General features: G+C 40.1%; 2 long non-coding RNA genes, 1 other non-coding gene and 2 pseudogenes across 4 annotated transcripts; 3 read left to right on the plus strand and 2 right to left on the minus strand.

Annotated features, from left to right (window-relative positions):
- The first annotated feature begins 21054 nt into the window (after positions 1-21054).
- LOC112618808 lies at positions 21055-21757 on the plus strand (annotated as a pseudogene). Its single transcript, XR_003118127.1, has one exon. The product of XR_003118127.1 is annotated as a 60S ribosomal protein L19 pseudogene (transcript).
- Positions 21758-23839: 2082 nt separating this feature from the next.
- LOC112618809 lies at positions 23840-80500 on the minus strand. Its single transcript, XR_003118128.1, has 3 exons — positions 80346-80500; positions 51520-51612; positions 23840-24332 (listed from the first exon to the last, which is right to left on the minus strand). It is a non-coding gene; the product is annotated as an uncharacterized LOC112618809 (long non-coding RNA).
- Positions 80501-94327: 13827 nt separating this feature from the next.
- On the plus strand, positions 94328-96952 carry LOC112617312. Its single transcript, XR_003117891.1, has 2 exons — positions 94328-94408; positions 95064-96952. It is a non-coding gene; the product is annotated as an uncharacterized LOC112617312 (long non-coding RNA).
- LOC112619965 lies at positions 96610-96714 on the plus strand. Its single transcript, XR_003118436.1, has one exon. It is a non-coding gene; the product is annotated as a small nucleolar RNA U13 (small nucleolar RNA).
- Positions 96953-124143: 27191 nt separating the features above from the next.
- Positions 124144-124874, minus strand: LOC112619389 (annotated as a pseudogene).
- Positions 124875-144179: the final 19305 nt, after the last annotated feature.

Genomic DNA, 144179 nt, shown 5'->3' on the forward strand with positions numbered 1-144179 from the left:
AATATTCTGGAATCACAGATCTGCCTCCTGCGCTCATAGCCTTGCACTTCCTACCCCTTGTTTTCTGCTGGGCATCAATGCCCTCTAGAATCTGGCTCTCTTCATTACCTCCTGTTCCTACTTCTCACCTCGCCACATGGGCCAGCCTTTCCCCATTTGATTTTCTGGCACATAGTGCAGACTTGTTTTCAGATGTTAGGCCTGATGTCACCTCCTGTGGGACAACTGACTCCCTCCATCTGGGTTGAGCATCCCTTTCCAGTAGACTTCGCTGTGCACACATTCATTGCCCTCACCAGAGTGTGAGCCCCTGGAGGCCAAGCGCTGTGTCTTACTCTCGAGTCCCCAGAGCCTGGTCCAAGACTTGACACTTGCAACAGCTCAACCCATGTTTGGGGAATGAATGAAGGGTGTCAGTGACTCTGACAACCAGAGAGGAAGAACTGCCTGCCACTCGTAGCTAGATCTTGCTGCTTCTTCCATTTTCCTTTCTTCGCTGAGGTTGAATATGCCAAGATTCCCCAGTACCCCTCGGCAGCCAGGAGGAGGGTGAGGAGAGGGGAGCTTTTGTTCCTCCTCCAGATGGCTGAAGCTGGGATGGAGCCCAGCAGCTGTGTTTGGGTGGAAGGCGAGAGGGCAGATGGCCTGGTGTCTGTCTGCAGACAGCCTGAGAGGCTACAGCCCTGGTGCAAGGCACTCTTTGCGGTGAACTCCACAGGGCAGTGGTGGCATAGAGCAAACGCCAGGGCAGGGCACTGTGCTAGCATTCACCGATCAACAATGGCTGGTGTGAGCTTCAGGCAGCAAAAAGAGAATCCTTTATGCGTGAGACCCTCATGTTTCTGGTGGTGGCTTTTAACGTTTCAATCTAAACAAAGCCTTTTCTATATGAAAACTCTCTTAATTACTATCATTTAAACATTGGTTTAATACAAGCAAGCCTCATTAGGTTTCGATTTTGTTTTCTGCAAATTTTGGCAGCTGTTGAATTATTCACCCAACGAACGCTGGTGGTGGTGGGGGCAGCTGGCAGAGGAGGGGGCGTCTTCATTCATTGCTGAAAATACTTAGAACCAGAATATGATACCGGGCCTAATAATTTGTACTAGGACAGTAGTCACATGCTTAGACCCCAAGGTGCTCACTGATGTCCTCCTATCATCAGGAAATTCTTTCTTTTTTTCTTTCTTTCTTTTTTTTTTTTTTTAAACAAAACAAAACAAAACAGGATCCTTGGAGGAGCAGAGTGAGGGCTAGAATCAACATTGCTACCACCTTTCTGACTGCCCCTTCTCTCTTGATCCAAAGCCAGTCAGTCCAAAAGGCAAGGCACAATGTCATACCTGTGTTCTGAGGATATATGGGTGGCTCCTTAAGATGACAATTTGTAATGAACACATTTATGAAATAAATTCCAAATCCAAGATTCTGTAATCATCCAATTGATAATATTTTTCCTAAACATTCAAGCTAAAATGTGACTTAAAATCACATTTTAGTTTCTGCACATACTAAAATCGAGCATTTGAAAGATGTGATGTCATGGTGCTGTCACATTGCATAGGTATAAACTATCTTCTCCCCAAAATGATTTTTTTTTATTATCATACTTTAAGTTCTGGGGTACATGTGCACAACGTGCAGGTTTGTTACATAGGTATACATGGAATATTATGCAGCCATAAAAAAGGATGAGTTTATGTCCTTTGCAGGGACATGGATGAAACTGGAAACCATCATTCTCAGCAAAGTAACACAAGAAGAGAAAACCAACAACAATTCTTAACAACAATAAGAAATTAAAATCTATTGAGAATTAACTGGGGGCATCCTGGTGAGGAAAGTGGAATTGTCTTCTTTCCTGCCCGCTCCCCCAAAATACACATTCCCACATACCACGGGGAGAGAACCCCAGCATTAGAATATTCGTGATTCTTTAAGACATCTGTTAACAAAACAGTTGTGGCCAGAGGGTTCCTGGATTTCCTTCTTGTGCCTGACACGTTGGCATTCCCTCACCAAGGGTTCCTGGCTGCCAGCTAGGCTTTGCCTGAATTGACCAACATGGCAGCCAGGAACCACATGAGGTTACTAAAATAAAAATGTAAACTAAGTAAAATTAAATATGTTAAATTTTCAGTGCCTCAGGCACACTAGTCACATTTCAAGTCACATTTCATGCGCCTCTCAGGAAGCGCACACGGCTACCAGCTACTGTATCAGACAGCACACATATAGAGCATTTTCATTATCACAGAAAGTTCTATCAGACAGTGCCGCTTAAGACTCACTAGGCAATTCACTCCAGTATCAATTCAGGCTTGGTTGATTTTATGATTAAATCGATTCATTGTTTGAATTTATTAATCAGTTCAGTTGGAATAACTGTGCACTCAGGCAGCTGTTGAGATGACAGAAGTGATTTGTTCCATAAAATGTTAATGGCAAGAGTGCAAGTATGAACAATAGTAATAACTGACATTTATTGAGCACTTATGCTTCAGGCACTGTGCTAAAGACTTAACCTGCGTTATCTCACAATCTTGGCAACAACTTTATTATTATCCCAACTTAACAGGAGGGAAAAATTAATAGCAGAGGTGGAAAGGGTCTTTAGCGTTTATCTCTTTGACCATCTCAGTTGACAAAGGTCAGACTCTGAAGTCAGAGTGCCTGAATTTGATTGAGTGGCCTTGGGCAAGTAACTTAATCTCATTGTGCCTCAGTTTTCTCATCTGTAAATGGAGAAAATAGTAGGCCCTAGCCGACAGATTATTTTGAAGTTTCAACATGAACAGTTCATGTGAAGTATTAAGAACACAGTGAGTGTTAACTGCTTTGATTATTTATTATAGGTGAGGAAAATCCAAGGAGATTAATGCCCAAGGTCACATAGTCGATAAAAGCCCGGTACTCTTTCCATTATACAAACTCTTCTTGCATATAAGTCACATTGTGCCCTCCTTCCTTATCTCCACGAGCTTTCACTAGCTTGGCCCCTTTTATCTTAATCACTTGGCAGCCAACTGCTAGTATGATGAGTGACATCAGCACTTTTGCCTTGGCAAAGTCTGCGATGACTGTCCCATGGAGGCAGCCAATTTCCAGAGCTTTCTGGCTTGGTGACATGTGGAGAATAACCTAGATGATCTCCAAGGTCCCTGTCACTCCCAACGTTCTCAGATGATTTAAACTAAGAAAGCAAAAGCAGGTTTCCCTATGAGGTAAAAGAGAACACATCTTTTGACCCAGTTGTCTGGATCTTAAGGTTTTTGTTTTATTTTTTCTTTCTTTTTTTTTTCTTATTTTTTAGGAGAAAAATAGTTGAGAAAAAAAAAGACAGAAAAAAAAAAATTAGTTCACTAGACTAGCAATATCCTGGTGGTCACTTACACAGCACTTTTTATTTGTATGGAGCCTCAGTTACCCACATGTAGGTTAGGGTGGTCCTAATGCCAGGCACTGCCTGAGATACTCTTTTTGGTTCACCCTTGTGCTGACCCAAGATGCTCACATTAGAGTACTTAGTTTTCTTAAGAGGATGTCAACTCACTGAGGGTTCATGTGATTGGATCTGTCTGTTCCTACCTGAAAATTTGAGGACTGAAGAGAAAAATTCTCTTTAACCTCAGCACCAGGAATGGCTGTACACTCTTGAGCAGCTGATTGGTTTTTATCTTACAGACACTGAATACATAATTCGTAGTATTTTTCTGATCTTGTTGGCTGCTATAGCCAAATTTGCAACCTGTTTCTAGCAATATGGCACGTATTTGGTACACAAAACCTACCCCTGGTGGCTTTTTCATATTTTTTCCTATCGTCGTTTCAATTCTTCAATTATTTTCAGCACTATGCAGGATATAGGATATAAATAATGAAGGTAATCTTTGGTCCCATTTCAGGACCTGGAAAAAGCCCCAGGCATCCCAGTCTATTCAGTTTTCTCCAAAGGGCTTAGGTCTTCTCATTTTTTAATTGCACAAAAAATATAAATTTTGGACACCACAGATGCTATTGTTCCCTGTGGTGTGGTGAAGTGTTGCACATCATGTTGTTCTATAGGAGAGGGGTAAGACAAAAAGGTACTGGTTATAAAAAAGAGAAAGGCAAAAGGGGTATCCAAAATATAAAGGAAAGAATTAGAATTGAGGGGGTTAGCTTGGAGACACTGGAGATAAATTTGCCTGCATGACTGTTTTTCTATGAGCCAATCTTCAGCACTCATCAGCTCCATCTGGCACAGGTATCCAGGGAGGCCTTCTGCAGTGCAAGTTTTAAAATCTACTTTAAGCTTCTATGGCAGTAATTCTCAAGCTATTTGCATACAGATCACTGTAATTCTTATCAAAATTATTTCGATTCAGTAGATCTTGGATGGGGCCTAAGATTCTGCATTTTTAACAAAGTTCCAGGTGATGGAGATGCTATCAGTTCAAGATCCACACTTTGAATATCGAGAATCTACAGGTCTTATATGGCAGCAGTTGGCAATTGGGGATTTCTGGACTCACAATCTTCTGGGTCCAAGCCATCTTTTCCAGTCTTGCTAGTGAAGATCTTGAGGCTTAAAGTCAGCATTACTTGGATTTCCATACATAGATGATCATAATGTAAAATAGTGCAGCCACTTTGGAAAACAGCCTGCCAGTTCCTCAGAATGTTAAACATAGAGCTATCATCTGACCCAGCAGTTCTACTCCTAGGTATATACCTAGGAGTAATGAAAGCATATGTTTCTGAATAAACCTGTACACAAATGCTTATAGCCGCATTAATTCATAGTAGCCCAAAAGTGGGAATAGCCCAAATGTCCACAAACTGATGAATGGATAAAACTGTGGGTTATCCATACCAGAGAATATTTTTCAACAATAAAAAGGAATGAATTACTGATAGATGCCACAACATGGATGAATCCTGAAAACACTATGCTAAGTGAAAGAAGCCAGTCATAAACAGCCAGGAGTTATATGATTCAATTTAAGTGAAATACCCAGAACGGGCAAATCTATAGAGACAGAAAGGAAATTAATGGTTGCCAGGGGCTCGAGGGAGGTGGAATGGGGAGTGACTGCAAATATGTACAAATTTTTTTTTCAGGATGATGAGAATGTTCTAAAATTAGATGGTAGTGATGGTTGCACACCTCTATAAATATTAAAAACCACTGAATTGTACACTTAAAGTGGGTGAATTTTATATGTGAATTATATCTCAAAGCTGGTAAAAGTCTTGTAGAGGTAGAGGGGTACAGAGTATATCTTAAGAAAGCCCTGCATCCACTGCTTTCTATCCAAGCAGTAGTTCTCTGCCCTATCTGGGGGTTCATGCTTCCCCTTCTTGTTGGGAAACCCTACGCCTCATTATATGCTCTCTCAGGTCTTGGTGATGTATCTACATTTAAAGCAATCTCACCCAGCTTTTTTGAGTGTGCTAGAATATTGGGTTATTAAAAATAGGCTGTGAAACCTCAGAAAAATTTGAAAATTTTAATGCTCTAATTTTAATTTCTAATTAAATGAACACTTCATCTGATGTTGCAACAGAGCGCACTCTTCGTACTGTCAGTAGTGTTGTGACAACAAGACTGAGTTAGAAAAGTTACGGAAGCTCAGGTCAATTTACGTTTCCTGTTTTGCTTATAAGACCTCAGTTCCCACTTAGAGCCCATAAATATCTGCAAAACCACACCAGCGAGAACATTGCTCAAACTTTGCTTTTAGAAGAACAGTAATTTTCTTTCATTTAATAAATACGGGCATTTCCTCTTCTGTATCCGTTCTCAAAAAGCTGATGCTATATTATTTACTGATAAATAAAATTTGGAAATCTGCATCAGACCTAGTGGATATCAATACCATTAATTTAAAGGTGGATTTTCTGTCATAAATATACATTTTAAAATGTAAATAAAATTAATGATTTGTGCTTGCAATTTAATGGATTTACCACAATACAAAAATATCCTCAACTGATGGGAATTTTTTTGACAATGCTAGTTCTGCATGTGAATGGAGAAGCTCATTCCTTACAGGGTGTGATTGGCAACTGGCCAATTGCCCTCTCCTTTCCCATCTTCTGCCCACCCTTTCTCAACAGTCTCCATTGACCATGACTGAAGTTACACAGTTAAAGGTTTAGTTATTTCACTGGCTTAGTTATTCCTCTACTGATCTTTTTAAAAAATACAAACACCCTTGGGAGAAGCATATTTAACACTTTTGAACCACCAATACCTTGGCTAAATAGATTCCTTATCAGATATTTTCACTGTGTTAACTCAGAGCAGCACTTAGCAAAAAGGGAATCAGAGGCCTTGTGCTTCCCCCAGGGTCATCATTACTTAGTTCAGAGCCTTAGTTTCTTTAGTTACAAAAAGAGAACAATGGGCCAGGCTCAGAGGCTCATGTCTGTAATACCAGGACTTTGGGAAGCTGAAGGAGAAGGATCATTTGAGCCTAGGAATTTGAGACCAGCCTGGGCAACATAGTAAGACCCTGTCTCTACAAAACAAATCTTTTCAAAATGAGCTGGGTGTGGTGATGTACACCCGTAGTCCTAGTTATTTAGGAGGCCGCGGCAGGAGAATCACTTGAGCCCAGAAATTCTCTAGGTGGCAGTCAGTCATGATCATGTCATTGCACTCCAGCCTGGGTGATAGAGCAAGGCTCTGTCTCAAACAAAGCAAAACAAAAAACCCAGATATAAAAATGTTTAATAAAATTTAAGCACATCCAATTTGACATTATATAAAAAGAATAGTACTTTATAACAAAGTCAGGTTTACAAGCAGCTTGTTCTCTAAAAACAGCCTTCTTCCTTACCAATAGATTGTAAGTCTGTGTTTGTAAAGTCATGATTCTCTGTGAGAAGATGAATTGTATGCGTGACTATTTTACTCTTGGTTACTACTGCATCTATCAACTTGGGGAGAAATGTGTTAGAGACAAAATAAAATGGTTTTAATCTTAAAAGAAAAGAAAAGAGAGAACAATGGTGGTGGTAACGTCTGCCTTGCCAGCCTCCCAGGTAGAATCACAGGTGGTGAGTCAGACGACTGTGAGTTTACAAACATGCAACACAGCAGCATTTGATGAACCTTCATGATGTGCTGGATGCTGTTTAGGGACCCAAATAGACCATTTCACTGTAACTGCATGCAGATCTGAAAGCTCCTATTTTCTACATGCTTCCTGTGGAAAACATAAAATGGGTTAGATATTTCCCCCAATCTCTTGTAAAAAATTTTCAATCGGATATAGAAGTTGAAAGAAATTGACAGTGAGCACACCTATATCTACCACCTAGATTCTACAATTAACATCTTACAATATTTGTTTTATCATACTTCTCTCCATCTATTTAGGATTAAAAAAATTGTTTTTCATTTTTTTGCTTTATGTGATACTTATTAAGATAATTTATTCAACATCAACATGTTCAAAGAAGGAAACCAAATAAGGCTTTTTGCATGGGTGAGGGCATCCCACTTGGGTCTATTATGTCTAACAAAAACCTTAACTGCCAATTCTCCTCACCATCTTCCAAAAAAAAAAAAAAAAAATTTACAGTTTCGTATTTAGGTAAGAACCCAAAGGAAGGAAACAGGAGGATTGTTTTTGCTTTTGTTTTTGTTTAAGCACCATTGACATGAACAGACAGGGAGAATGTATTTTTTTTTTTTCAAAAAAAAAAGAAAAAGGAAAGAGAAAGACTGGGTTGTTATTAAAAGCCCTAAGATAGGCTGGGCGCAGTGGCTCATGCCTGTAATCCCAGCACTTTGGGAGGCCGAGGCGGGTGGATCACCTGAGGTCGGGAGTTCGAAACCAGCCTGACCAACATGGAGAAACCCCGTCTCTACTAAAAATATAAAATTAGCCAGGTGTGGTGGCATCTGCCTGTAATCCCAGCTACTCGGGAGGTTGAGGCAGGAGAATTGCTTAAACCTGGGAGGTGGAGATTGCGGTGAGCCAAGATCACACCATTGTACTCCAGCCTGGGCAACAAGAGTGAAACTCCAACTCAAAATAAATAAATAAATAAAATAAAAGTAAAAAATAAAAGCCCTAAGATAAAACAAATACTACAAAATAAAATTTAAACAGCTCTCATTGCTGGTTTCAGTTGTGTGCTCTATACCTGAAGAAATGTCCAAGGAAAAAGATATGATCTTAAAACCAAATAAAGATTCGTCTCCCTGAGGGGCCAAAGGTTTCTGTATCAAAGGCAGAGAAGGCACTGGAATACTATAATCTGGAACAGAAGCTTTTTGGAAGATAATAATAAACACCTTGCAATAGTACTGAATTGCATGTTCCAAATGTAGTCATTCAAGTATCCTTTCACTGTACTTGCCTCAGCATATTAATAGTTTTCTTTAAACTAACTTGTCTTTTACTTAGATACATATATTTTAAAAAGAGATCTTATATCATGAGTAGAAAACCAGGAGTATTTGCCATAAACAGAAACTAACTTTGAAAATTAGTGCCATGCAAACCAAACAATGTTGTTAACTTTTAGCTCCATCCTGGCGCTTGACAAAAGCTCTGAACCTGGGCCTGCTCTCTGCTTAAAAAAGAAAAATAGCAAGATAGGCAAGAATTAGAGAACTGTTAAAACATTCAAGTGGAAACTCTTCTTGATTTAATTAGAAGGACTGAAAGATAATTTAAAAGAATAAGTTTCTTAGTATGTGATTCAGGGTAATATAAAATCAAGTCCTTGTACTATTTTGTGTACCATCATGGTATACAACCCAGACCAGGTTTCCGTCTCAAGAAACAAGAAAAAGAAATACAAATGAAACAGACCAAAAAACAAAAAGACTGGAAATAAAGAAAAAAAGAAAAATCGATGAAATAGAAATGGAGGCAGAAACAAAATAGGAATAACACAAAAAATTGTTTTAGTGGAAAGATGAATAAAATTGATAAATTCTGACTATACAATTAAGAAAAAAAATCATAAGTTACCTATATCAGGAACTTTAAAAGAGGTATAACTACAGATCCTAAATTTTAAAAACAAAATGTCAAATAATTTTACAACATTGTTGAAATGAACAAATTCCTTAAGAAATGCAAATTATTTAAACTGATGCAAGAGGAAATAGGAAAAATAAGTAATCCTATATTGATTTTTAAAACTGAATCGGTAATTAAAAGCCTGCCCCACCCCAGAAAACAGAACAAAACTGTACGCTCGGATGGCTTTGTTGATAAATTTTTCTGAATACTTAAGGGAAAATTAATATACTTTTCAAGAAGAACGAGGAAACAATTCCAAATTTGGGACATTTATGAGGCCAGCATAATTCTAATATCAAAAACTGCCAAGGACATTCTAAGAAAGGACTATTATAGGCCACTATGTTTTAAAAGTAAAGACATTACAATCCCAAATAAGATAACATTAATACATTGAATCTATTAATAAAGAAAGGAGATTATACATTGACCAAGTGAAGTTTTAAGAAACTATAAAACTTATTTATTATTCAAAAATTGATCAAAGTAATTCACCAAATTAACAAAATAAAAGAGAAAAATCATAGTATCACTTCAATAAATGCAGAAAAAGCATTTAACAAAATTCAAGTTATACATGATAAAAGCTCTTAGTAAACTAGGATAAGACAGGAACTTCCTTAATCTGATCAAGAGTACCTGTAAAATTCTTAAGGTTAACATTACATAAATGGTAAAATATTGATCTCCTTACTCCCAAGGCCAGAAATAAGACAGGAATGCCCACTATCACCACTGGTATTAAGCATTATGTCGGAGGAACTAGCTAGTTCATTAAGACAAGAAAAATATACATATAAAGGTTGGAAATGAAGAAGTGACATTGTTTTTAATCAGATAATATAGTGGAATGTACATAGATTTATCGAGTAACCTTGCTAAATTGAATTATTCAATAGCGTGAAGATGTCAATTCTTCCCAAATTAACCTACAGATTCAATGAAATTTCAATCACAATTCTAGTAGTTTTTTGTGGACATTCATAATATTTTTATGGAAATGCAAATGGCCTAGAATAATCAAGACAACCCTGAAGAAAAACACAAAGTTGAAGGATTTACACAACCAAATTTCAAGATTTGCTATAAAGCTACAGTGATTCATACAGTGGTACTGGCCTGAAGACAGGCAAATACATCAACAAAATAAACTAGAAAGCCTAGAAATATACCCACATACATACAGTTACTTTATATGCAATAACAACACAAAGGCAAAAGTAGAATCTTTTCAGTAATGGTTTTATAGCAATTGTATATCCATATAGAAAAAAGAACTTTGCCTTCTACATCAGACACAAAATATTATTTTGAGATGGATAGTAAAAATCACATGTGAAGGATGAAAAAAATAAAGCTTCTAGAAGAAACATAGAATAATATCTTCATGAACTTGGATTAGCAGAGATTAAATAGGACCCAAAAAGCACTAACTGTAAAATGTTAATTAATTGGACATCACTAAAATTAAGAACTTATACTCATCAAAAGTCAGACACCATTAAAGGAATGAAAAAGCAAACCATAGCCTGAGAGAAAATATTTGGAATACATGCATCCAACAAAAGACTTACATCCAGAATGTATGAAGAATTCCTATAAATCAATAAGAAAAAAGACCAACACCTAAATAATAAATGAGCAAATAAATTAGTTGGTGTGGTGGCACACAAGCACCTGTAGTTCTAGCTACTCGGGAGTCAGAAGCAAGAGGATCACTTGAGCCAGGAGTTTTAGGCTGTAGTGAGCTATGACTGTTCCACTGCACTCCAGCCTGGGCAACAGAGTCAGATCCTGTCTCTAAAAACGAAGAAAAAAGAAAGGTCAAAAGACATGAAGAGACACATGGCAAAGGAGGATATTCAAATACCTAACTGTCTAATAAAGCTATGGGAAAGTGCTTAACATTATTACTCATAAGGGAAATAGAAATTAAAACCACAATGAAATAACACTATATACTCATCAGAATGGCTAAATTTAAAGACTGATGATACAAACTACTGATTAAGATATCAAGCAACTGAAACTCTCATATTGATGGTGACAGTATACATGCCTACAAGTCCTGGGAAGTTGTTTGGCATTATATAGCAATGTTAATACATAACTATCTTTTGACCCTGTGATCCCACTCTTAAGTGTATATCCAAGAGAAATGAAGCCTGTGTCTACTAGAAGACATGTACAAGAATGTTCATAGCAGCTTTCTTCGTAATAACCAAAAATTGGGAACAATTCAAATGTCCACCAACAGAAGAACAAGTAAATAAATCCTGGCCTATTTATACAATGAAATACTACACAGTAATGAAAAATACACGGAATGACATATGTGACTCTCACAAATATTAAACTTAGCAAAAGAACCCAGACACAATAGAGTACATACTCTATGATGTCATTTATGTGAAAGTCAAGAAGAGGAAAATGGTGTACTTCATTTCCTCACAATTCATCTCAAATGTACACAAAAGTTACATGTAAAGAGTACATAAAAATAAGAGAATCTCTGTTCTTTTAGTAAATAGACATTATCAAAAGGATCAATTCCATTAACCCTTCTGAATGCCTGTCTTATAATCTAATCACTGTTAGCTGGGAAGACTGGGTAGGAGCATGATGTTCTTGGAAATTTATAAAAAGCCAAAAAAAAAAAAAAAAAAAAAGCCCTCAGCAGTACATTACATATCAGATCCCTGTTGTGAAATAATGTTTTAAGATAACCGCTGGGTGCCCACCCCAAACCAGGATTTTCCTGCAGCTCTTCCTCCCACTCCAGCTTGTGGGGAGTTCGGTGCACTTTGTCTCAGGGTAGGAACTACACAGCAGAGAGGGAGAGAAGCTGTTTTAGATCTAAATGCCTTAAGCCACAGCAGGGACCAGAAAGAGCACAGGATATAGGACAAAAGATTTCAAAGAACACATAATGGCTCAGAGCCAGTTTTACCCACCCTCCAATCTAGCTCTACATAATTCCTGGATTAATGGCAGAAGAGGACTGGAGGGAAGTATAAAAAGCTGGGCCCCTGAAGAGGTCCCCCTGCCATTCTCCCACCTCCCACACTCTCTCCCTCTCACCCCTTCCCTGCCTTCTGTGGGGGTGGAAGGAGGAGTGACAGAAACCCAACTAGGTTTGAGGAATCCACGTGCAGAGGGCATCTATTCTTGCTTTCCAAGCAGAATCTGGGGGGTGGTAAGATTCCCCGGTTGATCCTGCACTAGCAGGACACAGGGGTGACCAGTAAAGATGGTTCTATGGGGTGTCCCAGATGAGGGGCCTAAAGCAGCCTCATGGAATTCCCGCATGCTCACAAGCAGAGACGGGAGATACATGGAAAAGTAGACAAAAAAGTTGGCTGAGAGAATAAAAAAGAGCCACACTTGGGGAGGCCCAGATGTCAGAAGTGGGGATGGATAACAGCACACCTATGGACTGAACAGGAGAGAAAATGCTGTGAATCTTAGCAGATGCCAGCCTCACAGATGATTCCCAAGAGCCAGATGTCCTTTCCCAAAGCTGTGACATAAGCCTCCTGGAATCTAGCCACAAACTCAGGGAGAAAAGGGAACCCTGAATTGGCTGAGATTAAGTTTCTGCCACCAGGCAGGATGAAAGCTAAAATATGAATTCAGTTGTCAAAGAAAAACAAAGAAAAGTATTTCTTCCGCAATCGGGAATGTATCCTGGGGTTTCTACACCTTATGCTTTTCTAGAGTGTGAGTGTTTGGGCTGTGGGTACTCCAATCGTCTGCTCATCCTGCTCTCATAAGCAGCACAACAAGGCTATATGGAGACTCTGGATTTCCCTGTGCAAAACCCATTCTACTTCTAGCTATAAGGCAGTGTGAAGCAGCAGAAGAATGGGGGAGGTGGCCTCATTCACTTTTAGAATATGTGACAAAAAATTTATATACATATGCACATTCTCAGATTTCCTCTCCAAGCTCGTTCAAGTGGATTCTGCCTTTGCCCGTTCAATATTAACCATTTTAGTGCCACCCGTAAGAGAATTCTGCCTTTGCCAGAGAGGGTCTCCTGAGGTTTGTCTACAGAAGAATTGAGAGGGCCAGGGAAAAGGTAGAAGATGAAGGAAGTACCATTATAGTCTTGGGAAAGAGAGTTGGGGGTGGGGGGGTTATATGTGTTCAAGGTGTGAATGAAGTACCCAAACACTGATGGCTGCAATTTCAGTTCATAGTCAGAGTTTTTAATAGTAAGCAACAGCACACCATCCACTCTGGTGGATTTAAACTGAACTGTCAAAAGGGTTTTGAGTAGCTCACAGAAATGGCAAGAAAGCAGGAGAACTGGGTTTGGAGCGATCTATGTCTAGAATGATCCTAAAACCTCACCCCAGGACTTCTCTGGGAAGGATGCTGCCAGTACTGCCGCTTGGCCCACTGAGTCACAAGATTATCACAGGGCTTCTCTCAGGTCTGCTGCTTTCCTTCACTAACTTTGGTTCCAAGTGTGGGGCAGGTGTGTCTGAGAGGCTAAGCCTAGGTCATTTACCTGAGATCTGGGAACACGTGTGATTGTTATTTTTCAGCTTCTGTGGTGTGTGGTGGTGTAAGATACAAAAGAAGGGAGAATGTCCCCAAACATCAGATGAGGTCATGGGCAAGAAAGCCAGAAAGATGGCGCTTGTCTATCACTGAGGCTAACAGCCTCATAAACCTGTGGGCACAAGTTTGTTCTTTAGTATTTGTTGAATACAGATTCCATGTTCCTTTCCCTGCACTACTGAATCACAATGTAGGAGAACGGGGTCCTGAAACTGGCATTTTAAAAATCAGCACTTCAAATGATTTTTATGTGCCTCAAGCTTTTATATACACCATCATCAGCCCATGGGTATAGCTAACAATCACTCTAAAAATCACCATATTTTGAAAGCATTCACATCCTGGGAAATAAAGTATAACTCTCTACAGGTGGTTGTAGAGTCTATGGCTTTAGAGTGTAACAGGCATTGGATTAGTTCCAATTTTACCCTGTATAAAGTTCTGCAATTTTAGAAAAGTTGCTTTTTCTCTGATATGGCTTGAATCTATCTCCTAAAGTTCATGTGTTGGAAATTTAACCTCCAATGCAACAGTGTTGGGAAGTGGGACCTTTAAGAGGTGATTAGGTCATGAAGGCTCTGTGCTCATGAATGGATTAATGTCGTTATCTAAGGAGTGGGTTTGTTATCATGAGAGTGAGTGTTATAAAAGTGAGTTAATTCTTGCTTTCTCTCTTTCTCTTTTGCCCTGTCTCACCCCCTTTCATTTTGCCATGGGATGATGCTGCAAGAAGGCCCTCACCAGATGCCGGTACTGTGATCGTGGACTTTTCCACTTCCAAAATTGTGAGAAATAAAGTTATTTCCTTTATAAATTACCCAGTCTGTGATATTCTATTACAGCAATACAAAACAGACTAAGACAATCTGAACCTTAGTTACACCACCTGTAAAATGGGATAACAATAATATAAACCAATTAAGGAAGGATAGGCTATGCTGCTGAAACAAACAGCTTGACGTCTTGATGGCTTAACATAGTAAAGGTTTATCTCTTTTTAATAAATTGTTTTTAGAGTAGCTTTAGGTTCAAAGCAAAATTTAGTAGAAGGTACAGAGGTTTCCTAACAACCCTGGCCCTGAACGTGCATAGTCTTCCCAATTATCACCATCTCACTAGAATGGTACCTTTGTTACAATTGATAAACCTACATTAATACATCATTATCGCCCAGAGTCCATAGTTTACAATATAATTAATTTTTGCTGTAGTACATTCTATGTGTTTGGACAAATGTATAATGACATATACCTACCACTATAGTATCATACAGAGCAGTTTCACTGCCCTAAATACCCTCTGTGGTCCACATGTTTATCTCTCCTTGCTCCCTAACCACTAGCAACCACTGATCTTTTTACTGTCTCCATAGTTTTGCCTTTTCCAGAATGTCTTATAGCTGGAATTATACAGTATATAGCCATTTTGGATTGACTTCTTTTCACTTAATAATGTGCATTTAAGTTTCCTTCATGTTTTTTCATGGCTCACATCCTTTTAGCACTGAATAATATTCCATCATTTGGATGTACCACAGTTTATCCTTTCACGTACTGAAGGACATCTTTGTTGCTTCCACATTGGCAATTATGTATAAAGCTGCTATAAATATCCATGTACAGGTTCTTGAATGGATATAAACTTTCATTTCCTTTGGGTAGATACCAAGCAGCATGATTGCTGGATCATATGGTAACAGTATGTTTAGTTTTGTAAGAAACTGCTAAACTGTCTTCTAATGTGGCTGTGCCATTTTGCATTTCCAGGAGCAATGAATGAGAGTTCCTGTGGCTCCACATCCTTGCCAGCATTTGGTGTTATCAATTGTCTGGACTTTGGCCATTCTAATAGGTGCATAGTGGTATTTAATTTTTGTTTTAATTTGTATTTTTCTAATGATATATGATGTATAGCATTTTGCCATATGCTTATTTGGCATCTGTATATCTTCTTTGGTGACATGTCTGTTAAGGTCTTTGACCCATTTTGTAATTGGGTTGTTTGAGTTCTGATGTTGAGTTTTAAGAGTTCTTTTACATTTTGGATGATAGTCTTTTATCTGTCTTTTGCAAGTATAGTCTCCTAGTTTGAGGCTTATCTTCTCATTTTCTTCAATTGTCTTTCACAGAGCAGAAGTTTCAAATGTTAACAATGTCCAGCTTACCTAATTCTTTATTTCATGAATTTTGCCTTTGGTGTTGCAAAGTCATTACTGTATCCAATTTATCTAGATTTTCACCTACATTACCTTCTAGGAGTTTTTTATTTTTGCATTTTATATTTAGGTCTATAATTCATTTTCTGTTAATTTTTATAAAAGTGTAAGGTCTTTGTCTAGATTTTTTGCATGTGGATGTCCAATTATTTGAACATCATTTGTTGAAAAGACTGTCTTTTCTCCATTGTATTGTCTTCGCTCCTTTTTCAAAGATCAGTTGACTACATTTATGTGGATCTATCTTTGTGTTCTCCATTCTGTTTCATTGATCTGGTTGTCTATTCTTTGTTAATACCACGTTGTCTTGATCACTGTAGCTTTACAATAAGTATTAAAGTCAGTATCATTTCTCTGACTTTGTTTTTTTCCTTCAATATTGAATTGGCTATTTGGAATCTGTTGCTTCTCAATGTAAATTTTAGAATTAGTTTGTCAATATCCACAAAATAACTTGCTGGGATTTTTATTTCAATCGTGCTGAATCTATGGATCAAGTTGGAAAGAACTGACATCAACATTTTTACAATATTGAGTTTTCCTAGCCATGAACATGAAATATTTCTACATTTACTTAATTCCTCCTTGATTTCTTTCATCAAAGCTTTGCAGTTTTTCTCATATAAACTTTTCACATATTTTATTAGATTTATACCTAAGTATTTCATTTTGGGGGGTGCTAATATAAATGGTAGTGTGTTTTAGCTTCAAATTCCACTTGTTCATTGTTATTATATAGAAAAACTATTGACTTTTGTCTATTAACCTTGTATTAAGCAAAACTGCTATACTCATTTTTTAGTTCCAGGAGATTTTTTTGTTGATCCTCTAAATTTTCTACATAGCAAATTACATAATCTGTAAACAAAGACAGTTTTATTCCTTTCTTCCTAGTCTTTATACCTTTTATTTTCTTCTCTTGTCTTATTGTATTAGCTAGGACCTCAAGTATGATGTTGAAAAGGAGAGGTGAAAGGGTGTATTCTTAGCTTATTCCTGATCTTAGCAGGAATCTTTGTTTCCCAGCATTAAATATGATGTTTGCTGTGGGATTTTGTAGATATTCCATATTAAGTTGAGGAAGTTCTCTTCTATTTCTAGATTACTGAGAGTAAAAACTCTTATAAAAATAAGTGAGTGCTGGATGTTGTCAAATGCTTTACCTGCATCAAATGGTATGTTTGTGTGATTTTTCTTCTTTAGTTTGTTGATGTGATGGATTACATTAATTGATTTTCAAATGTTGAACCAGGCTTGCACACTTGGAATAAATACTCCTTGGTTGTGGTGTATGATTCTTTCTACTGGATTCTATTTGCTAATATATTATTGAGAATTTTTGTATCTATGTTCATGAGAAATACTGGTCTGCAGTTTTGTTTCTTTGCAATGTCTTTATCTGGTTTTGGTATTGGATAATGCTGGCCTCATAGAATAAGGTGGGAAGTAGTCCCTCTGCTTCTATTTTCTGCAAAATATTGTAGAATTGGTATAATTTATTCTTAAATTTTTGGTAGAATTTACTGGTGAGCTCATCTGGACCTGTTTCTTTCTGTTTTGGAAGGTTAATAATAATAATAATTATCATTATTATTATTTGAGACACAGTCTTTGTTGCCCAGGCTGGAGTACAGTGGTGCCATCTTGGCTCACTGCAACCTCTGCATCCCGGATTCAAGCGATTCTCATGCCTCAGCCTCCCAAGTAGCTGGAATTACAGGCATGTGCCACCACTCGCTGCTAATTTTTGTATTTTTAGAACAGACAGGTTTTCGCCATATTGCCCAGGTTGGTCTGCAACACGTGGCCTCAGGTGATCTGCAACACGTGGCCTCAGGTGATCTGCCTGCCTCGGTCTCCCAAAGTACCGGAATTACATGTGTGAGCCACTGCACCTGACCTGGAAGGTTATTAATTATTGATTCAAATTTTAAATATATATGTATACATATAGACACACATATATTGTATGTGTATATATACATATATACATATAAATATCTATATACACACACACACACATATATATGCCTATTCAGATTGTCTATTTCTTCTTGTGTGTGTGTTTTGGCCACTCGAGTCTATCATTGAGTTGGTACATTTAATCTAGGTTATCACATTTATAAGCATAGAGTTGTTCTCATAGTACTTCTTTATTGTCCTTTTAATGTCCATGGGAACTATAATAATATTCCCTCTTTCATTTTTGGTATTAGTAATTCGTATGATCTCTCTTTTTTTTATTTGCTAATATGGCTAGAGACTTCTAAATTTTGTTCATCTTCTCAAAAAACAAGCTTTCAGTTTTGTTAATTGTCTCACTTGATTTCTTCTTTTCCATTTAATTGATTTCTGCTCTAATTTTTATTATTTCTTTTCTGCTTACTTTGGATTTCTATTGCTCTTCTTTTTCTAGTTCCCTAAAGTGGAAGTTTAGATTATTTATTTTAGTTCTTTCTTCTTTTCTAATATATGCCTTCAATGCTATAAATTTTCCTCTAAGTACTGCTTTTGTTGCATCCCACAAATCTTGATGAGTTGTGTTTTCATTTTCATTTACTTCAAAGTATTTTAAAATTTCTCTTGTGATTTCTTCTTTGACCCATGTGTTATTTAGAAGTATGTTGTTTAATCTCTAAGTATTTCAGTATTTTCTACTTATGTTTCTGTTACAGATTTCTAGTTTAATTCTATTGTGTTATGAGAAGACATTGTACAATTTATATTCTTTCATATTTGTTAAATCATGTTTTATGCCCCGAAATGTGGTCTCTCTTAGAAAATGTTCCATGTGAGCTTGAGAAGTATGTGTACTGTGTTGCTGTTGGATGATGTAGTCTACAGAGGCCCTTATATCCATTTGATTGATAGTGTTGTTGAGTTGGACTAGTCCTTGCTGATTTTCTGCCTGTTGGATCTGTCCATTTCCTTTACAGATTGTTCATTATAAGTGTATAGAAATGCAATTGAGTTTTGTTTGTTACTTTGCTGAACTCAGTTATTAGTTGTAACATCATTTTTAAGAAATCTTTAGGGCTTTCTACATATAAGATTATATCACCTGTGTCAGTGATAATTTTACTTCTTCCTTTCCAGTTTGGATGCCTTTTATTTCTTTTTCTTGCCTAATTGCTCTTGCTGAACTTCCAGTATGCTGTTGAATAGAATGATAAAAGTGGATATACTTCTTTTGTTCCTGATCTTAGAGGAGAAGCTTTAAGTCTTTCATCATTGAGTATGATGTGTATTGTGAATTTTTCACATACGACTTTCATATGTTGAGAATTTTACATATGTTTCATAATTTTTCCTCCTATTCCTACATTGTGGAATGTTTTTATCCGGAAAGGGTGTTGAATTTTGTCAAGTGCTTTTCCTTCATCAGTTGAAATGATCATGTGACTTTTTCTTCATTTTGTTAATGTGGTATACTACATTCTGTGGAAGTCACATCAGCCAAGGGGGAAGGGACTTGCAACAATGCTGGGAAATGCAACAGCAATGGCTTCTTCTTTGTCTGCATCTCTGAGATCAGAAGAGCACCAATCCACGATATTTGAGAACAGAATCCTTTCAGCCCAACCTGGCTTCTGCAAGCTGTTTGCAGGCTGTTCCAGGAACATGTGCACAGCTGCTTGTCCCAGAGCTGAGGCATGGGGGATGGGTAACTGCTCCTCTGCTAAGAGCAGAAATTGACTGAAATTAACCAGCATTTACCATCCAAGCCTTCCCCTGAAAGTTTTAAGTCTTCGGTAGACTCCTGAGTTCCAAAACCATTACATTAGCCAGATTCTGCCAGTGCCTTGGTGTTTAGGTGAGAAGACACGTTCCTGGTGCTTTCTACAGTGCCATCCTGCCATAATCCTCCTCCACAGTTCTATTAGCTTTTTCTCACATATTTCAGTTCCCTCCTGTTAGGCACATACTCACTGAGGATTGACGACCCTTTTATCAGTATGTAATTCCTCTCTTTATCCCTGATAACTTTCCTTCCTCTGTAGTCCATTCTGTCTGAAAATAATATATAGCTATTCTTGTTTTCTTTTGATTAATGTTAGTGTGTTATATCTTTCTTCAACTATTTTTTATTCTTAATTGTTCTAACAGCTTGTTCAAAATAATAACAGAAACAATGTATTCATATATACATGTTTATGTATAAGTGAAATGAATAACAACATGATAAAAGGAATGTGAGAGAGGAATTACAAATATTTTGTTACTATAAGGTACTTGCACTACAGAAGTATAGTGTAATTTAAAAGTACACTTGGATTTGTTATAAATGTCTACTGCAAACTCTAGGGCAACCATAAATAAAAGTAAAAAAAAAAAAAAAAAAAGAACTATTTCTCCCTGTTTGCAGATGACATGATTGTATATTTAGAAAACCCCATTGTCTCAGCCCAAAATCTCCTTAAGCTGATAAGCAACTTCAGTGAAGTCTCAGGATACAAAATCAATGTGCAAAAATCACAAGCATTCTTATACACCAGTAACAGACAAACAGAGAGCCAAATCATGAATGAACTCCCATTCACGTTAGCTTCAAAGAGAATAAAATACCTAGGAATCCAACTTACAAGGGATGTAAAGGATCTCTTCAAGGAGAACTACAAACCACTGTGCAGTGGAATAAAAGAGGACACAAACAAATGGAAGAACATACCATGCTCATGGATAGGAAGAATCAATATTGTGAAAATGGCCATACTGCCCAAGGTAATTTATAGATTCAATGCCATCCCCATTAAGCTACCAATGACTTTCTTCACAGAATTGGAAAAAATTGCTTTAAAGTTCATATGGAACCAAAAAAGACCCTGCATTGCCAAGACAATCCTAAGCCAAAAGAGCAAAGCTGGAAGCATCACACTAACTGACTTCAAACTACACTACAAGGCTACAGTAACCAAAACAGCATGATACTGGTACCAAAACAGAGATATAGACCAATGGAACAGAACAGAGCCCTCAGAAATAATACCACACATCTACAGCCATCTGATCTTTGACAAACCTGACAAAAACAAGAAATGGGGAAAGGATTCCCTATTTAATAAATGGTGCTGGGAAAATTGGCTAGCCGTAAGTAGAAGGCTGAAACTGGATCTTTTCCTTACTCCTTATACAAAAATTAATTCAAGATGGATTAGAGACTTAAATGTTAGACCTAAAACCATAAAAACCCTAGAAGAAAACCTAGGTAATACCTTTCAAGACATAGGCATGTCCCCTTTCACTGCTGCGGCTGCAGCCATGAGTATGCTCAGGCTTCAGAAGAGGCTCGCCTCTAGTGTCCTCCGCTGTGGCAAGAAGAAGGTCTGGTTAGACTCCAATGAGACCAATGAAATCGCCAATGCCAACTCCCGTCAGCAGATCCGAAAGCTGATCAAAGATGGGCTGATCATCTGCAAGCCTGTGACGGTCCATTCCCGGGCGCAATGCCGGAAAAATACCTTGGCCCGCCGGAAGGGCAGGCACATGGGCATAGGTAAGCGGAAGGGTACAGCCAATGCCCGAATGCCAGAGAAGGTCACGTGGATGAGGAGAATGAGGATTCTGCGCCGGCTGCTTAGAAGATACCGTGAGTCTAAGAAGATTGATCGCCACATGTATCACAGCCTGTACCTGAAGGTGAAGGGGAATGTGTTCAAAAACAAGCGTATTCTCATGGAACACATCCACAAGCTGAAGGCAGACAAGGCCCGCAAGAAGCTCCTGGCTGACCAGGCTGAGGCCCGCAGGTCTAAGACCAAGGAAGCATGCAAGCGCCGTGAAGAGCGCCTCCAGGCCAAGAAGGAGGAGATCATCAAGACTTTGTCCAAGGAGGAAGAGACCAAGAAATAAAAGCTCCCCTCTTTGTCTGTACATACTGGCCTCCGTGACTACATAGATCAGCCATTAAAATAAAACAAGCCTTTATCTGCAAAAAAAAAAACAACAACAAAAAAAGACATAGGCATGGGCAAGGACTTCATGTCTAAAACACCAAAAGCAACGGAAACAAAAGCCAAAATTGACAAATGGGATCTAATTAAACTAGAGAGCTTCTGCACAGCAAAGGAAACTACCAGCAGAGTGAACAGGCAACCTACAGAATGGGAGAAAATTTTTGCAATCTACTCATCTGACAAAGGGCTAATATCCAGAACCTACAAAGAACTCAAACAAATTTACAAGAAAAAAACAAACAACCCCATCAAAAAATGGGCAAAGGATATGAACAGACACTTCTCAAAGAAGACATTCATACAGCCAACAGACACATGAAAAAAGGCTCATCGTCACTCACCATCAGAGAAATGCAAATCAAAACCACAATGAGATACCATCTCACACCAGTTAGAATGGCAATCATTAATAAATCAGGAAACAACAGGTGCTGGAGAGGATGTGGAGAAATAGGAACACTTTTACACTGTTGGTGGGACTGTAAACTAGTTCAACCATTGTGGAAAACAGTGTGGCGATTCCTCAAGGATCTAGAACTAGAAATACCATTTGACCCAGCCATCCCATTACTGGGTATATACCCAAAGGATTATAAATCATGCTGCTATAAAAACACATGCACACGTATGTTTATAGCGGCACTATTCACAATAGCAAAGACTTGGAATCAACCCAAATGTCCATCAGTGACAGACTGGATTAAGAAAATGTGGCACATATACACCATGGAATACTATACAGCCGTTAAAAAGGATGAGTTTGTGTCCTTTGTAGGGACATGGATGCAGCTGGAAACCATCATTCTCAGCAAACTATCGCAAGAACAGAAAACCAAACACCGCATGTTCTCACTCATAGGTGGGAATTGAACAATGAGATCACTTGGACACAGGAAGGGGAACATCATGCACTGGGGCCTATTGTGGGGAGGGGGAAGGGGGGAGGGATAGCATTAGGAGTTATACCTGATGTAAATGACGAGTTAATGGGTGCAGCACACCAACATGGCACATGTATACATATGTAACAAACCTGCACATTGTGCACATGTACCCTAGAACTTAAAGTATAAGAATAAAAAAAAAAAATCACCATCCATTTCGATCCCCTAGTACTTTTAAAGCTAGGCTTTTAGAAATAATGTGCAATTATATTATTTAACTTGTGAAGAACCTTTATTCAAATGGCCTTGTATAAAAGGCACTATTAAAAGCACAGTTGCCCAGGGTAAAAAAAAAAAAAAAAAAAAAAAAAAAAAACTACAAATGATATGTTGATAAAAGAGATAAAGTGCTCATTAAAACCACAAAAGGCAGCAAAAGTGTGAAAGACAAAAATAAAAGCAAAAATCAAGGGCAACAAATAGAAAACATCACAAATACGTTAGATGTTGATGCAGTTATATCAATAATGACTGTGAATATCAATCATGTAAATGCACTGCCTTAGACAGTCTGGGGGGCTGTAAAAAATTCTTACATGCGGTAGCTTACAAACAACAGAAATGTATTTCTCACAGTTCCAGAGGCTGTAAGTGTGAGACGAGTGCCCGCGTACTTGGGTCCAAGTGCGGGCCCCCTTTCAGGGTGCAGACTGCCAACTTTTTGTTGTATCCTCACATGACAGAAAGAGAGAAGGAGCACAAAGTGGCTGAAGATAGGTGGCTTTCCTGGGCAGCTATCTTTGAACATTTGAGCTCCTTTAATTGGGCCATGAGTTGGAGTTATTTGCCTTTAGTGTGATGAAGAAGAGAAGGAGAGAGAGAGCAAAAAGCACTGTAGGCTATTGCAAGGCCAGGCTGGAAGGGGTTAATAACTCATGTCTATATTTCATCTGTCAGAAGTCTTTTATATGACCCAATCTGACAGCAAAGGAGGCTGGAAATGCCATGAAACACACGGATTTGGGAGAACACTGATGGTTTTCACCACACCATCTGATAGGACTTGTGTGAGAACTAAGTGAGTAACATGTATAAAGCACCCACAAATATTTTATTCTTTTATTTAGATTTTCTTGGTTTTGGTTTTTGTATTTTTTGTATGTTTTTAACGGGGAGGATGCCAGATGACAGAGTATTTATAGCTTTATTTAACGCAAATAAAATGTGTACATGAGCTGTCTATTAATTTTTCTTGCTGTGCAGCCTGGCACTGGGACTAGTGACTCTGGTGGGCTGCCGGGCTACTCTCTCCACAGTGGCTTTAACTGTTCTTGGAGAAACGTGTTGAGCAATCTCAGCACAGTAAGATTTGTTGCATATCAGCAGCACTTCCAGCTCTTTGACATTTTGGGACAGGAATTTTTGGAAGCCACTGGGGAGCACGTGCTTTGCTTCTTTTCGCTTCCCACAACCAGTGTTGGGGGTCAAGGTCTTGCCTTTGATTTTTCTCCACATCCTGTTTTCAATACCTCTGGGTTGCTGCTATGTGGGTACATTTAATTTTGATATGTCAGTCTGACTGGTGAAGGATAAACTTCTTGGTCCATTTTTTATGATCTTGGGCTTCACGAGGGGTCTAACGGTAGCCATGGTGTCAAGAAGGAGATGGCTTTCACCTCTATAGGCAACACCCAGGAAGAGAGGGGAAGATAATTTCTTTTTAACTTTTGATATAAAATTAATAGATCTTCACTATAGAAAAATTAAATAGTATACATAAGCAAAAGAATAAAACAAAAGTCCCCAACAATCTCAACCTCTAAAGATAATACCTATTAAAACATGAATCTTTTTTCTTTTACAAAAATAAGATTTTATTATGCATATAATATTAGAAGCTTTCTTTTTAAAATTATCATTTGCTGCGGTATAACTCCCTTGTGTTATTATATTCTTTTATAGATCATCCTTTTCAATAACTATGAAGTAGTGAGTCTTACAGGTGTACTATAATAGTCAAACACTTTACCAAATGTTGGGCATCCTTACTATTTTAATTAACACTGTGGTGAATATTTTGTGCTAAATCCTTGCACATCCTCAGCTCTTCCTTTATTAACATGGGTTTTTTTCCACTTCATTTGGCTCTCTGTGTTTGAGCTGGGCATACATAGCAGAGAATGACTGGCTGGTCATGCTGGTCACTTAACCAACCATGCAGATTGGAACTGGTGGAACAGGTTGGGTTTATTGCTGTAAAAACCAGTCAACCATAGCTTTGACTTTTAGAATTATTACCATTCCCTGGAGATTATGCCCCAACTCAAACCTTCTCTGGCATACATATTGCAAGAACTGCCTCATGCATTATCTCATATTCTTAAGAGAATACACTGTCATCTTTGCCTGAGTCAAGAGGAGGCCCTGGCAGCATGGTCTATGTTACTATTTATAAAGCATGTTTTATACATGCTAGAGGGTGCCAAATGTATTAAGTCAATGAGAGTCATTTGCACAATGCATATGGGATCAGGATATAAAATGATTTGAAGTCCTTTTTTGGTACAGAGAATATTTTTATGTTATGTAAAACCTACAGATCAGCTTGCAAACAGAATTTTTAAAAATCTGGCAAAAATGTTTTTATAAGGACCATTCCCCTTCTCTTGGATCTTTTTTTAATACTCACCTTTGATTAAATAGGGTTCAGACAGCAGTTAGTAAAACCCTTAAATGATTGTGCCACCAACCACTGTTTTAAAAACATCTCAGTTCCTTGGTTGCCTACATTGCCTACACAAGATAGAGTTCCAACCCTTTAGCACTTGCAGTTTCTGTATCCTTTCAAGTCTGGTCCCAAACCTCCCTTTGCAACTTTATCTCTGCCTGTCAATCCTTTCTTAGTGTCCACTATGGATTATAACACTTTACATCACGATTGGTTTAAAATCTGTCTTTCCCTCTCTATAACTTCTTTTTTTTTTATTAACCATAATATCCTGTCCCTCTCCTCTGCCTACATCTAAGAACCTTATACCTGAAATACAGTAAGTAATCAACAAATGTTTGCTACTAATAATAGCTAACAAGATAAGAATGGCTAGCATTACTATGTTCTAAGACCTTTGCTTATGTTATCTCATTTAATCCTCACAACTTTATGAGAGTGACACTATTATTATCCCCATTTTATAGATGAGGAAACTAAGGCACAGAGGTTAATCAACTTGGCCAAGATTCTAACAACAGATGACAGAACTGGGATTTGAACCTAGGCACTAGTAAAGCTCCAAAATCCTGGTTCTTAACCTACACTAAATGAAATTCATTGCAAAATGAAAAGTATTCACCATGTCATTGGGACAGAGACCACATGAAGGGGAGCAGTATAGTTTTTTTGATAGATGCACAGCTCCACAGATGGACTATTTTGGTTTAAATTCTGTTTTTACAATGAGCAGCTTTGTGAGTTTGGAAAATTTAAATTTTACTTAAATTTTCTAAGCCTTGTTTCCCCATGCATTAAGTGTGGAGAATAGCAGCCCCAATCTGATAAGATCATAGTGAACATTAAATAACATAATCAATACTGTGTACATATAGATATTATTACCAGCTCAAAGACCTGAATTTATTGCTTTTTGCTGTCTTGGAGTGAATATTCCAAATGCTTTGGCAAACAGGTCATTCGTTCCCCAGTCACCTGCTTCATGCGCAAATCTGTGCATGTGTGTATATTGGTCACACGTACAGGTGACATGAACATGGAATTACAAGATTCCTAATTCAACTAGATGGCCTTCCAAAGTGCATTCTGCGCTAGTTATATTTGTTAGGGCTTTTCAGGGAATCAATAAACAGTGCTTCAGTGTCACAACACAACAGCTCTTGGAGACATTCTGGTTTCAACATTCTGTGAATCAAAGATCAAGGCCTCTCCTAGCCGTTAGGCAGTCATGAGGATTCAGAATTAGAGAAAAGATTGGAGCGCCATCCAGAATCTAGAAAAACACCCTCCCCTCAACTGATCCACTATGACACCAGAACCCAGCATCCAGCCCACAAGCCTGGCTAAGCTTGACTTTCCAGAGAGTAAACTCTCAATGGGTTCTTCTCCTATCAGGAGGGAGCTGGATGGGATTTGCCCATGACCTCATATGTGCTCTTGTTATATTTCTAGTGGGTCCAGGCAGCTGTGCCCTGAAAATACAGCTCTGACTAGAGGAAATATGATCTCTTTTCTTTCATCACCAATGCTCCAAGCTAAAGCTGAAGGTAAACTGAACTTCTGAAAAGGAAAAGAAGAAAACAACCAGCCCAATTCAGAAGAATGCTGGGAGAGAGAGAAAGGCAGAGTAAACAGTTTTTAAAGACGAGGCAGCAATAGACCATGGCAATGATCACAGTGGATAAATGCAGAGCCCCCGGCCTACGCAGATGAGGAAGTCACCTCTTCCACCCCCAACTGCAGGCAGGACAATGGCTAAACAGCCTTAAATTGAGTCTGATACTAGTCAGGCTCTACTGATGAGAAAGGGCTTGGAGCATATCGTAAGCTCCCTGGGGTCATATGAGTCAGCTGTACTTTAGGAGGAAGTGGTCACTGGGAGGGGAATATAGAATCATAGATGTTAGTGTTGAAAAGAATTTAGTCAGTTCTGCCCCCTCATTTTGCCCGGGGAGGAACCAAGGGTCACATCAGAGTGAGTCCACTTGCCCAACATCACAAAGTGAATTTAGAGCAGAGCATGACTGTTAATCCATTGTCCTATTCTGTCCCTTTCCTCCTGATACCTTCCCCCTCCTGCAGCTTATGTGTGGCCCTTCCATCCTACCCTCTAGTCAAGCCTTTAACATAACGCAGGCTGCGTATTGGAGCTATGCCACCCCGGTGTGCTGCAGAGTGGAGGAGAACACATGACGGCATTACATAGGAAATGTCATGGCGTCTGTTTTTCCTCCCACTTGTGGAAATTAACTTCATTTTGGATCCCATATATGGGGTTAATTTTCCACCCAAAGGAGACACTACAGAGCTCCCAGATCAAAGACAAGAACTGAGGGCTACATCACTCAGGGAGCTTTTCCTAAGCAAGCAGACGGAGGTACCAAATATGTTTCCAAACACTGGACACAGTCATTCTTTTGTTACATATGACTAATGCTTATCAACACTTTCTTAGCAAGGAAAGAAAGAGAATCAATGTCAGAATGCTTCTAGTAACTTTTATCGAGTACTTATTGTTTGCTAGGTAGTTTTATTTCATCCTCAACAATACCATTTAAGGAAAAAAAAAAAAAAAAAAGGAAATAGAAGCACAAAGGGGTTAAGTAACTTTCCCAAAGCCATGCAATTAGTAGTCTGACTCCAGGACTTGATTCTTCATCATGCTTTCAACTCTCTTGTAAGACTGCACATAATTCTTGCTTTAAAGCATGGGTTTAGTCATTCTCTTCAAATTTCTATTCACTTTGTGAAGTCTTAAGTAAAGAACCCCTCTTATTATTATTGATCAATAGCTGAACCAAATCTAACAGTTCAGATGCTGGTGTTCTATTGATTTGCAGTTGTCACAAAATGTTCCTTTGACAAGACTTCTTTCTGTTTAAATGTGCTACAGGCTATGTAACCAATGTTAGCATATTGGTATATTTCCTTCCAGTCATTTTCTTTTTTTTCTAATATGATAAAAACCACAACCACATTCAATTTCTTGACTGCTCCTTTACCATTTTTTAATGAATAAATAAATAAATAACGTTTCACTGAGTAGCTCTTTCATTATAAGCTTATGATGATACAAAAGTAGGGCACATAAAACCTTGTGATAAGATGTTTGGGCTGTTTCAAAATTCCTTATGTCATCCACAACTGCAATACATTATTATTTATTTACTAGATATAGTTTATTCCAGGTTAACAGAGATTTTATTCTCTGAAGGAGGCTCAAAGCAGCGTTTGTGTGTTTATGAGTTCAGGTGGGAAGAGTTGAAGGAATGCATCTGGGTCATGAGCCAACCCAGAAGTCTCAGTAAGTTCAGTGAGCAACATGAAAGGCCTGCGTACGTCAGAAGCAGCAACAGAAGCAGTTGCCACACCAACCAAGAGAATACGTTCAAGAAATTTCAGAAAGCCTGAAACATCACTAGGTCTCAATGTCCCAAGTAAAGAGAAAACTCTCATATTTCAGGAACACTGACTACCAATCCACACGGAATCAGTTTTTCTGGAAGTGAGATAACAGTTGTGTTTTCCAGATTACTCAGGGCATTCTTAGCTCTTTGTGATCAACAAAATTGACAGCATGCATGCACATCCACACAATCCAGAGGTGATCACTTTCTGCTCATTCATGTAACTGAGGTGGGAGACCTTGGGATGATGAGGCAGAAAGGCCCAGATTAGGATCTCAGCTTTACCTCTTCCAGCAATATGACTGTTAGTTAACATGACTATTTCTCAGTTTTCTCACATGTAAAATGGGAATCCCATTTAAGAGAATGAGTAAATAAATGAATTAAAAAAAATAAAAACAACAAAACATTACATAAATGTCAGCTCTTAGATATTGTTAGAGAGCATGTAGAAATGCTGACTATTTTATAATCCTTATCCATCTTGAAGGCTTAGGGTGGAAGTGGTTACATAAGTATTTTATACTCATTTAATAGGGTAGGTTGAGATTTTTCAATGGGAGATATTGATAAATGTTTTATTTCCCCTGCTGTAGGAGTCTCTTTTGAGACTCCTATCTCCCCGCCCCTGACCCCCCAGACATCCTAGTGGTATTCGAAGTCCGAGCAGTGGTGTCTCCAGAGCCCTGAGCAGCTTTTCTGTTGCTAGGCCCCAGGAAGGCCCCCTGCCTTCCTATTGGGAGATATGCTAGCCCATTTTTGCCCAGTTACTTATCTACAGGGTCTCTGTAGACATTTGAGCTTGTGCTCTTCCATTCTGGGCAGTCATGATTGAAGCTTGACATTCTCATTTCATTGTTCATCCACACAGTAAATTCAGTTACCAAATTTTTTGGTTCAATTTTTTCAGTTGAGTGTCTCCTTTCTATTCTTACTGCTGCTGCTAAATTCTGTCCACATTACCTCTTGCTTTACCTGTTGCTATCACGGATTTGCCCTTCCTGCTTCAAGTTTTCCTTTTTTCAGTCCCTCCTACAGATCACTGGAAGATGGATTATATTCCTAAAATAATGTCACATTTTTGCCTCAAAACAATTTATTGTCTCCACATTCCTTTATGAATTAAATACAAACTATTCCAACATGATAGTTAAGGCCCTTTATACAACATCCATGTAGCAGAAACCAATAATTTCTTCTCTCCCCCTCCTTAATAATAGATACGCTTTCCTTTGCTGAATGTTAGCCAGACACTTGGCTGCTCTGAACAAGGACTGCATTTCCCAGCCTCTGTTTCAGTCAGGTATAATCACGTGACTTAATTCTGCCAATGAGATGTGAGTAGAAGGGACATGTGCAACTTCTGGGAAGTGCCTTATGGAGAAGATTCCTGTCTTCTGCTCTCCCTTCTTCTTCCTGCTGCCTGGAATGCAGAAGTGGTGGCTGCATGAGTCTTAAACTATAACGTGGAAGCCACATGCTGTGGATGACGGAGCAATGGCATAGCAGGAGCCTGTTCCCTGGCCCCATGTGTCACTGCACCAAACTGGTGTCCACTTGTCTGGAGCAGTAAGACCAAACATCCACACTGAGGTTTGCAGCGGGAGAAAGGAGCGTTTTTATTTGCAGGGCATCAAGCAAGGAGAATCGGGCAGCTCATAAACCTAAATATACTTTGACTCTGCGGTTAATAAATCTTAGCAATTCTGTTTTGCAAATGAGGAAACTAAAGCCCAGAATAAACAGTATTATTTCAGGAAATTGTGCCTCATTACTAGATATTATCTAAAGATTTTCATCATAACCAGTTTCCTGCATCCACGAGGGTCTTATTTCCCCTATAATCATTCAATATTTCTCAAAATATGGTCTGTAAAAGACTATAGACTTAAGATATGGATCTGGGGCCCTATATTCTATGTCTATGAATTAGACTCTCTGGGAATGGGATTCTGAAATCTACATTACAAATAAACTTCTCCAATGATTTTACACACACTGAAGTCTGAAAACCTCAACTATGCTGTAATTAACAAACATTAATCCAGAAGACCTCAGCTCTTGACTAGGCACCAGAAACTCCCATGGAAGTTGAATTGCCCTATTATTGGGCCCCAAATTCTGAGGCAGCAGCTTTGGGGACTACTTCATTCCACTCTCAACTAGGACTCAACCATTCACATTGAAAGTATTGGAACTTTAGAGGACTACCTATTTGGATAAAATATTCATATTTTAAATGATCACACAGGGCACTGAATAGTGTGTTCTACTAGGCCATCCTGCTGTGGAAGAAAGAAAGTTGGAATACTACATTTAGGGAAGATTTTTCACGGGATTATGTGTATTTCCCAAAAAACTACCAGAAAAACCTGTTGATCAAGCAAGGCTAAGCTTTTCATCCTATTGTGGAAAGAGAAAACACCACCTTGGCAAAATCTTGGTTGTGTCTCAAAAGGGGAAAGCCGGGAGAGGATATTTATAGTATTTTAGTACCTGGGATGGATGACTTTTATGGCAAGTCTTGCAAGGCAGGAAACTAGGATTGGGCAGAGTTTATAATACAATATCTTTGGGTTGTTGGGCACAGTGAGGAGAGGGTATAGAAGTGAGTATTGATGAACAAGCTGTTACTCTTGGTAAGTCAGTCATTAATTGGTTCTCAGTCAGTCTCTGGGAACAAGAATTTCCTGGAGCAAGTAGGTAAGTTATTTGGTCTGGTCCCAGGATTGTTGAACACAGAAGAAAAGTATGTTTATTTCCATTCTAATTGAAATAAAAAATATTTGTGCTGAAGCCTCAATTATCCCTAAAAGTCTATTTTCTGGAATTTTACTTTCTGCAAGCACTATGGTAGAAATAACATTTGTATTTTATTTAACAGTTTACAAAAAGAAAACACACACTTTGTGTTTTTTGATACAACCTGTGAGGTAGTAAAACCAGGTGATTTAAAATGCCCAGTTTACAGGTGAAGAAATTAAAACTCAGAGAAATTATGTAATTTGCCTGAAAAGTAAAGTGTTTTATATAGGAATTGTGTCCTGGTATTCAGACTCCAGTATTCATACCCTTTAACAGTACCACGAATAGGTTTGATTATGTCACAATGTGTTTTGTTGTTATTGTTGTTTTGTTTTATTAATGTTGCAGAATCTGGGGAGAGTTCTTTAAGCTTGATTAATGTAATTTGGTTATAGGAATGCCGAAAGGAATTCATTATAACTTGGCCACAACTACAAACTTCCAGAATCATGGATCCTAGAGAAGAAACTATAACTGGCCAAGAGTAGAGCAATAATTAGCTAAGTATAAATCAACCAAGAAATAAGAAATAAACGATGACTTCCTGAGTGCAAAAGGCACTGTCTAGCACTTTAGTCCTGGTTGCTACCAGCTTGTTAATACAGACAACCTAGAATCAAGTACTGTGAATTCCAAATTATTAACTCCTACAAACTGAAATGTGTTTTTTGAGTATGCAAAGGTCCCCAAGGCTGACCAGGAAGTTATAAAGTTTTTCAAGTAGAAACTTACTGGTGGGGCTTAATGAGCCATGTCACTTCCATTAATGAAATGAAATATGCCACATTTCCAAATCTCCCTTTAAATTGCAAATCCATCTAAATGGGTCATTTCAGATAAACAAATGCCACAATTTCCCTCTGGATTGGAAAGCACAGTCTATGATGATCTGGGGAAAAAGGCCACAAAGTCAAATAAGGGAATATATCAGAGATACAGTAGATGTAACATACATAATGAACTATATCTTGGAAACTGAACGTCCAAACAGATTAAGTAAATATCCACTGCCGCTTGAAGGGAGAAAGAAATAAATTGTCCCATGTGCTTTTCTCAAGCAGGGCTCATACTGTAAATCAGAGTCTCCCAACTCTCATTGTATTTTACAATCACCAGGAAAGCTTTGAAGATTCCTGATATTCAGGCTTTACCCCAGACCAAGTGGTTTTAAAACTCCCCAGATGATTCCATTGTGTTGCCAGAATTGAGAACAAGTGGCCTAAATCAGTGGTCCTCAAAGTGCAGTTCCCAGACCAGCAGCATTGCCATCACCTAGAAACTTGTTAGAAATGCAAATTCTCTGACCGGACACCAGCCCCTCTGAATCAGAAATTCTGGGGCTGAGACCTAGCAATCTGCATTTTAACAAGCCCTCTAGGTGATGCTGGCATATGCTGAAGCACTTTTTTTTTTTTTTTTGAGACGGAGTCTCGCTCTGTCGCCCAGGCTGGAGTGCAGTGGCGGGATCTCAGCTCACTGCAAGCTCCGCCTCCCGGGTTCACGCCATTCTCCTGCCTCAGCCTCCCGAGTAGCTGGGACTACAGGCGCCCGCCACCTCGCCCGGCTAGTTTTTTGTATTTTTTTAGTAGAGACGGGGTTTCACCGTGTTAGCCAGGATGGTCTCGATCTCCCGACCTCGTGATCCGCCCGTCTCGGCCTCCCAAAGTGCTGGGATTACAGGCTTGAGCCACCGCGCCCGGCCAACTGAAGCACTTTTGAGAAGTACTTCTCTAAATAAAAGGGCAGTGTTCCTCCACCTGCAGCTTAAGGGAACATAAGCCTGACCTGCCCCAAACACTGCTTGGGACATGTGGTTTTTGTCTGACGACAGATGCCACTATTGACACAACACCCAGGCCTCTGGCTTTAAAGTAAACTGTGAAGTGCCATGTTATCTATAAAGTGTGGAGCTTAAAGGTGGAAGGGAACAACAGAAATCCCTGGCCCCAATTCCAGGGCTGATCTTAGGCAGGCTGGTCCCAAATAGTGCACCTACTGGGACCACGGTCAACATTTGGGGTTTGCCTCCCAGCATACCCTTTCTTCTGACTATAGGGCCAGATTTTTGTTGACAAATCCATCCTCTCCCACTTTTAGTCCCCTTGGTGGGTCCCATGAGCGAGGTTGTAAGGTACATGGATGTGCTTTGGTCAAGGAATAGGCCAAGGGGAATATCCAGGCATGCATGACTCAATGAGTTTGGCAAGCAAGCACACACCTCCGCTTGTTATATAATCTATTTGTGTAAGCTCATACTTTGCTCTAAGTCACAAAGGTATAATTGCCCTACTAACGCTGTACAGGGACTCTTGGGGCTCAGCTAGGTTCAACATGGCTTAACATGGTGGGTGTGCTGGTGCCCAGAGAAAGAGAGAGGGAGCCAAAGTTGTCTGTCTTGAAGACGGACAGAAGGAAGCCACACAGCTCAGTGCGCTGGTGCCCAAAAAGAGACAGCGAAGCTGCTGACCCTGAAGGCAAGGGAGAGCTGGCCATGCAGCTGCAGGCGTGGGGGGCTGTAGGAGCCACAGTGTCAGAGCAAACAGCTGAGATAAAGGTGGACAATGTGAATAAGCTGCTGAGAGAGCTACTGCTGAATAAAACCACATTCACCTGCCTATGCCCCCACCGAGTGTTCTTTCTGCTCATCCACCCACTCCCCTCGGACTTCAGCATGGGCTGGACCCAGACCCCAGGACCTGACAGAGGCCAATCGGGGAAAGGCTGTGAGGACTGCAGGCCTGCCTTTTTCTCTACTCCATCTCCTGCCATCCTCCTAGGCAACACCAGAATCACACTGGATGGCCATCTGATTAATTGGTCATGAACATTCTGAGTTTCTTTGTTCCTGATGACCTTCCCTTATACTCCATCTCACCCATTCCTGCCCACAGATCTTTAAATTCATGAATTCAAGTATTCTTTCTTTGGTCCTCAGCCTTCTCTCTTTTCAGTGTTTTTGCTTGGATGCTCTGGTTTCAACTCTTTTTTGACCTCACAAGCCCCTCTCATCTATTGTCCCTCACCTTCTTCCTCTATTGCTCCTCTTAATAAATGAATGCCCCCAGTCAATGGTAGGGAATAAAGAATGCATATGTTTTAGATCTTAAAGCACTCTTCCTGTAATTGTTACTTAAAATTCATCATTTTCTGCAAATCCCTGCCACCCTGCTATGATGGATAAAGTGTCCTTTCTGCCATCAAAGGCAAAGGTCCCCATTTGTGCTCTGGTCCCTCTCTCCAACCATCTTCTAAGAAACCTTATGCTACTTGTTATCTGCCCTTATTTTCTCCTACCTTTTCAACCTCATTCTAGCAACTGGGTCCTTCTCATCATCTGTTAAACACGTTCTGACAATTCTGATCTTAAACTGGATTTTTCCCTGTATCTCCTCCATCACTATTCTCTTCTCACCTTTCTGGCTCAATCTCCCCATGAGATTTGTCTATATTTCCTTTCTCAACTGGTTCATCATTTGTTCCTTAGGACTTTCTGATCTGATTTCTGTCTCTACCACACTAATGTGTCCAATAATATCAGTGTGGTTTAATTTAGTAGACATTCTTCGGTGCTCATTGTCATTGACTTATTAGAAGAATTTGACACACTAACCATGTCCTTCCTCCACTTCCTTCTTTAATACCCCCAACTGTTAACCCCAACTAGAAGATAAACTTCATGAAAACAAAGGCCTTGTCTGACTTGTACCTGCTGTATCTGCATCCTAGAACAGTTCTGGCACTGTTCAATGAACAAATGAATCAATCAACTACGTAAATATTCATTTCATCTTAGTACATGAGGGAAAGTACAACATGAAAAGAAGAATAATAGAGGAATCTAAATTCATATTAGGAAGTGGCTTATGGGTCAGGAAGGCTTCTCCTGGTTTCCATGAGCTACACACTCTGACTTTTCTTTCTACATATCTGTCCTCTCATTTCCAATCTCCTTTGCCAGATGCTTTCCCCTTCTCTCTCCCTAATGTTTCATCATTCCTCAAGAATTGTCTCCAGATCCTCTTCTCACACTACATTTCCTCTCTAGGTAACTTCATTGCTGTCACTGATGCCTTTACAATGCTTCCTATTTAGATGTCCCCAGTCTAGTCCTTCCTTCTGAGCTCCAGACCCATACAGCCAATATACCCCTGCCTGCCCAATGTCTAACAACCACCTCAAATGCAACATATCCAAAATTAAGACACAAACCAGTGCTTTCCAGTCCTCTATATTTGCTTCTTTTTCATGCTGTCTGTCTTAGCAAGTGATACCACATTATGCCTAGTTACTCATACCTAAAACTTATAAACATGAAGGAAAGTAAATGTGGAAAAGAACACAGTAGAGGGATCTAACCTTATATTACTTTTACTATCTTGGAATCAAGTATAATGATTTTAGACATTTCTGTAACTGGGATACTATCTTTCTTGGACTCATTCTTTTTTCCCTACATACTAGATATAGGTAATCTCGATTATAGTTCACATGTACAATTTTCTTTTTCAAATGTTTGTTTTAGCTGAAGTTATTAATTGCCTCTTTTTTTGACTCACTAGCTAGGTCTTCTCATACCTCTACTAGCTCTTTAAAACATTTCTAAATACAACATTTTTATTTTATTATAAATTGACAATTTATAATTGTATGTATTATGGGTTACAAACTAATATTATGATTTATGAATACAATGTGGAACAATTAAGTCTAGCTAATCAACATATCCATTACCTCACTTATTATTTTTCCTGTTGAGAACACTTGAAATTTACTCTCAGCAATTTTGAAATGTACAATACACTATTAACTATATTCACCATGTTGTCCAACAGGTCACAAAATAAAATCTCATTCCTTCTGTCTGAAATTTTGTATCATTTGACCATGATCCCTTTATTTCTCCCACTCTCTAGCCTCCATAACCATCATGCTACCCTCTGCTTCTATGAGTTTGACTGTTTCTGTTTTAGATTCCACATATAACTGAGATCTTTCTGTGTCTGGCTTATTTCACTCAGGATAATGTTGTCCAGTTCATCCATGTTGTCACAAATGAGAGAATTCCCTTCTTTTTAAAGGCTCAATAATGTTCCATTGTATATATAAACCATATTTTCTTTATTCATTTATCTGTTGATGGACACAGATTGATTCCATAACTTGGCTATTATGAATAGTGCTGTAATGAACATGAGAATACAGACATCTCTTTGACAAACTGATTTCAAATATTTGGGTAAATATCATTTCATGCATTAAGTGGACTTGCTGGATCGTATGGTAATTCTATATTTAGTTTTTTGAGGACCCTCCATAAAGTTTTCCATAATGGCGGTACTGATTTACATTAACAGTGTAGAAGGGTTCTCTTTTCTCCACATGAACTCATTGTTTTAATTGTATTTTATTTTAAATGTTGAGGTTGAGAAATTTGCTGCCATTCTGATCTCTAACACTTATGTGACATGTTTTTTCTCTGAAAGATTTTGAACTCCTTGATTTAGCTTTGGAGATCTTAAATTTTATGATGATGTGCCTTGATACATATTTTTTGTTCATTTCTGAGACCCTTTCAATCTGGAAACTTAGGTCTTTCAGTTCTGAAAATACTTTCTATATTATTATTATTAGAATTTTATATATTAATATAATTTTCTCTTTACTATTTTAAAATTCTCTCTTTCTGCATCTAAAGTCTTGGGGCTTTTTTGCATCATCTCTTTTTCCTCTAAGTTTTGGCTTTCTGTTTAATTTCAATCTCTCTCTTCTATACCAGAGGCTTTTCTTAAAGGCTGATCATCCTTGGCTATCATAATTCAGCTTAAGCCATAATGTGTGTTAGGGTGGAACTTGTTGGTGGGTGGGCTTTAGTGTAGGGCAACTGCGTGGTCATCTTGCTTTCTCACAGAGACCTCCATTTGTCAGTTTCTGGGTAATTTCTCTGTGGCAGTTCAGTTTCTCCAGAAAAGATCCTCCGATCTCCTGCCTGGGTATGGTCTACAAGTTTCCTTTGACTTCCTGCAGCTGGTGATTGGGAGTTTCTGTTGTTGTACTATTCAGTTAGCAGACTCACTCAATTTTCTTCTAATTCTGTGCCTTGGTTCCTAAATACAGTACCCTTCTAGCTCAATCTCTCCAGGGACTCTAACTTTTGTCTACTGTGAGGTTACCAGAGGGATAGTCTAGTTGAGATAGTAGGGGGAGGTCCAACTACTGCTTATACAGATCTTCAACTGCAATGTTTATAACCCTGTGCTCTACTTCTGCCCTTAGTGATAATGTATGCCTCCCATTCTGGAGCTTCTTCAGGGTCCCATGTGGTCACCCAGCTTGCTCTTCCTTGGTCTGTCTCTCTACAGGTGCTTAGGTTTGACTTGCATCCACTCTGCTAAGCCTCTTCCCACCTCTTCATTTGCTTTCTATCTTTATACTTGATGGTTCAAAGTCACCAAGGACTTTTGGTTTTATTTAAAATGGAGGTTCGCATTCCTTTGTTTTGTTCTATTCTAGTAATTTAGGGGGCAGTTTTTGAAAGAAGAAAGGCAGAAAGGGCTTTGCTTTACTCAGCAATCTTGAAACAAGAAGTCCTCACTTCTCCATTTTTGACTTCAGCAACTGGGTTAGATGTATCTGGCATTTGTCAAAATGAAGAAAGCTAAGAATAAAATAGGTTTGGAAAGAACCACCAAATTTTTTTTGGTCATGTTGATTTTAAGATGCCTTTTAGATATTTTAATTGGAGATGCTGAGTAGAAAGTTGGATATAATGAATTTGGAGTTCCGGAAAGAAAGGACATAGACTCTATTTAAATAGAGTCACAGGATCAAATGTGATTACCCAGACAATCTGTACAGTTAGTGGCAGGAAGAAAGTGCAGGCCCAGCATATAAACATCAAGCAAAGAAGGAGATATCAGCAAAGGAGACCGAGAAGGCACTGTTGGTGAGAGAGGCAGAAAATCCGGTGAGTGCAGTATCTTGGAGGCCTAGAAAGAAAAGTGTTTGAAGGAGTTCAACCATATACTGTAAGAGTGAAATAGGATATAAACAGAGAGGTGGCCATTGCATCTGCCAACACAGAGGTTATTGGTGACCTTGACCAAGCAGCCTCACAGAGCAATGGTATCCAGAGAAGCTTGAAAGGAGTGGCCTGAGAAGAGAATATGAGTGAAGATGTGAGACCACAACTGTAGATGACATGCTTACCAACTCTCCTGCTATGTATGCCTTGTTCATCATTAAATCTTTAGCAACTAGCAACCACACATAAAATATATGTGGATCCACTGAAAGAATGAATCTGCTCCAAGTGTTCCTACAGTGCTAGGATCTTTTCTAAAGCATGTTCTTCCATTGTCTCCCACCCTAGTCTTTATCCCCTCTTTTGTGCAGACTTACCCGAATCTAATTTTCTTCTTTCCATTAAAACCAATCTCAAAAAGCAAGCAAGCAAGCAGGGGGCCTAATTAAGAGCAAAAATAATATGATTATAACTGAGTAACTTACTAACTCATCTTGGCAAAATAAACAGAGAATTAAAATTCAACTTAGGATAGTGGTGCTATTATTTTAAAATGTCAACTCAAAATTTTTATGATATTTTGATTACATATATCAGTCAAACAATAGTAAAAGAAGAGGGAAAAAACTTGATCTCTAGAAAGAATCCAAGATCAGTCATCTGCATTTCAGTGTGCCTACATGTAAGGGATGACATGACTAAAGTTGCAGAAAATCTGTGCCACAGAAACATAATATTAATGGTAATTAGAGTCAGCTCTTCATATATCTTCGGGTTCTGCATCCACAGATTCAACCAGTTGCCAATATGGCCAACCACAGATTGAAAATATTTGGAAAAAAAATTTAAGATAATACAACAGAAAAAAATAAAAAAACCCATATAGTATAACAACTGTTATATGCAATATTTGCATTATATTAGGTATTATAAGTAATCTAGAGATGACTTAAAGTATGCATGAAGCTAGGCATAGGTTATATGTAAATACTACACCATTTTATATAAGGAACTTGAGTATCCACAGATTTTGGTACAGGGAGGGGATGTCATGGGGTGGGGGGAAGGAGGTCCTAGAACTATTCCCCAGCAGATACCAAAGAATGACTGTATACCTGATATGTAAAAAGGACTGACATTTGGGCAGAAATTTTGGCATCTGATCTTTCTTAGAAGCTAACACAATCTCCTTAGAGAGAAATGGCAGTGAGTGACTGGATATTGGCATGACAGGGTTCCTGTCCTTCCCATGACCTCCAGGTTCAGGGTGGCTTTACTAATTCCTGCATTTCTTTTGTCCATAGTATTTTATGTCCTATAGAAATCCAGCCTTGCTTGAATATAAAATTTAGGTAACCTGACTCTTAGACAATAAGATAAGACATTAGTGCTCAGTGGGGCTCAAACCTCCATTATGTGCATTGTTGGGGTGATGGGAGGTGGTAGAAATAGGAAGCAGTTGGTGAAGAAAATGTAATGTTGTATTAGTCCATTCTCACACTGCTGATAAAAGTGAAACTGGGTAATTTATAGAGGAAAGGGTTTTAATTGATTCACAGTTCTGCAGGACTGGGGAGGCTTCAGAAAACTTACAGTCAGTCATGGCAGAAGGGGAAGCAAACATGTCTTTCTTCATATGGCAGCAGCAAGGAGAAGTGCAGAGTGAAGGTGGGAAAAAGCCCCTTATAAAACAATCAGATCTCGTGAGAACTCACTCACTATCATGAGAACAGCATGGAGGTAATCGCCCCCATGATTCAATTACCTTCCACTGGGTCTTTCCCATGACTTATGGGGACTATGGGAACTCCAGTTCACGATGAGGTTTGGGTGGGGTCACAGAGCCAAACCATATCAAATGTGTATACTTAAGACATCTTCGTGAGATTCTTCCTGTGACCAATATCTCTTGCCTGGCTTCTAGCGCAAAGCTACTGGGTAGTCATTGCCCATTTAAAAAAATCTCAGGAATTTTAAAGTTTGTCCCGAATTGTGGCAACAAAAAAAGCTTGGTGTCTCACTAAAAGGACTTTAGAATTCATCCAAAAAATTTTTGAAGGAATGTAGGAAAGGAAGCTGGAGACTCTTAAACTTGAAATAAAACCTCTAACACAGCACTGTCCATTATTAAGACACATGTGTAACTTTAAATTTTCTAGAAGGCTCATTAAAAAGAGCAAAAAGAAATTAATTTTAACAATATGAAATTAATTTTAACAGGTGAAATTAATTTTAACAATATACTTAATTCACTATATTCAAAGCATTATCATTTCAACATGTAATCAATTCTAAAAAATCTTGGAGCTATCTGACATTTTGTGTGTGTGCTAAGTCTTTGAAATACAGCATATGCTATACTCTTCCAGTACCTGCCAATTGGAACCAGCTACATTTCAGCTTAATATAGTCAGTGGCTATTGTTTCAGCCATATTAAGTCATTCCTTTTCAAAGGGAAGCAAAAGTTGTGACTATAATCTGTGAGCTTCAAAAGGTCACAAATTGGTTTACCCAAACCATTCAAATGCAAAGCAAGTTTGTTTGGCAACAGGAATTGCACCGCTCAGCTGAGAACGTTCTGTAGCCTGCTGGACAGAGGCCTTTGGGGCCTGTGAATGGAAACAGGCTTTCTGCCTGAAAGACCAACTCCCATTAGCTATGAAGTCTTGGGCATTTTCCTTTCCCAATGCATCTAGTATTTTTCCTCACTTTACAAATTAAGACTTTATTTTCCGGATGTCCAACATGTCTCATGTAGCAACTAAGATGTGTTTATGAGCCTTTTGGGAATCTCTGGAATTTACATGGAATTCCATTGATGGTGTGGTGATATGTAAAACAGAATGAACTCTATGTGCTCTGTCGCATGGATAGGCCTGAACCCAGTTACAACTAATTTCTGCATTAATTGAACTTGAATTCAAATAACATATTCCTCTGCCTCACAATACATTAGGTTTCTAGAGATTACAAATGCATTAGCAAGATGGCCTAATTCATTCTTGCTCTGTAGACTGGTTGTTTTGGTAAATACCCAGTTTTATCTGTGTTTGCTTTATTCAGTGAGCTAGAGCTTGTTTCTCCTAAGAGAAACCTGATTGAAGGCAGGCAGGAGGGCAGGCTCCCACTACAGACCAGCTGGCTTCCCAGGTCTAAGACCCTCCTACATTCTGTGAAGCACTGTCTTTCATGCTGTTCACAAATTGGTCCAAGAGGCATTCTTGAAGATTAAAATTCACACAGAAACAGCATGTTTGGCTTTCAGAGGATCAGCCATGTCATTTTTATGTCTGCACGAAGGATGGTAACTCAAAATTTTCCGAGCTGGGCCAACTCTGCAAACAAATGACCTGCATGTTGTCAAATCACCAGCTCAGGCCAAGGCGGATACTCACTGTGCCTGGCCCATCCGACTCCCAGCAGTCCTCTCCAGCAAGCTTGTCACACTTCTGAAAGGTGACATTTTAGCAGTCTGTTTATAAAACTGCCAAAGGAACATTTATCATGAGGTGCAAACAAAACAGGCACAGGAGAGAAATGTTTTGCACCACATTTCCCAGAATTCTGAACATGTCTCCTAAACACTCTGAGACACCTGTGGTTAACCTGTGCAGTAAGTATCAGAAGCAAGTATCAGAAGAATACATGGACCAGGTGTGGTGGCTCATTCCTGTAATCCCAACACTTTGGGAGACAACGGCGGGAGGATTGCTTGAAGCCAGGAGTTCAAGGCCAGCCTGGGCAACAAAGCAAAACCCCCATGTCTAAACAAATTAGCTGGGTATGGTGGCATGTGCCTGTAGTCCCAACTACTCGGGAGGCTGAGGTAGGAGGATACGCTTGAGCCCAGGAGTTTCAGGCTGCAGTGAGCTGTGATTGTACCGCTGTGCTTCAGCCCAGGCAATGGATCAGGACTCTGTGTATTAGTCAGTTCTCACACTGCTAACAAAGACATATCTGAGACTGGGTAATTTATAAAGAAAAAGAGGCTTAATGGACTCACAGTTCCACATAGCTGACAAGGCCTCACAATCATGGTAGAAGGCAAAGGAGGAGAAAGGCACGTCTTACATGGCTACAGGCAAGAGGGAACTTATGTAGGGCAAGTCCCCTCTATAAAACCATCAGATCTCATGACACTTATTCACTGTCACGAGAACAGCATGGGAGCCTCCTCCCCACCATGATTCAATTACCTCCCACAGCATCCCTCCTGTGACATATGTGAATTATTGGAGGTACAATTCAAGATGAGATCTGGGTGGGGACACAGTCAAACCATATCACAAAACAAAACAAAACAAAAAACCCATATGTCCTGTAATGTACACACATTCTGAAGTGAAAACAAGCTGGGAAGTCCAGTATGGCTAAAAGTGTCAGAATCCTACACAACTGTGTTCAAGAGATTATTAAAAGAACATACTGAGGGGACATTTTTCTTATTATAGCAGAGGTGACATGAGTTCAAGAGGTCAAGGAATTGCTGAGTTAAAATACTCTTGACTGACTGTATTAGCCCCTAGCATTATATTAAAATTTGACAAGCCACTCATGATTGGAAAGCAAATAGACACTTGCTTCAACCCGATGGTTATAAATCAATCACTCACCAGGAGCAGTAGCCACTGACACACAGACATAAGAGTATTATGCAGTTTTCTTTAGTGATTTACCCAGCTTGCTGTCTGCCTACTTGTTTGAACATCTTTGGGGAAATACCAGAATTGGAAGTTAATGTACTGAAGAAGCTACCATCAGAACATTATTCACTAAGTGAGAAAACCTGAAAATAATCAGAAAGATCTGGGCCGGGCGCGGTGGCTCAAGCCTGTAATCCCAGCACTTTGGGAGGCCGAGACGGGCGGATCACGAGGTCAGGAGATCGAGACCATCCTGGCTAACACAGTGAAACCCCGTCTCTACTAAGAAATACAAAAAACTAGCCGGGCGAGGTGGCAGGCGCCTGTAGTCCCAGCTACTCGGGAGGCTGAGGCAGGAGAATGGCGTGAACCCGGGAGGCGGAGCTTGCAGTGAGCTGAGATCCGGCCACTGCACTCCAGCCTGGGCTACAGAGCGAGACTCCGTCTCAAAAAAAAAAAAAAAAAAAAGAAAGATCTGGCTGCAGGCATTGATGCCAGACAAATATAGAGCCTGCTTCTCACTTCCCTGGAGGTCACAGGCCAGGCCATCCATGACACATTTGGGAAATTAGGGAAATAAACTCTGATGGACCAAACAGTCTTGTGTTGTACCACTCAAACCCAGAAGGGTGTAGAGCTAAAAGGTGCTCTGAACACCTAAGGATGCCCCCAACACTAACCTCAGTTAAATGTATATGACAGGGGTGTCCGATCTTTTGGTTTCCCTGGGCCACGTTGAAAGAAGTAGAATTGTCTTGGACCACACATAAAATACACTAACTCTAACAATAGCTAATGAGCTAAAAAAATAATAATAAAATCACAAAAAACCCTCATAATGTTTTAAGAATATTTATAAATTTATGTTGGGCTGCATTCAAAAGATCTCATAATGTTTTAAGAAAGTTGATACATTTGTATTGGGCCACATTGAAAGCCATCCTGGGCCCCATGTGGCCTGTGGGCCACAAGTTGGACAAGCTTGATCTATGGACAAGGCACAGACCTTATCTGTCCTAGATCTAGTGCTGGACTAGATGCCATTCCATCTCTCTTTGTCCCTCTTTGTCTTCTCCCCCTTCCCTCCCCTCTCTCTCCCCCTTCCCCCTTCCTACACAGCAGATTGAAATAAAGAAGTAAGGGCTGGGTCAGAAGTAGGTGTTAGACGATTTTCATGGTGTCCTGCAAAAGAATAAAGCAAAGTCTTGGCCCCTATCAATTAAAAGGCATTTTGAGGAGCCACTTTCTGGCTTGAGTAGGAGGTGGGTAAGGGACTGAAAGTAAGTCTCACACTGATATATTTGTTTAGGTGACTTCCTCTTTCCTAGGTTACGGGCATCTTGAAGGCAGGAGCCACATTTTAAGATTGACTTTTAAAACAACATGTATTTTTATTTTCCAATTGTGAAAGAAATACATACTCATTGTAGAAAAAAACTGAAACACATTTTTTAAAATCTCATTTTACACCTAGCTTTTAGAATGGTGTCTGGAACATAACAGGCACTCAATAAAACTGTGTTGGAGAGGGAGGAAGAAGGGAAAGTGACATCAATCTCCTCATTAAAATGCACGTAATTCAGCAGTGGCCATGTGGGGGACAGTGAGTCAGGAGGTGCTAAAGATGCACTGTGTGGTACAGGAGCACAGGTTGCCTGCAGCTCTGGCTGCTGCCTCTAATCTCAGAGGTTTATCGGGGGTAGATGTGAATTTACCAGACAACAAGGACCTGGGATTACTTAGCTGGAAAAAAGAAGCCTTGGAAACAATTTAAAATTAGTATGGTAATAGTATTTCCATTATACAAAGTCATACATGCTTCTGAGAGACAAATGGAAAAATGTGAATGAATCCCCTAGAGTTCCAGTCCTGTTGATATTTTGGCACATTCTCTCCAAGCACGTTTTCTAGATGTTACGCTTTTGTCATTGTTCTTTTCTGTCACTGGGATCATGCTCAATCCATGAGGGGTCATGGCCCATCTGTGGTCATGAAACCTATGTGGTGGGTCTAACTAGCATGGAAAAAGACAAATTGGAAGAGCATATAAAATGCTAAAATGTACTGTCCCCAGGATAGGCAAGCATTGTCTCATGCAACCTTTGTTTCAGTGATAAAATATGTATGGATGTCCTGGGTCAAGATGCAAAAACAACCATTTACCCTGGTTGTGGTCAAAAGGTTTGAGAAACAGTGTACAATATTTCTTTCTGCTTGTTCCCCTGACTAATTTAATTTTAAAAATGCTTATGTACTATTGCATTTTAATGACAATATCATTGTTAGTAGTCTAATAAGTCATTAAGTTGATGTACTGTAACTTACCTAACACTTCCCCTCTTGCTGGGCACTTATTTCATTTCACAATTATAAATAATATGGAAATAAAAAATATTTTTACACAGTTTTTTTCCACTTATAAAACTAGATTCCAAAAAATGAAATGATTATATCAAAAGATATCATTTTCTGTGTAACAGAGATGAAATTTAATAGGCTACATAACTGGGAAATGCAGTTTGTAAATTTCTTTCCTTTCTGTAACTGAATTTAACTAGCTCCTACTTCCCTGTTTCTCCTCATTAGCAGAAAACTTAATCTCATCACTTCGAGATAAATTAGTCCCTCTGGTTTAAAATTCTGTTTGTTCTTGGTAATTACTCCATCAATTTAGGATTCTTGCTCCTCTCTGCAGCTTTCCCAGGTGAAGCCCTCAGATGGGTGCAAATCTGGTCCAAAGTTACCTACTGGCCTTGCTAACCTCCCCTGTGTGTACCTGGTTCTACCAGTTCTTGGGCATCACTCCATTCCTGTTTCATCATTTCTGCCAGTCATTGGCAATCCAGTCTACACAGTCTGCCTTCTCCTGGCCTTGCCCAAGACTTCTCTAGCCTGCTGACCTTAGCTGCACTGCTGTCCCCCTCCTGGGAGCACAGAAGCTCTCAGCTATTTCCCTTGACCCATCCAGGGAGTATAGGATGCTGTGAAGCTAGCCACGGTTCATCTGCTTCAGTATCTCCACAGCTATCACTACTCTGACATTCAGGTGCATGGATTTTCCACAATGCTTGCTCCCTTCCAGGCTTCTCCTGGGAAGCCAGGGAATGGTATCTTCTGCTGTAGGATCCTTGTAAATTTATCTGAAGGATTTTCATTTCCCCAGGTTGTGCCAGCCATGGAGGTGTATAGCTTGCCTCTCCCTTTAAGAAAGTGACTTGCCATTCCGATGCAAGAATGTCATTAGCTGACAGGCCCCAGCTATGTGTTTCTTCAGGTTCTTCCTCAGCTTTTGAGCTGAGGCCACACTCTTCCCAGGCAGGGCCCAGTCAACAATTGAGCAGAGCAGGGATCCTCAGGTATTGCTATTTCTGCCCAACAAAGAACTCCTCTAAGAGGCTTTCTTGGCTCCAGAGTTCCCAGGAGTGGGCAGAGACAGTCAGATCTGGATTGCAGTTGTAGACAGTCCCTGCTCAACCCTCCCCTTTCATCTATCGCAGGTACCCTGCCCTGACACTTATCTCACCCCATAAACTTCTTGCACTCCTAACTCCATCCCAAGGGCCCAAGTGACACAAAGGCCCTTTTCCCCAGAGCCATGGGCCCTATGCCCCTTCCCAGAAACTATCCGCTTTTAAACCTTGATTACTTCACTCGAATTCTCCCTTTGCGATTAGTCAAGGATATGTTTCCCTTTGGTGAGAAAGTGGATTTGACCTCATCTCCCCTTCATATGCCATAAATCCCTGCTTCCATCGCTGCCAGGCACTCACCTCACCGAGCATCTCTGCATGCTGGGCAAGTGCCGGGGACTTTCCCTCATATTCAGAGTCTTTGGAACCGCCATCTCCATTCTACAGATGTAGGATATTAGATTCAAAGTCCCTGAGGTCCTATGTAGATCGTTCCTGAAGAACAAGTGCAAAGTGAAGCACAGAGAACCCAGCTAGTGGGAAGGAGCTCTGATTTTGTCTTTATTTATTTATTTTGCTTGCATTCACCTAGCCATTAGCTGGCTAGTGGTATGTAATTTACATGACTATTAACTGTAATATTAAGAGAAAATGAATTTCTAAAGCTTCATAGAGTCATGAGAGCTCCTGATGGAACATTTCTTCAGGGCAGCCCAGAAAGTACTGCTTATAAAAGGTCTCGGGGAAATGCTAATCATCATAATAACTTTGATAAAATGTCTGAAAAGATGTGGTTTACATGGGACACAAAGGAGTTTAATCCATGTTTGAGTTAATGAATGAATTTTTATATATAGAATATAGGATATAGAAAATTTAATAACAAAGTAAAGAAGCTCAAAGGTTTTCACCTGGCCCAGTATCTGTGACTTCTATAACTACGAGATGAGGATGTTCGTGATGGACTGAGATATACTAGTATTAAGTAAACCCCAAGGAATTCTCGGAAACTGGTTCTTTCGTGCAGATGACCTATCAGTTGTAGAGGAAACTGAAGGGAAACAAAGCAGACAGTCTTGGGCTAGGAGCACAGAGCTGGTATTCATGGGTCGAAGCAGGTCTCTCTGAGGCCAGGCTGTGCACACAACAGCTGTTTATGGTCTAAGCAGCATTCAGCTGGTGACATGCATCCTAGAACAGTCCTTCTCAAAATTTAATGTGCATACAAATTAAAGGGGCATCTTGTTAATAAACAGATTCTGATTCTGTAGGTCTGGGTCAGGGGCCTGAGACTCTACATTTCAATAAGCTCTAAGGTGATGCCATGGACACTGCTAGTTCATTGGCCATAGCTTGAGTTCCAAAGGATACAGAATATGCTCAGACAGCTTCATGCTTAATGCCAGAGGCACAGACACTGTTTGAATAATTTATTCCCCCCCATCCCCAGCCCTCACTTTCAAAGATTCCTTTGGAGTTTCTTGTTAAGGAAAGTCACCAAGAAGCAAACATAAGCCCCTCATAGCCTACTGCTGCATTGTTTCTGTGAAACCATCATCTCTCCCAGCCTAAGACAAGTATTTCCTAAGTAGGAGATATAAGCCCACAAAACTATTTTATTTGATAGAAAGGCATGGTATTAAATGACCTTGAATCAATAAGGATATTACTTCCTTTCCAGTCCTCTTTCCGTCCTCCTAAGTATGTCAAAGAGAAAGTCTCTGTTAGGTGCTAGTATGTCTTTGAATGCTTGCTCCTCTCCTTGTGATTGGTTGCTAACAATAGAAAACCCAGCTAAAAATGCCCTAAATAAATGAAATAGCCTAGAGGGTGGAGGAGGTGCTCAGGCTGGTCATCTCATCTGGCTCTGGAGCCTCCGAAATATTGGCCTTACTCTTGGGCTAGAAGTAACTCTTCCAATTGGCTGTGGCAGCTCCAGGCCTTGCACTTATACTCAACATTGGCTAACAGATATTTTGAACTCCTAAATAAAGAAGGTTAGTTGTTTAAGAGACATCACCTGCTACTCAGTTCCTGTGGGTTGTAGTCTGGTGGATTCTCATCCTAGACTGGATTAGAATCACATGGAAGTTTTAACAAAGCAAACGTCTGGGTTCCACCCTCCAAAGACTATAGATGGTTTCCCGTGGGGTCTGTGTGTTAGCATTTTTTAAAAGCTTCACAGGCTATTCTAACATATAGCCAAAGTGAGAACCACTGTTGAGACCTCTGAGAAATTATTGTGAAATGCAAATGAACAGGAATTTAGTTTGGCCCCATTGCTGCGGCCATCTTGTAATTGAGCAGTTTAGCTTCAAAACACATTTTTCAAACTTTTTTCCCCCTTTTTCTCTTTTCTCCCTAGTCTCAAGATGTAGCCTTGAAGTAAACTGCAAAAACCTCTTTTTTTCTTCTTAGTCTTAAAATATAGCCTTGAAGTATACTTTGCTTCACATCTCTCCATCTCCCAACATACACTCTTACACCATGCACATTTATCTAACTACATGCTTGTTATGAAGATTCAAGGGTAATCTTGTGACAAACCAGGCACAGAGAGCTAGCTGTGAAATTCCAGAGATGCTCTCAAGGTGATTAGTCTACAACCCAGCCACCGCTGAGATGACACCAGCACATGCTCCAGGTGGACCATGACTCAAGACAGCCACCGGAACAGGGCACACAGGCCTCACACCCAGCACCACCCCCACATGCCACCCTCTCCAACTTCTTCTTTTAAGCCCCTCTCCCCAGTCTAAAGTTTGAAATGTTTATTTTAAGGAATGAGCCTGGCCATTTCCCCAACAGCTAGCTTTTGGAATAAAGTCACTTTCCTTTCACTGCATCTCGTCTTTGTTCATTTGGCTTTACAAGCAGTGATCAGCCGAGTTTGCTTTTGGTTACAATCTCAAAAATTATAACTTGTCTTATGTATCTACTATCAATCCAGTTAAGAAGAATTTAAAGATGTGCACTGCTGTTCAGAGACCAAAGGGGCAAAGGCATTATTTTAGTAAATACAATACATTTAGGAAATACTGTTTTCCAAGTAGTGTTTGCATAATAAATTTACAAGGACAATTAAAAAAGCAAGATGTTAAGGTTAGATTATGATATGTCTTATGCGTGCTTTGGAAAAAAATGTGTGCACTAAAGCTTAGGGTATTTAACAGCTATTTTTAAAAGTTAATGTACATTTTCTTATATTCTTGTTGATATAAAAATATTAACCTAGGGGTGTACAGCTTCAAACTTCAGATGCTCATCTGTTCCAGATTTAGCTAAGTGTTTGAAGATGAGTATAGTCACTGAGATCTAGAGTTATCATAGTTTCAACATATAATCACCATCAAATGCATGTGAAAGATCATATATTTGTACATGGGTGATTTTATGCTGCTTATGGCATTTATAAAATAAGGTACCTCACTCTTCACTATTCAATAGTACGATCAATGCAACAATACCACAGTACTAATGGGGTTGCTAATCTACTTCCATATTTCCTCCACGTGAAATTTTACTGGTAGCTTTGGATTTCCTTTTGTGTCATAGGAGTGTTGACATTTTTAATCCAACTACCTTGTAGCATAAATGAATGTTAACAAAGATACTTTGAGTTTCTCTGTAAGAGTTAAGGGTGAAATGCCAAGAAAGGCTCACAATATGGAAGTAATCCCGGCAAGGATAGAATGAAACTCCTGCAATTCTGAAAGGTGCCTGATTTGCTAAGAAGGTTCCTAAAATGGCTCTGGTGCTGGACGAAGAATTAACAATTTGTTGTAGATGAATAGAAGAGAATGTGTGACCATCATTTGCCCTATTTTCCCATCCTGCTCACATTTTTAATTCAACAAATGCTTATCAAGCAGCAATATGTGCCAAGCCCAGACACTGAGGTAATGAATGCAAGCATAGAGATCTCCACTGGAGGCCCAAGTCAGGTCAGAAGACAAGACTTTGCCTCTAACTAGACAGCTCTTAGGGGAATGAGGTTGACATCCAGTTCAAGGAGGACTAAATGTGCCATAAATAGACATGGTTACTCTAACACAGAAGGCCTACTGGGGATCATGACAAGCAAGTAAATCTTAGTTTGGAAGGATAAAGGTCCTTTAGAGGGTGTCAGAGTAATTTTTCTCCTGGAGTGAATTCATGTATCTGGACTACCTCTGCTCCAGCCCCCAAGACCTTGACTCACATTTTTTCTCCTCCCCTTGCCCTTCTGACCACCACCACTCCTCATGCCATCCCCTGGCACAACCCTTGCCTACCGTCACTAAACCACCATCTGCTCCTGACCGCTTGTCCTATCTGGACCTTATTGCAGGAGCCCATATCCTTGGTATGATCCTCAAAATTTATATCATTATTACAAGCCATTAACATTGACACTTTAATATTCCAGAATCATCTCTGAATTTTACTTTTATATTCCATACTGAAAAAAAAGCTTCCCCTAGAAATTTTGCTTAAAGTGTAAATAGAAAGATAATTCATAATTTAAGTCATTAGTATTTCTTAACACAACTGTAATAAGTTCTTGTAAGATCCTATGCCATGATGCCCAAACACTTGGATTTTGAGCTAACAAATAATATGACTATACAGTATCAACAATATTTATACTACAGAGGGAGAAGGGTATATTATATGACCTTATTTCAAATGGTAAAACAAGTGTCTGAGCCTGGCATCATTTCAAGTGTGAGAGCAAGCATTAGTGCTTGCTAACTAGTCAAGTTGTGTACATGTTTCAAACGAGTGCTACTTTTATTCTAGGCTTGCTTTTTGACAAGTGTCCATTTAAATGTATGTCTTAATTTGATTTTTTTTTCTTTGCTACTTACCAAAAACAATGCTCTTGAATGCCAGTACAGAAAGAGTGAGGCCTGACATGTTCTCCCTTTAATTTGTCAGTATTGATGATTTTATGGTTAGACCTGCGTGCAGAGAAAACAAAGGGAGAAAGTCATGCAAAACAAATTATTACCTGTCAAACTCTTTTTTTTTTTTAATTTAACATTAGAGATTATAGCCCCAACAAATGGATTTTTTTCCCTCCCTACTTAAAAGCACTCTCTTCTGATTGATATTTAATGCTTACAGTGACCACACGGGACATGTATTGTTTGCAGCCATGTAAGCTGCCTTCATTTAAAGGGTTCAATATAAAAGACCAGAAGGATGATTCATTTATTTAGTTGCCTTTGGTCAAAACTGAAACAGTTCCTGGGCACTTTAAAGGAATATTGATCATTCAGCCCACTATGCTATTTGCAGAAAGGCAGATGAAACCACTTTGTGCCTTTCATAAAAATCCTTTCAATTATAGTTGAAAGAGCTTTATTTACACCCGCCAATGCTGCCTTTTATGTCTCTGCTTTACTTTCTGCAGAGATAATCTTTGTTCCATCATGTCTTTTAAAAGTGTAGCTCACAGTGACTAATGATAAAACTCATGAGGAAATATGGGACTCCACGGGGGACAGTTTCAGTTCCTTCTTGAGATTGTCATTAGGGCTGTTCCCAAATACTCCACACACATGGTAGGATTGCACCTCTCTGCCCACAGGAGGTTAGGAGTGGTCATAGGACTTGCTCTGACAGAGAGGGGTACATGGAAGTGATGTGTGTCACTTCCAGACAGGTTTAAAAGCCAGTGTGTACATGGCCATATTCTCTTTTCCCACTGCTGTGACAACCTGCCATGGTCTAGAGAGCAGTTTCTTCAGCCCGAGTCCCAGAGAGAAGACATAAAGCAGTGGAGCAAAGCTCCTGCTGGCAGTTGATGGACAATGGCACAATTGTACACCTTTGCTGTTTCAAACCATCGAGATTTAGGGGCCAAGTCCCAAGGAGAAACTGTCTTGTAAGTGTCGATTAGAAGGAAAATTTCTTTAGAAGTCACAATAACCACATGAGAGCATTGTCTTTTATATAAATTGAATAAATAAGCTAAAATTCTGTATTTATATAATGATTGACCCAGTCCCTTCTCCCTCCCAGCATTATTTTTATTTTTAAATAGGAAAAATCATGTGACCTTTTGGGACACAAACTGCCGTTGCCACTTTCATTTTGAGATGTATTTCTTTAACGGCAATTTTATTACTAAAGAACATGTGCCCCCCGCAAAAGAAATGACCATCAGAGTGAACAGGCAACCTACAGAATGGAAGAAAATATTTGCAATCTACCCATCTGACAAAGGGCTAATATCCAGAATGTACAAAGAACTTAAACAAATTTACAAGAAAAAAACAAACCCATCAAAAAGTGGGCAAAGGATACGAACAGACACTTCTCAAAGGAAGACATTTATGCAGCCAACAGACACATAAAAAAAGGCTCATCATCACGGATCATCAGAGAAATGTGAATCAAAACCACAATGAGATACCATCTCACACCAGTTAGAATGGCAATCATTAAAAAGTCAGGAAACAACAGACGCTGGAGAGGATGTGGAGAAATAGGAACACTTTTGCACTGCTAGTGGGAGTGTAAACTAGTTCAACCATTGTGGAAGACAGTGTGGCGATTCCTCAAGGATCTAGAACTAGAAATACCATTTGACCCAGCAATCCCATTACTGGGTATATACCCAAAGGATTATAAATCATGCTACTATAAAGACACATGCATGTATGTGTTTATTGTGGCACTATTCACAATAGTAAATACTTGGAATCAACCCAAATGTCCATCAGTGACAGACTGGATTAAGAAAATGTGGCACATATACACCATGGAATACTATGCAACCATAAAAAAGGATGAGTTCATGTCCTTTGCAGGGACATGGATGCAGCTGGAAACCATCATTCTGAGCAAACTATTACAAGGACAGAAAGCCAAACACCACATGTTCTCACTCATAGGTGGGAATTGCACAATGAGAACACATGGACACAGGGTGGGGAACGTCACACCCTGGGGCCTGTCATGGGGTGGGGTGAGGGGGGAGGGATAGCATTAGGATAAATACCTAATGTAAATGATGAGTTAATGGATACAGCTAACCAGCATGGCACATGTATACCTATCTAACAAACCTGCACATCGTGCACATGTTCCCTAGAACTTAAAGTATAATTTTTTTAAAAAAAGAACATGTGCCCCTGAAAAAGCCACTTAATTTCTCTAGGCCTCAGTTCCCCTACACATGGAGGAGGAAGGAATTGGAGTAGACATACCAGACTTCCTTCCTGTGGTCTCCTACAATATGTTAGCTCATTCGGGCTTTTAAAACAACATACCATAAACCAGGTATCTTATAAACAACAGAAATTTATTTCTCATAGCTCTGGACACTGGGGAGTGTAAAGCCAAGGCACAGGCAGTTTCAGTGTCTGGTGAGAGCTGCTTCCTCACAGACAGCTATCTTCTCCTTGTAACCTCTCATGGCTGAAGGGGCGAGGATCACTACAGACTCTTTCATAAGGGCACTAATCCCATCCATGAGGGCCCCACCTTTGTGACCTAATCACCTCCCAAAGGGCCCGCCTCCTAATACCATCACCTTGGGAGTTAGGATTTCCACACAGGAATTTTGGAGGAACATAAACACTCAGTTAAGCAGTAGCATTCTGTGTTTAATATGTAGTTCACAGAAATTAATAGAAAATCAAATGAAACTTAAAACTCAAATCTTTTAGCTCTTCCTCCAGTTCCTGAAAAGTGTTATTAAAGCTTATAGCAATTTTGTTATGAGACTATATCTTCCTGTGAGAGAGAAGCCTAAAGTGAAAAAAAGGAGAATTTTCGAAGAAATGAAAGAGTTTAGGAAAATTTTGGTTTTGATTTGTTGTTGTTGTTGTTCATTGGGGTGTGTGTGTGTGTATGTGTGTGTGTGTGTGTGATGGAGTATCTCTCTGTTGCCCAGGCTGGAGTGCAGTGGCATGACCTAGGCTCACTGCAACCTCCGCCTCCAGGGTTCAAGCAATTCTCCTGCCTCAGCTTCCCAAGTCGCTGGGATTATAGGTACCCACCACCATGCTCGGCTAATTTTTTGTAGTTTTTCAGTAGAGACGGGGTTTTGCCATGTTGGCCAGGCTGGTCTTGAACCCCTGACCTCAGGTGATTCACCCACACTGGCCTCCCAAAGTACTGGGATTACAGGCATGAGCCACTGTGCTTAGCTTTGTTTTGTTTTTTTAAATGAACTTTTGATTGAAGTATACACCTACATATGAAAAAATGCACAAATCAAAAGTGAAGAGCTTGGTGAATTTTCTCAAAGTGAAATACATTCTTGTAACCAGCACCCCGAGCAAGAAACAACATAATCAGCACCCAGAAACCCTCCTCACACCACCCCTTGACACAAAGGCTGTCACCATGCTGACTTTCTCTAGGCTGACTTCTAATGGCAGAGATTAGTTTTGCTACTTTTTAACTTTATTGTTGAATATCAGATGTACTCTTGCATCTTCCTTCTTTAGTTAACAATGGATTTATCCATATTTTTGCATGAAATCACAGTTTGGTCCTTGTCATTGCTATACAATATTCTGCTGTGTGACTTTATTAAAATTTAGTCACTCTACCGTGATGAACACTGGGATGTTTTCAGGTCCGGGCTACTAATAATAGTAGACATTTTAAGTATTTGGTTAATATTTTGTCCCCTACATTTTCCAATTGAGGGTTCAGGGGTAGATATCTTTAGACCTAAGTAAGAGGACCTAGCTCTGTGGCAAAGATTGCATGTTGGAGTATCTCCCTAGGGTTGAAGGAGAGAAAGCAGTTCTAAAGTCCCAGGCAGGAAAAAGAGAGAAGAGAAAAGGAGAAAAGGAGGGAGGAAAAGAAGGAAAGGGAGAAGCAGCAGCAGCTCTGTGGAGCCAGAGGATTCAGTACTGGTAAATTCTGCTCCTTCTAGCTAGGAGATGCCATTGTCCTTTTAGTTTAATCCTTTGAACCAGCGAGCTATACTGTGTGGAATTCCCTACGAAGCATTTTTCTGGAGCATCATTGTTACGTCAATGTAGCGAGTCAGCAAAGATGGTAGATGCTTAGAAGGAAAAATTTTTTTTAGACTTGCTATTGAAAGTTGAAGTAATTGGGCCAGGTGCAGTGGTTCACACTTGTAGTCCTAGCACTTTGGGAGGCCAAGGTGGGCAGATCACTTGAGGCCAGGAGTTCGAGACCAACCTGGGCAACATGGTGAAACCCCTTTTCTACTAAAAATACAAAAATTAGCCAGGTGTAGTAGCATGTGCCTGTAATTCCACCTGCTCAAGAGGCTGAGGCATGAGAATTGCTTGAAACTGGGAGGTAGAGGTTGCAGTGAGCCAAGATCATGCCACTGCACTCCAGCCTGGGTGACGCAGTGAGACACCGTCAAAAAAATAAAAAATAAAGAAAGAAAAAGAAAGAAAGAAAGAAAGAAAGAAAGAAAGAAAGAAAGAAAGAAAGAAAGAAAGAAAGAAAGAAAGAAAGAAAATTGAAGTAATCTTGAGCACAAATACAGTATGTCAATTACTAAATGAAAATTGCATTAAAATTCATAATGGAGAGGGAGAGTGAGCAATTGCCAGTTCACCTGCTCCCATTTTTGACAGATCTTGAAACATCCCCCATCCCCAACTTTGACTGTGTAATCCTATTTAAAAAATAGCAACTGATCCTTAAGCATGACTTTGCCCTCTTCTTTTCTTTATAAAACCATGAAATTAGGAGAGAATAAATAAGAGGTCGTATGCCCATAAGCTTGTCAGTTCAAACAGTAATACTTGTTTTTATTACTGAATGTGGGGCTTTTTTTTTTCTTTGCCTTCTAGAATGCCAAAGCCTGCTGTCATATAACTCATACCATTTCACCCTGAATATCCAATATCCAGCCCCTCCCTTCAGTTGTGTTTCTCTTTATGCATGTTTTGGTGAGTTAACCCACTAGTTATTGGCCGGAAGAAAGCAGTTGAGTTGTTTAGATAATGTAACTTGTTGACACATACACACACAAAAAAGCCGAACTCTAAAATATTTAAAAAGGTTTATTCTGAGCCAAATCTGAGTGACCATAACCCAGGGCATAGTCCCAAGAGGTCTTGAGACCATGTTTCCAAGGTGGTTGGGTTACAGCTTGGTTTTATACATTTTAGGGAGACAGAAGTTACAGGTGAAAACATAAATCAACAAATCAATACATATAAGGTATACACTGGTTCAGCCTGGAAAAGTGGGGCATCTCAAAGGTGGCGAAGGAAGGTGGTGCTTACAGGTCATTGGTGGATTCAAAGATTTTCTGATTGGCAATTAGTTGAAAGAGTTCAGCTTTGCCTAAATGGTTGAAGTCAGCAGAAAGAAATGTTTAAGTTAAGATAAGGGGGAAAGGTGGTTGTGGAAGCCAATGTTCTTGCTATGTAGATGAAGCCTCTGAATAGCAGGCTTCAGAGACAGTAGATGGTAAAGTCTCTTTTCAAACCCTAAAAGTTATCAGACTCTCAGGCAAATCTCTCCTGGATCAGGAAAAGACCTAGAAAGGGAAGGAGGTTCTCTACAGAATGCAAATTTCTCTCTCAAGCAACAGCTTTGAGGACCAATTCAAAATATGTGAATGAAATATATTTTGGGGTAAAATACTTTGATTTCCTTCAGAGTCTGCTATCTACCATGTGATACTGTACCTGAGGGAGGTGTGAATTTGGTTTTGTATTGCCACAGAGAGTCTGTGTTGTCAGTCTTATGATCTCTGTTTTAATGTTAATGCCAGTTAATTGTGCCTAAACTCCCGGCAAAGGGAGGGAGTTATAACATATCTCCCTTCCCCTCATAGCCTGAACTAGCTTTTCAGGTTTCTTTGGGACTCCCTTGGCCAAGAAGGGGGTCCATTCAGTCTGTTGGGAGCCTTAGATTTTTTTTTTTTTTTTTGGTTATATCTGCCTATTAACATTGACCAAAAAAGAGCCAAACTCTGTAAAATATTTAAAGAAATTTATTCTGAGCCAAATATGAGTGACCATGACCCAGGGCACCATCCCAAGACATGTGCCCTGGGTCATGGTCACTCATATTTGGCTCAGAATAAATCTCTTTAAATATTTTACACAGTTTGGCTTTTTTTCAATCAACAAACTTAGTGAATACTTAATATACATTCTCTCTAATCCTCCGCACAATTTTGGGTGTTATCATCTCTGTTTTGCAAATGAGAAAACTGAGGCTCAGTGAGGTTAAGACCTGTGTTTATAAGACTCAAGATCATTATTTAGATATGTCCTTGTCTTTCATCTTTCCACCTGGAATATGTGTGTGCTGAGACTTACATTCTCAACACAAAGTTATAGAGATGTATTAAATGGTGCCTGGTACCCTTAGAGTACTCATTCTTATTGGGAGATTATTTTGCCCCCCAGGGGACATTTTGCAATGTCTGAAGACAACTGAAATGAGGAAGGTACTATTAGCATCTACTGGATAGAGGTCAGGAATGATGTCAAATATCTTCCAACACACTGGCAGCCCCACACAGCAAAGAATTACTCATCCCAGAATGTCAATAGTGCCAAGCTTGAGAAACCTGCCTTGCAGTGTGTTTGTGCATCATAATGGTGTTTATTAAGCCTATGAGAGTGTTGAATTGTATTTGAAGGTGGCAATGAGGAATAGTTGAAAATATATCAGGAATCAGAAGTTCTGTGTTCTAGTTCCAGATCCAGGACTAACAAAACCTCAATTTCCCTGTGAGTAAATTGGTGACAATAGTATCTGTATTATCTACTTATTAATTCATCAAATTTTTATGTATTACCTTCTATGCATGAGGCAGTACTCTAGAAATGGAGTGTGCAACAAGGAAGAAAACAGGCATCATCTCTGCCTTCAAGTAGCTTAGCGGAAAACAGATAAATAGAACTATGGGGTACTGTGGAGCACTCTGGTAACCTAGCAAAGAGACACCTAATTTAGTATTGTATAGTCAGAGGAGTAACCTGTTAGCTGACAATCAGGAAAAAGAAGTTAGGCAAGCAAAGGAGAAGGAGAAAAAGTAGAGGATAGGACAGTGTTCACAAAAGCACAGGTGAGAAAGAGCATAGAACAATCCAGGAACTGAAAAAATACACAGTATGACCAGACAGTAGAATGTGAAGGGAGGAAAGAGATGTGCCCAGGGAGGAAAGCAAAGGTCACCTCTTGGGGGGTTTTGTGGGTCAGCCTAAGGAGGATGGAGGCAAAGGGAAAAAAAAGGAAAGATTTTAAAAGCAGGGAGCTGGCATGATCAGATTTGAGTTTTAGAAAACCATTTAGGCTTCAAGGTGGAGAATGGATTCTAGAGCCTGTGAGACCAGTTGGAAGTTTGTTACTGCTATCTCAGCAAGAGGTCATGGTAGCCCACAACTCAGGTAGAGGCAATGGGATAGATAGAAGCGAATGCATACGAAAGAAGTTCAATCAATTCTTACTGCTGAGGTGTTGACAATGTTGACAAGATATCCCTGTCTTAGAGCAGCAGAGTTTCCAGAACAAGGGATGACTGCCACTGCTGTGTCTGAAAGCTGGACGTATCTCCAGTCCACGCATCAGGTTGGATTCTGTGCAGGTCTGTGTCTTTGCCTCATTAGAGTGAAGTTTTGTGCTGTCTGAATAGCAGGACCTAGGTCACATGTCCACACTCAAGCTGCAAGGGATGTTGGTAAAGTGAGTCTCTGGCATCTCCTTGAGAAGAATGCCCTAAACTTAGAAAGGATGCTTCAAGAAGAAAGGCAAATATGCCCCTACAGTAGACATGGAGAGTGATTTGCTAGAACCTATTTAGAAAGCAAACCTGAAAATACCTTACAAATTAAAAACATTCTTTCTCCTAAAAACCCCACTTCTTGGAATCTATGCCCTAGAAGTAAAATTATCCATACTTAAGAACATATGTGCATTGAGATATTATGATAGCATTGTTCTTTGGGCAAAAATTTAGTAAGAAAGTGGATGTCTTTCAATGAGAAAGAGTTGAGTAAATTGTGCTGCATCTGTGCCACTAAATATGTACTCAACCTAAAAAAAAACTGAGTTGGAGTTAAACCCAGTTGGGACTGGGACTCTGAAAATCTGAGAGGGACATGCTGAGCCACTTAAAAAAAAATCTCCTTATATGTAACATAGATCTTGATGTGTACCATCTCTCTGGGAATGAGGTGAGAGGGGTCTTCTTAGTAAGAAGACTTACTAAGTCTGGCTCATCCAGACTTAGTAAGCCATCACTGGCTCATGCCTCCTCCTCATTCAATACTCTTGTCCAGATTCAGATTGCTGCAAGTCTAGCTCATAACTGTTGTTTCACTTAGGAACACATGCTACCCAAATAGGCTGGCCCACCAATGATCTCAAAGTTACCAAGCTTCAGTTTACTCAGCTTCCCATGGAAGTCTGGCTCCTGGCCTTGAATCTATTCTCCATCACAATTGGGCCAAGTGGGCTCTGTGACTCAGCCCCATCCTGCAGGAAGCAAAGTAGCAGAGAAGCACCTGAAATAAATTCCTGTATCTGAGCTAAAAACGCCTTTTCCTAGAATTCCTGGGTAAAAGCTTAATTGTATAATAACAGCTTGGTGGTCTGTCTCAATCTGCTCAGGCTACAGCAACAAAATACCATAGAGTGGGTAGTTGATACAACAGATACTTATTTCTCACAGTTCTGGTGGCTGGAAGTCTAAGATCTAGGTGCAGACAGATTCAGTTCCTGGTGAGGGCCCTCTTCCCTGTTTGCACATGGTTGTCCTCACATGGTGGGGGTGGGGAGTGTGCTCTGGTTTCTTCTCCTTTTTATAAGGGCACTAATCCTATCATGGGGAATCTGCCTTTGTGGCCTCATCTAAACCTATCTACCAAAAGCTACGTCTTCAAATACTATCACACTGAAGGATAGGGCTTCAACATATGAATTTGGAGGACCCAAATATTTATGTCTCTGAGGCATTACACCATGGTCATTAAGAAGACAGGCTCTGGAGCCAGACTAAATCCTGGTTCTGCCAGTCACCAGCCATGTGACCTTGGGCCAATTACTTAGCCTTTGTGTGCTCCAGTCTCCTCATATATACAATGGGATAGGAACAGTACTATCTCATAAGGTTGTTATGAGGCTAGGTTAGTTAACACATAATACATCTATAGAGCATGTCTCAGACATACAAAGAGCTCAATAAATGTTATCATCATCATTCCCTTCTGGATCCAGGTATGACTCAAATTAATCTCTTCTCAGAATACTCAACCTGCAGGTACCCCAGCAGCTTTCTTTCTCTCCCAGCCTTTGGTAGAAACTCCCAGTTTAAAAACTAAACAAAGCTGTATTTATTATACAAACAATATTACAGTAATGGGGATTTATAAAGGACATGGCTGAAATTCCTGGGGGTGGGAGAGCGAGGGAGGGATTTTAGAAGTTCACTACAGCCACCCCAGTTCGGAGGGTGCTCTACCCCAGTAGCGTTCTGTACTTGCAATGTTGCTATTTTCCATTTTCTAAAGCTTTATTTAACCATTGTAATTTGTGGCTTTCTCCACGACTAAGTATAGAGCAAAACATAATAATGCAAACTGGCTCATGCTGAGCTGAAATGAGTAGTGTTCTCTCACCAAATCCTCTTGTGAGCTTTAATAACTTCTTTAATTTCTCTGTTATTTTCCAATATTGTATACCTATTCCAGAAGTACTCATTTTGTCTTTCCTAAACCAGCTTTCCTCTGCTGGGAAAATGACCAAATTATTCGACTCCTGTCCTCCTTCCACACCTCTAGTTTTTGGTTTTTCAGCTTCCATTCTGGGGTTTACAACCAATTTAGCAGTTGTTGATCATGGTGAAAGTGTATAACTGAGTCAGTACTGGAGAGGAAATGACTTGTCAGAACAGTTCATGAGAGGGAAATCATTTTCAGGACAAGGGGAGAGAGAATGGGCAAGACTGTACATATGCATTGTACTTGCTTGTGGGTAATGGAGTGGACTCCAATGTAGAGCGAACTTGGGTCATTTTCTTTGATCCCCTGACACACTATTCCTTTTTTAAAAAATTAAAGATTAGTCTCTAACAGAAGGTAGGGAAGTTTCTTGTCTAGATTGAGTTGTGGAGACTACATTTAGACTATAAGCTCTTAGAAATAGCAAAATATTAATGCGGAGTTTGTCATGGGAACTCAGAAAATATGAATTAAAATCTAGAGACAGAAAGAAAGAACCATGCTTAAAAAAGATAGTGGGTTGATCAGTGACTACTTACAGCTGCTCTCACAGATTACGTGTAGTAGCCGTGTCCTTTTCTGTATTTAGATTTTCCTACCAAAAGATGACTATGTGGACGTTTCAGAGTGCCAATATGAGTAGGGTGAGTAACTTGAGCTGAAGTTTAGGATGAAAGGAGCAGGAGAAACCTGGCTCCTTGCTGGGATGCACAGGGCTTTGGAGTACCTTCCAGGAGAGTCTGAGATGCCCCTCTACCCACACTCCTGCCAGACCCAGTTGCTTACATTTCCTTGAGCACTCTGTGTGCTTCAGCTCCTCTGTGCCTGAAGCATCTCTCCTTTGCACTTACTGCTCCCACCCAAACCCAATTCAAATAATGCCAAGTCTTCTCCAGCTAGAATTAATCCCTCCTCCCCTGCATTCTCATAGCCTGTCTTATCCTGCTCAGTTCTAATGATGCTCCTAAAAGCAGACCCTGAGTAAAGGATTTGGGTATGAGAATTTATTCAGGAGAAGATCCCAGGAAACACTGTGAGGGAGTAGGAAGTGAGACTAAGAATGGAGAAAAAGCCAGAAAAAGAGTGCTTTAATGTGCAGATTACTGCTCTGAGCAAAGAGGGCTCAGCACCGTTGGGAATGCTCTGAGAGTCTGAGTGGAACATGCTCAGTGTCCTACTGAAGAGCAAGGAATTTGCCACCTTCATCGGTGGTGAGTTGTTCTGGAGACTAAATCTCTGGCACTTACAATCTGCCTATAAGGCACTGAGCTGCTCTAAAGCTAAAGAATGCCTTCAGGTCAAAAAATGCTAGAAGCGATAGCCTCTAGGGGACTTCCCACCTGTGAAGGGAAGGGGGTGGTTAAGGGGATTGGAATTTGACAAGGACATCCTGCTGTAACGATTGCCTTTGAAGGCAGAGAACAAACTTTACTCATCTTTATATATCCAAAGTATTCAACCTGCAGCCTTATCCCAAGTAGGTGCTTAATAACTTAAATAAGTGAGGTTGGTTCACACTTAACACATCTGATGAACCAATGGTACATTCAACACGTATATTTTGAAATGCCTATTATGTGCCACAGAGTTCTCAAACAAGCCTTGTCTCTGTTCTTCAGGAGCTGACAGTCTCACAGCAAAGTCAAGCAATCAGCAAATAATTACAATGTGGGGGGACAGGTATATTAACCCATCTTGTCAATGTATGTTTCACCCCTTGATACTACCACTATAGCACAAAACCTATCATTTAATTTTCAGCAGATTAGATTTTTATTTTCAAAGAAAGGAGAGTTTATTTCTCCTATAGAGGATAGGAACAGGTATAATATTGATGACATTGTTTTTGGTACGATTTCTAGGTTAATGAACATGGATTTGAAATAGCCTACTGTTGACTGGAAGCCTTACTGATAACATAAACAGTTGATTAACATGTATTTTGTATATGGTATATATTATATACTGTATTCTTACAAATAAGCTAGAGAAAATAAAATTTTATCAATAAAATTTTATTAAGATAGAGAAAACACATTTAATATATATTTATAGTACATTATTGTACTGTATTTATTAATACCATAAGTTTATGTTATCTGTTTATAAGATGAATTATCTGTCTGAAGCAGTGGGCAAACAGAGCTGCAGACCTCAATCTTATACCAAGTGATTCAACTTTTTTGTAATGTCATGACCTCTCTGTGCTTCTTGGGGACACTTCCAGTATCACTAGTGGCACTTCATACGAGTCCCATGGTATTATTCAAGATTTACAGTATGCACTCAACAAAATGAAAAATATGTGACAACCACAAAAGATCACTTTTTTACTGTGATACACAATTTACTGGAAAGGTGAACTGCTCACGTAGAGATGATTAGCATCACATGATGTTTTAAGTGGACACACGCAACACTTGTGCTCACCATGACAGCAATAGGAAATGGCAATGAAATTATTACAGTAGTATAGTATGTGCTACAATTAATTTTATGTAGTTATAATTTAATACTGCATCTTTTTGTTTGCTTACATTTCTCCTGACTAAAAATGACATCATGTACAGTCTATGTAAGTTTTGATAAATTTTAATATTTTATAATATATTTATGTATATTTTATAGTAATACATGACAAAATATACTAGTATCTATATATATTTTATGCATTCATACCATGCCTAACTTTTTCTTTATTTTAAAAATATTTCTAGGCTACAGAATTCATCTGCAAGTTTCTTCAAATTGTTGCAAACCTCCAAAAAATTGTCCAATATATTTAGTGAAAAAAATTTATGTATAAGTGGACCCCTGCAATTCAAACACATATTGTTCAAGGATCAGCTGCACCTTACCTACTGAGAAGCAAAAATAAGAATTACATCCAACACTTCCTCAGAAACTAGGCAAGCAAGAATAAAATAAATTGTTGAGTGTTGAGAGAAAAAACTGCCAAACCAGAATTCTTTACCCTGCAAAATTATCTTTTAAAAGTGAAAGAGAAATAAAGGCTTTCTCAGAGAAACAAAAACTAAGGGAATCTGTTATCAGTAGACATGTCTTACAAGAAATGTTAAAAATAAGTTCTTCAGAGAGAAGGAAAATAATGTAAGTCAGAAACTGGGATCTACCTGAAGAAAAGAAGAACTTCAGAGAAGAAATAAGTGAAAGTAAAATAAACATTTTATTTTTCTTACTCTTTTTTTTTCTTCTTCTTCCTTTTTTTTTTAATTTGAGACAGAGTCTCACTCTGTCTCCAGGCTGGAGTTCAGTGGTGTGATCTCGGCTCACTGCAACCTCCACCTCCTGGGTTCAAGCGAGTCTCCTGCCTCAGCCTCCTGAGTAGCCGGGATTACAGGCACCCGCCACCACACCTGGCTAATTTTTTTATTTTTTTATTATTTTTTTATTTTTTTGTATTTTTAGTAGAGACAGGGTTTCACAATGTTGGCCAGGATGGTCTCCACCTTTTGACCTGGTGATCCGCCTGCCTCGGCTTCCCAAATGCTGGGATTACAGGCGTAAGCCAACTTGCCCAGCCTATTTTTCTTATTCACAATTGATCTAATAGTTAGTTCAAAATAATAACAGCAACAATGTGTTCAATTATATGCCAATATATAAGTAAAATGACAGCAGTGGGCCGGGCGCAGTGGCTCACGCCTGTAATCTCAGCACTTTGGGAGGCCGAGGCGGGCAGATCATGAGGTCAGGAGATTGAGACCATCCTGGCTAACGTGGTGAAACCCCATCTCTACTAAAAATACAAAAAATTAGTCAGGCGTGGTGGCGGGCATGTGTAGTCCCAGCTACTCGGGAGCCTGAGGCAGGAGAATGGCGTAAACCCGGGAAGCGGAGCTTGCAGTGAACCGAGATTGCTGCCACTGCACTGTGCAGCCCCGGCGACAGAGCAAGACTCCGTCTCAAAAAAAAAAAAAAAAAGACAGCAGTGATACAAGAGGCAGGACGGAAGAATTACAAGTATTTTGTTATTATAAAATAGTAAAATTCAAAAATTAGCCAGGCATGATGATGCATGCCTGTAGTCCCAGGTACTTAGGAAGCTGAGGCAGAAGGATTGATTGAGTCTGGGAGGTTAGTGGAGGTTGTAGTGAGCCATGATTGCACCACTGAACTCCAGCCTGGGTGACAGAACGAGACCCTTTCTCAAAAACAAAAATAGTTATTCACACTATCCATGAATTGGTATAATGTTATTTGATAAAAGTATAATGTATATGCTAAGAAGGGGAAAAATAGAATTATATACAATGCTCAATTAAAGCCATAAGAGGTAGAAAAGAGAGGAAGATAAAAATAGAAACAAAGAACAAGAGAAATTAATAAAAAATTGTAATAAATATGGTAGATATAATCACTTTAAATGTCAATGGTCTACCTACACTAACTGAAAGACAAAGATCCTTAGAGTGGATAGAAAAAAGGACCCAACTATATGTTACCTGTAAGAAACTCACTTAAAATATAAAGATACATGTAGATTAGAAGTAAATAGAGAAAGATAAACCATGCTAACACTAATCAAAAGAAGGAGGAGTTGCTGTATTAACTTCAGAAGGAGCAGACTTCAGAGCAAGGAAAGGTATTAGGGATAAAAAGGGGCACTGCATAATGATAAAAGGATCAATACTTCACAAAGACATAATGATCTTTAATGTGTATGTGTCTAACAACCAAATGTCAAATACCTGAGGCAAAAACTGATAGAAATGCAAGAGAAATAGATGAGTCTGCTATTGTAGTTGGAAACCTTAACACCCATCTATCAGAAGTGGACAAATCAAGCAGGTAGAAAATTAGTAAGGATATAGTTGAACTCAACATCACCATGAATCAATGGGATATAATGGACATCTACAGACTACAGTCATGCGTCACTTAACAACGGGATTATGTTCTGAGAAATATATCGTTAGGCAATTTCATCACTGTGCAAACATCATAGAGTATACTTATGCAAACATAGATGGTACAGCCTACTATACCCCTACATTATATGGAGTAGCCTATTGCTCCTGGGCTGCAAATCCATAGAGCATGTTACTGTACAGAACACTGTAGGCAACTGTCAGACAATGATAAGCATTTGTGTGTCTAAACATACCTAAACATAGAAAAGCAATGTGTTGTGCTATGATATTACAACATCACTAAGTGATAGGGATTTTTCAGCTCCATTATAATCTGATGGGACCACTGTCATATATGTGGTCCCTTGTTGACCGAAACGTCATTATGAGGGGAATGACGGTACTTCTATGGGACATAAAACACACCATAACAAATTTAAAAGATGAGAAATCATACAACTTCTACTCTCAGATCACAAAGGGAATTTAAACTAAAATCAATAACAGAAAGATGACTGAAATCCAAAATACTTGGGGAGTAAACAACGCACTTCCAAATAATACATGGGTCAAAGAAGAAATCTTAAGAGAAATTTTAAAACATTTTGAACTAAATGAAAATTAAAATAAAACATCAAAATGTGTAAGATGCAGCAAAAGCAGTGCTTAAAGGAAAATTTATTGAATTGGACATATATATTAGAAAATAATAAATATATAATAAAGGACGGTTATATTAAATATACAAAGAACTCTTAAAACTCAACAATAGAAAAAAACAACCTTATTAAAAAGTGGACAAAAACCTGAACAGACCCGTAATCAGAGAAGATAGACATATATGTAAATAGTCTGTTCCATATATATGGAAAGGGAACATACATAAAGATGTTCATCATATTTCATAAGAGAGTTACAAATTAAAACAAGTATTAGAATGGCCAAAATACAAAACAAAACACTGACGACACCAAATGCTGGTGAGGATGTGGAACAACAGGAACTCTCATTTATTGCTGGTAGGAATGCATAATGGTACAGCCATATTGGAAGACAGTTTGGCAGTTTCTTATAAAACTAAACATATTCTTACCCAAAGATCCAACAATCACACTCCTCAGTATTTACTCAACGGAATTGGCAACTCCACACAAAAACCAGCACATGGATGTTTATAGCAGCTTTGTTCATAATTGCCAAAAGTTGGAAATAACCAAAATGTTTTTTAGTAGGTGAATGGATATCAACTGTGGTATATCCTCATGAAGAAATATTATTCAGATCTAAATAAATTATCGAGTTATCAAGCCATGAAAAACGTTGAGGCAACTTAAATGCATGGTACTAAGTGAAAGAAACCAATCTGAAAGGCTACATACTGTATAATTCCAACTATATGACATTCCAGAAAAGGCAAAACTATGGGGACAGTTAAAAGATCAGTGGTTGCCAGGGTTGAGGAGGGAGGACAACGCAGAGCATGGCAGATTTTTATGGCAATGAAACAATTCTGAATGATACTACAGCAGTAGACACTGATAAATATCATCATACATTTAACAAAACCCATAGAAACATAACACCAAGAGTGAACCCTAATGTAAACTATGAGCTTTTGGTGCTAATGATACATCAGTGCAGGTTCATTGATTGTAATGAATCTATCTCTATGGTAGGGGATGTTGATAGTGGAGGAGGTTGTGGGACAGGGGGATATGGCAACATTCTGTACTTTCTGCTCAATTTTTCTATGAACCTAAAACTGTTTTAAAAATTAAATTGTATCAATTAAAAAAATAATGTCTTTGATTGAATTGTTAGAAACACAAACCTATATTTTGCCAAATTAAAAATAATTCTTTTTTTGTACCATAGTATAACTAATTAACTTTCGGGTGACATAATTTGACATGAGAATTCATGGTGCCTTTTTACATTTATATTTAAACTAAATATAATTCAATAAAGTACTTATTATGGATTCTACTGCCACTCACTTTGACAAGTACTATTGAGAAATATTAATCTTAAAATACATAGTTCAGAGATGCTAGATCATCTTTATTCATGAAATTATGTTCCCAGAAACAGTCTAGATTTCATTTACACAATTTGTGCTGCCCTGCATTTCATTTCCACATTTGTATTCTCTGCCTCCCCTCCTAAGCATCCTAAGCGCTCACATAATGGTATATGATTTGCAATATACATAGAGAATGTTCCTAAATTGCTTTGGATTTTAAGCTTAAAGTATATATTGGTAGGTAATTGTTAAACTTTTTACTATATTATTCCAAATAGCAGTAATAATTGTTCTCCTAGTCTTATCTATCAACAAAAGAAATTTTATCCACAGAGAGATTAGGGAACTGCATGATCACCTTCTGCCAGACTCTGTATGAAGACAGTAGTGAATTTAGGGGCCAGTCCTCACCTAACATCTCTTTAGATTCAGAGGACATTTCACTGACACTGCTGCCTTCTCCTGCAGCTTACCCTGAACACACACATATTTCTCAAGTGGGATCAAGACTTTTTGTTTTGTTTTTGTCTTTCTTCTCCCTACTTTGTCTTTATTGAGCATGTATTATGGGTGTAATAAAAACATTTTTTAAAGCGGTAGGATGTTTGCTTGTTTGAAAAGCTTCTAGATGAGAGCTCTAACACAGGAATTCTTAACTGCTTTTTCTCTACTCTCCCCTTAAGTAGCCTGGGGAAGCCTGTGACAGCTTCCCAGTAGCACATCCCCTCTAGAAGGAGAAATGCCTGCTGATGTGAATAGAATGTCAGCCTGGGTCACACCATGAACTGAGCTGGGGCGGTAAATGGATAGACAAATGCACAAACAAAGGAAAGGAAAGTGGTAAATGTTCATTATGAACCTCATGAAGCGAATGAGAAGCTTCAGGTGCATTGCCTGCTGCCTTAGTCCAACACATGCCCTTTCAGGTGACCAAGCCCATCTTTTTCATCATGCGAGCATTTCAATCAGGACGTTTTAAACATTAAACTTCCCCACTTTCCATAAGGCTGGTTTAATTTGCAGACCCTGACAGATGACATTTCTCACAGTGTGTCCCTCCCTGTTGGGGGTGGCACAGGACTCCAGGCCTAGCATCATCAAAGCCCTGCCAGAGGCTTATGGCTTAAGCGCATCAGAATGACCTGGCCCTGCCATTTGGCGGGGCCCCAGGGCATTTGGGGGCAACACAGGAATTCACAATGAGAAAGTTACTTGTGGCCTCTGTTGGAGATCCTTTCAATTAAAGCTTTTAACATTTTTCACAAGCAACCCCCAGGGATTCATTCTCATCACCAGCTTTAATGGATGGCAGGCTAACACAGCAAATGACTCACCCAGCTCACTGCAAACACTATCAAAACCCATACACTCTTCCTTCTCCAAAAAGCCCTGTAGGCTCCTGACAGGCCAGATCAAGAAGCTCTAAGAAAAGTTAGTTTTACTTAAATAAATGCTGCTTTCAGCAAACATTGCTCATCGCTTGAAGTTTTTGTCTTTGAATCATTAAAAAATGAAGTGAACAATGTCCTGTAGTCTCGTAATAGATGGCACGTTCTCTTCATAGACTGGGCAGCAATCTGGTATCAGGAAGCAAAACAGGCGTGATTAAAATTCCAGTCCTGCTACTGACTGTGTGACTTTAGGAAAGTTGCTTAATTTCTCTACACTCCTATTCCTTCATCTCTGCAATGGGGCTAATAATACTTACCTCATAGTTTTCATTCTGATTCAAAGGTGGGACCTTGTTTGTACCCAAGGTATTGTTTCTTTTATTCATGGGTCTACATATGAAGAACAGTATGTATGCATGATGTATGTATCTATCCATCTATACCCACACGTATGTATACATGCACATAACACCTAACATCTAAGACCTGAATAATTACATACAAATATTTCAGATTTTCGGTTTCTCTTGGAAATAAATCAGAAGATCTGGCAACATGAGGTTGAGTTTGATTGGCAGCTGTCCCTCAAGTCATGGCAGGTACACATGGTCCCACCACTTCATTTAGTTTGTGAACAGCCTGTCGCCTTTGGTCATTTGACTTTGCCACTTTCTGTCTGCATCAGCCCCTATACCACAGGTCTTAATGGCAAGAACTCTTCAGAAAAGCAGAAGCAAACTTCAGTCAAATAGATTGGGGGTGGGTAGGCTGGGAGTTACTTTCAATGAGGGGCCTCCTTTGTCTTTCACCTTGTTGAAGAGTTAAACTTGGAAGAGAGGAATTCAGAAAAGATGGGTCAATTTTTTTAATCTATAATTTTTGGGGGCACAGCCCTGGTCAAGAAGGCCCTCTGCCTTTCTCCACAGCTGCCAGGCTGAGCAGATGATTTTGCAGGAAGTGGGAATAAAGCTATGGGTCCCAAACATATTTCGGCAGTAACAGTGCTTCTCCTTGTGGGCACTATCCATCCTTAGGGAGTGTATTAACTTGTCAGAGTTTTTTTTGGTTGTCACAGTGGTTGGGAGGACACCACTTGCATTTGGTAGGTAGGACTAAGGTGGTAGAGTCCCTGCAATGTGCAGAAAAAATCCTCACAATAAAGGATTTGCTGCATGCCCCACAAATTTTGGACATCCTGCCAGATATTTGTATATTTATAATTATCATATTAATAATTATCTGAAAAACATACTTACAATTGTCTTAACTAAAATCCAACCCCATTATGCATACAGTGTTTTCAAACAGTCTTAAAAAGCACTGAATTTTCTAGGAGTTCAGGCATGGTATAAAGTGAGGAAAGAGTGTACTTTCTTTGTTCAGAAATTTACTAAGAGCTGGTTCCCAGTTCAGAAACTAGCTGAAGCCATCACTGTTTAAGGTATTCTGGCTGACCATCCGGCCAGTGGAGTCAGTCTGCCTGTGCAGATGCCTCATTCAGCATGTTTTTACCTGTGGTTGCAAATGTCTGACTATTTCATTAGCGATAATACAGAGTGTGCTGCGGTGGAGAACTGTGCACCATCTACAGGACACCCCTCCAGGTTATCTGGTTCTAATTCCATGGAGACTATGCTACAACTTTGTAAAATATAGATAACTGACAGCAATGCAAAATAATTTTTGTCTGCAGACATGCAAATTCTGACCTATTTGGTAAATGTTCAATTGACCTCTGTACCCCACTATTAAAGAAGTTAGTTTTGCCTTCATTTGTACATTCATTTCAATATTCCTGATCTATAATGTGTCCATTATTTGGTTACTCTCTTAAACAGGTTATAACATTTGCCTGGTTCCTCATTTTGAGTTAATTAAAATATACAACATATGCTCATTTTTATATCTGGGTGAGAGTCATGATTTTATCTTTTTTTAAAAAATTATCTTTTAATGGTAGTCTTGTCTCGACATTTGCAAATTGAGATACATATCTTATTAAAAATGACTTTCTATTTTGTTCTCCTGTTATAACAGGATGTTATATTTATTTTTAAATGTGTCATATATAAATTTCACTCCAGTATACTAAAAGGGGTGTTCAAATATTTGTTATAAAAGGAAGCGTGGGAACTGACAGGGTTTAGAATCACAGATTCCATCAGAAATTCTCTGAACAAACCCACATATGTAACTGATGAGTTGGGTCATTATTTTTCCCAGTCAGACAGAAAGATCCAGAGCTCCAAGTAATTTACAGCAACCACGGGGCTGTGAATTGTTTTGGGAACTTCTCACCTTTCCCCCAAGTCCAGCTTCATTTAGATAGGACAATTACAAAATAGCTATTTATGAGTACCACTGACCTAAACTTCTTCCCCCATCATCAAATGCCAAGGCTATTCCATACAAATGGCATTGTCATCTGGCCACCTTAGGTAATGTCAGAAAAGATTAAATGAAGACATTTTATCTTACTTCCCCTTCTCTGATTCATAGTTTTTAATCCCAAGATGAGAATACCCCAGAATGTTCATTCTCCACATCATATACAGGGAAGCCGGTCCTGACTTGCAGCCCTATAGTAAGTCTTACGACCAACTATTCTAATACATTCATATGTTGCCACATTTTAGAATCCAAAAGGAATAGGATTTCAGGCTGAAATTTCTTTAACTCAGAAAAAAACAATAAACCAGCTCACCCATCTTGGTACCATTTCACCCCTAGCTGCTGGCTGGGAATGGTCTCAGCTGACAATGATGAATGAAAGAGAAAATAGATCCACTCACGGTTGTATACTACTAAAATATCCTTATTTCAAGATATCACCATACTTTTTACTTAATAAACACATTTACCCCCAGAAAAGTACAGAAAACTTGGCAAATAAAAATACACTTCAGAAAATTTGCAAGCCTTGCTTATATATTGCCTTATTTAGAGGATAATTCTCACATTTTTTTCCTTCCACCTACCAAAAGGAACATGCATAATAAATGAAACTAAGCTTGGCAGGAAACCCATCAATAAGGTTAATTTAAAGTGTAGGCAGAATAGCAAATCTCCATATGGCTATCAAGGGGTTTGTTCTTGTTTCAAAACCAATTGACTTCCAAACAACAGAATATGCCTTTCTGAAGAAACCAGATAGAAGGAAATCCCAGCCACCTAAACATCCACATCCCCGTCATGATAATACAGCTCCTGGGAATTCATTTTTAGGGTCACTTAAAATATAAGAACAAGGCTGTTTGGCTTCAAACTCTGGCTTCCTCACAAGCTTTATGATGTGGGTTAGATACAAAAGCTCCATAAGTCTCAGTTCCCTCACCAGTAAAATAAGGAGAATATACAATACTGTGTAACATTACATATTGTACACATGGTTCAGATGACTGCATTAGATAATCCATAAAAATGTTTAACAATGTGCCTGGTATTATTGTAATTGTGAAATATTTAAGACTGGGTTTTTTCAATGATGTAAATTGGTGATAGGGTGAGTGCTGTAACAGGGAGAGTATCATTTTAGAAATTAATGATTTGAAAAGAACAGCCCCTTCAAAGAGAGGATCAGGAGATAAGACCTGGGCAAATGGTAGGCACTTTTGTTTTATAGCGTGAATGAATTTGGTTCTCACTAAGGGTTTACTCTTTTCTTGGCCCAAGTCCTCCACCAAAAACTATACTAGGGGATGGCCCTGAGTCACAATGAAAACAAGACAACTTTCCTGTTGATTCCATTTGGAGTTAAGTATGCACACACAACACAAAAAATGGGAACCTTGGGAAATGAAGGCTTTAAATGTCTGCAGCAGTGAGGTGTTAATACTGGTTTTTTGGTAACTAGTGATACTATATGTTGCTATGGAGTTTCAGTCATTACAGGGCAAATGGTGTCTGAAGATGTTAGTTGAGTCTAGGGATATCTTTTCAATAAATGAAACTCACTCAAAGCACACAGAATTTGTGCTTTTTCAGAGTGGATTAAAGGCAAGTTGCAGACCCCTGGGTACAGTATGATACCATTTTTTTAATTATTTTGTAAAAAAAAAAAGAAAGGACAAAAATAATATCACAAATGTGTGCGTGTGTGTGTGGTATATGTCTAAGCATAGAAATTAAGTCTAGATGGAGACCCATCAAATTTTAAATGTGGTTTTACCCATGGGAAGATGAATGGTGAAGATGAAACCGACATCAAAGAGGAGGCAATTCCTTCTTTAAATTATGTTGCTTTATAAACAGTTAAGCAGCATGTATTACTTCTACAAAAGGAAGGAAGGAAAGGAATAAGGAATGGAGGAATGGAGTACTTAAGTTGTCCTTTTTCCCCTTTTCCTCTCTAAGGTCTCTTCCAGCTCTAAAAGTTTGAATCTATGTGTAAAGAAAAAAAAAAAACTGTAAGAATACAAATGACTATCAAGGGTATATTCACAAAGGCAACTTTTACAGTATGTTCATTGCCAGTACAGATTTATTCCATTTAAGTCTGCTGTTTGAACTGACCCTAGAACAAAAATTGTCTCCCAAAACATTAAAAAACAAACAAACAAACAAAAAATATTGGGAATGGTGGCTCACACTTGTAATCCCAGCATTTTCAGAAGCCAAGACAGGAGCATTGCTTGAGCTCGGGACTTCAAGACCAGCCTGGACAAAGTAGTGAGACCTCATCTATACCAAAAAAAAAGAAAGAAAAAAAAATTAGCTGGGTGTGGTGATGTAGTCCCAGCTACTCAGGAGGCTGAGGTGAAAAGATTGCTTGAGCCCGGGAGGTCCAGACTGCAGTGAGCCTAGATCATGCCACTCCAGCCTGGGTTACAGAGTGAGACCTTGTCTCAAAACAAACAAACGAAAAAAGAAAATTATACTCAACATAGTTTTGCTTCAGCATCTTTGAGTTTATTGATTGGAATGTGGCAATCTCTAAAAGATATAGAGGATCATATTAAACAAGTCAGAATCCATCTGCCCAAAATGCTTCCACCCTTCCCATCTCAACCAGGTAAAGCCCTACTCAACACTATTGATTAAATTCCTAGCTGTAGAGTTCAAAAGTCATGAGTTTTTATTGTAACTTTGCTGCTTAACTGATTACCTCAGGCAAGCTAATTAACTTCTCAAAGCTTCAATTTCCTAGTCCATAAAATGAAGAGAATTAAAGCCTGAGCAATCAGGCAAGAAAAAGAAATAAAAGGCATCCAAATGAGAAAGGAAGAAGTAAAATGATCTCTGTTTGCAGATGACATAATGTTATCTGTACAATGCCCTAAAGATACCATATACACCAAATAAATAAATAAATAAAGCCTTATTGGAACTAGTACACTAATTCAGCAAAGTTGCAGGATACAAAATCAACATACAGAAATCAGCTGCATTTCTAAACATTAACAATAAGCCAAAAAAATTAAGAACATTTCATTTCCAGTAACATTAAAAAGAATAAAATACTTAGAAATAAACGTAACCAAGGAGATGAAAGACTTGTGCACTGAAAACTATAAAACAATGCTGAAATAAATTAAGGAAGATACAAATAAATGAAAAGATATCCTATGTTCATGGATTGGAGGACTTTATATATATATATATATATATATATTTAGATGGAGTCTCGCTCTATTGGCAGACTGGAGTGCAGTGGTGCGATCTTGGCTCACTGCAACCTCTGCCTCCCAGATTCAAGCAATTTGCCTGCCTCAGCCTCCCGAGTAGCTGGGACTACAGGTACACACCACCACGCCTAGCTAATTTTTGTATTTTTAGTAGAGATGGGGTTTCAACATGTTGGCCAGGATGGTCTCAATCTCTTGACCTTATGATCTGCCTGCTTCGGCCTCCCAAAGTGCTGGGATGACAGGGGTGAGCCACTGTGCCTGACCAAGGAGGACTTAATATTGTTAAGATGTCATACTACTGAAAGTTATCTACAGATTCAATAGAATCCCTATCAAAGTCCCAACGGCATTTTTTGCAGAAATAGAAAATTTTGCCCTAAAATTTATATGGAATCTCAAGGGAACCTCAATAACCAAAACAATTTTGAAAAAGAACAAAGATGGAGAACTCCCACTTCCTGATTTCAAAACATTACAAAGCTTCAGAAATCAAAATAATGTGGTACTGGCATAACACAAATGGACCAATAGAATGGAATAGTACCTCAGAAACAAACTCTCATATATATGGCCAAATAATTTTCAACAAGGTTGCCAACACCCCTCAATGGGGAAGAAAAAAGATCTCTTCAACAAATGGTGTGGGGAAAACTGGATATCTGCATGCAAAAGAATGAAGTTGGGTCCTTATACCACGTACAGAAAATTAACTCAAAATGGATTAAAAACATAAATGTAAGACCTAAAATTGTAAAATTACCAGAAGAAAACATAGGGGAAAATATTTGTGACATTGAACTTGACAGTGATTTCTTGGATATGAAAAATGATTTCTTGGATACAACAGACGTGTAGGCAACAAAAGCAAAAATTAGGCAAATAGAACTATATCAAACTTAAAAATTTGTGTGCATCAAACAACACAATCAACATAGTGAAAAGGCAACCTACAGAATGGTAGAAAATATTAGAAAATCATATCTCTGATAAGGAATTAATATATAGAATTTATAAAGAACTTCTATAACTCAACAACAAAATAATCAAATAACTCTTAGAAAATGGGCAAAAGACCTGAATAGATGGTTTTCTAAATATGATATGATACTCAAATGGCTAATATATGAAAAGATGCTCAGCAGCACTAATTACCAGAAAAATGTACATCAAAACCACAGTGAGATATCACTTTACACTCATTTGCATGGCTGCTGTCAAAAACCAGAAAATAACAAGTGTTGGTGAGGCTGTGGAGAAATTGGATCCCTTGGGCACTGTTGGTGGGAATGTGAAATGTACAATCACTATGGAAAACAGTATGGAGGTTGTCAACAATGTAAAAATAGAACTACCGTATGATCCAGCAACTTCATTTCTAGATATATACCCAAAATAATTGAGAGCAGTATCTTGAAAAGGTATTTACACACCCATGTTCATAGCAGCATTATTCACATAGGCCAAAAAGTGAAAGTAACCCATGTATTCCATTCATTGATGAATAAATGGATAAACAAAATGTGGTATATACAAACAATGGAATATTATTCTGCCTTAAAAAGAAAGGAAATCCTGTTACATGCTACAACATGGATGAACCTTGAAGACATTGTACTAAGCGAAATAAGCCAGTCACTCACACACAAAAATACAGTAGGACTCCACTGATCTCTGGTATCTAAAGTAGCCAAATTCATAGAAACAAAGTAAAATGGTAGTTACCAGGGGCTCGGGGGAGATGAAAAGGGGAGTTGTTATTTAATGGTTATAAAGTGTCAAATTTCAAAGATGAAAAAGTTCTGGACATCTATTTCACAACAATGTGAATATACTTAACACTATTATGCCGTGCAATTAAAAATGCTTAAAATAGTAAATCTTACACAACATCTTTTTAACACAACAACAAAAAAAGAAGAAAGTTAAATGAGGTGCATGTGAAGGACTTAGGAGGGTGCTTGGCATGTAACAAATGTACATTAAATACTAGCTAGTAGCTATTAATGGGATTATCAAATGCTACCCTTCCAAGACAATTCCTTCCCTTCCATCCTCTCCTCAGCCTTTTCCCCACAGATTCAATGTTATTTTTCAATCTGTGCTTATATTCTGTCCTGTTTTATAGCTTACACTTTTGTACTGTCAATGCAGGAAGAGTGGATTATTCACCATTGTGTTCCCTCCTGGGTCCTACCTGGTGACATGCATATAGTAGGTCCTCACTTATTTAGAAGTTACATTTTTTTCTCTTTTCACTATAAGTACTGTACATCATTAATATAGAGAATGTGGACAATAGTAAAATAGAAAATGGGGGAAAAAATCATCCCAAATCCTATCACTTGAAAACAATCAGAGTTAATATTTCTTTTTTCAGTAAATACTTCTTGAATTAAACACTTAAAATAAGATGCTAATTTGCCTTAAAAGAAAGGTAGGATATGGATATAAGTTTGGAAATTATCTTCCTTGGGGGTATTTCAGGATAGGATGAGGCACCTGGTAGCCAAGAGCTTGATGGGGAAGTTGAAATAAAGGAGATCATATAACTATGATAACACAAATATAGTTCTTTTATTCAGTATATAATGTATGTAAGTCAGAGATTATTTACCTAATTAATGAGGGAACAAGTAGGATGATAAAGCTGATTCAAAAGAAGATATACAAGATGAATACATACTTAGAAAGAGATAAGATGTTGAAACCACCAAGTTCCAAATGTAGATATGAAACAAAGCGAAAACAAAAGCAATACAACTATAGCCTCTACAGTTATCTGTTCTACTCAACAAAAATGATTCACATCCTCTAGTAGACCAAATCATATGCAACTTAGTTAGTTAATATCTAACTTTAGGGGAACTGGATGCAAATCAATAGCCAATTGTGCCAGACAAAGTTCCTATCCTACAGTGTCACAGGACCTGGGGTAGACCTATTGGACAGCTCTCCACTATGACATTGAAAGGCACACAGTCATTCATCCTCTTGCCTTATTTCTGAAGTTTTGATAATTTTTCTATACTGGGAGCCTCAAGTTATTGAATAATTATTACTAACAAATATCAAACATTTATCATGGACCAGGATTGTGCTAAATGCTTTCCATGCAATATCTCACTGAATTCTCACCACAACCCTGGAAGTAGTACTATCATTATCTGCTTTTACAGACTCTTCAATAGAAGTCTCAGTAAGGTCATTTCCGCGAGGTTATACGGGTGAGAAAGTAGCAACCCAGCCTCAGTTTCAGCCCTGTCTACCCATCCCTAATTATTAATACAACAGGAGTCTCCACGGTGGGATGAAGGCACTGCAGAGACAATATGAGAGAAGGCATTAGGGTGTAGAGAAAAAAGAGTAGAACTTCCACTGAGGGTGACTTAAACTGCTATTCTTTATATTCCCCATTACAGGTATGATTTAAGATGTATATATTAATATATGAGGGTATCTTAGTTTAGTCCTGCTACTATAACAAAATTCCACAGACTGGGTAATTTATAAACAGACTAAATGTAACTTACAGTTACGGAGGCTGGGAAGTTCAAAACCCAAATGCCCGCAGGTTCAGTGTCTGGTGAGGGCCCAGTCTTTACTTCCAAGATGGTGCCTTCAATGCTGTCTTTTCCAGAGAAGACAAACACTGTGTCCTCACATAGTGGAAGGGCGCAAGAGCACAAACAACCTAGTTAGTTTCCTCTAACACTTTTATAAAGTTCTAATGCCATTGGTGAGGGAGGAACCCTCATAGACTAATCACCTCCTAAAGGCCCTATCTCTTAATACTGTTGTTTTGGGGATTAAATTTCAACATTAATTTTGGAGGGGATGTAAACTTTCAAGCCAAAGCACAGAGATACATGGATAAAGATACATGTGACAATCAAAAAATCTTGGAGCCTTCTGCTGTAAAGCCTTTAGTTCACTGAGGCTGTGATTTACTCACATTTTCACATCTGCTACTTGGCATTTCTGACTCACTTCTCTAACCTTACTCATCTTGTTTTCTTAAAACATTTAAGATTTTGATATCCAGCTGTGTGGATTGAGAGCCTCACACCTCTTCCTTGCAGTGCGAGGCGGATAGAGCATTTTCATTTCTAGAGACATTAGGAGATGCTGGGAGGCAGCATTGTTGTCCTTCTGTGCCCTGGCTGGGAAGTCCTGGGGAAGGCAAATCCGCTTTCCCATTCCTTTTTGTCCCTGGCTCTGGGCTTTGTGAGGGGGAGGGAAGAGAGGTCTACCAAGAAATAGAGAGTGGTTTACACAACGTAATTCTCAAATTTTCACACAGTGCTTTCAGAAATCACATTGGTGGGTGGCTGAAGTGATCTGAAGATGAAAGAAAGCAAATAGCTCAGGTCCTAGCCTTGGAAAAACCAAAGAGCAATGCAAGCTTGATACAGAGTCCACAGGAATTAAGGAGATTTGTTTCTGAAGCAAAGTGCCAGGATTCTCCCCAGTGCCAAACAGAGGAAATGCTTGGCATTTCTGGAGCAAAGCATGCCAAGTGTGCTGTAACATCAGTATTATTGGGCATTTTTTGAAATTACTAGTTACACTTACTTGAATAAATGCTCCTAAATGCAATTAATGTTTTATATGTTAACTTCATGGATGAGCTAAGAAAACTACTCATTATCTTGTCTCTCTAAGAGATACTACAAAGCAATATGCACATACTGAGAGGCTTTGTGTTGTTGCCACAGTTGTAGGAGACAAACAAGGAGAGACCAGAGCTCCCTGGCCCAGCTAGGGATGTCCCTTCAGCTCCCCAACACCCACACACAGACTGCCTCATGCATAGCCCTTGCCCCAACTTGGAAGCCCCCGTTGAGAAGCTGTGTTTGGTTAAGTTGGGAAGTGCAGCCTCCTGCCTGGTCCCAAATGCACCCCCAAAAGCAGACGACCTTCATGGACCTCCCCAAAGGTGGATGATAGCACAAAAGTAGAGTCTGATCCCAGGAAAAAAGGAGGAAGCCTCCAGAAATAGTGTGGCTTTGACTTTCAACCTCCCACTGCAGCTCTCCTCAAAACAATCCTCATCGTTTTTTTTAGAAGGATGAGATAAGCTCACCAGATAATTTCCTCTGGGCTTCCCTCTTCAGGATTATAAGGAGACTCCAGAGTGGATTGTGGGTACTGAGTCTCAGCTCCCCTTTGCAGAGAAGATTTACCATTTGCTTGACAATTCGTTGTGCCAGGTACTGCACTTAGAAAGCTTCACTCCTTTGCATAGCCACTAGCAGTGGCTTGTACTACCTCCTTGTGAGGTCCCTTGTCAGCAGCATAGCATAATTTGGGGGATTGTTAGCTATGTAGAACCTCGCCTGGCCCAAACCCTACTGAAACAGAATATGCATTTGAATTAGATTCTTCAGGTGATTTGGAAATGCATTCGTTGGGAAGCACTGATTTGAACTGTTTGAGAAATTCAACTTTATTTAACGGATCTGAGATCAAATTCCAGCTCCACCACTTGTGTGACTTCAGCAGAATCACCCAGCTAAACCACTCTTGAATTTTTCTTTTTTTTTTTCTGAGACAGAGTCTCGCTCTGTCCCCCAGGTTGGAGTGCAGTGGCACGATCTTGGCTCACTGCAAGCTCCGCCTTCTAGGTTCAAGCTATTATCCTGCCTCAGCCTCCTGAGTAGCTCGGACTACAGATGTCCACCACCATGCCCAGCTAATTTTTGTATTTTTAGTAGAGACGGGGTTTCACCATGTTGGCCAAGATGGCCTTGATCTCCTGACCTTGTGATCCACCCGCCTCAGCCTCCCAAAGTGCTGGGATTACAGGCATGAGCCACCGCGCCTGGCCTGAATTCTTGACTTGCAGAAACTATGTGAAATAATATTTATTACTGTTTTAAGTTACTGCAGTATAGGATTATTGGTTATGGCACAATAGGCAATTAATATGCCCACTATAGTAGCCAAATATATATACAGTCTTTCCCAATAAAATTTTTCATATCTAAGATCAATCAAAACAAATAAAAAGAAGGAAATAAAATTCTCTTTCACTGGCACTTGATAAAGCATTCCAACAGTTACAGAAAAGCATAAAGCACACAGGTCCAAGATAAAAAATGTTAGCAGAGGGGACATATCCTTTCCATGTCCCCTTAGTTTTCCATCGAAGGGTTTGATTAACCACTCCATTCAGGGAGGGTTCCCTTAGCGTTTTCTTCCAGGAGCATCTTTATGTCCCTTCACACTCTCATCCCTGGGGGAGCCAACTTAATGGAATGCTGCATTTGGGAGAAGAGACTGAGAACACTCAGTTCTGTCTGGTCCTCCCAGCTACAGAGGGAGGCCGACTCTGCAACTTCACACATAAGCTTATGGAAATGGCCCTTGCAGGGAAGGCCTGCAGTGGTCCAGCACGTCCAGAGAATCTGTGCAGGGTCTTAAATTGAGTAGAGTGTTAGGACCCATGTGTTCACATGCTTAAGCCATGTCATCCAAGCCGGCTTTTATCGGTAGCAACATGTCACTTTGATTTTTTGATTTGGGGTTTTAAATTTAAGTCTTTAATCCATCTTGAGTTAATTTTTGTATATGGCGTAAGGAAGGGAAACAATTTCAATTTTCTGCATATGTGTATCAGGTCTCTTTAAACTGTTTTCTCAACTAATCCTAATTCATTCCCATGAGGTACATCATTGTCCCCATTATGTAAAGTAAGAAACTGAGATCCGTAAGTGTACATTCATTCTTTCAACAAATACTTATTACGTGCCAATAATGTACCAGGAACTGCTCCAGACAATACATCAAAATGATGCCTCTAGGTGAATGAGCTTGCCTAAGTCACAAAGTGGTAAGAAAGAAAGGAGCCTGGACTCAACTTCCGACTGACTCACCCTGCACTTTCCTGAGCAGCTGACTGTCACACAGCTGGGAGGTTCAGGCCAGTACAGAACAGGCACCAGGCAAAAGGTTTCATGTTTCATCTTTCATTCAACCCTCAGCCTTCAGGGGGCGCTAGTCACATTGCATCATTCTACCTGAATATGTCCCCAGAGTTGAGCAAGCCCTGCCTTTTCTGTCACTGCCATTTTACAGATGGGGAAACCAAGGCACATGGACGGTCCTAGGATCACAGAAACAGCAGGTACCTGCCAAGCTTCAGGCTGTTTTGTAATCTTTGTGAGGACAAGATGTCCATTTCTGTGTAGGCCATTGCTGTATATGCTACAGGTATTTGAGCCACAGTAAACGATGGCTGAGCAGTGCCTGGCAGGGCCCTCCTGAGGGAGTCAGTGACCTTAGAAACCAGGGCAGGTAGCGAGTCTCATAGTTGTGGGTTCCAAGCAGATGCCAACCCTAAGCATGGGGTGATTGTGCATCTTCATGATTATATTTAGCTTGTATTGCATCACACACCCAACCAAACCTATTAAAACATAGTGTCTGCATCTAAAGAACTAACAAGATGAAAAACCAGGGAGAAAATGATGTGTACCAGGAGGAAGGGAGTGAGTCTTTCCTTTCCATGCTGTTTCCAGGTTTGCACTGAGAACTGATATCAGATACGGAATCAATACTTAATGCTTTTTGTTTTTACTACCCAGTAGCTTCAGTGGAAAGACATGGCCTGATAATGTGGACCTCTGTCCACTGATTGCTTGGGTACATCAACACGTGAATGGCCAGCAGCCTTGATCAGGCGGGACCCCAGCCTCATTCACAAAGTTTAGAACTCTGGATCTGGATGTGCATCAGAAGGACCCAGAGAGCTTGTTAAAGCATGAATTGCTGAGCCTCATCCACCGAGTTTCTAATTCTTTGCCTTTCTAACAAGATCCCACTTTATGCTGATGCTGTCCATCCAGGGACCATGCTTTCAGAACCCCTGGTATCCAACAAGGTAGTTCTGTGGATGCTAGAATGGGCCCAAATCCAAGAAATATGACTGTTGAGCAATAAAGAGCAAGAGTGGGCAGGGTGGGGCGGGTAGTCGGGGAAGAGTTTCCTACTATTTTGTAGAGAAAATGGGTTGGCATAGACATTGTAGCTTGTACATGCATTGACTATTTCTGGATGGTTACAAAGAAAATGTGAATATAGTTCTCTCTTAGTATATGTAAGGGATTGTTTCAAGGACCCCGCATGTATACTCAAATCCTCACACTCTTCAAGTCTCGCAGTTGGCCCTGCAGAACCCTACTATACCAAAAGTCAGCCTTGTATACACTCACATTTCTAATCCCACAAATGCTGTATTTTTGATGCGCTCAGTTTGGGTGAAAAAACATCTACATATAAGTAGATTCACACAGTTCAAACCATGTTATTCAAGGGTCTACTGTAATTGCTGCCTCAGGGGACTGAGGGATAGGGGAGTGCTATGTTGGTTTTTCTGTGGGTCCTGCCCCAACCCCACACCACCCCAGATCACATTCCTGCCCTCCTCTCTGCCCTGTTCAGAGTGTCCTCCAAAGCCTCCATCACCCTTTTTCCTTGGGGTTGACTTCCTCTTGGGTTTGACCAATGGGATGCACCAGCAAAATATCTGAGAGTGAGAAAGACAAGCGATTCCTTCCATGCTCCCTCCCTGCTTTGGTGCCATGTCTCACAATAGCTGTGTCTGTCCACGACTAGGTCCTCCAAGGCTCCGACTCTCACTGGGCTCCACTAACACTCTTTCCTTCCTCAGGCTGTTGCCAGTCTCTGGGGCCTCCACATCTCTTGTTTTTCCCCCTTAACCCTGCACCTCTGTAAGCAGTCCCTTCAGTAAAGGCTCTTAATTTGAAGCTTCTGGAGGTAAATTTGGTTTTCTGCTAGGATCCTGACCGATAGATGTGGGAAACTTACTATTTGCTGTCTATCCTTTTGTATCATTTAAACACTTTGACACCAGGTGTGGTGGCTCACATCTGTAACCCCAGCACTTTAGGAGGCCGAGATGGGAGGATTGCTTGAGGCAAAGAGTCAAGACCAGCCTGGGCAACATAAAAAGACCCTATCACTAAAAAAAAAAGAAAAGAAAAAAAAAAAAGAAACCTGGGATGGTAGCACACACCTGTAGTCCTGGCTACTCTAGAGGCTGAGGCAGGAGGATTGTTTGAGGCCAGGAGTTTGAAGCTGCATGAGCTATGATCATGCCACTACACTCCAGCCTGCATAACAGAGCAAGACTCTGTCTCTAAAAAAACACAATAAATACTTTGCCCTGTGTTTGGAATATCTGTTTGAAAAATATAAATAATAAAAACTAAATAGTGGAAATGCAAATTCGATCTCAAATAATCTAGAACAGTAAGTTTCAAAGAGAATCACTGGAGAATTGGTTTTCTTCAGCACTTAATGTGCCTTCATCTTGTTTGGCTTTAGTCTGATGCCAATCATGAGTTGTTATCTATCTTCTCATGTTTCAGCCTGTCAGTACAGCTAAACTGAAAACTCCTGGAAGACAAGAACCATAGCTGATGCCTCTTTGCAGGGCACATAGTGTCTAGGTAGCCAAGGCATAATATGGTAGAAAGAAATTTTTTAGTATTACACAGACTGAATTCAAATTACATCTATACCATTTGCTTGTTTTGATTCTTCCAGACTCCTGTCTCTCCTGGGTACCTTAGGGGACTCATAATATCACAGAAAATGTTTATACTGTTTGGGCATGGCCTCTTGAATGCCATAAATATTAAAACTTTAATGTCATTTCATGACCCTGAGAAGTAAACCATTAAACTCTTAGTTGTTTTCATACCAGTATCTGTGCAACATCCGCCCTTACCCCATGCCTGAGCTGTACCCAATCTCTGGCTGGAGTAGGAGGGGAACAGGAGCCAAACATTGGAAAAGGCTTGTACCTAAGGCATGAAACTTAGACGACACAAAAATTGTAAATAATGATTTTGAAAGCTTAACATCTATTTAGCAAGAATAATGATTTAAAGTGGGAAGCTGCCAGATGGTGCGCACTGTTAATAATGCCCATCTGTGAGCCCTATCATGAATTATAAAATTGATTTGGAGAAGAACATCGCCTGCTGTTTACCCCAGGTGCCAAAAATGTCTCTTTATAGCTCAAAGGGTCAGGAATGTGTGAGGCAGGCTGAGGTGCACATTGCTTAATAGTATATGATATTTTTACATAATAATAGAAAACAACAAGAAAAGAATGCTATATTTTTAAGGTTATAAGATATTTGTGGCATCCAGGAGACCATGTCAGAACTTTCTGCTTCACATGCAAGCCTGCTTCCAGGAGCATGGAAGAGCCTGACGGTAGGCAGGACTTCTGTCTCCAGTGTTGGGTCTGAATAACTCCTGACCTCTGCCCCAAGTCTGGTGGCCCCAGCTTATCTGAGTCTCTTGATCCTCATCTGGGATCCTGATGAGGGCTTCAGATTCTCTCACATTACAGGTCAGTTTGCTGCTGCTTCTCCACTTTGCCCCTGCAAACGCTCCATCCCACTGATGTCACAGCTGCAGATAATTTGAGTTTTCCGACCTTCCCCCTTGGGACCAGGTGAGACTGATGACCCCCACCTGGATTTTCTGACTGAAAAGGGAACTAGACCCTGAGCAAGTTACTTATGCCTTGAAGGCCCAGCATCTCAGTATCTTCATCTGTAATGATACATCACAGAGGAGTTCCTGTAAAGATTGATGTAAAGTGCTCAGTGGAGGCTGGTAATGAGACTAGAGTAAACCAAACCTAAACCACAGCCCCAAGACAGTCCACTAGCTCTTCCCTACACCCCCAGCACACTCTTTCCTTTGCTTTCTGTCTCACCTGCAGTGAATGCCCCCTTCCTACTCTCCACAAAGTCCTAAGTCAACACTTTCCCTGTGAAGCCTCTAAACCATCCTCCCCCACCATGGTCTTTCCTCCCCAGAATCGCTGTGAGTATAATGTCCACATGATTAGATATTGCCTTATGGTGTTCTCAGCTGTTCTCCTGTGTTTATCTTGCCTCTGATATAGATTACAAAACCCTGTAAGAGCCATTCCTTCTATGTCTTTGCACATTCTCCCATGATGTGTCTTATATAGAGTTGGGGAGACAGAGGGAGCTTAATTATTCCTATTCCTGCATAATGTATCTTGTCCTGTATCAGCAATTCTTAACCCTCATAGTGCATCAGAATCACCTGGGGAACTTTGCAATATGCTAATTCTCAGGCCCCCTCCCAGGGATCCAGTTTCCATTGCTCTGGAATAGAACCCACCTATGGGTGCTTGTTTAGAAGCTCCCCAAATGATTCTAATGTGATATGCAGCTAAAAGCAAGCACCACTGCACCATATTAGCCAGGATGACTTTGTCCTCAGCTGTACTTAATTCCCTATGCCATGTCAATTTGTCTTCTGGCTGCACTTTCTCCATTTAAAAATCTCAAATTATATCTTACAAGTTAAGTTACAATCCTCAGCTACTTTCTGATATAATACACAAGAAATCATTTTTAGGCAAGTGAATATTTTCTGCCATTACCTCATTGGGCAGAGAATCAAGTGGTAAAAAACCCAGCCGAGTAATCCCCTTCAAGATGAGACTCTCATTAATCAATGATCCCTTCTGCAAGCACCTGTGTGAAGCCAGCAGTCACTATTTGTGACTTCCTTCCCACAAATGTATCAGACAGGAGAGCCAGCAAACAATGACTAAAGCTGTGCTTATGTATTGGGGTGACCTATAAGTTATAAGAGAAAAGGAAAAGGAGCACAAAGCAAAGATGATGAATTAATGAGGCTGCTGTGACAAAATGAGTTAATGGCAAATATGTAAAAGTGAATTCATGAGACTTTGATGGTGTTTACAAGTTTCATTTCTCTTGAATATCTCAATGAATTCAATATCTTCTGAAAAACTTTAAAAAACATTATCCTTTGATGACTTTCTGCTAACGACAGGAAAAGCAACCTGAGGAATATTATTCTTATTTGCCTCTTTTTGGCTTTCTACAGTTTTAATTACTAGGTGAAGTAAAACCATGAGGTGAAAGGAAAATAACCCAACAACCCACAGAACTCTTCAGCAGCCAAGGTGCTTTTAAATGCAAATTTTTATAAGATTGTTAAAACAAAGAAAAGAAGGAAACTGTGAGGAAGTGTACACTATACCCACAAATTTGTCTTCAAATTATAATATTTTTCAAGGTTTTCCAAGAGGCACCAGTGAGTTTTTAAATATTCTGTCAGATTCATTTTCTCCACAGTCACTTTAAAAAGAGCTCCGTTTACCTGCTTAGAACGAAGAGAGCTTTTATACTTTTTTATAAACCATGGAGCTGCTTTACTGAGGATCTACCACTTCAACTTTTTCTCTATGGTGTACAGTTAAACTAGATTCTAGAATTCAATAATTTACTTCTGCATCTACCCACTCATTCTTTTCATGACCAAAATTTTTATTATTCATGAATTGTTGGTATTGAACAGGTTACTTTTTTACTTGAAAATCATTGCATGACATTTTAAAAAATAAAATTTGCCATTTTTTTCTTCTTGATAATTCAACAGAGAGGCCCATTGGGTGATACGTGCAGTAGATATATTTTTGCATATTTTAATTCCTCCCTCTAAAATATGAACAGAGGCCAAGAATCACCAACAATAGAAAAATCCTCCAATATACAAGAAAGTGACACCGGAACAAGTATGCAGACTATGGGAATGTATATGAATGACATAATGAAGTGAGAAGAAGAAAGTATAGAAACAATTATAATTTATATCCTATGGGAGAAAAGAGAAGTTGTTTGTATTCACTAACCAAGTCAAGCCTAGGAAAAAAGATACTTTCCAATAATAAGGAAAAGCTCATAGAAATTTAAACTATGATAGCCAAAATAAAATCTCAGTGATTATTATCACTAAAAATGAGATGAAAAAGTCAAGGGCAGAATGATAAAGTCAAGAAAATCTACTATAAGTAGAACAAAAAGTAGCAAAGAAATGAAATAAAAGAGAGAAAGAAAAGTAATAACCCAGGAGGTCCAACAGTCACCTGTAATCCAGAAAGGGAAAATGAGGGATGTGTGGGGCTGAGATGGAGGAAATTGTAGACATTTTTCAGAACTTAAGGATGTGAGTTTTGGATGGAAAGGGATGGATCCTGGAAAGTCCATCATGGTGAGAAAAAGAAAAAAGACCCAAACTAAGGTTGATCATTTAAAAATTCTAGAACACCAGGGACAAGAAAAGATCATAAAGCTTTTGGTGATTATTTCAAAATAGACTTCAGCTTTCTCAGCAGCAACACTAGATAGTAGAAGACAATGGGGGCCCCAGCACAATGGTGGCTCACGCCTGTAATCCCAGCAGTTTGGGAGGCTGAGGTGGGTGGATCACTTGAAGTCGGTTCAAGACCAGCCTAGCCAACATGGTGAAACCCCATCTCTACTAAAAATATACAAATTAGCTGGGCAAGGTGCAACAAACCTGTAGTCCCAGCTACTCAGGAGTCTAAGACAAGAGAATCACTTGAACCTGGGAGGTGGATATTGCAGTGAGCTGAGATCGTGCCACTGCACCCCAGCCTGGGCAACAGAAAAACAAAAAAGAAGATAATGGATAAATACCATAAAAATTCTAAGAGTACTCAAAAATTTAACTCTTATCCATCCTTTCTTAGGAAAACATCAAAGAATACAGATACCAGCAAAAATAGAAAATAAACTAAGAAATACAAAGTCATTGAGTGGAAGAAACAAGGGATTCTTCATAAAAGAATGGTGATAGGAAGTCCCAGAAAGTTGCTCCCTATCCTTGCCAACACTTGACATTGTCAGTTTTTTGTTTTTTGTTCTGTTTTTATCCTCACCATCCAGTTGGCGTGTACTGGCATCTCATTATGGTTTTTTATTTGCATTTTTCTGATAACTAATGGTGCTAGGCACATTTTCATTTGTTTATTGACCACTTGGGCATCTTCTTTTTGCCTGTTCAAGCCTTTTGCCCATCCTTCAAATGTTACTGTCTCCTTTTTCTTATTGATTTGTAAGAATTCTTGTATATCTTCTGGATATGGGTCCTCTGTCAGGCTTGCCCCATATTCTGTTAAAGGTATATGCTTTTTTCAAAGTGTGAATTATTAGTCTTTTCCTTTATGGCTAATACTTTTAAATATTCTGTTAATATTGGAGTTTTCATTCCCAAATTGAGAACATTCTGAACATGCTTTTTGTAACGTTTTAAAAATTTACCATTGTATCGCAAAGCATTTGACGTCATTATATTTCTGAAAGAACACTTTTTTAAATAGCTACATATTATTTCCATTATATGGATGTATTATTCCTTAAATAACACTTACTGTTGTGCATTCAGATTGTTTTAGAGCATTACTTAAGTAAAATTATAAAATTAATAAATGTGCTATAAATTAAAAACCTAAGATTTTTAAATGCAAGTTTGACTGTTTCCAATCTTCATTACCCAGTGAGTATATATTGAGTACCTAATGTTTCCTCTGCATTGTGCTGGAGATTCTGGAGGATATAAGAGAACGCATAAGGTGGGCCCTGTCCTTAAGGAGGTGACAATATATTTAGGGGTCTCATATGTCACCTGTTTAGCAATTCCTTAAGGAATAATTGATAACTCAACTAACTGTTAATAGCTATATTTGAAATAGTAAGAAAGTTAGGGGAAAGCAAGATGGGAGTGTACTAAAATAGCTGGCTTCAAGCAGAAACGGGTCTTGAAGGGTCTTCATATGTTGGGGTTGAGTACTTCGCAGAGTGGGGACTGCATGATCAAAGGTGTGGAATCAGAAGGAGTAAGAAGGGCATATCCGAAGGGCAGAAAGGAGTTGCTCTAGATTGAAAGTTAGGGTATATGTGGACAAATTGAAGGAAATAAGAATGGATAAGTAAGATGAAACGACATTAATGAGGGCTTTGACATGAGGAATTTGGATCCAATCCCATAGGCTCACTGCAGCTGGGGGTGAGGTGGCAGGGAGTCAGGCCATTGAATGGCAGTTTCCATAACAGCCTTCAGGTGAGTGGGAGGGTAGGCAGAGTGGAGTTAGAAGACAAATTAAAATGGATAGGACTTGTCCAAAAGGCAGGTGATGTTATCTTCAAGATTTACAGATAATACAATTTTTTAATGAAACAGAAAACTAGATATTTACTCCATAGTCTCTTGTTTCTCTCTAAATAATATCTTGGGTTTTTTAAAGTGGCATTTCAAAAACAAAGTATCTTGACAATCGTTATTAGAGCCACTAACAAGTGTTCTCTCTAAAAAGAAAAAAAAAACCTTTCTATACACAGGAATAGTGTGATTCTGTCACTATTTGGCAGTAAAAGGCAAATAGAATTCATTGTACGTGGTTTGGGGTTTTACTTACATGGAGAAGCATTAGAACATAGCGGCCTGGGTTCAAATTCCAGCTATGCCATGTTAGAGAAGTCATTTAATCTCCCTAAACCTCACTTTCCTCTCTGCAAAATGGGTATAACAATAATTAGAAAAATGCTTGACACATAATAAATGTTAACTATGATTATCCTGGTCTCTGAGGTAGATGTTATCATTTTTGTAGATTAATTGATCAAAATATTGCCTATATAGAGATAATTTATATTGGAAAAATACTGTCATTTATTACAGTGGTAAACAAAGGGTTACAGTTTGTTGTAAGAAATAAGTAATGAACAATGGGAACTTTCATCAAAACCACTAAGGACAAAGTACCATTCCTTGGCTCTGCATCTATTATAACCATAGTATTATTAATAGTAATAAAGTGCTTGGTTTCTATAGAGCCTAAGACTTGGAAACAAAGCCAAGCGACATATGTATATATTTATTTAATTGTGGGAGACCCAGCAACATTTGGCGGCAGGCGCAGTGCTCCACTCAGTGGGATGAAATGCGTGCTTCATGCCAGCTTCTTTAGAGGGACTGTTATTCATCACAGCTGTAATGTTCCCTTCAGAGAGCTCCCACCGGAATGGAAAAGGCGCACTGGCAATTTATATACAAAAGCCAACCCACGTTTGGCTTTGAGAATTCACTGGGAAAACTGTATGCAGTCTGCTAGTTATTCACGGACATGCTCTGATTTCTGATGGAAGTGCTGTGGTTTCATTTTGTTATCATCACAGTAAAATTAGAAAGCAGCAAAGAAAAATTAAAGGACTAGCATGTAGACATCTTCTAGCTGACAAAATGTTATATGGTAAGTTTTCAGAGTTCAGTGGCCGTGTAAAAATAGTCATAATTGGCACGGCCCTGTGTTTGGAGTGTGCACCCTGGCATTTGCCCCTACTATCCAGCCCTGCCCCCACATCCCCTTGATGAAGTTACACAGTTACCCTCTTCCCTAGGAACATGGAACAAGCCTGCAGAGACACGGCAACACCCTGCCTCTCAAAACAGTGCCATTTATGTGAAATATATTGGGACATCTCTTAACATCTAATGAATATAAATTTCTTTACAGTTGAATCTTGATTCAAAAGGACTAATATCTACAGTTAACCCTGCAGCTAGAATAGTTCTCTACCGCTTATTGGAATAGATGTCTAACTCCAAGATTTCTTTCCAAATAATATATTATTTCACATCACCAGAGGTGTGATCTACTATTGTAAAAGCACGTTCACATCTCCCAACACATCTGATCTTCACAAGAAATGTGAGAGGGAGACAAGGCAGGTACCACAACACCCATATTACAGATGAGGACACTGAAGTCCAGGAAGATTCACTAATTTGCGCCAAATCTCACAACTAGGAGGGGCAGTAGTGGGGCTCAAATCCAGTGACCAGTAAAGGGTTCTGTCCAACACTTTATACCACTTTCCTGAAATGGTTTTTATTTTGCAAGAGAAATAGGGCTTCATCTCCTGCAATGATGAGTTAAATCTCAATTTATTTAAATGACAAAGAATAAAAATAAGTAGTTTCTTTTAGTCCCAACCAGAAAAGCAAGCATGATACTGGATTGTTTAAGTATGAAATATATGAGAATGTGATGCTGTCATTTTGTTGGTTGCTTTTTTACCCCCACGGAATCAGTTCTGTACTCATTTTAGTTCAACCAGCATTGGACTGAGCAACCACTATATAGCAACCGATATGTTCTGGCTCTTGTCCCAACAGTCCTTTGTGGAGACAGACAAGTAAATAGATAACACCTCACAGTATTCTGAGTCCTATGATCGAGAAGTATGCACCGGCTGCTAGGAGAGCCCAGGGGAGGCAGTGTCAATTAAGAAAGACTTTCTGCAAGGGGAGACATCTAAGATTAGTTGGGAAGGATAAGCAGGAGTTCTTCAAACAACGAAGGGTGGAAGGAAATTCCAGGCAAGTTCAGAGATGTGGAGATTGGAGACAGCAATAATAAACACAGTTTCTGCCAAGGGGTACAGTTTCTGGAAAGTAGCGGGGAGGGCCATTTTAAAGGGGAATGGCGTGTAATCATAATAATCACTAACGCACCAAGCTATATTCTAAGCACTTGACATATACAAATGCATTTAATCCTCGCAGCCACCCTGGGGGGTAGGCGAAATTATCACCCCCAATTGCAACAAAGAATTGAGGCACAAAAATGTGAAGCAACTTGGTCAATATTTCATGGCCCATGCTTTCAACACTGTGCTATTAGACTATCTTTCAAAAATGTGTGTGTGTGTGTGTGTGCATGTGTGTGAAAGAGAGAACACGAAAAACTCCAAAGACAGAAAGAAAGATGACCAAAGTTTGGGGAAACATAAATTTTAAAAAATTAAACCAATGGACGGGCTTTATTCTAGAGAAGAGGGCTGAGAAGGCAGCAGGAAGAAAATGGGCCTCAGTAATATTAAGGAGCCTGTATGTTAAACTCAAGTAAGAATTTTCTGCTGATTAGAAGTAAGCTAAGTCAGACGCGTGTCACTCAGGGAAGCTGCCAACTCTACTTCCTGTGGGTTGTGCTCCTTGGAAATGTTTTGAATTGGTCTGAATCCTGCCAGCTGACTTGAGCAGGATGTGAAGAAGACACACAAGTTTGTTGGAATGTGTAAACTCTTTGAGTGCACATGTTCGATAAATATTAATTGATGGCAAACCAAATTTAGTGCTACAGCTAAGATCAGTAGCATTAATTGAGAACACTTCTCATGTTATGCATAGTTGTTATGTTTCATGGCCAAACAGGTAAAAATTCTATGAGGAAAGTTTTGCATTTTCTATCTTCTCCTTTTTAAGGACTTTGGTATAGATAAGCTATCACTGGTTATTAAGAAGTTCAATGTTCAATGTGCAATCCACTTCTGGCAAGGTGAAAAGAACTTTGTGATATTAGTTTAATTACTAATCTTGTCCCCATTTCATCTTGTTTTTTCAGTGCTTATTTCCTCCCCATATTCACTATTTAAAAATAAATTATTGCAGTATATGTATGTTTGAAAATGACCACAAAGTCTTTTGAAATAAGATAGGGTATAATTAAATACACATGTAAACCAGATGTTACTTGGACCGACTACTTGCAGATTAGGTAAAAATTAGTTTATCCCCAACCTCAGGACTTCAAAGTATCCCCATGATTTCTACACTCCTGTGGGCCATGTCAGTTCAGCCCCATTTATTCATTTTTTAAGTTCATTCTTTCAACAAGTATTTACTGGCCCCCTACTGCATCCCAGGCATTATTATAGGTAATAACAACACAATGGTGCAAAACACAGGCAAGTTCCTGTTCTGGCAGAATTTAAATTCCAGTGGGTGAGAGGCAAACAAACGAAAGTAAGGAATTCAATGCAAGAAAAGAGATTTTCAGATAGTGAAAAGTTTGATGAGGAAAGTGAAACAGGATCCTGTGAGGTCCTGAGACGTAGTGAATTTCCTCTTGGGGGTTAGGGAAGTCTTCCCTGGAAGGTGGCTGCTGGCTGAGGCCTGAATGGCCAGCTTGGCAGCCTGTCGATCTGGAGGAGGGGTTCCGGGCAAAGGGAACCACCAGGGCCAAAGCTTTGAGGTCAGGCTGAGCTGGGCACATTTCAAAGGCAAGGGAGGCCTGAGTGGCTGAGATTAGCTGCACTCAGGAGAGAAGGGGTAGCTATGAGGGGTGAGCAGCTGGAAGGGGCCAGATCCTACAGGGCTTTGTAACCAGGAGAAGGAGGTGGACGTTTCTTCTAAGTGGGAGTCCTAAGGTATCTGACTGCTGATTTTTAAGAGGTCAGTGTTTCTGTTTTGTGGAGAAAAGGTTGAACAGAAGCAGAAATGAAAGCAGAACACCCATTAGGAGGTTCTTGCGCTGAGAGCGAGGCTGCTTGAACTACGAGGTACTGGACATTCAGGCAGAAGTAGACGGAGGCAGTTTCCATTGTAGAGATACTGAGAGAGGCAAACCTCCCTCCTCAATCCCCCACCTACTCCCTTTGATGGCTTCTGCAAGAAACTCAGTTGAACCAACTGGAATGTTTGGAATTTTACAAAAGATTTGCAGGGCCTTGGGGAGGGGTTCACTTTGGGGAACATGTGGGTATCTTGGATACTGCCCCCTTTGTCTCACTCTGCCCTTTTTAAGGGTCCCTGGTGCCTTCCCATGGCCCTCCCCTCTATGCGAATCCTCTAACATATGTAATCCTGTCCCCGCAAGCAGCTTCCTCCAAGGGAGCAGCCCCTGTGCATCAGTGTCAGTTTCAGATCATTGCAAGCATATTAACTCACACGGAAATCCACCCACATTCCACATTAAATATTATTTACATGAGTTGACTTGTGGCTGACTGGATGATACGGTATTATGGTTTGCAGACATTTAATTAGGCATTTATCTTTATTTTATGATTTACTTTTCTGTTGCTGTAATCTATATATAGTTTTTCAGACCTCAAACATTTTGTAGGCCGTTACAAAGCTCATGTCCCCCATGTCTGTGGGGCCTAATGATTCAAACAGCCGTGACCAGGCCTGCCTGTGTGGCCCAGCCTCGCTGGCATTCTAGTGAATAACATCATCTCCATCTCACTGCACAGAAGTATGAACTGCGGTGTCAGCAGGTTTCCATGACACCACCCGCGATGTAGAGCACACATCTCTCCCACACTCCACTGGTTACCAGGCCCTGGCAGTGCAGACCGGGCCTCCTGGGCTGCCTTCCTCCCTCTGGCTCGCAGGTTCCTCTTCACTCCCACGCTCTGCTCCCCAGACCTCCGGCCCAGAAGGTGCAACCCAGAGCCTGAGGCAGGAGAAATTTCGAGGCAGAGACTGGATCTGAGGGTGAGGCCCAGGCCAGGCTAGAGAAAAAACACTGTGAGAAAGGACTGAGGCCCCCACATGCTGGAATCTTGTGGAAAGAGGTGAAGGCAAAGCTGGGGATGAGAGAGAAAAGAGGGAGCAGGAGCGTAGTGAGGAAATGAGGTGAGGAAACAGCTGGGAAGACAGACATGCATCTGGAAGATTCCAGAAGAGGCCATTTCATCCAGCCTTGCTCCAGCAGTTGTGTTTCAGCAGCCACACGGGACACCTAGCCTTTCCTCTGTGACATCATTCTCCATCCGTCCAGCACCTCTTGGAGATCACAAGGGGCTCTCCACATGAGGAGACTTTTGAAACTAAGAAACAGATTTGGGTGTTGCACATGTTTGCTCTGGAGCCACATTGCTTGGGCTCAAATCCCAGATCCATGGCTTCATCACCTGTGAACCTTGGGCACATTTCCCCACATGCCTGTCTCAGTTTCCTCAGCTGTGAAATGGAGTGGTCATAGTTCCTACTTTTACGAGTCATTGTGACGTTTCTTGTGAAAGGCCTAGCATACAAAAAGCACTCCATAAATGTTTAGCTATTATTATTTCAAGGAATTGTAAAAACAGGATCACAAAGTTGTGGAATATCATTAATGTTTACATTTAATAAATTATACCCTTTAATTCAAAAAATGCAATGGCATATAACTGTGATATTTACAGGTAATATAGAAGTTAGGGTTTTTTCTATATAATTAATTTATAGCACCCTAGAGGTAGGATGCTTCAATCATGGGACGTGAGTTTAGAGTTGAATGAGAAGCATCTGTGTTTTGACCATATTTATAACCTCATTTGGAAGCAACGTTAAAAGCCTAAATTTGAAGTCCTTTGTAAATGTTTGTCTCCAAGCCAAATGCTTTTCCTGGTCGCCTTCCTGACTCCTGCTCCCACCCCCAGGTTCATATCTTAAAATGATTAGGGCAGAAAAGGGTGGAGGAGTTGGAATAGACTCTACTCCCTGTCTCTCTGATTTTACCATTAGATTAACAAGGCATAAGGCCTTTATCTCTATAACTGGATGATTTATAGGTTTATATATATTACACACACAGACACACACACACATACACAGAGAGAGACAGACAGACAGACAGAGATATTCAGCTTAAGATGTCAGTATAGATCCTTCTGCAATTCATGAGCATGATGATGGGGTATCACATTTATGTGTGAGATGTGCCTCCCTCAAACCTTCTTCCTATAGGTTGGCACTTTGCCCACCTGACATGAAAAAAAGAAAGTCAATGTAGAAGGAGAGATAATGCAAGACTAAGACTCACTTGTTCTGTAAACAACTGAAGGCAAGCCAGTCTTTGAGAGGATGGAAGCCTGCAGGTGCTAGCCAAAAGAGAAGGGTGGGGAGGACAGGTAAACTTTCCCTACCTCACAATTTTGTTTTTACTCATTATATGCCCAATAGAAGCTGTGTGTAATACAAGTGAAAAATGAATGACTTTCTACCAAATGGCACTCTTCATGGCTGCAAACGTGACCCTAAACTACAGCAGTCTATAATGTGGCAGACTCAAGAGGGACACAAAGTCAATACTGCCCCATGGTTTCCCCTGGAAACACCAATGCCATGCATGAAGGGCTTTGTGGCTGCTAACCCAGGGAATATTGCTTGCGAACTTTAGAAACAGGAGCCGTGCCAGCTCTCAGGGAAGCTCAGATGAAAAGTCTACCTAGAGTACAGCAGACTGGCTGAACTTTCAAAGGCTCTTTTATCCTCGGGAGTCTGTGGTTTTGATGTAGTGTTGAGTATTTTTTAACTTTCTCTCAAGAAGTGTCAGTAAGTAGATGAAAAATAAAGTCTGCTTCCGCACGAATGCACTAATTCCCCCATGCCTTTTTAAAGATTGTTTAAAATAGAGAAATTTTATAGTTGCATAATGAGTAATAATCCAAACATGATGAGAAATTTAATTTGTCTGCTTTGCAGATCTAAGAGTTCAAAATTGCTATGAAGACATATTTTGGGGGGATACTATTTTATAAACATGGGAGACAAGTCATTGTTGTTCTGCACATAGTAGGAAGACAGCACTTTTTTTGAGTGAGGTTTTTTTGTGTGTTTTTTGTTTTTTTTTTTTTTTAGATGGAATCTCGCTCTGTCGCCCAGGCTCCAGGCTGGAGTGCAGTGGCATGATCTTGGCTCACTGAAACCTCTGCTTCCCAGGTTCAAGCAATTCTCCTGCCTCAGCTTCCCATGTAGCTGGGACTACAGGTGCTGGCCACCACACACCGCTAATTTTTGTATTTTTAGTAGAGATGGGGTTTCACCATGTTGGTCACGCTGGTCTCAAACTCCTGACCTCAGGTGATCTGCCTGCCTCAGCCCCCCAAAGTGCTGGGATTACTGGCATGAGCCACCATGCCCAGCTTTTTGAGTGAGTTTTTAAGAAAGTTTTTCACATCTTCATGTTAATTATTTTAGAGGAAATAAAGTCATTGGATAATGATGCTAACTTTTAAAAATAGCTAATATTTATTAAATGCAGTCTATCTCAGTTATCTATTGCTGTGTAACAGGCCACAAAATTTAGTTGCTTAAGACAATATTTTATTATTTCTTAGGGTTTTATGGATTGATTGGGCTCAGCTGGAAGGTTCTTCTACTCCACATGGTGTCTCCTAAGACTAGAATGTACAAGATAGCTGTCTAATACCTCAGTTGGCCTGGATAAAAGAGCTTGGGTTTGACTGGGCATTTCTATCTTTCTCTCTCCAGGTGGTCTCTCCAATAGGACAAACTAATAACTCTATGTGGTGGTTCAGGGCTCTAAGAGCAAATGTCCAAGGAGGATAAATCCCTATTTGCAAGCACTTATTAAGACTCTGCTTCCATACCATTTGCTAGAATCTCAATGGTCAAAGCAAGCTACTCAGCCAAGTCCAGAGTCAATGGGAGAAGGAACTACGTAAAGACTTAAATACTGGAAGGCATGGCTCATTGGGGTCATGTCACCAGTGTAACAGGCAACCACACAAATTATACACCACATCTTGGATTGGGCACTTTACATCCATTTATCTTCTTTAAAAATCAAAACAATCCTATGAAGTGGATACTATTTACAATTTTCATTCTAAATAGATACAGAGAGGTTAGGTTACTTGAACAAAGTCACACTAGTATATCAGGGGAAACAGCCCCCAATATTTCAACGTAGGTTCTTTTCTATTTTCCCTAATTGTTGACTGGTCTGAGAAATAAAGGGAAAGAGTACAAAAGAGAGAAATTTTAAAGCTGGGTTTCCGGGGGATACATCACATGTCGGCAGGTTCCGCAATGCCCCCAAGCCATAAAACAGGCAAGTTTTTATTAGCAATTTTCAAAGGGGAGGGAGTGTACGAGTAGGATGTGGGTCACAGAGATCGCATGCTTCAAGGACAACAAAAGATCACAAGGCAGAAGGTCAGGGCAAGATCACAAGGTCAGGGCAAAACTAGAATTACTAACGAAGTTCCATGTCCTGCTGTGCATGCATTGTCACTACTAAACATCTTAACAGGGTTCAAGAGCAGAGAACCAGTCTGACTAGAATTCACCAGGCTGGAATTTCCTAATCCTAGCAAACCTAGGGGCACTGCAGGAGGCCAGGGCATGTTTCATCCCTTATCTGCAAATGCATAAGGCAGACACCCCCAGAAAGGCAATTTTAGAGGCCCTCCCTGGGAATGCATTCTTTTCCCAGGGCTGTTAATTATTAATATTCCTTACTGGGGAAAGACTTCAGCAATATTTCTCTTACCCGATTTTGGCAATAAGAGAAATATGGCTCTGTCCTGCCTGGCTCCCAGGCAGTCAGACCTAATGGTTATCTCCCTTGTTCCCTGAACATTGCTGTTATCCTGTTCTTTTTTCAAGGTGCCCAGATTTCATATTGTTCAAACACACATGCTTTATGAACAATTTGTGCAGTTAATGCAATCATCACGGGTCCTGAAGCGACATACATCCTCCACTTACAAAGATGACAGGATTAAGAGATTAAAGTAAAGACAGGCATAGGAAATTATAGGAGTACTGACTGGGGAAGTGATAAATGTCCATGAAATCTTCACAATTTATGTTCTTCTGTCACAGCTTCAGCAGGTTCCTCCATTCAGGGTCCCTGACTTCCCGCAACACTAGCAAAAAGGGGCAGAGCTGGGATTAAATCCAAGCCATCTAATCGCATAGCCTGAACTCACAAATCTGAAGACACAAGCGCAAGAATAGGAAATTATTAAGTTCTAGAAGTAAATGATATTCCAGAAATACTGAGGTAATAATTGGTTTCAGAATTTATACATTCTATAACAATTATAATATTTTTGTCCTGCTCTTTTGAAGAGAGGGCTAAAAGCATTGTGAATCACAGAGGCAAGAGTGGTAGCTTGACCTGGGTGACAATTGTACTTCTCCTTATTCATTGAGTCACTCAATGTCTTAATTTCCTCAACTATAAAATGAGAATAGTAATAATATCTAACTTGCAAGTCTGTGATAAGGTTAAGTTAGATAATATAGTGAGCATAAAGTACCTAAAATATTATTGATGCATAGAAGATGCTCATAGCCATGTGTGAGGGTGCCTGGTAGATGGAGCTGAGCATGGTAGGACACGTGGGAAGCCAGTCTCAGGAGATTCATGATCTCCTCCATTAGCTCTCTGGAGGATGATTAGGGTGTTGAGTTTAAACTACAGGATAGGCTATTACCCCTGCCCGTGGGTGGGAATCATGGGTCAGAGCAGGGTGGGAGAAATTCCTGGTTTGTGACACCTCACTCTAGGAACACTGGAAAAATAGACGCCGTGGTTCCTGGAAGACTTATAACTGCTATCACCACAGAACTAGTCTAAGTAACCCATCCCAACTCGACCAGGCTGTATTATCTGCAAATTTAATCTGGCTCTAAAAATGTTTCAGGACACTTCCCAAATTTGGCATGTACTAACTCAGTAAGGATCAATTATCTAGCTCTCATTACCTGCCAGCAGAAAAACTGCTTTGATGTTAGTGAAGATGTGGGAAAGGGAGGAAAGAAAAAGCAATTTGTCATGGATAACTTTCCAAACCTTAGTTTCCATTGTCTGGTTATGCCAGCTGCTGTCTGCTGGTTTTGAGGCAATTTATAGCTGGAAGAAACGGGACTCCACATTTCTTCGTTTGGGGTCTGAATGATGGCTTTTTCCATGATATTGTAGTCACAGTTCTATACATGAGTTATGGCAGCCACAATACTATGGGTAAAAGGATAAATCCCTCACAGCCACAATACTATGGGTAAAAGGATAAATCCCTCACTGCCTTCTCTTATCTCCAAAGCAGTCGGGAGTGGGGAGGAGGCCATTTACCCCAAAGCAATAAAATGAGGGTGGAAGATGTGCCTGTGTCAGAAATGGCAGTTGGAAGCATGCTTTGCTGAAATGCTCTCAGATGCAAATGCGTTATTACACAAATCTCTCTTCCCCAGTTGCAGAAGGACAAACTGAGAGAGGATGATAGAGGAGAAACCCTCGATCTTCAGGGCAAGCCCTCTTAAGACCTGCTCATTCCACGTATGTCCCTGGTAGCATATTGCCCAAACATCACTCTCCAAGGACTCAAGGAAACTTTTCCCAAAGCTTTGTTTTGGGGGTTTTTAAAGGTAGTTTTCCATAATTCATTAAATGTGTTCTTTCTCACGATCTCACATGCTTGAGTAATTCCTGAGTGCAGCACCTCAGTACTGTGGTACAGTTTCTGTTTCATTAGCTGTGTAAACTCACATAAGTTTCTCTACCTCTTTAATCTCAGTTTCATCATCTGTAAAATGGACATAATGACCCCTATGTCACAGTGTTATTGTGGGAGTGAAATGAAGTCATTTGCACCCTCTTTCCTCTCACCTTTCTCCTGGACTTTATCAATTCTGCATCCCACATGTCTCTAGGATGGATTCCTTTATCTCCATTGTCCTGCTGACACATCATCTTTCACCTGGACCCTAGCAGGACCCTCCATCCCCCTGCCACAGATGCCAGAGGGATTTTTCAGAATGCACACTGACTCTCCTCCACCCAAAGTTCTTTGCTCACCCTCATTGGCCCTAGGCTAAGGTCCAAACGGGAGCAGAACACCCATGGCTTGGTGACCCCACCCTAAGGATCCCCCCACCGCCGGCTTTGGCCTCCATCCACCTCACTCTCCATATACAGTTTCCCACGTCACATAGCAAACGACAGCATTTGCTTTTCCACCAAACTCTCTGTCTCTCTTTGTCGCTCTCTTTTTCAAGTCTATTGGGTCTTTACACAAGTTACTTTCTCTGCACAGGGGGCTCTAGTTCCTTTTTTCCACCCAGAACATTCCCATGCACTCTTCAATACTCGGCACAAGAATCCTCTTGTCCACAAAGTTTCCTTCTCCATCTCCCAGGAAGACGTGGGCTCCCCTTTCTTTGCACAACACCTCCTGCCTCCATGCGGGCACTTTTCATTTCATTGTGTTACAGTCTACCCCACCTTGCTGTTGGCTGCAGCAACTGTCTTTGTTGCCTCAGGGTACTGCACAGGTCTGCAGAGAAGAATGACTCAAAATATGTTGGCCTAGGGCCGGGCGCGGTGGCTCACGCCTGTAATCCCAGCACTTTGGGAGGCCGAGGCGGGTGGATCACGAGGTCAGGAGATCGAGACCATCCTGGCTAACACGGTGAAACCCCGTCTCTACTACAAAATACAAAACATTTGCCGGGCGCGGTGGCGGGTGCCTGTAGTGCCAGCTACTCGGGAGGCTGAGGCAGGAGAATGGCGTGAACCCGGGAGGCGGAGCTTGCAGCGAATCGCGCCACTGCACTCCAGCCTGGGAGACAGAGCCAGACTCTGCCTCAAAAAAAAAAAAAAAATGTTGGCCTAAAGGAACTAATAAATGCAAAATATTCTTCCTTTTAAATGATGACTTTCTTATCTCCCTCCCTCCTGTCTCAAGAAGTCAAACTCACTTTCAGGAACAATGACAAACTGCATGGATCTAGCTGAGCTCAAAGCAGACAAGACAGGGAGGAGTCATTATTTTCAGCACAAGCAAAATAATAGGGGGACTCAAAATGATAAGAAATACAATGCTTAATTCTCATAACATTTATTTTGTCAATGACACTCCATCTATTTCAAGAAAGTATCTGGGGGTAGTTCATAAATATTAAAGCATCTTTAAAACATGACGAGTTAAAGAAATAAAACCCAGAACAAAAATATTTTAAAGGGAGTAAAGAATGAGATGCCTCAGTCTCCTGGAATATTAGTGGTCTGTAAGAGTGGGGCTGGGGAGGAGGAAGGAATGTGCCCTTGACCGCTCTGGTAGATTCTTTAGAAGTGAGAGCATCCACGAGAGGTATGGCCTTTGAGGGGGCGACAAAAGCTACTTATGAGATAGCAGAATTGAGAATCCAAAAGATGGTTACAACTGTGTGGTCACACGTGCAGTGGACAAAGCTGAGATTTTTGGTTTAAGTTTTTGTATGGAAATTGTATTTTAGGCACATCTTTGTCCTTGAAAGACTTTTAGCAGCCTAGGGTTATTTCTGAACAAACACATTCCCTCGTATTCTTTTCGTGGTTTAAAAATTTGTCTCTTAATTATATTGAAAATACAATAAAAAGGGAATCCAAGCAGTACTTCTTTCCTTTGATTAGACAATTCCTAGGACTTCTAGTCCTGGGAAGAGATGAGGCACTTGGAGGCTCGGGAGCCAGCTCTGTGAGCGGCCCTGACGCAGCAGCGTGGTACAGTGAGGACGTCTCCCCGGTCATGCACCCTCTTTCCTACTTGTGCCTCTGCAATGATGTTATCAGGGCTTCAATCTCAGCATTTCAAGGAAAAAAGAAAATTATTTGAATGGACAGCTTTACAGTTTATGCAGAAAAGAAATTGGAAGCTGAAGGATGACGTCGAAAACTACCACAAGAGCAATAGACTCCACTCTGTAATAAAACGAAACAAAATACTGATGTATGCAAACGCACAGATGAACCTCAAAAGCATCAGGCTAAGTGAAAGAAGGCAGCCACGAGAGATTACACACTGCATGACTCCATTTATATGATATTCTGGAAAAGGTAAAGCTATAGAGACAGAAATCAGATCAGGGATGGGGATGAGGGGAGGGGATTTTCTGGAAAGGGATGCAAAGGAATTCAGTGGGTGATGGAGCTGTTCTGTGTCTTGATTGTGGCATTATTACAAGACTGTTATTACAGTTTTATTGTATTGAATTTTACTGTATGAAAATCATACCGAAATAAACCTCACTTACATACATACACTCAGGACAGTCCTGCTGGAGATTATTGGAATCAAGGTCTGTGGAGGTGTCTGGGAAATGGCCACTTGGATTTTGCCTGTGTTATCCATTAAAACTCTGTGGCAGATTTTGTCTGGAAAAAGAGTTCTGCTGCTAAAAACACTTGGAAACCACAGGATAAGATGAATGCCAGTGAGGGGCAGCCGAGGTTTCTTAAGAGAGCAATGCCTGTCTTCATTGTTGTTGTTGTTTTTATATGTATCTTACTAGGAGACAGAAACCAGAAGAGGAATAAAAAAAGACTATGTGTAATTACTTGCCCTGAGTAACCCCACAAGTGTTTTCTTTCCTTACAATTTAGTCTTAATAAGGACTCTGCACTCTCTAAATTTAGGACCAATGGTATGGAAGCCTTCTATTTTTGCCAGCTTGGAAGAGTCACCTAAACGATGCCCCTCAGAGTAAAGAGGTGCAAGTCAGCGACGCCTTTGTTAACCCCAGACAAGCCCCTGATGGGCTTTCCTGGCCCCCAAACAGCAACTATAGTACAGCAATAAGAGGCCAAACAGCAACTATAGTACAGCAATAAGAGGACTTTGGAAAGTTTTGCAAGCTGGGAAACTTGCTGAATAAATCATCTCCGAAGCTGCAGTTTGTCCCCAGGAACCAGACTGCTCTCCTGAATTCAGGACTGTGTAATGCTTCCATCTGAATGCCCTTCAGTGGAGCCAGCCTCACCCTTTCACCACTGCCCACCCCCCACTCATTATTGGTTTTCGCCTGAATTCCTCACAGGTTCCTGACTGAGCCCTGAAGGCGTTAAAGTTTATGAAAAGAGTTACAGTTTACTAACAAATATTTGGACTAAGGGTATTGATTGGAAGATGTGAAATTCTTTCTTTCCAGCTTCTGTAATTCATGTCAAATGTTCAGATCGTTGTGTGCTCCATTGTCCTCAGAAGTCCAGACCTGCCATGTCCCCCATCCGCACCTGGACTCTCACCCCATGGTAAGAGCTTCTCTCTGTTGCTAGTTCCTGGATGCTTCACCACCCTTTATTAGTTTCCTAATCCTGCCCACATTTAAGTAAATAATCCTCTCATTGCATTGTCTTCAGTTAAACCCTTTGATTGTATCATCTAATTTCTGTTAGGATAGTGACCATCACAACTCAATCCTACAGTAAGTTCTACAGTACCCAAATCCTACAGTAAGTTCTCCGAGTCCTAATGATCAAATCCAAACTCCTTTATGCCCTTCCTCCCTGACCTCATCTCCTGCCACTCTCCCACTGTCCAGTAGGTTCCATTCTGTTCCAACTTTTTCCCGTCCGGGGCAGTTTGCATCAGTGTTCCCCACTCTAGATTGTTCTCTATATGCTGGTGTGGCTGTCTCATTCTCATTGTCATCGTGCCAGGTCAGATGTCACCTCTTCAGAAAGGCCTTTTCTGGCTACTTAACATAAAGTAGCCCTCCTCCTTAGACCCTCTCCAGCCATTCCACTACTCTAGGGTACTTTTTTTTTTTTTTTTAAAGTTTTTATCAGTATCTGAAATTACATAGACTGTATTTGCAAACACATTTGTTGTCTTTGTTCCACACTAACCTAAGCTCCAAGGAGGCTAGGGCTTTATCTTATTTACCACTGTATGGTCAGAGTTACTGCAAAAAGAGTTTATGGCACTCTCAAACTGAGTCAAAGGAGTTTAATAAAGGAATCATTTAGAAAGATGAGGGCAACCGCGGATAGGGCAATACTCTGGGGCTAATAACATCAGGGTCATCAGAGTGTTTGCCTGAACTCTGAGAGGACTGTCTGGTGGGCAACAGCTGCTGGTAACAAACCCATAGCAAACTGGCAGGGAGGTAGGTTCACTGGTCACTCTCTTCCTTCTCATCGTCCAACCTCTTGCCACAGGTCCCCATTATCCAACAAGAAGTTGGAGTGCAAAAGACTCGATGCAGCCCATACCAGTTGGCCTGCTGGGACACAGGGTAAACGGCTGAACGCCTCTCAAGGACCACAGCATCATCTTCACTAGGCTCAAGACAAAGCTCAGCACCAGGCCCACCATGGTTTCTAGCCTCAGGGGCACCATTCACCCAGATTTGTGCAAAATGGTGGCTGTGCCTGGCAGTAGGATATCAGAGAAGGAGACATAGAATGAATCCATGAGTTTCATGGGTTTGGCTCTGGTTTCTAGCTACTGGTTGGGGGGACATTCACTCCCTCCCTAACACAGGGCAATCAGGACAAATGAAGGTTCCCTCCCCAGTGGGCTTCCTGAAAGAGTTCCCAAGACCTCAGCCATTGTCCTGTAAGACAGAGAGAGAGAATTCCTATGACTGGTAGACTCATACATTCTGTGCTAAGAACATATCTGAAGTTGAAGAACAATCTCTATTTATGTGCAGCATGGAAACCGGAGCTTGTTTTGCATTGTGTTTGGAGGCAGAGAGGAATCAGGTAGCAGGCTGGCAACTCTTCTGATTTTTTCATGGGCTGCAGAGCTCTCCAGGCTTTGTGGGGGTAGGAACGAAATCATCCATCTACAGGATTAGTGGCTGAATGCGGAAGAAGCCAAGTCATTACACACTATGCCATCAACTTTTAGCAAGGTGTAGAGTTACCATGGCGACATGTATGGGGTAGGTATATCTAAGTGGATTATTAATCATAAATCCCCCTTGAGTGCCTACTAGGTATGGGAATGGTGAGAATTCACAGCAATGTGAAGACAGATGTCTTCCCTTTAATAATAAGCAACGAGAGGAGCTATAGATGCATGATTGAGAAGCAATTACAAGGGGACATGTTACAATACTAAGAGTGAAGTGGAAGCCACTTGTCAGAAGAGTTTGAACATAAGGCTGGAGAATAATATGATGTGATGAAAATTGCTGCCAGAACAATCTTCCTCACTTCCTCAGTGTAGGACAGGTTGAAAGAGGAGGTGGCCTGGGATGGCTGTGAAAATGAAGAAGCTGGAACAGACGGGACAGACTGCTAGAATGTACAGCCCAGTCATCCTGAGTATGCCTGATGGCTAGGCTGTGTCATCCCATAAATACAACTGAGCTATAAACAGCTGTGAGCTCTCTGTGGCTGTGTTTACCTAGTAAATTTAATTTCTCAACACATCTTTATATTTGATCCAGCCTATGCTATTTGGATGAAATAATGTCATTGCTTTCAATTACTTTGCATTACTTTTGTTACAAAAGGAAAATGAATCCCCAGCACGTGTTAATTTCTGGTACGAATTCTGGTTCCTTGTAGAGGAAGCTGCTGCATACTTGTTGAGTGATGACACACTGATCAATAAAAAAAAAAAATAATAAAACCAGTGAGTACATGTCCTCTGGGGGCCTTTTAACTTCAAGCCTATAATGCAGAAACTTGTTCTTTCTTACCATAAACCACTGAGGCACCAGTTGACAGCAGACTAAGAAGTTTACCTTCTATGTGAAATTTGCATTTGAAAGGAGGATCTTTCTTTATTCAACATTTATGGAGCCTTTACCAAGTGTCAGGCTCTGTGTTAGCTATCGAGGATATAAAGATGGCTAAGATGTGGCAGAACCCCCTCAAATAGCTCACCCCCCTAAGGGGGGCAGATAGAGCAATGCTTGACAGCGAGAATTACAGGGTTTAGGAGGCCCTAACAGGAGAAGCTGCTGACCTAGACTTGGGTTAGGGTTGGTCAGGGAAAGGGTTGTGGGCGTCTCCCACTTGCCTCTCCAGGCCCACACTCCATGCTGCACACTGCCCTGTGCCCTGGGGGCTGACTGCAGGGACTGCCTCAATGGGTTCCTGTGCCTGCTGCTTCTAGTTGGATTTGGCCAATGGGGAGCTACAGCGAAGATGAGCTAGAGGAAGGAGAAGAAGGCTGAGGTGTTAATTCTCCAGAATCCCTCCTTTGAGGATCGTTGTAGATGGGCTGTATCCCCTACTGAAGGATGCAGCTCTGGTCAAGTGGCCCTTTCCTCTGACTCCTTCTCTGGGTCCTAGTAACCTTCTCTCCCCTGGTGCTTTCCAGCCTCTCAGATGGTCACAGGACTACCAGCCATTGGGTTCAGTGCCATCGTTTTTTTGTTTCCTTAAACCCTGCTCTCACCTTTATAACTAGTCCCTTTAATAGGCTCCTCAGTTACCCAGTGATACTGTGCCATGCCTTTCCTGTGGAAACACAGGATGTGACCATCCTGTGGATAGTCAGAGAAGCTTTCCAGGGAGGAGTGATGCCCAAATCGAGAATGGAATAACAAGGCGTTATTTGGGTAGAAAAGTGGAAAGGGTTCAGTCAGAAGCAACAAGAAGCCAGCAGAGGGAAGAGATCATGGGGTGTTCTAGCAGCCGGGGCATGATCCTTGAACCCTCCTTCTCCTTTACCCCCAACATCCACCTGGATGCCAAGTCCTGTCCATGCTACTTCCTCACTATCATCCAAGCTGCCCACTTCTTTCCACTTCTGCCATCCTCTGGATTTCTCACCTCTCTTACTACACCAGCTTTGCAGTCATTCTCACACTCCTGCTGAAACCCCTTCACTGTTTCTTCATAAGCTTCAGGGTAAAGGTGAACTCCTCAGCACGGTCCTCACAGCCCTGCCCACTGCCCTTGGGCCCAGCCTCCTGCACTTGCTGCCACAACTCTGCCTCATCAATCCACCTCCCCCAACTTGTTCTCTAGGCTCACTCTGCTCATCCCATAGAACAAACAAGTAGCACAAGAGTAAAGAGCACAGGCTTTGAAATCAGACCAAGGATGGTGCTGCACGAGGGCAGGTGCTTTGTTTTGCTCACTTCCCTAATGTCCAGACAGTGCCTGGCACACAGCAGATGCTCAAGAAAATTTGTACAATGAGTGAAATCCCAGTTCCACCAAATACTGACTCTATGACTGTGAACACATTAGGTCATCTCTCTAAGCCTTAATTACCTTTACTATAAAATGTGGAATAATAATAGCAATTAACACAGAGATTGGTGTGATAATTACATGAGATAATACACATAAGAAGACCGCTTGGACTATAGTAAGCTCTCAATGTGTAGTGCAAACGTAAAAAGCCCTGGCCAATTGTAAGTGAAGAATTTCCTCCTAGAATTGTATTTCTTTTCCCTTAGCTTTCGAAGTACAGATGGGTACTTTATCCATCAGACACAATGCCTGGGGCCCATGGAAATATTTTATTTCTTTTAAAATTAGAAGCAAAAGGAATATAATAAAAATGAGTATGTAATAATAAACAGAGCCTGAATTATATTCACTGTTATACCAATGTGGTTATAAAGCATAATATAATTTGTTTTGTTTCGATGAAAGAAAGACCCCATGAAAAGTTATAATGTGTTCCTGTTTCTTTCCATCATCCTATTCTTATTATTCCAATGGATAATATGATTTAAAGCTTTATACATTAAGCTGCTACTGTAGATCAGACACTGCCCTATAAAGAACAAAATCTAGAAAAGAGTGGGAGGGGCTCTCTGTGTTTGGGGCGCTCATCAGGCACAGTACTAGGTAATAGAGAGGCAAAGAAGGAGGGTGATAAAGAGATGCAGTAATCCAGAGAGAAGTATTGTTTCCTCAAAAAGTCGATGATGTGGGTGGCTAGGAAGTTCCCAACACATGATCCCAGAATGATGAACTCTGTGTATCAAGAGGAAGGTGACACAGCACTATGGCATCATATCATTTTTCCAAGTCGGGAGCATGAAGCTGAAAAATATTTTTTACTGACAAGACATGGAGAAATTGAGTCATGGTTTTCCTTCTTGGCATTTGTAATGTATCATGTCAGAATTCATCTTGATTTTGCTGAATACCCAATAAATAAGCTCTGAAAGAAGAATAGTAGTAATGTGTAAAACGTGAAGACATCAGTAGGTTGTTACTACATGAGTACCCGATAAAATTTCAGCCATTTGGGCAAAGAGGAAAATAGAAGGAAATTATCAGAATTTTGCAATAAATGTTCTGTCAACTTGGGGATGGAGTGCCATCAAAATCTAGCTGAGTTTATCTATGGGTAATGGAATTGTGAGTTATTTTGAATTTTGTTTTATTTTATTTTTTCTTCTCTCTCTGTTTTTTGTTTTTACAACCAACACCTGCAGATTTTGTCTCTAAAGGTCAACATAGTTTTTTGAACTCAGTTATAAAAAAATAATGTCACATATTGAGGAACTGAAAGCTGGCCATAAGCTAAGTTTTATCAATACAAGATTGATTAAATACATATAGTGTAGCCTTAAACAGACATTAAAAATTATTATTTAGTCAGGATTTATTGATGTAAATGACATTCACAATACAGTGTTGAATATAATGTACTAAAAGAGTACATATGACATAATTTTCTTTTTTAAAAAATTAAAAATATCTTTTTAAGGCCAAGAAAGACACACATTAAAATATCCATAGCAATTTCGAGGTGTTGGAAATAGAGGTCATTTTAACTTTTTCTTTATATCTTTCTTTCTAGTCTTCTTTACAAACAAAAATGTAAAAAACTACGCGTATGTGTTTTTTCTAAGAAACGTTTTCCCTGAACAACATTTCTCTAACTGAAATTCATGTGATTTTGAAAGAAGGAACAACAATGAAAATGCCATTGCCACAAATTCAGCATCTCCAAGATGTACCGTATTTCCAAACCAACCTGCTTCTCCTTCCTGCTTGACTTATTGGGACAATCCTTGAACTCACAAACCCAGACATTTGTTTCCCAAACAAAGTTGTAGTGAGTTGCAATGACTATAAAGACCACATGACAAAAGTGAGGTTATATTTAGGATGGGCTGAGGGGCCATGCATTCCAGGCAGGGGGAAGAGCATGAACAATGGCATTTAAGAATATGCACATCGTCACTGAAAAACTGTGAGGAAACACAAGTGGATGAGTGGAGAGTTTGTGAAGCGTATAGTAGGAACTAAGATAAAGTGGGCCAGATTAGAGGGTCTTAAATACCAGGCTGAGGGGTCTTCAGTTTATCCAGGAAATGATGGGGCCATTGAGCTTTTGAGCAATAAAATGACTAGAGGTAATTGGAATCTTTGAAAGACTCATCTGAAGGCAGAAAGCAAAAAGATCAGTTTTACTGCTGCTGTTCATATCTGGGATGAGAAGAGCCTGGATTAAAATAATTAAAATAGCAGCAGTGGCAGAAGAAAAAGGGACAAATGAAAGACTCCCAAAGGAAATAAAATATCTACAATTTGGATTCAAGATGTCCACCTACCAGAGGTACACCTACAGGCTTGTCCCAACTCTGGGAAGAGACACTTCCTGAGCTCTCAGACATACAGCTGACACTCTATCATCCAACAGAGGGGACAACTGTGACACTGGCCATCGAGCCATCAGGCAGGTCTCACTGAAGTAGTCATTGCCCACAGCCACAAGCACATTTGTCCAGGCACAGCTCAGAACATCCCAGTGAGCAGGTATTACTGGTGTGTTCCCCTCCTACCCAATTTAAAGATGAGGAAAATCTTGGCCAGGAACATTGAAATGACTTGTTAAAAGTCTCACAGCTATTAAGTGGCAAAGCTAGCACCAGGGAGGAAAATAAACTATTGCACACCCATGGTGGATTAGGCAATGGCTGCTCATACACTTTACTGGGATTAATCCTCACAGTAACCCTAGGTGCTGTTATTATCCCCATTTTATAGATGAGGAAACCGAGGCTTATGGAGCTTAAGAATCCCTCCCAAAGTAGGCAAAGAGATTCAGGATTGGAATTCATGTCTGTGTGATTTCGAAGCCCCGTGCTGTAGTCCACTGCTATACAACAGATCACTCAAGGACAGAGGAGAAAGTGAAAGACCACCAAGGGCAATGATCCAGCCCCAGTCCAAATTACTGGAGTAAATGAGCCCAGAAATTTCAATTCACTCGTCCCTATGTATAAGGATGGAGTCTGTTTTCCCGCTAATCAGCCTTGCAGTTTGGCCCAGACCTGTCTCCTAGCAGCTTTCTCTCCTCCAAGCCACATACAGGCCTGTGAACAAATACTCAGTGGTGCCTGGAGTCACAGAAGGGCTCGACTTTCTTGATTGTGACAGAGAGGAACTCAGTGTTAGCAAACTGAAAGCAGAAATCCCAACTGTCAGAGAGATCCTTACACTTTGTACAATGCCTGTTTCCTTAAAAACCAAGCAGTCCTAACTAACCGTCTGTTGTGACTCATTGCCAGAACGTTCTTTGGACAGACAGAGCTCAGAAGCTTCCAACAAAAACTAAGATCGGCCCTTTGGAACAGCTTTTTCTCCCTTACGGGTGGAAACTTCCAAACAGAAAGCTTTAGGGTCAGGTTTCACTGGGACCTTAAATATAATTTCTTCACTGTGGAGAGATCAGTGGATGAAGAAAAACCAGAGGCCTGGAAAATGCCATGGGGGTTCTGCTCATCCTTTTCCTGGTTTCACTCCTTTGCTACTTTGCAGGGGAGGGACAAAAACCTAAAAACAGAGTTTGTTAGGACCCTATTGTTTAGGTTTACACTGAAGTAAGACATTTGTTCCATATCTCACCTACATTTACCTAGTTTCCTGGAAATTCCTTTCATGATCCCACAGTCTAGCCACCCCAAAAAGTAAAAACTAACCTCAGGTAAAATTTATATGAATGAAATGAATCCGGGTAGCAAAAGGTATTCTGTCCTAGCCTGTGGGGGTCTTGTATTCCTGATACACCCAGCCATGTATACACTGTCCACATTTGTCTACAATTTTCCCATAAACCTCCCAAGGAATGATCTGTAACCTCCACAAAGAAATACCATTTTCTCTACCAAAAGAACTTAGCTGGGCGTGGCGGCGGGCGCCTGTAGTCCCAGCCACTCGGGAGGCTGAGGCAGGAGAATGGCGTGAACCGGGGAGGCGGAGCTTGCAGTGAGCCGAGATGGTGCCACTGCACTCCAGCCTGGGCCACAGAGCGAGACTCTGTCTCAAAAACAAAACAAAACAAAACAAAAAACAAAAAACATTTTTTCACATCATACCTCTGATTTGGCCCTCACATCCACACAGACATATGGAGAGACCAGAGAACATTGAAAAAAAAATGTATGCCTTTAAGAGAACGTCGTTGCTGCTTAATATTGCTGTGCATATTCCTCTCTCTCTCCAGCTGCTTTGTCAAGTCCCTGAGGGTAGAAACCATGCCCTGTGCATCTTAGAGCCTCCACATAGAGTCTAGCTTGTGGTAGGTATTCAATGAATAGGTCAGAAGATGCAGGTCAGCTCAGAGAGCAGGTCAGGGAGACAGCCAGGAGGAAGCAATGCCAAACACAAAGGAACATCTAAAATCTGAGAATAGGCCACTTCTGCAGTGCCCATGATAACGCTGAGTTGGATCTGATTTTGCCACTGAGTTCCAGTGGTACAGGCATGAAGCCCAAAGCGGTGTCAGGTGGCGGCCACAGGGAGATGAGGCAGCAGCCGGTTGGCAACTTCTGAACTGGCCGGAGTGAAAGGGGAGATGATTCAAAGGGAATCTCAACTGTCACTCCAAGACCTGATATGCCTTGGAAACAATTCGGTGAAGCTTCAACAATTACCAGAAGTCCTCAGCCCTTTGGTTGTGGGTGGCACTGATCTATGACACAGCCTCTAAGTCCTGGCAGGCTTTGAGAGGGCAGAAAGGACACTGCCTGCGCAGAGATTTCTATATTTAAGATGGTTGTCTCAGCCTCTGATTTGGAAACAGTTTGTCGTAACTAAACCATGAGTGCTTCCCTACAGGGTTGTTTCTTTGCAGTTGACACCCTACATTGAAAAAGTCACTTTTTGTTCTTTGTTTCAAGAGGTAGCCCATCTGGATATTATCCATGTTTGTAGTAATAATATAAAACAGAAGGATTGTTTAATTTATAGTTAAGCAAAGAAGCTGGGGTCACTGATGCTGGCTTCGAAATAGAGACTATTTTGAAAAGTACATGCTTGTTGCAAAAACATGCAGCATCTTATATGATGGTTAGTGGTAAGAGAACTAGAATTTCTATAATGGTGGGGTTTAAGGTACTCATATGTTTGGAAATAGAGAAGGAGGCTGGAAGCTGCTTTTACATGGTAACTTTCACAATATTGAGAAAATCTCAATTTTCTATACCAACGGTGGCATGAAGACTAAAGTCCCCCGAACTACAATCATCATCCCTTCTACCCCTGAGTTGTCATTGCTTTTGGCTGAATCCTGCATTTCATCATGATTTTCAATCTTTTCCCACTCCTTCCAAGGAAAGCCTTGTTTAGTTTTGGCATTTTACTCTGAAATGTTCATTCAACCTATGATTTATGTAGCAATATGGGTTATTGTTGACTCCTCTCTTTTGAACCTACCCTCTGTGGGTTCTCCCACAGTCACAGCCTAAAACCAGGACCCCATCATCTCTCTCCCAGACTGTTGTAAAGACCTCCTGCCCTCCTTCTCATTTATCCTGCTGCTTGATGGACTTTCTTAATGCATATTTGAGTGTCACTCTCCTTCCTTAACAGTTCTCTGCAGTATCCAATCTGACTTCCTTAGCATGACATCTCTAGGCTTTTATGACCTGACCCTTGCCTACCATGCTTATAAAAATGAAAATAGTTCTTTCTGTCGTTGCAGAGGTTAATAATGTAATGAAGGCCTTTGTAACGGGTCTTCATGATTAGGGATTACTGAACCCTCTGCAGCACTTTGTAGCTGCCCCCCTCTGACTTCTGCTTCCAGGGAGCAATCTCTGGTCAAAAAATAATGACCACCACTGGAATATGTCAAAAAATGAACTCTCTTAGGCTTTTCCCAAAGACAGTCATATAAGGGAGGGTGAGTTCAAATCAGGGCAGGTTACATATGGCATTCCTTTCCCAGGTAAATATCTTTACCATGGCAGCCGACAAAGGTTTACGAATATTTTTTTAGCATTCTGAAAGCTTTGAAGAACTAAAATAGAAATAGCCAATCTAATTACCAGCACTATTCAGAAGCTGTTGACTCAAGGACACACCTATTAAATGACAAGAGAAATAACTCCTTGTGGACCCAATTGAGCCCAGGACTGCTGGGCTGTTGATTTGCGCTAAAAAATTACTGGTGTACTTTACTTTGTACTTCGCAACTGAGGCCTGCTGGGGGATGTTTACTCTTTGGGCTTTGAGATCTATATTAGTTTATTATTAAAGATGAGTGGGGTTGGTGGCAGGCAAACTCTGACACTAAGGGAGAGACCCTAGTTGCCCTTAGAACCAGTCAAACTGGAAGAAGCCAGCCTTGGAAAAAGGCTCAGGAATATGAGATTTGCCTCCTGGGCCCCAGCTTCCCCTTTTGGGGCCCTCCATGGCACCTCATCAGAGTCATATGGTGATAGGGTTAACATAAAGTCATCAGGCCTGTGTTCAAATCCCTTAAGATACATGGCCTAGAGTAGGGGGTGTCAAACTAAGGCCTGAGAGCCAAATCCAGCCTGCCACCTGATTTTATAAATAAAAGTTTTATTGGAACACGGCCATGCTTACTCATTGAGGTGTTGTCTATGACAGCTTTTGTGCTCCAGCGGTAGAGCTGAGTAGCCACAAGACAGACCACACAGCTCTCAAAGATTAAAACATTTTTCACCTGACATTTTACAGAGTTTGTAGATCCCTGGCTTAGAGCTAGTGACTTAATCTCAATTTATTTATCCATAGAATCCTGATAATAATATTTCAAAAGATTTTATGATAATGCTAATAGGTGTTAAACAAAAATAAATAAGTACACTTGGAAAATGCTAGGTTAAACAAGGATGTGTGCTTTTATTACAGGCTCTCTTGGTTTTTTTTTAATTTTTTTTTTTGAGACAGGGTCTTGCTCTGTCACACAGGCTGAAGTGCAGTCACAAGATCATAGCCTTGACCTCTAGGCTCAAGCAATCCTCCTGCCTCCCACTGAGTAGTTGGGACTGCAGGTATGTACCACTAAAGTCCAGGTAATTTTTTCATTTTTATTTTTTATAGAGATGGGGTCTTGCTATGTTGCCCAGGCTGGTTTCAAATTCCTGGTACCAGTTTGTGACACATATTCAAGCAGTCCTCCCACCTTGGCCTCCGAAAGTGCTGGGGTTACCGAGGGGTGAGCCACCACATCTGGACCCTCTCAGAGTCTTTAAGAAGCCAGTCAGGGAATCTGGTAGACGTTTCCCAAATTAATTTAAACTTGGAACCCTACTGTCATGAAGAATGTACAAGAGTTGTCTTCATGCATACATGTGTGTGCTTCAGGGATACACAAAGACTTCTAAGAGATACAGATAGAGTAAAATGAACTGGTTTCCAGTTCTTAATTCCATATGAATTTTTTCATAAAACTGACCCACCGAAGGATCAGCCTGCCTTCCCAATACTGCGGTCTTCTTCCCCTTATAAGAGAGAGTCTGGCTCCACCCTTATCCCATATCTTACCATAGGGACCTGCACCTACTCTGGATTTCCGACTTCTTTAATGATAAATCATGAAGTCCCCAGGGCCCACTGTCTTACACAGATTTTTGTTAAGCCTGAAGGCTTGCATTAATGACGTGTTTGGGGCCTGCTGTGATGCTCTGAATTCAGAATAGCTAAAGTGGTATGGGTTTGTGACACATATTCTTAAGCCTATAACTGGAAAGTTTTCTGATACTACCAAATTTTTCAAGATACATCAAAGAAAACCCTTGGGTGAAAATTCTACATCATTTATTTTAGATTTAGTCCTCTTTATTCAACAAGCTACTTAAAACATTTTATCAAGTCATATTATGAAATGTTTATGTCCATTTTGATCCACCCCCACCTGATTTCAAGTTATCAAACATTTCATCTTTTCTACTCCTATTATTAAAAAAGGAATCTTTAGACTTGTAATGAAAAATCTTAGATATTAACTTAAAAATGTGTAAAAGGGTATGTGAATTTGTTGGAGTTCTCCAACAAATTTACAAGAAAAAAACAAACAACCCCATCAAAAAGTGGGCAAAGGATATGAATAGACATTTCTCAAAAGAAGACATTCATACAGCCAACAAACACATGAAAAAATGCTCATCATCACTGGCCATCAGAGAAATGCAAATCAAAACCACAATGAGATACCATCTCACACCAGTTAGAATGGCGATCATTCAAAAGTCAGGAAACAACAGGTGCTGGAGAGGATGTGGAGAAATAGGAACACTTTTACACTGTTGGTGGGATTGTAAACTAGTTCAACCATTATGGAAAACAGTATGGCGATTCCTCAAGGATCTAGAACTAGATGTACCATATGACCCAGCCATCCCATTACTGGGTATATACCCAAAGGATTATAAATTATGCTGCTATAAAGACACATGCACACGTATGTTTATTGCAGCACTATTCACAATAGCAAAGACTTGGAATCAACCCAAATGTCCATCAGTGACAGATTGGATTAAGAAAATGTGGCATATATACACCATGGAATACTATGCAGCCATAAAAAAGGATGAGTTTGTGTCCTTTGTAGGGACATGGATGCAGCTGGAATCCATCATTCTTAGCAAACTATCACAAGAGCAGAAAACCAAACACCGCATGTTCTCACTCATAGGTGGGAACTGAACAATGAGATCACTTGGACTCGGGAAGGGGAACATCACACACCGGGGCCTATCATGGGGAGGGGGGCGGGGGGAGGGATTGCATTGGGAGTTATACCTGATGTAAATGACGAGTTGATGGGTGCAGCACACCAACAAGGCACAAGTATACATATGTAACAAACCTGCACGTTATGCACATGTACCCTACAACTTACAGTATAATAATAATAAATAAATTTAAAAAAAAAAAAAAAAAAGGGTATGTGAGTCCAAATTCTTTTGTGAGGTAAGTGAGCAAAAAAGTTTGGATACTTGTCTCTTGCAAGACTAGTTTTATCAGCACTCTCTCTGGGAAACACTAAATTAGACAGGTATATGAAGAGACCCAACCCAACACACAGCAGCTACTTAACAACTATCTGTTCTCTCCTCCTGGTCTCTTCCCCAGCCAGTCTGATCAATACATTCATGCTCTTTCTCCTCTCTCCAAAACACCAACCTTGCTCCCAGCAGACGGTTGATAAATTAATTTATACTAAGAGATTATTTAATTTAGGGTGCTTGCTCGTAGATCACCCAGCATCAGCAAGTTCACATTCAAGAGAATACAAGCCAATGGAAGAGGCAAGGCAGTACTGGGGAGTTTCTCTGCTCTTGATATCAGGCAGCTGAAAAGGACCGCCTATTTGTACAGCTTTTTTTTTTTTTCTTTTGCAGGTGATTTTTCACTGGAACAAGCAGAATGCTTCACAAGAGCAGTTTCAGGGCTGGGCTCCCGCTCCGTGGACTGTGAGGCTGAGGCTGACAGTGACTTCCGGGGCCCCAGGAGCACATTCCCTCTGAAAGGTCCCATGGCGGCCGTCTACCAGGAACACTTCTGCGCCTTCTCCCGGCACCACCCACGCTCTGCCAGCTTGTGGTATTTGGGGCTGTCTTACTTTCTCAGAAGTTAGAGAACAATCTGGAAGGGCCAATTTTGTGAGTTTTCTCTAACCTCAGAGATGAGATCCGTAAAACGATTAGCAGAGCACAAGAAATTCTGACACATCTACCCTTTTAGGAAAGCCCTGAACAAAAATCAACCCAAGGTGAGACTATTCTCACCATTTACCTTCTGAACATCTTTCTGGCCTTGCACTGCCCTGTATTCAGTTTGTGGTAGGGGCTGCTGCGTCCAGAAAGAAGCCCCTAATCCAGGAGGACTGCCTTCAGGTAACATTCCAAACCACCGTCCCCAGAGAAGCCGGGAGGAGTTATTTTCTAAAAGCCTGATTCCTGAACTCAGAGGCCTTTGTGTCCCATTATTACTCCTCCTTTAGGCTTTGCTCTCTTCTAAGACTCTGTGTTGAAAAAGCAGCAGTTAAAACTCTGTGTTGAAGAAACAGAAAGAGAAAATACCATTAAAATTGGCTGAAGTAATAGTAATAATAATAATAATAATATGTATTGGTTCCAGTATCTGAAACACAGGGGTAATTGGTACATCAAGTCGGGTTTGATCCAACAGCTCCGATAATTCACTAAAATCTTCCCTCCTCCTTGCCACAACAAAGGATCCATCCTCAGCTCCACGTGATGTGCGGTTGTAGCCCACCCTGCCCCATGCGCCCTCCACCCCGTGACTACAGCCACTGTGCACCTCACACATTCACACTCCACCGCCCAGAGAAAAGAAGCTTATCAAATGGAAAAGAAAAAAATTTCTTTCCTAGAAGCCCTAGCCAGCATGTTGTTTCTTATCACCTCAGATTGGCTTATGCACCCATAAACCAATCACTAGGTTAAGTCAACAGGGCTCACCCCTGTTATGAGGATAGAATAAACCCCACCCAAACCAGGCATAGACCCATTCCTTCCCCACCTTGAGACCAACCCCATGCTAAATAGAATATGCCTGGTCATAAGCATTATACTGACTGACCTTCTGAACTCTTAGCTTTTTCCTTGCCATGGCCTTTAAGAAGGAGCCCCATCTTTGTGTCTCCTGACAGATGCCTTGCCTTCTAAACATCTGCTTCTTCTAGACGCAGTACAGGTCATTGATCTCAGACTACTGCCTTGATTGCCAGCCCATCTGGGTTGGAATTTAGTTTTAAGGTGAACAGTATCTAGTTCTCTCCTCTTATTTTTCCCATGGGCTTTTCCCCTGTAACAAAGCCTCGGCATTGGCAATCTTTAGTACAGGAGTGGTTGGGTGGGTAATGGGTCCACAGTCTCAGTTACTCTGACAACTTGGCATAAACGTAAACCATCCCAGTCTGTTCTGAACCAACCCCTTTGAACCCTTCCAGTTAGTTAGCTGCTTGCTTCTAGCTCCAACCCTATAATGAAGTGAAACATTGATGAGAAACATTATCTCCACTATTACATTAAGGGCTTCTTCAATCAAGCTAGCTGTTTGCTTTTCTCTCTAGGCAGCCCAGTCAGAGATTAGTTCTAACCAGGGTAGAATGGGAATGAGCCCAAAGTATGGCAAAGATCTGATTTACTGTTCAAGCTCCTCTGGAATCAAGGCAGAAAGTTATAGCAGCCTTAAAAGATCTGATTTACTGTTCAAGCTCCTCTGGAGGCTTAGGTAGACTCCCTTTCTTTCCTGTAGGCATCTGGATTCAGGAACCTCTGCTTTTTTCCATGCCCCCTACACCTGTGTCTACATGGCACACCCTGGTCTGGACACCACTTCACCCTGACTTCAGTCCTTGGCCACATCAGAGCTCAGTGTGCCATGCTCACAGTTAAGGCTTCCTCTGACCTTGGTAATGGCTCAGCCAGCCCTAGGAACAGCTTGTTTTGTTTGTGCTGCTTCTTTGAGCCACATGACTGATTTGTCATTCAAGGTGCAGGTCCTCTGCTTACCAGCCTTAAAATCTGCCTATCCTTCCCAGCCCTGATCACTGGAAATCTACGTTAAAATAGCTGAGTCCTTTCCCATCTGAGCTCCATGCCTGTCCCTTGACTTTGAAAGACACCTGCTCTCCCCTGGTGCCCCAGGATTCTGACAGCTGAAATTCCCTAAACCAGCCCCATGTCTTCCAATCCTACACACTCCTCTTAGGTGAACCCACAGTCCCAGTGAGCGTATCCTGCTTTCCTCCCAGGCCTTTTCTGTTTTCCCTCATAAAAGCCACAACATCTCATTAAAACCTCATGGTCTACTTTCTTTCCCCATGTTGCTATCCTGAAGCTGCCAGGTAGCCTGCTAAAGAAAAACATTTCACCCCTTCCACTTTACATCTAATGTCCAAGTAGTGTTCTTTCCTCTTGCCATTCACATATTTTTAAATCCAGTTTTATCTTTTTCACATGCAACCCACTGCTCAGGGATGCCCGAGCAGTCTACAGAGTGCAAGCTCCAGTCATGAAACTGGCCTCTTGAGATAGAACTCTGGGGGAGAGGCTAGCAGGAAGGGTGGCAGGAATGCATTTTAAAGGACTGAGGCATCAGGGCAGGAGGCAGGAGACAATGTCCATGGAGGACATTAGGCCTGTGCCTAATGCCTGTGACCAGGGCCAGGATTAGAATCAGCCGACTAGACCAGTAACCCCACTGCTGAACCTTCTCCGCCTGGTGCTCTCTGGGTAGACTAGAAATATTCTTGAACTTGTAGTGAACAGCTGTTTGACCTTCTTCTCGTGTCCCACTTCCCTTCTCCCATAATAGCAAAGATGTAAGAATCAAGACAGAAAGTTACAGTAGCCTTGAAAATAGCCCCCGACAAAAGGCTGCCAGCCCCAAATGAACCTAAACCATTTTCCAACATGGTTGTTAGTCAGCATTTACACAGCACTCCACATTTACAGATTGGGGGACTGAGGGCAGTTAGTCATTTGTATCAGGACAGAGAACAAGATGAGGGCTGCGGGTCCTGTTTTCAATTCTTCTTAAGATTCTGATTCACTGCCTGAATGAAGAAACCCCAACCCCAACTCCTTCAGGTGGAGGCCTCCTGCACAAGGGCAGGCTGAACCCCAAACTTGACATTGGCTGCTCCTGAGTTCTCAGCCCACAGCCAACAGGTTTCTTTTCACAGAACACTTTAGGTCCCTTCTCCTGTCATGAGCCCTAGCAGAGAAAACGAATACATCAAACCCTTAACAGGTATGCCAAGCTCTCTTGGACATTCACAGATCAACGCAGTTATGAGCATCTTTGTACTTCCAACTGACTGCTTCATTATTAATGTGAAATTAAACCCATTCTGAGCGCTCACAATCTGGTAAGTGTTCTATAATTGTGTTTACTGATATTGCCTTGATATTGAACACCTGGGAACAGATATAATAAATAAAGGAGGTTGGAAATCTTAGACATGATTACTTTCAAGGTGGAAAACTATAGATCTGAATGTGGCTTTGCCAGATGCTTGAGCCACTTAAATTCTCTCAGCCTCAACTTTTGCATCGTAAAACAGGGATAATTATGCCTTCCACTTAGGGTTGTTGTGAAGACAATGAGATAAGATTTGTAAAAGGCCTAACATAACATTTGAAAATATAGCACATCCCCAATAAATAGTAGTTAGTATTAATGTGCTACATTAAGATGGAAGTACAAGATAATCAGAAGATACAGATAAACAGAGCAACTCTTAAAAGCTGTCTTTTTCTTCTTTTATGCATTTAACAGTATTCATGGAGCACCTACACTGTACCAGATATCATTCTAGAAGCAGAAAATACAATAGAGAACAAGACAGGTAAAGCCCCAGCTCTCCTGAAGGTTACCTGTGAATGGCAGGAAGATAATAGAGAAATAATAGTTAATAAAGATGATAATTTCAGATATCCATAAGTGTTGAGAAGAAAATTAAACAGAGTGATATGATAGAGAGTGACTGGTGGATTTTAGAAAGAACCTCTGTAAAGGATCATAATTGAGGTAACACCTGCCAGGAGAAGCCGTAGGAGTAGAGAGGGGGCCAGGTGGAGGAAACAAGTGCCCAGGCCTGAGGTGGAATCAAGCCTGGCTGGCCAGGAGAACTGAATGAGGACAATGGTGTCTGGGGTGGTGAGAGAGAAAAGGGACGAGATTAAGTTGAAGGTCTAGGCAGGGGGTCTGAATTCTTATCACAGCTCTGCTACTAGCAAGCTGTTTGGCTTTAAATACAGATTTTAAACTCTTGAGGTCTCTCAGTTTTGCCATCTGAAAAATGAGGGGAAGGGGTTACCCTTGATCATTGTTAAGGTCCTTTCAACTCTGACTGTAATATAGACCAAAAGCACCATTACTCTTCCTATGATGACAATACTGCAGTCAAATATGACTCTCTTACAGATTGTCCAGTCTTGTTTATAAGTGTCTATATTGATCTTTAGGAAAGAGTTACCTGTAAAATCAATCAGTCCCCACAATGTAAAATCCTTCATTCTGCTTATTTCGAAGCATCTTTTGGATTAGTTATGGCCAAAAGATCAGCTGGCCATAGAGAGTTTTTGGTTCCTGGTGGCAAAATACTAGCAGCTCACAGATGGTCCCAGGAACCTAGTTTTTAAAGTTTATTTTAATCGTTCTGTATTGTGTCTTGACCTTTTTTCAAGCAACTAAAGAGCATGTATCAAGTCATACAACTGAGTCTGGAAAACTTTAAGAAACTTTCTATTTTGTTTGATAGCATCAACTTGCAGAGTAGGTTATTCTGAATAGTCAAAATGGGTGTTAAAATGCTGTTTGTAAATCATTATCATCTTTTTTTAAGTCCTCATGATAGTGATTTTATTAAATTAGTTGCTTTATAAAACATTGCAGATGTCGCAATTGTTAACATAACAATTTACCAAACTGCAGTTAACTGGTGCAGTTTACTGAGCATGTTTATAAAGGGAAGGAAATGCCAAAACCCTGGTAAAGTTGTTCCACTGTGGCCTAAGAGAACAACGATTGGTTTTTCAGACACTTAAATTGGCAAATAAAAACAGGTAAAGAGTTTCCTCCCCCAGCTGAAGCACTTCATCAGTAGAAATAGCCTCATAAATTACTTTGCACTCAAGAGATTCCACAACATGTAATGCAATAATGGAGAAATTTACCTCCTTTAGCTTCAAAGTTGGAGGGTTTTGGTCATTTTAATTTTATATCAAACTACTGCTGCAGTTTGATATAAAAACTATAGAGTGAAGATATCAACCACAGTATCTTCACTCTGAGATAAGCAGTCTTCTTCACAATGTATTTGTAATATCATCATGTTCAATTTTAAGACAAAGCAATTTTAATACTAGGTGCACACCACATGCCCTTGCTGCAAAATGGTATTCTTGACAAGTTATGGAGCAGTTCAAGGAGGTATGGTTAAGGCTGTATTACTGAATGATACTGGTAAATACTATACAATTTTTTTGTCATGTTGCAATCTTTTGTTTCCAATTCCGTGACTGCTGCTATGAAATCAGAGAGCAACAATGACAATATTATTAGGTTTGTTTTGAACTATGATTTAGTAGCAACTGAAGCTCCCAATTTTAACCCCTTGGCAGCAAGATCCAAATTCCCTCATTTGCACATTAACACCTAAGGGTCGAGGGGCTAAATAATCAACACAAAAGATACAACTGAACTTCCAATTGTAGCATTTGGCAGAACTGAAAGGAAAGGAAGTTGTACTACATGTTCAAGGGATTGTGCGCAACATAAAGATGACACCAGGACGGGAGGCTAAGGCAGAGAATTGCTTGAACCCGGGAGGCAGAGGTTGCAGTGAGCCTAGATGACGCGGCTGCACTCCAGCCTGGGAGACAGAGCGAGACTCCGTCTCAAAAACAAAAACAAAACAAAACAAAACAAAATGACACCAGGAAAAGATAAAATGTCACATGAAGTCTTCATAGTCTTGTACATATCCTCCATCATAACCGCCATAATCTGCCAGATCATCTTTCCTGGTGGCTTTTATCCCCCTCCAGGAACCACACCTTTCTTCTTTTTGGTTTTGCTTTGTTTTCAGTGAATTGGTCATCTTTTTCAAGTCATCAATTTCCAATGAAATACACACATCTCGAACTAAGATTTCCAAAAAGAAAGGCATCATATAGTGACCTTTCATATTGTGTAATTCTATCTTTTAGTAACTTTCCAAACTCTGTAAAATCATCTCTTGAAGATGGGCTCATAGCATCTATTCCATAAACTGTATTATTAACACCAAACGTTTCCTTTGCTAATTAGAGGTCTGACTCTTCCTGTAATTTATTTAGCCCCAGTTTATCTGCTAATTGTTCTTCTGGTGTTAGCACTTTAGGTTCTTCAGGTTCTTCTAACCTCTTTTTAATTTCTTCTGGCCTTTTCTTCTGTTGCCGTTCTTTCTCTTTTATCTTCTCTGCTGTTTTTCTCTTTTCTGAACTTTTAACCTCTGGTTTTACTTCTGCTGCTTCTTTTTTTACGTCATCATTGTTATCAGTTATCCTTGACGTCCTCGTCCTAGTCCTCGCGTTCCTAGCGGTCCCCACCGGCAGTGCCGCCGCCCCACACCTTCTGCACTGGGTCTTCCACGGAGAATGCGTCTGCCTCTCAGGAGTCGGAGTCTCCAGCCGCCGCCGCCATCTTGAGCCGGATGTGAGAGTGTATGAGCCGGAGAGCTAGCGAGGAGTTAGCGTGGAGAAGGTGAGTCACTGGGTTTGCTCGATCTTTATCATCTTAAATGTTCAAGCAGGTCTGACTGTAGTGCACGCCTCTTCTCTAGGGATTTAATATGCAGTAGTTGACCACCAGAGCAAATGTACATTTAGGAAAATGACAATTATCCACCATGGTCAACAGTGACATAGATAATTTAAAGTCACCCAACGTGAGAACTGAGTGAAATTCTAAGCCATCAGGTCAAGAAGGTAGGTACTTATTCTGAAATGGCTTTAGTATAACAGATTTGCACTAAAACTGTTCTGGTCAAATGAGTAACTAACTCTCCTGCTTTGTTTTTTACGCACTTACAGCTTCTTGGGTAGACCATTCCAGAACTTAAAAAACAATCTTCCAGTTCTTTCTTATTTCTAACCTAAGTCCTTTACATTGCCTTCTAGGTTATTTCCTCTATTTCTGTCATATATGGAGAAGGGTAAACTGGTGGTTACCCTCAGCACATTACACTTTTTGATATGGTTTGGCTCTATACTCCCACCCAAATCTCATGTAGAGTTGTAATCCCCAGTGTTGGAGGTGGGGTGTGGTGGGAAGTGATTGGATTATGGGAATGGTTTCCAATGGTTTACCACCATCCCCTTGGTGCTGGCTCATGATAGAGTTTTCAGGAGATCTGGTTGTTTAAAAGTGTGTAGCACCTCCCACTTCACTTTCTTCCTCCTTTTCTGGCCATGTAAGACGTGCCTGCTTCCCCTTCACCTTCTGCCATGATTATAAGTTTCCTGAGGCCTCCCCAGCCATGCTTCCTGTACAACCTGTGGAACTGTGAGTGAATTAAACCTCTTACCTTTATAAACTACCTAGTCTCAGGTAGTTCTTCAAAACAATGAGAGAATGGACTGCTACACTTTTAAAATAAATACTAATCTAGGTTCTTTACAGATTACCATTTAATTCTCAGAATTCCATCAGATAGATAACTCTTTCAATTCCACTTTACGGATGGGACAGCTGAGGCACAGAAGCTAAACACCAGGTAGTGAGAGACACAGCTGGGATCTGAGCCCATGCCCCCGGCTCCAAGATCTGTGCTTCAGTCACTGCACCATTTTGCCCCTCACATAAGCAAATTCTCCATCTGGGTTGCTATTCACAAATCTATCCCTTTTTTTGTTTGTTTGTTTAAGTGATTCATGAAGAGACACCAAAAACCTTTTTCTGTTTTCTTTCATTATTTTATAAGTAAATGTAATTCTTTTCCTTCTTCCTGAAAATGAAAACCTACAACCAATGCTTTATCTGAAAAAGCCTTTGACAGGTTACTGCAGAAAGGGTCTTTAGTTTATTCATGCTGCCCTCATTAATAGAGAAAAAGTCTTGCTTGGGCAAATTAAGTCAGTGTGTTCCCCACTCACCATCTAATTATTTTAAAAAGCACAATCCAGCACCAGAATTAAAGCAGGAATTCTACCCATCCGTTGTGAGAGCACAAGAGGCCACGAGATGAACCACATAGCTAAGACTGGTGACGTGGACTGGAGAACCCAGGAGATAATGTTATTCAAGTTTATGTGGAGGCTTTCGTGGCACTCTGGTTTTTCTGCATCAGGAAAACAACTGCTGTAGGCAGAGAGTTGGTAGCTCCATATCTATCTACTTACCTATGTATCTGCGTATTCGTCTATGCACATATATGTACCACACACACCTACACAATTTCTTTTCGTTTTCCTTATCTTAACCACTAAAATACTAAGTTTTTTTGTGTACCCTTTCAAGTCTTCATCACAGATAGCAAAGAAAAGCCTGCCCTTCTTATTGTCCACTTCCCAAGCAAATTCCCTAAAACAAACCGGAAACATAAAATAGAGGATGCATATAACTAAAATATATAAAATATATACCACATAGGTATAAATAAAAAATTACATATACTTATAGGTATAGGTGAAAATTATATATATAGGTATAAATAAAATTTATATATATGGACATTGTGTATATGTATATGTGTGTGTACAGGGTATTTCAGACCACAAACTTAGTGGTATAAAATATATCACTTTATTTAGTCTCATGAGAACAAACCTTAACACATCTTATGAGGAAACAATCTCAGTCAGGAAGGGTTTCTCCTCCCTTCTAAGTTACCGGGGTAGAGCTGTGTGCCCAGGCAGTGGGCGGAAGGGGTTGTCTGGTCTGGGTCATGATCCATCCAAGTTGGTGAAGACTGAGGCATCCTTATTGCTGTCTGGTCTTTGTTCACACAGAGAGGCAGCAAGGCTGCAAGAGTTCAACGCTCTCAGAGCTGCAGCCCAGGGCACAAGCAGCTCCATGAGGCTGCCTGAGGCCCTGAACCCTGCTGCTCCAGCATGCACATGAAGATTCCAGGGGACTCTGGTTCTGGCTGCCCCCCCTTTGAGGTTGGGGTAGAGGGACAAGAGAGTATAGATGCTCACCACGCTCAGATTGTCTCCTTTTATCTGGTATTTTTCTCACCCTGCTTCTTACCTCCTTCCCAGGGTCTTAGCCTAGGGGAGGGAGCAGTATGTGGGAACCATTTCTCAGGTCACATCAGAGTTTAGCTAACCTCCCTTTGCCTCTCCTTTAATTGTCTTCCTTTCCCTACTCCACTAACCTGTGAACCTTTGGAGGAATTAAGGATCAAATGGAAGACTCTCTCCTTCTCATTAGGTCTTCTTTATGCCCTGAGCTCCTCAGCACGTATGCTTTTAAAAGGCGTAGCCTTTTTTTCTTTTATAATAGCTTGAAGCAAAGAGGTTACATGCCTAAGTGATACAGTGGGACAAAGGAAAATGGAGTGCAGAGAGACAACAGTCTTTTCCTCCAATCACATGTACCCACCTCACAGTATATAATATATGTCAGCTGTGTGTATCTTAACATGATATATACATATATGTATTTAATACACAAGAATCATATTTACACATATAGGCATTACTCATGTGGTTTGGGGCTATGGATTGTGGCTTTTGGGGGGATAAAAATTTATGGATGAATACTTCTATCCAATTCTTAAATATTTAAGTCATAAGTATATGTTCTTAATTTATGGATCATAAGAGAAAAAAATGGAGAACCAGAATATAAAAGATGATTATAGATAGACTGTAAGATAGATTATAATAATAATATATCAGATTATAGATAGATTTCTCATCACCAATTGCAGGGAGAGAAAAGGGAGCAAGAATTTCTGACTCAGGAACTCTGTAACAATCAACTTACTGTAATCCCAGCCATGTCATTTAGCCTCATTAACAATCTCATTTTCATTATTAATAAGGATGAAAAAGTGCTCAAAATACATTACAAGTATAAGATCACAGATTTCAAATAATAAAGCCGATTGAGCTGAAGATTGAAAATATTGGCTTATTCATAAGACATTTTAGAGCACTATGCAGACAATAAAGAATTCTTAATCCTTACACAAAATGCCATGATTCACAATGTTTTTCTTTAGTATGAAATTACTTTCAATGTAAACTCTGACACACTTGGGAAAAAAAATAGGTTCCTTAAGACCTTTCCATACAAAATGTAGGTAAAATAACTTGAAAAAGAAGTGAATCAATCTTAGGTTATATTGGCTACATCTTTAACTTGTTGCTACTAGTTTAAGGCAAGAACTTAATCTTTATTTATATCTAAACATGCAAAGGGAAATATCCCTTTGCTCCACGGTGAGGAGACAGGACAAAGCAGGTTTTTTTTGTTTTGTTTTGTTTTTACCTGTGGTTGAGGAAATAGCTGTTTTAAGAAAAAGATACTTCCGTTCTTCTGGCTAGCCTGAATCTTGAGAGGACAATTCCTCTCTCCCAGTTGTTGGGCAGGGTGTTTTTGTTTCTTGATGGATAAACATACTTCTACTATTAACACTAGGTGATAAGATTCGGGGTAAACAGTGTCTCAGGGATTACTTAGGAGGGACAATAGGCAGACGCAGAATCCTAGGGGAAAGCCTTCAGGTATGTTGTCAAATTTAGCAAGTAAAAATACAGAAAAACCGGTTAAATGTAAATTTCAGATAAAGAATATAAGTTCCCTATATTGCATGGGACCACCTTACCAAGGTGGAATCATGTGAACATAGGAAATGACCACTGGGTGAGTGCCCAGCAGGAATATGGGCTCACCAACCAAAAGAGTAAACAAGTGGCCTCTGGGCATTCCAGCCTCAGAAGGTAGCTTATAATTCTACCAAATTCTACCAACAGTAGAACCAGTCTTCAGGGAGTACTAAAAATGCATGTGGCAAACCAAAACAGTGGTGTTAGCACGAGCCTACCTTGGAATTAGCCTGAGCTGCTTGGTGTAACATTCAAGTGAGACCAAAGTAGGGCAGAAGAAGGAACAGGGGCCTGTGTACCCAGGGAGTGTCTGTCATGCAAATCTGTGCCTTGTCTCTAAGTTATCTTAGGACACAAATCTGTGCTCAGGAAGCTCATCTGTTTCTGTGCTTCTGTTTTTTCCCGTTTTTGGTCTTCTTGTGCTTTCCCCTCATTTATCATTCAAGTTTCTTTTTGAATATTCCAGCTTTTGTCTCTAAATAATTAACATCTAGGTCTTTAGTCTTGATCACCCTCACCACCCCATCCTCTTTGTACCAACCAGAGGGCCTCTCTCCTTCTGTCTTTTAAAATCAGATTTATTGAGATATAATTTATATATAATAAAGTTCACCAATTTTATATGTATGATCTATGAGTTTTGACAAATGTATACAGTTGTATAACCACTGCCATCACCACAATCAAGAGAGTAGAATATTTCTATGACACCAAAAAAGGTTTCTCATGTTCCTTTACAGGTAATCTCGAGACTCCTTCCACACCTGGTCTCTGGCAACCACTGATCTGCTTTGGAACACTTCAGTTTTTACTTTTCTAGAACTTCATATAATTGAAATCATATTGTATGAAGTCTTTGTTGTCCAACTTCTTTTATTTAGCATAATGCTTTTGAGATTCATCTGTGTTGTGTATTATCAGTTGTTCATTCCCTTTTTACTGCTGACTAGTATTCCATCATATTGACATACCACAATTTGTTTATCTATTCAAAAATTAATTGACATTTGGATTGTTTCCAGTTTAAGGCTATTATACAAAAGGCTCCTATAACATTAAAGTAAAAGGGTTTTTTTGAATATAAGTATTCTTTTCTCTTGGGTAAATATCTACAAATAGGATTACTGGGCCATATCATAATCAGAGTTGTACATCTAACTTATTAAAAACTACCAAACTGTTTCCCAAACTTGTTCTAACATTTTGTATTCACATCAGCAACATCTGGGAGTTTCAGTTACTTCACATTCTCACCACACTTGGTATTGTCAGTCATTTGTCAATTATGAGTGTGTGCTAATATCTCATTGTGGTTTTAATTGACATTTTCCTAATGGTTAATGATGTTGATAATCTTCTCATGTACTTCGTGGTTATTTGTATTTTTTTGATCTATTCAAATCTTTTGTACAATTTTTAATCAGGTAGTTTGATTAGTATTTAGTTGTACATGTTCTTTATAGATTATGTATGCAGACCTTTGTCATACATGTTTTGTAAATATTTTCTCCCACACTGCAGTTCACCTTTTCACTGTTCTTTTCTTTTGAAAAGAAAAAGTTTTTAATTTTGGTGAAGTTCAATTTATTGCTTTTATGGTTTATGCCTTTTTGTGTTCTGTCAAAGAAGACAGCTTAATACAAGGCCAGAAGATCTTCTCCCACAATTTCTTCCAGAACTTTTGTAGTTTTAACTCTAACATTTAGGTGTATGATCCATTTCAAGTTAATTTTTGTTTAAAATGTGAAGTAAAGGTCAAGGTACTTCTTTTGCATATAAATACCTAGTTGATCTGGCACGATTATTGAAAAAGCCCTCCTTTCCCATATTTATATGCTTTGGCTCATTAATCGAAGACCAATTGACCATGTATATGTGAGACTACTTCTGGACTTTCTATTTTGCTTAATTGATCTTTATGTCTATCCTTAGGACAATACCTTACTTTCTTGATTAGTTTAGCATTGTAGTAAGTCTTGAAATCAGGTGGCGTTAGTTTTTCACTTTTGTTTTGGCCATTCTAGGTCCTTTGCATTTCCATATACACTTGAGGATCAACTGGTCAGTTTATTTATTTATTCATTTATTTATTTCCTTCTTTCTTTTTTAGAAATTGGGTCTCACGATGTTGTCCAGTCTCAAACACCTTGGCTCAAGCCATCCATCTAGCTCAGCCTCCTGAGTAAGTGGGGCAACAGGTGCATGCCACCAAGCTCAGCTAAATTTGTCCGTTTCTTAAAAAACAAAAACAAAAACAAAAGGCTCCCAGAATTTTGATTGAGATTGCATTGAATCTGTGGAATCTATGGATCTGTTCAAGGAGAACCGACATTGTAACAAGAGTAGAGTAAGACTTCCAAATCATGAACACAGTATACCCTTCTTTCATTAGGTCTTTGATTTTTCTCAATGTTTTGAGTTTTCAGCATACCGATCTTTCATGTATTTTGTTATATAACTTACTTATAAGTGTCATGATTTTTTAATGCTAATGTAAATAAGATTTCGTTAACTATAAAGAAGTGTCCTTTTTGTGGTCTGTTTATTGCCATGTTGTCCTAGTCCACCTAGTGTTGCTATAAAGGAATACTTGAGGCTGGGTAATTTATAAAGAAAAGAGATTTATTTGGATCATGTTTCTCAGGCTGTACAGGAAGCATGGCACCAGCATCTGCTTCCAGTGAGGGCTTCAGGCTGCTTCCACTAATGGCAGAAGGCCAGAGGGAGCCAGCATGTGCAGAGATCACATAGTGAGAGAGGAAACAAGAGGGAGAAAAGGTGCTAAGTTCTTTTTAACAGCCAGCTCCTGCAGGAACTAATAGAGCAAGAACTCACTCATTACCACAAAGATGGTACCAAGCCATTCATGAGGGATCCATCCCCATAATCCAAATACCTCCCATGAGGCCCCACCTCCAATATTGGGGATCAAATTTCAACATGAAGTCTGAAGGAGTCAAGTGTTCAAGCCATAGCACTTTTTTTTTTTTTTGGATTTTTTTTTTGCTTTTTGTTGGTGAATTTGCTATTTAAAATGCCCCCCCCCCAAGTGTAGTGCTGAAGTGCTATCTTGTGTTGCTCAGCACAAGAAGTCTGTGATATATGTTACAGAGAAAATACATGTTTTAAATAAGCTTTATTGAGGCATGAGTTATAGTGCTGTTGGCTGTGAGTTAGATGTTAATGAATCAACAATATATATTAAATAAGGTGTCTTTAAAACAGAAACAAAGGCAAAGAAAAATTATTTATTGATTGGTTGACAGAAATATTGTGACCAGAGGCTCACAGGAACATAATCGTATATTTTGCCTAGGTGCAATGGTTCAGTATTCACTAAGTCAATGCTTATGGTGGCTTTATTTACTATACTGCATTTTTGTTTACTCATTTGTCAGTTGATGGACATCTGGCTTGTTTCCACTTTTGGTCTATTAGCAATAGTGCTGCTATGAATATTCATATACGGGCTTTTGTGTCTCTAATTTGTTCTGTCAACTACTGAGAGAGGAACGTTGATGATTCCAAATGTTATTGTGGATCTGTGTATATCTCATTTCAGTCTTACCATTTTCGCCTTATATGTTTTGAAGCTCTGTGTTAAGTACATACACAATTGTGATTCTTATGTCTTCTCAGTGAATTGACCCTTTTATTATTAAGTCCTTTTTTACTCCTAGTAATATTCTTTGTCTTGACTACATGCCAGATATTGTAAAGTTTACATTATTAATTGCTGGATTTTGTTATATTCCTTTAAAAAGTGTTGGATTTTTTGATACACAGCTAAGTTACATGGAATGATTTTGACCCTTTGGAGGCTTGCTTTCCAACTCTGTTAGAATGAGTTCAGAGGGATCTTTAGGGCTATTTTAGCCCTACTACTACTACTTTTACTACTAAAATAATACCCTTCTGAGGAATTTATTCAATTTCCTGTGTATTACAAGATCTTTTAACTCTGGATGGTGAAATACAAGCTATTTTCAAGTCTAGGAATTCTTCTGCCGCACCATTTAGTGGCTTTTTTCCTGCTTCTCATGCATTTACAGATCTGTACTCAGCCAAAACCTTGAGGATATTTCTCTACATCTCTCTAGGGCACTCTTGTTGGTTCTCTCTCTCTGTCTCTCTCTCTCTCTCTCTATCTCTCCCTCTCTCCCTCCCTCCCTCCCTCCCTTCCTCCCTTTCTCTCTCTGTCTCTGGTACTATGCTGCCTTGGCTCCCCAAACTCTGATCTCTCTCTCCTCACTTTGGCATGATGGTTGGGCCAAGTTGGGTTCCTTGTGCTGCAATTTAGAAAGAGCCTGCAAGCAGAAACCTGGGCGCATTACAGAGCTCACCTCATTTATTTCCCTTCTATCATATATCACAATCCTGCACCACATCTTGTTTAATATGTGAAGGCCATTGTTTCATATATTTTGTTTGGTTTTCCAGCTGTATAGGCATGAGGGTAAATCTGGTCCTGGTTCCTCCATCTTGACTGAAAGAGAAGTCCTGAGAGCTCAGAGTGCTGTTTTTATGACAAATCTAATTCAATTGCCTCCCCTAAACTTTTTAATTACTTCCTTGGGCATCAGTTTCAAAAGAGTAAATAAATGAAGGAGAAAGGGATGTGTGTATGTATCTGTAAAGATGGAAGGAGGTAGAACATGGCCTTTAGGGAACCAGAAATAGTAATGGAGTCTGGACAATGAAAGGTGCAAACACATGAGGGGGGAGGTCCAGGGGTGGATTACGAAGGCAGAATGGAGCAAACAGTGGTCCAGAATCCCAGGGTCCTCGAGTCCCTCTGCTGAAATCCGCAAAAATAGCTGAAACAGTATCCCACTCTAGCCGTTCCAGCTACTCAGCGTCATGTCCTCTTTGTCCATACATTCTTCATCCCATAGAGTCTTGCCAAGAATACAGACCATGTAAATCATGTTGACCATGCTGCTAGATTTTGGGGGGTGGGAGGAGTTATCTGAAGGAACTAGAGAACTAAAATGGAAACATCTTTTGCCTTCAAGATTGAATATGAGAAGACGGAAAGACAGACTATACATAATTTAAAAGGACCCAATCAATGGTTAAAAAAAAAAAAGTTGGACAAGACAGCAAAGTTTCAGCTGTTTGAGAACCAAATGAGTTCAGGAGGGAAGCCCCAAGGAGGGAAGCCATCTTCTGCTTCTGGGTGAGTCTTGGGGCTGACAGAGTCATTTAAGCCATAATCAGAAAGAGAAATGGGCTCCTCGGTCTAGGTCTTTTTTGCTGCAACTGTTTACTTGCCAGGAAAGTATGTCTGTGGGTCTAATCTTCTCAATTTCTGCCTTGAGTTCTGGCAGACACCTGGGCTGCCTTGGGTAACTGAAAGGATACTGGCTGAGGCAGGAAAGATATCAACAATTATTGAGGGAAAATATGTGAGGTGTTGTGTCAGAGCCTTAAAGACCTCATCTCGTAATCTTAACAGCAACCCACATTTCACAGATGAGAAAATTGAGGCTCAGAAAGGTTACATGCATGGTTTCAAGTTGGGGCTCTGTGCCAGCCCACCAGGCCATAAAATGAAAGAGATTATTAGGTTTTGTGGTGAGAGCAGCTCAAGCCAAGTTTGAATCCTGACTATAAGTAAACATAAAGATGGGTGACATATACTCGTGTATGTCATAATAAATTATAAATAGAATGATTTTCTTTGGAGAGTTTAACGTGCTGTCAAAGTACAATTTCCAAAAAGTTAAAGACGTTAACTCCTGTACAAATTTAGAATGAACACATGTCAAATATGTTATTTAATTCATTAAGGAGGGAATTTGTAAGATGGTAACTCTGGTACAAAGAATATTGGAGGAACTGGGTGTTCCTTGGCAAAAAAAATAGAGAATGAGATTACTAGATTAGATACAAAACTTGTTAATGTCTTACAGGGCAATAAAACTATAATCTTTTAGGTTACCCTTTCTCTCAGACAGAAGTCATTTGCATCTCCACCAGACAAAAATGTCTACAAGTTAGCATGTAATTTCACCAAGTCTGAGACCTGTAAACGTTAATTAAAAAGGAATCAAACAAAGATACATTTCCCTAGATAATTACTCATTGATGGGTTTCTTAACTCCTTGGCTGATATTAAAAGGTCGTGGTTTCTCTCTTGGTCTTATTTCCAAATTTTGGTTGATTATTTTTCTTATCAATACACTAGGAAATCTATCATAATAGTGTTAAGTCCTTTGACGGAAAATGATTCCAGGTTTTATGGGGCCTGGAGTTCTTACAATATTAGAGTCTCTTTAAAAAAAAAATACAAAAAATTTTACTTTTGCAAATCTTATAAAAATATATAAACAAGAGAACACATAAATTTATGTCCCCCAAGGGCATTGGAAGGAGTCATGCACAAAAGGGTCCCTGTTTTTTTAAATGTCAAATATTCTGTAACCAAGTATCTTCAGCTCTGAGTTAGTGTGTAACTGTATTTGTTCATTTTCATGCTGCTGATAAAGACATACCTAAGACTGGGTAATTTATAAAGAAAAAGAGGTTTAATGGGCTCACGGTTCCACGTGGCTGTGTCATCAGTGGAGGGTGTCCAGGTTCTTGGCATCTTGAACAAAGAATTGGACAAAACACACACAAAAAACAAGGAAGGAATGAAGGGATTTACTGAAAATGAAAGTACACTCCACAGTGTGGGAGCGGCTGGAGCATAGGGGCTCAAGGGCCTGTATACAGAATCTTCTCGGGTCCAAATACCCTCTACAGGTTTCCCATTGGCCACTTGGTGGTCACCTCATGTAAATGAAGTGGTGGCCAGCAATCAGAAGCTGCAGGGAAGTTACAAAGGTTACACTCCTGTGCAAACATCTGATAGGCTGCAAAAAGCAACCCATCAGAGGTTAAAGTGAAGTTACAAAGTTGCACTTTTACACAAAGGAAGACTCTGCCCGCAATCAGTCTGACTGGTTGCGGACATTCAATTTCTCATCTGCCTTGCAGAAAAGGTGGGGATTTGTAAAGGTAGTAGTCTCTGGTCCTTTTGTTACTTAGGTATGGGAAGGTAGGGTTTTCCTTTCAATTTAGTTCTCGGAAGTCGGTGTAAAATGGCCTTAGGTTCCCTGCCTCCATACCCTATTCTCCTGCCTTAGCTGGGGAGGCCTCACAATCATGATGGAAGGTGAAAGGCACATCTTACATTGTGACAGACAAGAGAGAATGAGAGCCAAGCAAAAAGGGTTTCCCCTTATAAAACCATCAGATCTCATGAGACTTATTCACTACTATGAGAACAGTATGGGGAAAACCAGCCCCATGATTCAATTATCTCCCACAGTTGTGGAAGCTACAATTCAAGATGAGATTTGGGTGGGGACACAGCCAAACCATATCAATAACCAACCTAAACACCTATACTTTTTTTGTATTATCTAATATTCTATATTATTTTATGATCATTCTGCTGACTGTTCCACAGGTGATTTGGTTGAATGATTTCCCTACAGCCTTACAAATTGTCTTTAAAATCTTATACCAGAAAATATGTGCTGGCATTAAATTTTCAGTAGTTAAGAAGATATTAAAGGCTAATGTGAATAAACTGATTAATGTGTTCAGTCTATATTTGACAAACTCAACTTTGTTAACAAATGTGTGTTCTTGACAGGATTATCTTCTATCCCCATTCACTGAAGAGTCTCTGCCTTCACCAGCTCAGTTACTTCTCAGCCCCCAACCTTCAAAGCAAGTTCTGCCTGGTATTTACCAGACTAGTTTTCCACTTTTCTTTCTTTCTCTCTCTCTTTCTTTCTCTTTCTTTCTTTCTTTCTTTCTTTCTTTCTTTCTTTCTTTCTTTCTTTCTTTCTTTCTCTCTCTCTTTCTTTCTTTCTTTTTCTTTCTTTCTTTCTTTCTATCTCTTTCTTCCTTTCCTTCTCTCTCTTTCTTTCTCTTTCTCTTTCTTTCTTTTTCTTTTCTTTCCTTTTTCTTTCCTTTTTTCCTTCCTTCCTTCCTTCTTTTTCTTTCTTTCTTCTTTTTCTTGACACAGGGTCCCACTATGTTGCCCACACTGACCTTGAGCTCCTGGGTTCACTCTTGGGCTCAAACAGTCCTCCCCCTGCAGCCTCTCGAGTAGCTGGGACAACAGGCATCTGCACTACCACACCTGACTGCACCTTTTTTTTGATGCTGACTTCAGGTAGAGGGGAAAATTAACGGAGGAAAGAAAGGAAATGCAAGGAGACTACTAGAGTGAAGAATATGTATACAGCATTTACTATGTGCTGGGCGCTGTTCTAAGAGCTCTGTATGTATTAACCTACTGGAGGCAGGCACTGCTACTATTCATATATTATAAAGGAGGAAACAAAATGAATAAATAACTTGCTCAGGTAAAGCCAAAACCCACGTTTCCATCTCAGAGCAAAATCACATTCAAAGAAACAGAGTTTGCATTTTTCTGTGACGGGCCTTTGAAAAATAAAGTCTAAACACAGTGTTTGTATCTACTCTTATTAAAATCCTTTGACTTTTTTTATTCTCTAATTCCCTTGCATTGGGTTTCAAATGACAAAAATCCAACTGTAACTTAAAAAGAGCTCTATTGAGACACTGAGGCTCTTGTAACTGGCATGTTCTCCCTTCAGGCATGGCTGGATCTGAGGCCTTTAGTGACGCCGTCAGAACTCTGAGTGTGTTTGTCTCCCCACCTCTTGGCTGTGCTTTCCTCTGTGTGATGGCTTGGTTCTATAGGCAGTTTCTCTCATACTGCTGGGGAAAATTGCTTCCAACAACTCCAGGCTCACCCAATCCCTACAACTAGAAATCCCAGAGTAAAATAGACACCTCCTCTCTCCCAGTGTCCGTAGAGCATGCCGTAGGGAAGGCCAGTGTTCCAGATGATAGAGACTGCCGGTTGGTCAGACTGGGCCACAGAGGGGATGGAGAAGGTCATTGGGGAACTTATGTTTTTCCAGGACCACATGCGGTGTGAGAAGCATAGTGCCCAAAAAGAAAAAAGAGCATGCTATTACCTAATGAAGGGGAAAGAATACCAATCAGGTGAAATCAGTGGACATCCGTGACACTATGAAACACTGCTCTCCCTCCTTCTGCTGACCCAGAGCTCCATCTTCTTCATGCCATTTAGAAACTGTGGTCTCATACCCCAACATCTCTGCATGAATTCTACCCAGAGCTCTCAACAGATTATATTTCTGCTTTGTCACTTCCCTCTCCCACAGCTTCTTTCTGATTTAGACTTACATGTCAATCATTTACATTTTAATGTGATCTTTTTTCACTAATGCACTATGTCTCCCAATAATATTTGAACTTGAAGCCTAAGTGAGCAATTAAAGCGTTTATCCCTAGCTTAAATTAATTTTAGCATAGGCAAACAGGAAGGCTGCAGCTTCCCTGCAACATGTGAAAGTCCAGCAGATGGGCAGTTTTCCATATGCAAGCTGTTGTCACACAGAGTTCACTGACCACACACCGGTTCATTGAGGCAGAAGAACAGAATCTGCCTGCAGCTTGTACACAGAGAATTCCTTCCATAAACAGTCATAGTTTCTTTTAGGCCTGGGACACATGGACAGTCACTTCTTCTCAAGGAGATTTACTAGGGGCTCAAAATGATCTTCCCTTCTCTGGTTACCCAAACCGAATGGTTGACCCAACCACATTTCATCTGATATCACAATATCTGAATAGCCCTCTTATTCTTGCACAATTCTCTTTTTCTTTATACTTCCTTTCTCAGTCTCAGCAAAAACACTTTATAACCCCTCACTCTTAGTCATTTTTGACCACTTGCTGCCTCTTCTTTTATCTGCTACATAACTCTTTTGAATGAGAGCTGCCTACAGCAATGAAAGAAGGAAGAATTATATTGGCTGGATGATCGAGTGGCATCCCAGATGCTACAAACAGTGGGAATAAATGGAAGGTGACATTTCCTCCCAGCGCTGGGTGGAGGAGGCTATTATTAAATCAACTAACAGCTCATGCCTAGAGCAGCAGCCGTGAGATCTCCACTGCTGGGCCAACCTTTGGTGTTTAAATACATTCTGCCCACAGGTGGCCCAATGTTTTCTTTAAATTGTTTCTTGTCAACAAATGAGCTTTACTCCTATCCCCTGAGGGTGGCCACAAAGCATTGCAAGGTCTACCATTACCCTGCAAGCAAAAGAAAAGTGTGGCATTTCTAGAGGAGAGAAGCGCCTTATGTATTCCTACATTTCTTCCACATTCTTCCGGTTGAGTTGGCATTGATTCATGTAACAAACTTCTTCCCTGAGGAAAAGACTTTGCCAACATAAGAATGCTAAATAATACACACATCACCAGAGTTTATGTTCTTCATTCTGTTTGTGACATTTGTCTCTACGGGCCAGTAATCAATAGGAGCTCACTATTTCTGTGCTGTAAAACACTTTGCTCTAAAATTGTTGCTTTCCCTTCCTGTGTTCCTTAGGGCAATGTTTCTCTGTCAACCAAGTGCCATTATAGCTGGGGTCTCAAGGATAGCTGGGGCTATCTTACCAGTAAAATTCAGGCGTGTCCAGGTACCTCTGGAACACTGTGGACCAATAAAAGGAGCCCATTTGGATGTTCATTTGCATGAGTGTCCAAGAAATTTATGGGAGGAAACTCCTAAAAGAAGAAAGGATTCGTGTGTGTGCACAAATGTGAGTAAAGGGGTGGTTTTGAGTATGATGAGGAGTGCGGGGCTCACACTGCCCCGTGGATCCCCCTTCTCTGCCCCCACCCTTAGCTTTCCCCTGTACCTTCTTCCCGCAGTTCTCTAGCTAGAGCTGGGGAGGGAAGTTGAGATCCAAAAACAAAGGAGAGGTGTTTCACTAACACCTCTGTGAGGCTGTAAAAGCAGAAAGATGCCGTCCCCTATGGCCCATGTTACAGAGCACAGCACAAATGGAAAACAGTATTTTATCCCCATTTTATAGGGGACAACCTGTCAGCTCAACATTGCCATCCAGAGCAGCAGAGCACCAAAGCCACCCGGCACAACCCAGTGCTATCTGAGTGGGGAAGGTAGGAGATCACAGGAAACATGTGCAAAGCTATGGAGACAGGTTATGCTTAGGCTTCACCAAGGCTGCCATTGAGAATAACTTGTTTGAGGGGCAGGGGTAGCAGGAAAGATGTGTAGCTAGAGTTGCTGAAATTGTGCCTAGATGCTGAGTAATAAAAAATCACTTTATTACTCCTTCTATAACCTGTTTCCCCCAGGTTTGATGTATGGAGATCAAATTCACAGTTATGATAAAAATGCATTTATTCAATTGTCAGTGGGGTTTTTTTTTTTTTCCAAAATATAATTTTGACTCCAAGTCACTCCATTTTCTAGTTCTTAAATGAGCTGACATTTGGAATTAGTCTGATTTTTTATTGGTCCCATAATATACACCTTTTTTTAAGAGGCTCCTAAAAGCGTGGAAACTCAAGGAAGGCCCAGAGATTATAATATTGGTTTTGAATTACAAATACGCTTTCAGCGGGACAAAGAGCAGGCCAAATCCTTCACCAAGCTTCTACTGGGTGTCCCTATTTTAAGACTGCAATTTGGATGACTGCAATTATTTGCATTTTTATTACTAATTGCTCCTGCCATTGGTGCAACCAGCCACTTTTGGGTGCAATTACCCCCTCATGGGAGCAATTACATATAAAAACAATTCTGCACGTGCAGCTCATTGTGACCACACAAAAGGAGGCTGAGGAGAACAATTTGGCTCATCAAGTCCTGTCTCCAACTTCATCCATGTGCCAGCTATAAGGTAGAACAGCAGGGACAGGAAAGTAGCACCTACCCTGGGATGTGCAGGCTGGAGCAGTCCTTCCACTGTCTATGAACTTTTTTTTTTTTTTTTTTTTTTGAGACAGAGTTTCGCTCTTGTCGCCCGGGCTAGAGTGCAATGGCATGATCTCGGCTCACTGCAACCTCCGCCTCCTGGGTTCAAGCGATTCTCCTGCCTCAGCCTCCCGAGTAGCTGGGATTACAGGCATCCGCCACCACGTCTGGCTAATTTCTGTATTTTTAGTAGAGACAGGGTTTCACCATGTTGGCCAAACTGGTCTCAAACTCCTGACCTCAGGTGATCCGCCCGCCTCGGCCTCCTAAAGTGCTGGAATTACAGGCGTGAGCCACTGCGTCCGGCCCTACGAACATATTTTTAGAGGATTAGACTGTGAATTTATTTAATTAGAAAAAAGCAACTCATCTTGCTAAAGTGGATTCCAAACACCAAATCAAGTCATATAGCCCTCTAATTAAATACCCAGACTTCCAGAAAATGCCAGATTTCTATGAAATTCTGTTTTTTTTACGAAGAGCACTGACACATCCATCCCACTGAAATACGACATACACACCAGTCTCCCTCCCCTTGTCTCTACTAGACACACCAACTTAACTGCTCCAGCCCTGGGATTGGGAATGATGGTGTAATGAGCTGACACGTGAGGTCTGAGCACCAGGAGGAGCATCCCCAATTGCAAAATGCAGCAGGCATTCTACACAAACCATCTTAGGGTTTCCAGGCAGCCCACAGACCAAATTGTCATATTACATCTCACTACCCAATTCAAATTTTAATTAGAAATGGGAAATGGGAGTGCATCCAAGGCCACCATCAGCCTGTATATAGAGACTGTGTACACAATTACCTCATTGTGCCTCAATTTCCTCCTCTGTAAAATGGGGATAAGAATAGCCCCTGCCTCATAGGGTCGTGACTGTGATTAAAAGAGCCAATTCATGGAAACACTTAGAACAGTGCCTACCATGCTATTTTGTTGCAATTATTTATTTCTAGATCTGTCTCCTCTCTGAGTTGTTAGGAAAAATTACACAGAACTGGAGATAATCATATAGTTTTTGGCACCATACTCAAGCATCATTTAACAAACAGACCTAAAGGGAAAGTAACTTTAACTGATTATTTTTTGTTAACTAGAGGCTAGATTCTGGAAAATTAGATATTTATTTGTAGAGGATTGATAAATTACAAATGATTTTTATCCAGGAAAGAGGCAAACTATTTTCTTCCAATCAAAAAGAATAAACCCAAAGGTTTAAGGTCCTGGAGGAAGGACATTAACCCGTTTTGTACCTAACTTTGCCCCCGTATTCCAGCATTTTCTTTTTTCCTATTGACTACATTTATCAGTTTCCTCCTATTACCCTATGCTCCAGCTTTGCCATTTTGCTGGTCCCCTCATTAGCAAATTAAATAAATCTTTGACACACACTCACTATACATTTTTCTGAGATCATGTTTTTACTTTTTGTAAAAAAAAAAAAAAAAAAGTATTTGCCAGAAGCCATGCACTCCCTGCAGGCGGAACTCTCTCACAGTCATCTTTGTGTGCTGGTTCAGTGCTTCTCACATTTTAATGTGCATCCAAATCAACTGAGTGTTACCAGCAGCGAATCCATAGGGGTCTGCAGCAACCTCAATTCTTGCCTCCTAAGAAGAAAGAATTTGACCGAGGAGGCGTAAGGCAAAAGGAGAGACTGAGGCAAGTTTTAGAGCAGGAATCAAAGTTATTAATAATTTAAAAAGCTTTAGAGCAGGAATGAAAGGAGGAAGGCCAAGCAGGTGACTTGAGAGATCAAGTGCGTGGTTTGACCTCTGACTTAGAGTTTTACACGTTGGCATACTTCCAGGGTCTTGCATTGCTTTCCTGATTCTTCCCGTGGGGTGGGCTGTCCGCATAGGCAGTGGCCTGCTAGCGTTTGGGAGGGGAGCATGCGTGGTGTGTTTAGTGAAGTGGTACGCATGCTGTCTTGAGGCGTTCTCCCCTTACCAGTCGAATGTCTCTAGAAGGTCATATACCATTTAAACTCTACCATGTTGCCTCTTAATGCTCATGCTTGAGCTCACTTGCCCAACTCCTGAGGTCTTATTGGAAAACTGCTGATTACCAGTTTCAGGCTTTTTCTATCTATTGGGAGATTGCCTTTCCCTGGCACTAGCTGCAACTGACCAATTATTATTTTGGAGAGACAGTTAAGAACCGCCTGACCATCACCTGATGGTTGCCTGACATTCCTGGTGGGAGCTGCGGGGAGTCCTCTCCTGCCCTGAGCATGACTGACTAGCTACCTACTGTAACATGAGGATTCACTCCGTCTGGGGAGAGGCCTAAAATACGAAATTTCTGCAGATGCTGCAGACAGGAGTCCTGAGCACAAAGCCTGGACTTGGAAAATGCAGGTGCTTAGAAATGTCTGTAAATATCCACCTGTGAGGACAAATGACACGTCTTACTCCTTATTGCTACCTCCTCCAATACCTATCTTTTATTTCCACAATTTATATGCTGTAATGCAGAGGACCTGGTTTGGGTGGGGACACAATTAGTAGGGCTTGCTTATCATAATGACTTAGTTAAATGAGAGCTCATTAAGAGGATGAGGGAAGATGGGAGGTAGTTCGATAATGGGAAAACACAGTCATTTAGGATGTAAAAACTATGCTACTTACAGTAGTTATGGTCTCCCCTATTGATGCCCCCATTGCAGTACTCTCAGCGGGACTAATACCAGCAGCATTGCCCAACCTCATTCCCCAAAGGCCGCGTGGATCCCCTCTCAGGCAATCTTAGGTTTAAGAGAAGTGAATCATAGTTGGCCTTAAAAACACAGTGGGGACTTCTAACCTAGGCAGCAGACTTAGTTTCTAGCTTCTGTTGTCTCAGGGCATCCTACCTCCATGTGCCTTCATGTATATAAAATTAACAGGCAGTTAACTCTACTACTAGAAAAATAAAGTAGTCCTTGTGTGAATTTAGGCAGAATTATAATTGTCTACCCCAGTGGTTCTCAAACCTGAGGTCACATTAGAATCCGGAGCTTGTATGAAAACATACATGTACCTGGGTCTCACTTCTAGAGAGTCGCTGTAGTTAGCTTGGGCAACACATGAACAATATTCCTCTATGGCTAAAGAGGAGATGGCATTAGCTCATCAACTGCACTGTCACTGCAATAAGTGAAAAGTTGTTAGGTATTGACTTCTTCTATCGTTCTCCAACACATTAAGGCAAAGGTGTCTCTAGTCATCTTAGAAGCACTGCAAATTTTTCAGTAGTTTTAATTTTAATTCTATGTACTTTATAATGTGAATACATTAGAACTGCTTTTCAGGGGGGAAGTGCTAGATGC

Source organism: Theropithecus gelada, chromosome 2 (assembly GCF_003255815.1).
Source record: "Theropithecus gelada isolate Dixy chromosome 2, Tgel_1.0, whole genome shotgun sequence".
NCBI classification, from domain to species: Eukaryota; Metazoa; Chordata; class Mammalia; order Primates; family Cercopithecidae; genus Theropithecus; species Theropithecus gelada.